A 114592-nucleotide genomic window follows, 5' to 3' on the forward strand; every position below is an offset into this window, starting at 1 on the left:
AAAGCCCCCTGCTTCTGCACAGACCACACCAGGGAGGGTGAATCGAAGGCACAGGGAGCCCTGCTCCCCGCAGCTGGAGGGGTGATCGTCAGGGGCTGCTGGGGAGTTGTGGGAAGGAGTGCAGGGGCCTCCCTCTGGAGCCTGCACCTGCCACCCCGGTCCCACAGGTGGGCTCCCGAGGGCACACTGACTCTTTTCTGGATATTGTGCTGTCTCCTGGCTTTCAGACTGTAAAAAAGTCAGGGGGCAGAGAGACCTCTGAGAATCCTGAGACCCTGCCCTGAGTGACCAGGGACTGTCAGCCTTTGGTGCTCCTGGGGAGTTGGCACTGACTTCCTGAGGGAGACCTGGGTATCAGCAGGCCTTGATTCTCCTGGAGGTTTCGACTCTTTCTGCTGAGCCAAAGTCCTGAGCAGATGCTGTGCCCATGCCTCTGTGTGTGTGTGTGTGTTTGTAAGTAGGAGCGTGTGTGTGTGTGTGTGTGTGTGTGCGCACGTGTATGAGTGAATACGGATGTGTACGTGTGCCCCTCCTTGACCTGCCTCCTCTTCTGGTTCCTGTCCCTTCAAAATTAATTTGGACTAAGCACATCAGGATGGATATGAATGTTTTCACATTCGTGGGGACTTGAAATTGCCCTTTGTTCCTGGGATCCAGAGTGAAAATGGGGAGATTTTAGGGTCAAGGTGAGGTCTCCCAAATGATGATCATGGGGACCCGCAACTTAGGCTCTGGGGGCTCTCATAGGAGGCCACAGTTGTCAGGGATCAGTCTGACAGGCCTGTTCCCTTGCCCCCTCCTACCTCCCTCCCCTCTTCTCTCCTCCTGTCCTTCAGCCTGTCCCAGTTTCCTGGTGTGGTTGCTGTGGTGCTGGGTCTCTTGGGAACTGGGACTTTGAGCATCAAGTGTGCCCAGCTTGGAAATTCCGTAGCAACCATCATGAGGACTGGTTGGGCAGAACCCCTTCCGCCTGCCTCTCAGGTTCCCTGGAGAGAGACCAGGCCCTTTCTTTAATCCAGGGTGAGAGGAGAAGCCTACAGATCCTATAGATTGATTTGTGAAATACAGAGACCTTGATCCCAAACCCCGATAGACCTTTAGCCACTGTGTTGTCTTCCTGCCTTCCCAATCGGATTATAAGCCCCTTGACTCCGGAAAACCAGATGTTCCTGGTATATTTGCTGTTGGTGATGATGCGGGCCTTTCTTGGGGTTCCCATTCTGTTCCCTGGCTTCCTAAATTCCAGCCTGGGCTGCTGTAAGAAATGGCCAACCTCAGTGCTTGGAGGAGTCTGATTTAGATGCTGTTCTGCCTCATGCATCCAGAAGAGGGAGCACCCAAGCTCCTTCTTTTTTAGGGAAGAAAAACTGATACCCCTCATCTTGGGACATTCGGGCTCCTGCGCATAATCAGCTTCCACTATCCTCTTCACACCCTCACCAGCTCTATCTTCCTACAAGAAGGCCCCACTCTGGACTGCTCTTATCCAGAGGGACAGAGATGAGGTGTCCTGACCACTCAGCCAAATTTTCCCTTAACCCCACTTTGTAAAGCTTTCCCTTCCGCTTCTAGCCTTAAAACAATCTCTTCTACTCTGAAGTCAAAGCATTTCTGGTTTGCACCACTTCTTGCCACCTGGGATCTAGGACCATGTGGCATTTCTTGTAATTAGCCCCTGCAACAGATTATCTATTCACATGTGAGCATTTTTTCTTCCCAACTAAGCACAAACTTTTCAAGGTCCAGAGGCTGGATTGTATGCCTTGTATTTCTCCAGGGCTCTCTCACAGCATGGAGCACATAAAGAGTCACAGATAATCATTTGTGTAAACTGGGAAGATGATGAAGTGGAAGACCTCGTTGGACCTGAGTTCTCTTTTCAGGTCCACCCTTCATGCTGGTTGATGATTCATGGGGTGGGACAACTACCTTTCAGGATCTGAAGCTAGTGTGAAATCAGCATCCCCATGCTCATCCTCCTTCCAAAGCTGGGGGAGGCTCTGAATTCTGCCTGATGAGTTTAGTAGAATGAACAGAGAATAGCTCTGGAGAGTTGGCATAGCCACCTCTGTATCTCGGATTCCCGGGGTCTTGTAACTTCTCTTTCTCTCTCTCACACACACCTTGAAATCTGATTTCTTTCTTTTTTTTTTTTTTTAAAGATTTTATTTATTTGAGAGAGAACAAGCATAGGGGAGAGGCAGAGCAAGGGGTGGGGGGAGCAGGCTCTGAGCAGGGAGCCCGAGGTGGGGCTTGATTCAGGACCCTGAGATTGTGACCTGAGCTGAAGGCTGATGCTTAACGCACTGAACCACCCAGGTGCCCCTAATTCCTGATTTCTTTCAGCTCTTATTATATGTGGTATATCAACCCCTGACCTGGCCTGGTATGTGGGGTGGGAAATCACTTAACTAAGAACCAGGAGAGCTGCTGCTTGTGCAGCTCTGTTTCCAACCTCTGGCACAAACTTGAGGAAGGATCTGCACTGCTCCGAATCTGTTTTCTCATCTAAAATATGAAAGTATTCCTTTCTGGCTCTAATATTTCATAAAGCAACACAAACCCCCAAGGAAAAGCCAAGAAATTTCAAATGTGAAGTTCAGGGGAGGATTCATATATTTTCCTTGATGACTCGGGTGGGGGTGAGGGAGGAAAGCACTTTTTGGGCATATGGAAGTGTGACCTGAGGCTTCGTAGCACCAATTGGCAAATCCAGCTTTTCCTTCACTATATGCTGCCTCCTGGAGCTACTGTCCAGTTACAGATGAATTTCATGGTTTGGGGTTGCTGTATAATTCACCGTGTCGGGAGAAGGCCCTCTCTCTTGCTCACCTGAGCTGCCCTCCCTGGTTTCCTGCCGAGCCTGGCATGGAAGGATTTCAGCACCTTGGACAGAGACAGGACTCCCGCCCTGCTGGACCTGAGCAGCCGAGACAGCGTGGGATCTCCTGCCAGGCCAGCTTCCCTGGCAGAGTGGCACCAAAGTGTAATTTGCTCCTTAACATTTTTTAGTTCTTCAGAACGCCCAGAAATCGCTCCCAGTCTGTGTCAAACAGTGCACTGTTGCTGCAAGCTCTGAGGGCCTTAGTTAAAAACAACAACAGCAACAACTAAATCCTAGACAATGTCAGGTTCATAGTAGGTACTTAGTAAATAATTATTTTAAAGGAACACCTGCAAATTCAGCCTCTAGACAAGTGCCCGAGTCCTCCCTTTATAATCAGGTTCTTTCTCCTCATCAATGCTTCGTATATCGTAATTCTGGAACTTCTAATACTCGCTAAGTTCTGGAGCCTCACCCAAGCTCCTGCTTGTGTCTGAGGAGGCTGAGCTGCATCCTTAACTCAGGGACAGATAGATGTTAGGTTCTCAGGCAGAAGAACTTTAAACTGACCTCCCTTCTTTGTTGTTTGGGGGTAAACAGATCGGTGGGAGGACTTTACATCTGACTCCTGTTGGGTTTTTACTTAACGAAAATTCTCACTCCCTTCTTCTGTGTCCAAGAAGACCCTGCCTGTCCAGGAGGATCCAGATTTCCCAGGAAGTCCTCCAGACTGCCCTAATCCACTTAGAACCCTCCCTCCTCTGAACTCCCCTGTACCTATTACCAGCAGCACAGTGTCACACCAGATTGTTTTCATGACATTCATGCTCATTAGTTCTCCCCAGTTAAATGATGGACTCCTTGCAGGTGGAGTCTGTACCGTATGTCTGTCTGTTTTCAGGAGACCCTACGGTGATGAGCACACAGCAGGCTATAGTGGGAGACTGATGGGTCAGAGCGTGTTCTCACCTACCCTTATGGGTCCCCCACTCCACTTATTTTTGATCTGTGATAAACACGCAGGATGGACCAGGGTTCTGTCTGTGAGTAATCCGGGTCACCCAGATCAGACGGCAGAGGCAGGAGTTGGAGATGGAGGTGGAGGATGGGTACTGAGGGGAAATGAGTGGGTGCAGAATGTGGTTGTGTAGAATTAAGGGAATCACTCACTGTTGGGGCTGGAAGGGATCTCAGAGATCAGCTTGTTTGGTCTCCTCATTTTACAGGTAAGGAAAGTGAGATTTAGTGATCCTCCTAAAGTTACACAACAAACAGGCCCCTTTCCATCACCTCTGACCTGGTTCAAGTCTTTTTTTTTTTGACCTGGTTCAAGTCTTTGACATCTCTCTCCAGGACTACTGCATATCTCACTGTAGCAGATTCTAATTTTCCAAGACGGTCATGCCAGGAGATACCGCCAGATTTGTCTTTCTTATGTCATTGAGAAGCGGGGCGGGGGGGGGAGGGGGGTCTTTGTCCCTCTCTTTGCATTCTGATGGGCCATGATTATGGCAGACATTATTTTATGTGACTTTTGAGGCTACATTAGTATAGGTGGTACAGCCGTTGCCTGGACCTCTCTTGGGACACTTGCCCATCAACCCAGCCACCATGCTAGGAGGAAGTGAGGCCAGCCACGAGAAAAGCCTTGTAGGTGTTCTGGCCCCAGTCCTAGGTGACAGTCAGCATCAATCACCAGATGTGACCGAATGAGCTTTTCAGTCCTGATATGCATGGCACAGACACAAATGGTCCTGGCTGAACCTGCCCAAATGACAGGGACTTTGGCAAAATAAATACTGTCATCGATTTAAGTCACTGGAGTTTGGGATGGCTCTTATGCAGCAATAAGTAATTGAAATACTTCATTTTTGCCTCAGTTTCTCCAAACTATTATGCACATTTCATTCATGCAAGAGACCTTTATTAGCTACTGACTCTATGCTAGAATTTGTGCAAAGACAAATATGATTTCTGTGTTCGTGGACAGTTATGTCTGAGCAGCCACCCTGTCCCTGCGCACAGACAATAAAATCCATACCCCTCGGTCCTCTGCTCATGTCACTCTGCCTGTCACTCCAGTGGCGCCACACCAAGCTGTTTGGTCCCCAGACCTGATCTTCATTCTCTGGTCTCGATGCCTTTGCCCATTGTTGTGCCCCTTCCACCTGCCGTGGTTCTGCCCTAATGAAGCACATGCAGTGAAGCCTAATGAAGGCCATCTCGACCTTCAGAGACTGCTGTGACACCTCCCCTTGCGGGCCTTCCCAGCCGAAAGTAAATGACACCTCCTTATACTAACCCCACAGCACTTAAGGCAGACTATACCATTTCTTTCTCAAGCCTGGTTAGACTGGGAATCCCTGGAGGAGGGAGCCTGGCCTATCCCTTCTATCCCCACCCACCGTGGGGTCTGGCGCACAGGGACCGGTGCGCAGGAAGCCTCCGGTAAACATATGTTGATGGGACTAGTAGGAGAACTGGAATTAGAAGTCAGGTCTCCTGAGTCCTAGCGTCCAGTGCCTTACTTGCTGCTTCTGATAGCACCATGGCGGGGAAGAAGTCCCATCAACAGTGGGTAGCAGGTTTGCCAGGAGACCTTGATTATGGGCTGGGGGGTTGACAGGATTGAGGCAGGGGGCCTGCAGATGGCAGTGACTGGAGGGAGCTCTGGCTCCCGGGTAGGGGTCTGAGGTGGGTTGCCCTCCCTCCTCTGTCCCTCCCTTCCCGTCCTTCCTTGCTTTCAGCAAGCTCCTAGTTCCCGCTTCTGGGGGCACAATATGCTGCTACTTTGATCTTGCTTTCCTCCAACCCCAGTTGATATCCGAAGACACCCTTCTTCTCAGGACTCAGTTGCACAGAAAAGCAAGCCCCCCCCACCCCCAGCCTAAGCTTCCCCTTGCATGGTAAAGGACTGCACTCTGTTCTATCTCCCTGGGGGTTCTGAGGAACCATTCCACCGTAAGACGTCTTTCCTGCGCCCATCTGACTGGAACTGTTTCCCAGTCCCTTGTGATTGTCACTTGCTCTCCTGGGCCCTATTTTGGCTGTGTCTTGCCTGACCTATCCCTTGGGGGTCCACCAGGAAGCACAGGCTTCAATTTCTTATTTCCTTTCAGGATGTTCTGGCTTGACTCGCTCACACTGAGCAGGAGCAGAGAGTGGGGTGGGCAGGATGTTTTCCCCGCAGACTTTTCTCCCTAAACTGTCTCTTTCTGGGAGCTGGGAGGAGCCTACTTGTCTTGCTGTCAATACAGCCTCTCCCTTCCCTCAGTCACAGACAGGCTGGGGGGAGGGGAGAGTTCTTGCCTGGAACGTCCTTGCAAATGGCTCTGTGGGCTGGAAGTGGGGTGGGTGGACTCTGGTTGCTTTAGGTTTTAAGGTTAGGCACTTCCCTCTCACTCTTGGATCTGGGGGTAATGGAGGTGGGAAGATGGTGGGGGGGGGTGTGGACGGCTGCTTCCGTCAGCTTCTCTGTTGTCTTTTACCTCTTGGTGCCTGGTACCTGTGGCCCCAAGAAGGATGTCTTCAGAGACACCTCACCCCCATGTCACAGCCTCTCTTGCGCATCCTTATCCTTGGCTGTGGGGCGGCTCAGCGGGACTGCCTTCAGACCCTCTTCTCATCCTCCAGGAAGTCAGAAACTTGCATTCGGCTTGACTTCTGAGTGTGTGTGTGTGTGTGTGTGTGTGTGTGAGAGAGAGAGAGAGAGAGAGAGAGAGAGAGATATTTGCCTCTCCTTAGCCTAATGGAAAAGCCCTCTTCTCACCTGCCTCTACACTCAGGAGGAGGGCTACTCTGTCTGGTCTCTTCTCTTTTGGGGAATCAAGGGTCCCTCTGATTTCTTCCTCCTCCCATGGGATGAGAGCAGAGGCCTGTCCCAGGGACATGGTACCACAGTGTGGGCAGCTGGCCAGGCCAGATGACCAGCTCCCTTCCTTTGGCCTTAGTCTGGAAATAAGGGAATGCTGCAGATGCCCCCCTCCGCCCCACATCCTCTCTCCTGGTGCCTGTCCGCGCTGCAGGCCCTTCCTGCTCTCTCAATTCCCCAGCCTGGAGGGGAAGGCGCCCAACTCAAACCGGAATCAGTCTGGACTTAGGGCAGGCAACCCAACATTCAGGAGTGGTCTTGGGGTGGGGAGGTGCAGGGCAGGACCCAGATGCCCCGTCACAAAGGAAGGGGAGTCATGCTATGGAAGGCCCAGGGCACGCTGGAGTGAGGGAGCTGCTGGAGGGAGGTGGAGAGGGCCGAGGGGATGACTGTACCGGCAAGAGCCTCCGGTCTTTTTTAGCATCAGCGAGTGGAGCCACCTCCTTCTCTCCCACTGGCTGCCTCCCTGAGTCACTGCCCACCCACCAGCAAATAAAAAGGAGGTGTCATCTGCTGGCCAGTGGCCCTGTCTGGCCCCAGTGTATGCATCTTTTTGCTCCTGGGTGGAAGGTGAGAGTCTGGGTAGGGGTGGTCTCACGAACACCTCTTCCTCTGGGCCTTTCTCCTTCCAGACTCTGCTGCTGCTTTGCCCTTTGTTCCTCCCCTCCCCCACACCCCATGATGGTTCTCCCGGGTGACAAGACCCACCCCCTTGCTCCAAGGACAGAGGCAGCTGCAAGCCCTCAGAGGCCCCCACATGGCCCCATCCATCTCGCCGGGTCTCAGATCTGGGCTGCAGGGGAGGGGACCCACGGCCGGGCTGGCCGATCAGCTGCCCAGGCCTCCCCACCCGCCGGCTCAGCTGTCAACACTCTGCCCCCTCTGCCCTGGCCTTCCGCAGGGCCCTGCCTGGCTGCTCAGGCCGCGGACACCGCGCCCCAGAGACCCTCCCTTAGATCCAGGCAGGCGGTGGGCAGGCAGCGGGCAGACACCCTGCCTGCCCTTGAGCATCCTCAGGCCTCGTTGCCTAAATAAGGGAGCTGCAGCTGGAGCGAGCCAGCTGGCCGGGGGGGAGGGGCCTGCGGCTAGGCCAGGGTTCTCCGAGGGGCTGGGCCGCCGCAGCGCCGCAGGGCCCCGAGCCCGCCGCGGATTGGGCCTGCACCGCGAGCCCGCGCTGCAGAGGGAGGGAGCACAAGGGGATCCCCAAGCTGGAACCTCGCGATCAGGGGCCTGTCTTTGATCCCGCAGCTAGGAGGCCGCAACTCGTGTCAGAATGTTACCTCTCTGTGCAGGAGGGCCCCCGAATAACCCCGGGGAGCGCTGTGCGTGCGTGCGTGCGTGCGTGCGTGTGTGTGTGTGTGTGTGTGTGTGTGTTGGGAGGTCGCCCCTGCTCAAGGTGCGTGCCCCTCCGGTCTCACCGTCCTTATTCCAAATCGCGCCCCACCCGGGGCCTAGGGATTATCTTGCCCTTTGCATTTCCTGGGTCTCCCTGACCCTGGGCTTGTCCTCCCAGGGCCCAGGTCTGGCCCGTGTCACCTACATCAGACTTTGATCGCATGTTGTGTGTACCCAGAGGGGCTTGGCGTGGTGGGCGCCCCCGGGCATTAAGGGACCAGCACACTCCAAGTCAGGTTCCTCAGCCCTTCCAGTCGGGGGTGGGGGTGGAACCCCCAGTCCACTCCCTGGCCGTCTCAAGGCCAGTCCTCGCACCTATCCTCACGGTTCCCCTACCTAGGGGCCCCCTTCCCCCTCTGTGGAGCGCGCGAGTCCCGGGGGCTCCCGGGCTGAGCGAGGGGCTGGGGTGGGGGAGCCCTTGGCGCAGCTCAGCCAATGGGAAGGGCGGGAGCGCGGAGTGTTGGGGGGGGAGAGGGCGGTGCTGCGGGCGCGCGGCGGGAGGGAGGGGGCCGGGAGGCGGGGGCCGGAGCCCGAGGGGCGCGCGCCGCGTTAACCCTTCCGCCGCCGGGCCGAGCCGCAGGCGCAGCCGGAGCCTCGGGCGCCGGAGCGGCTGTCGGCGCGGCGGGCGGGACCCGGGAGCCCGGCGCTCGGGCGGGCGGAGCGCAGCGCGGGGACGCGGCGGAGCGGGGCCGGTGGCTCGGCGGGGGCCGGCAGACAGGTGTGCGGGCGGCCGGGCGGCCCGAGCTCAGGCGGCTCCAGGCCCGGCCCGCGGTCAGGAGCCGGGAGCCGAGCGGGGACCCCGCGCCCGCAACCCAGTCCCGGCCCCGCCCGTGCTCTGCTTGGCCGCGGGGTGCGGGGATCACGGCCGGGCCGGGCCACCCGAAGCCTGTGTTGGGCCGGGCCGGGCCGGGGTGGGTGGGGGCCCGCCCGGCCCGCCCATGGGCTCAGGATGCCGGTGCGGAGGGGCCATGTCGCGCCGCAGAACACCTTCCTGGACACCATCATCCGCAAGTTTGAGGGCCAGAGTGAGTGGGGGAGGGGGCCGGCGGGGAGGGGGCGCTGGGGGCGGGCCGAGCTCTCCCGAGTGTGAATGGAGGGGCGTGCCCGAGGCCGTGTGCATCGGGCTAGTGCGAGTCAGTGGGGGCTGTTGGCCTCAAGCCGCGGGCCAGGGGTCGTGAGGGCAAGGCTTGGTGCCGGGGGCCGTGGGTTTGGGGCCAAGGGGACTATTGGGCTGCAGGGCGGGAGGTTCAGCTCAGGCGTTCGGGGTCCGGGAGTATGTGTGACATCTCAAGTGTGCAGGTGTCCCTATAACTCCCAGTGCCTGGCTGTGGATGGGGCTGCGTGGGGGCAGGGACAGGAGAAGGTAGAGGGTCCGAACCGCGAGACACTAAGTACTGTGCCTGAGCCGTCTTGTCTGTGTTTTTGAGAGGCTGAGAGCCAAGAACTTAGAGTGAGCGCCTAACCTCCTCTTGGGATGTGTGTGTGTGTATGTGTGTGTGGGGCCCGTGAGTTCGGTCCTGCATGGGCAGTGGGGAGGAATCTTCGACAGAGCTACAAACTGTGGACTCCCAGGTGAGAGAGTGTCATGGCCCGAAGCGGGGCTTCAAGGATCGAACAAGCCCAAGGCAGTGCCCCCATATTGCTGATTTTCCTGTCCTGAGCCCTTTATGGGGGCCACAGCACCCCTAAGGCTGGCCCAGTAGGGGAGGCTTCCAGAAGTGTCCCAGGCTAGGTGAATGTTCTGGCGTGTGTCTGTCTCCAAGGCTGCATGTGCCGTGGTGGGTGTGACTGCCAAGGGCCCTGGGAGCAGGGAGCAGGTGACATTCCTTGCCCATGACCCTGTGAGCACAGCACAGCGTGTGCTTGTAACTGTGGTGGGGGGAGGGAGGGATCAGTTCGATGGGCAGCATTGTCTGAACCAGAGGAACAAGGTGATCCTGAGGGGGAGGAGGAGACTGACCGTGGTGGAGGGCCACAAGTGGGGTCTTTCCTGCTCACCAGCTCCAGAAGGCCGGGGAGCTAGGTCTAGAAAGAATCTGGGCTAGGATCTGGGGGCTCGGCTTCTGGCCCCACCTCTGCCACTGGCTGCCATGTGACCTTGAGTGACTCTCTTGCTTGTCAGAATCTCAGTTTCCACATCTGGAAAGGAGGGGGTGGCCGAAGGAGCCATTCGGGGCCCTTCTCTAGTGGTATTCCAGGAGCTCCGGGAAGGGGTGGGGGTAGGGCCTGCCTTCGAAGAAACTCGCTCTTCTCTCTCTGGGCCTGGGAGCTGGTTTCTCTTCTCCAAAGCTGATGTGTGTGGCTGGTAGTCTGAACTGCCTTGGGCTCAGGGGGAGTTGGAGGCCAAGTCAGGGGTCTTTCCATGGGACAGGGAACCCTGACTCCTGAGGTCGTTGGCTGCCTGGGAGTTTTGGGGGCCTGGTGAACTGACCTAAAGATGACTCAACTTCAAAAAGTAACTTCCTGGAGCCAGGGTAAGGGAGGGCTTAGGAAAGCAGCCTCCCCGGGTTGATGGGGGGACAAGGGTTGCTGCTGTAGCTGCAACCCTTGCCCATGGGATTGCCCAGGGCTGCAGCGGAGGGCTGTGTCCCCTGGAAGGGGAGAGGGCAGAGTTCCAGCTGCCACCCAAAGCCCCAGCATTAAAGGCCAAAGTGGCCGGAAACTTCTGTGTTTATAAAAAGCTCTTATCCCAGATCATCTTCCCTGGCACCAGCTGGGTCTGCTGCCTGTCTGTGGCTCACCTGCCAGCCTGGGTCTTGGGGCAGGTGTTGGGGGAGCCACGTCTAGCTGAAATGGGTCTATGGGGCACCTCTCCTTGATGGCGCCTCACTTCCTGCCAGGCAGTTCCCTTTCCTGGATCTGTCTTCTTACAAGTGGACCACTGTCTCAGGCCCATCCCTGGTTCCTGTATTTCCAGGGATTGGAGCTGCGGGTCCCCTTCCTTGCTCCCTATGACCTTGGGTTTCTGCCTGTGACACTCAGTGTATTTCTTCTCCTGCCAGACCTAGCTTCAAAAGCTGGCTCCTTTACAAGCTGCAGGATGTGGGCATGGCTCTGAACTTCTTTCGAGCCTCAGTTTCTTCCTATAAGAAACAAAGATAATGATGAGTACCTTACGGGGTCGTCGGAGTATTAAATGAGAAAAAGCATCGCAGGTGCTCACGTGGTACGTCACTCGTCCCCTTTGGAGAGCCCACTCTCCAGCCCCTGACTGCCCTTGGAGGGGCGTGGAAGTCCGGGGAAGTACTGACCTGCCGGGTCCGCAGATATTCGGGGGAGTGATTTCCTAAGGATCCCTCGGGGTAAGGAGTGCTCAGTGAGCCCCCCCCCCCCCCCCCCCCGTGTCGAGAGAGCAGGGGTCAGGAAGAGAAGCCGGAGGACCTGATGCAAAGGGAAGGCTGGCCGCCATCTCTGGCCCCTCTCAGCCTCCCTCTCCAGGCCCAGTGTTTATCCGTCCGCCGCGGCTGCTGACACACGCGTTGCTGACACCCGCCCAGGCTGGCCTCGGCCCGGAGCGCGGAGGGGGCGGGGGGCCGCTGGCAGGCTGCCGGGGGGAAGCCACACAGCCAGCCCGCGGGCCGGGCGGGGGAGGGGGCAAGTCGCCTGGCTGGGTCGGCCGAGGCACCTGTGTCGGGGGCACAGCTGCGTTCGCCCCCTGCTGGGGACCCCCGTCCTCGCTGTGCTCTCTGGGGCGGGGAGTCCCCGGGAGGGTGGCTGTGTGTGACAAGAGAATGCGGGGAAAGGGCTGGGAGCCCCCGAAGCAGGGGTCCCTGCTCACGTGCCTGCTCATCCCCGCCCCCCAGGCCGCAAGTTCATCATCGCCAACGCTCGGGTGGAGAACTGCGCCGTCATCTACTGCAACGACGGCTTCTGCGAGCTGTGCGGCTACTCGCGGGCCGAGGTGATGCAGCGGCCCTGCACCTGCGACTTCCTGCACGGGCCGCGCACGCAGCGCCGCGCGGCCGCGCAGATCGCGCAGGCCCTGCTGGGCGCGGAGGAGCGCAAAGTGGAGATCGCCTTCTACCGGAAGGATGGTAGGCGGGGGCGGGGCCGCGACAAGGGGCGGGGCTGCGAGGGACGGGGGCGGGGCCGCGAGGGACGGGGGCGGGGCTGCGAGGGACGGGGGCGGGGCTGTGGGGGGCGGGGGAGAGGACAGCGGGATTCGGGAGGCTAGAGGGGGAGGCAAGGCGAGTCCCCTGGGGACGTGACCCCATCGGAGGCCACTGCTGTGGGTCAGGTGGCAGGCGCGAGCTGGGCATTGGGGTTGCAGGACGGCGTTGGTCTCCTCCCCTCAAGCACTCTGGCGGGATAATTTTCGGGGTGGCCAGGGGTCTGTTTGGCTGTGGGTCTGGCGCCTTGGGTTTCTCCCTCCCGAGACAAACGTGGGCAGGTTGAGGTAGGTGGGCTGGAGTTTGACGGGGCCGGGATGGCAGGTGTGTGGACGGAGTCAGGCTTAGAAGGTCAGGTTGGCAGCTGGGCGCCCACCTCCGGCTGGCCACAGGCCTCCAGCTACTCTAGGGCAGCTCCTCCCAGGTGATTGGTCTGGGACATGTCACGGAGGGCGAGGCTGGGGGAGGGATTGCAGGACACCTGGCTGGCTCTCGGCTTCCCTTCTCCTGCCCCCCTCTTTGCTTAAACAGCGCCTGGCGAGAGGTGTGTGCCTCTCCCCACAACCTCAGTTCCCTTTGTCTCATCTAATGAGCGCCCACCCACCCCCCCTCCCTGCACCAGGTGTCTCCGCTCAGCCGCCGCCACCCAGCCCAGCTGCTCGGGGCTTCCGGACAGTGGATAAACAGCGTCCCGGGCGGGGCTGCTCCCCGCGCTGTGCCTGCCCTGGGTGGGGTGCGCTCTGCTCGAGGAGGGCAGTGAAAAGGCTTTGGAAGTCTGGCAGGTATCCGAGCGCTGGGGAGGTGGCGCCTGAAGTGCCACTGGACTGGTCCTGGGCACCCAGACTGCTACTCACTGTGTGTAACTGATGAGCACTTACTGAACTCCTGTGAGCCAGGTGCAGCCCCAGGGTCTTTTAGATGGAGCAGTGGACTAGCCAGGTGAGGTTACGGTGGGAAGGGAGCGTACCTGCTGCACACGGCACTCTCTGCCTTGGCGGACAAAACGGCCCTCTCTGCCTTGGCCGACAAAGTGAGCCAGTTGTCCGTGTGCACCTGTCCCGGAAATATGTGCTCAGAGTCGCCTTGCGCTGCCCTGCAAAGGCTTGCCTGCCTCCACGGCCCTGTTCCCGCAGGCCTACGCGGCCTGCGACTTTCCTGGACAGTATCAGAGGAGGCAGTGTCCCTGGGGCCCTGTGAAAGAGAGTTTGCTTATAGAAAAGCGGGGTTCTGGCTGGGAGGCAGAAGCCCGGGAGACTACACGCAAACTCCGAGGGCAAGGCCTTCCGTCTGTGTTTTTTGTTTTGTTTTGTTTTGTTTTGTTTTCACTACAGTCTCCCCAGAACCATTATCAGAGCAGATCTGTTTTTATATCTGCCGGGCCGTGGAGTGCTAGCTAGCAGGGGTGGGCGGCTCCCAGTACTGGATGCCCCGCTAAATGTTTCACTCACATTATCTCGTGGAATCTTCACAACTCTGGGACGTACTATTTTTATCTCCATTTTATGGATGAGGAAACTGAGCTTCGGGGAAATTAAGAAACTTCCCCAAAGTCACACAGCTAGAAAGAAAGTGGAGAGCTATTTCACGTGTGTCCCGAGCCGAGCCCTTCCCGTTTTCACTCTGCTGTCGCCTATGAGAAATGACCCCAAGTAGTTACAGGTAGATTATATACTGTACGTTACTTTATGTACAATTTTATTTTGGAAGTTCACAAACCATCGGTATAATGAAAAGATGCCAAAGTCCGGGGTTCAGGTCTAACACCGGAAAGTGTGTGATATGGGAACTTGGTTACTGCCTTGAGCCTGTTTCTACTTTTAGGATAGTGTGCCTGCCCAGCCCCTTGGCAACAGGGACCTGGGTGCTTCTGTCTTCCCCCGTAGTGTTTGGGGAGCCCTCCTTCTTGCCCCAGGGAGGTGCTTTTGGGCGAGGATACCCATGGGACCCCTTCTGCAGAGATGCTAACATGGGATCTTGGTGACCTCGAGGATCACTTAATCCAGCCCACTTGCGTTACACACGGAGAAGCTGAGAAGCAGAGGTCCAGTTACCAGTTAATCAATGGACAAAGTAGGACTAGAATCCAGGCCCCCGGCCCAAGCTCAGATTGTTTCCCTCTTCCAGTTACTTCTCCAAATGGGGCTGCCACCGAGAAAGTCATCTCTGCCTGCCCTCTTGTCTGCTCTCACCTAGTTTCTCCTGTTGGGCCACAGGCTGGCTTTGACCCCCATTTGTCCTGGTACTTGAGGTCTGGGAGGCAGGCTCCCTCTGCCTCCCGTCCCTCTGCCTCAAAATGCTTAGTCCCTTGGGTGAATCCCTGGCCCCCTCCCCCCGCCTGTGCTATGTTTGCCCGTACGTGGGGGCTCACACCTTTGTGCGTGGGCCGGGTAGGGAGGCAGAGGCCAGGGATGCCCGAGCGGCCCTTGTTTCCATCCAGGCCTTTTTCTGGTCTCTGCCTGGGCCAGCCACAGGAGAGAGGGTTCCTGGGCTTCTGCCCCAGGGAGGTGGGTGGCTGCGAAGGAGGCGAGGCCTCTTGCTGGCAGGCGTCACTGTGGCCAGCTGTGCCGTGTCGGTGCCTCTGGTCTAGCTCTGTGCAGTGTCAGGGCCCGGAGCCAGACAGCCCCATTATTTAGGTGCTGGGACTGCTGGGGGGTGGGGAGGCCGGACTAGGGGTGGAGGGCGGGTGTGAGCCAGAGGGAGAGACTCCCGGACCCTGTGTCTGTGCCCCTTAACGTCAGATCTGGCCCTCAGATCTGGCCCGTGGTAAGGTGGAACTGGGGACAGGGCTGGCAGGCGGTCGTACCCCCATGGGGCCCTGGGGCCGGGTCCTGGCAGCAGGTGCTGCTGCCGCACACCTGTGTCCCTACATGGCCCGAGAGGGGGCAGTGGGTCCCTTGGAGCCCAGCTCCTCTTCCCTTGCTCCCTCATCTGCGGGGCCTCAGGGAAGTGCCCTACTCGGGTCCCTTTTGTTCTCTCGCTGCTCTTTGTTCTCCTCTCCGCCCCGCCTCCCGCAGAGTCCAGCCCCAGAGACCAAGTCCCTTGGCCTCCCCGACTCCTGCCCCCGTGGTCTTTTATCTCCTTCCCCTTGCACCTGTCTCTCTTCCCTCCCTTCGGCACCCCTGAGCCTTCCTTCTTGCCTCTCTTCCTCTGCCCCCCCAGACTGTAACTGGAAATCTCTCTCTCTCATTCTCTCTGCCTGTTCTGGCCTGGTCTCCTTGTCCCCGTGTCCCCAGGAGCCTGTGCGTGGGTGGGGATGGGGGTGTCTCTAGAGAAGAGTCTGTTGCTTCTCCACTCCAGCTGCAGGCCGGTTGCCATGGTAACAGGGTCAGAGGGCCCCCACTGCAACAACTGAGCTGTGGGCTGGGGGAGGGGTGGAGACCAGGGGCCAGCCTACTCTCCGGGGTCCCTGGTGCCCCTAGGGAGCCAGAGCCCCTGCGGTGGCCCCAGACTCACCGGTCTGTGGTCCCCAGACTCAGACCTCAGCTTCCCCGGTGCTTGGGCGGATGCTTCTGGCACCAGCGATCCTCCATATACCCCAGACCATTTCCCCATTTCCTCCCTGTCCCCTGACATCAGACCCTCACTGTGATACTCCCACACTCCACCCTACTCCATGGCAGCCAACCCCTCCCCAAGCTCAGACAGCCCCTCCCACCCCCGGCCCCGCCAGGTCGTGATCCTCAGGCTCCCAGACCCCCGTCACTCTGGTTGCCCGTGAAGGAATTGCATAGATTGGGTACCTAGGCAGATCAGATGGAGGGAGGTCCCTAGGTGTGTCCTGTGTCCCTGCGATGGGGTAGACCAGAGTGATCCCCGGGGTAATGAGGGTAGACATAGGTAGCACCCTTCTGGGGGGGGCGGAGTGGAAGCCTCAGGAGGGCTCCTTTGGGCCTTCCATTCAAGGCCTGAACGGCTTGGATATGGCGCCAGTGAGAGCCCCTGCCCCTCCCCCTGTCCCTGCATGGTCGCTAGGAGCCAGGCACACCTGGCGCAGGGGCCTGAGGGGCCCTGTTGTCCCCAGCCAGCACTTTCTCTCCAAGGGCCCCAGGGAAGTGTCATTCCTGTGCTGGACTAGGGTGCCCTGGCCTGCTTGGGAGCTTCCTGGCCCAGCCCCAGTGCAGGAGTGAGTCGGTCTGCCAGGACTGAGGGTGTCCACCACTTCGAGCCCGCTCTGGGGTCTGGAGAGTGTCGGGAGGGCGGCTCCTCCATGTTGTGTCTGCCGTCGCCCCCGGAGAGGAGCTGTGTAAATATTTGTGCAGAACGTCGTCCTCTGCAGTGAGAGCAAAGTTTGACGGTGGCCTTGGGCTCTGGGGAGGGGGGCTGTGGGCATCGGGAGGGCCAGCATGGGGGCGTGAGATGGGGTGAGACTCAGCCTCTTTGCTGCCCTGAAGTGGCTTCCAGGGTGGTGTGACTTGAGAGGTTCCAAGAAAGCCCTTTACATCTCCTCTGACGCTGCCCCGAATGCCTCCATCAGGGGAACCTTTGGTTTGGGTGGAGAATGAGCCTTGTGGCTTTTTAAAGTATTTTATTTATGTATTTGACAGACGGAGATCACAAGTAGGCAGAGAGGCAGGCAGAGAGAGAGGGGGGGATGCAGGCTCTCCGCTGAGGAGAGAACCCGATGCGGGGCTCGATCCCAGGACCCCGAGACCATAACCTGAGCCGAAAGCAAAGGCTTTAACCCACTGAGCCACCCAGGCGCCCCATGAGCCTTGTTTTTGAAAGACGTGTTCCCTCTCTTCACCCTCCCCTGTATGCAGGGAGGAATGTGGAAATCAGCTCTTTCATGTGAGGGGCTTTAAGAGAAATGTCCCTTCCTGACCTGGGCAGGAGGGCCCGAAGGTGGGACACCTAGGACAGGTGATAAGACTGTTAGAGCCTCTGGATGAGCTGCTGTCCCTCCAGGTCCCCTCCTGTCCTTGGTCTAGGGGCCCATGCAGATCTCCCTGCTGGTGAACTGTGGTTGGCCTCAAATGGGTCCCTTCGCCCTTCAGGTCACGTGCTTGTGGGACTAGAAGTGCCCTGAGGGCCGGGAAGTGTCTTCTTGGCCCTATTCTCCCTCGCTCAAGTTCTGGGTGAGGTGGGCCTGTCTGGCTTCCCTCTGCCAGATTACCAGCTCCTTGAGGACAGAGAGCAGTCCTGTTTTGTTCTCTGTGATATCCCTGTCTCGCGCTCGCCGGAACTCCGTACATACTTGCTGAAGGAAGGAAGGAAGGAACGAATGGAACGGATGCGGTTGACGGTGTGCCACACTGCAGAAGCCCTCTGCGGGGAGTCAGAGTCTTGGAACAGTGCCTGGCTTGCACCTGCTTGGCCCTCCCCGTCCTTCTCCAGGCTTCTGCTGGCCCCGGCTACTGTCTCTCCTGCAAATCACTGAAGCCGCATTTGTGTTCCGTTCCTCTTTCTCTTTCATTTCACTTTTCTTCTTGTCTCACTCACGGGTCCCATTACCCTTCCCTTAGGCAACCATTCACATGTGCTTGCTGGGAATGTGTTGTTTGCACGCATTCTCGGGAAATGTGTATTTTGTCTGGATGCATATAGGTTTAACTTGTGTAAAGGAGACGTGCTGTATTATATTCTGGTGCTCACTTTCCTTCCACGGGGTATGCCTGTAAGTCCATCCAGTTGTTACTCCACATCTAGTCTGTAACTTCATAGTCTTTTTTTTTTCTTTTAAGATTTTATTTATTTGAGGGAGAGCACGAGCTGGGGGAGGGGCGGCGGGAGAGGGAGAAGCAGACTCCCCACTGAGCAGGGAGCCCACACGGGGCTCGATCCCAGGACCCAGCGATCACGACCTGAGCTGAAGTCGCAGGCTCAGGAGACTGAGCCCCCCAGGCGCCCCCACCCCCAGCGTCATACTGATGGCGTGTGCTGACCTCAGTTTACCTGCCTGCTCTCCTGGGCAGCCATCTCCAGATTTCCTCCATAAATAACGTGGCGGTGAACATCCTCAGCCGCAGCTCCTTTTGGACTCCCGGGAGGACGTCACTGGGCCACATCCCCAGGGGTGGAATTGCTGGATGGCGGTGGTATGTGGACACTTAATACAACTAAGCCCCGCCCCGTAGCCCTGCCCCACTCCGCGTTATCCACTTTTCTAATTTTTGCCAATCTAATAGGTGAGAATGATAATTTGCTGCCTTAATTTGCATTTCTTTGATACCGTGTGAGTCCGGCATCTCAGGCTGGCTCGATCGTCTTTCCTGTTGACTTTCCCGAGAGCGGTTCACTTGTGTCCTGGCTCGCTTTTCTAGTGAAGCTGGCGTCCTTTGTTCTCGGCAACTTGCAGGAGTTGCTTCCGTATTCTAGAAATACAAATACTTCTAGTTAAATATTCAGCACGTGGATTCTAGATGGTAATTCCTGTTGACTCGAGATGTTGCAAGTATCTTCTCCCATTCATTCATCTGTTAAACTTACCCAACAGAGACACTTCATAATGATACAGGTTAATATTCTTCAGGTTTGTTTGGGCTTTGGAAGTTTTGTTTAAGACAAACTTCACCATCCTGAGGTTGCAGAGGGGTCCGTTTTCTTCTATTAATTTAATTGTTTTTCCTTTCTCGGTTGGCTTTCGTCCATCCTGAACCTCCCTCTGTGGTGTCCAGTACGGATCAAGTTGTATTTTTTTCCGCATAGTGAGCCAATGTTCCCAACACACCTAGTAAACAGCCTGTGCTTTTCCAGTGGTTCGTGGGGCCACCTTCATCGTAAGCTAATTGCCCATCTAGCCATGGGTCTGTCTTTGAGCTCTCTGTTCCGTTCTAAACATTTATTTGTCTGTTCTTGCACCAAAACCACACTAGGAGAACAACGGTGGCATTTAGTAGTCTTAATCTGAAAGACAAATCTTCCCAAATCTTCCCTTCTTCTTCTTCTTCTTCTTCAATATTGACTTGGGTGTTTACAGACCTCTCTTCTTTCTTATGAGCTTTATAGAAAGTATCTCGAGTTCTGGGAAAGAAAACCCCCACTAGACTCTTGACTGGAATTACATTAGTTTTATAGATTAATTTGGGGAGAACAGACATCGATACGATATTCGTCCCGTCCAAGAGCCTGGACTTTCTCCATTTATCAGATAGTTTCTGTGCCTTTATTAGTTTAAAGTCCGTCCCCCTCCCCCCGGCCCGGCCTGCAGACTTTGTGTTTTCTTCCTCAATTCTAGTTACTTTACGGTTTTTGTTGCTATTATGAGAGACTTTATTGTTGACTACCTGTTCTCATCACTGTGCTGGTGGAAATACTGTTCCTTTGGTGGCTGACCTTCCATCTGGCAGCCTCACTGAGCTCCCTTATTTGTTCTAATTGTTTATCTGTTGATTTTGTTGGTTCTCTGGGGAGATGATCCTATCGTTTGCGGATAATGCCGGTTTTCTCTGTCTATGTTTGGGTCATTGCCACATGTTTTGCTGGTGGAACGTTCCACGTGCTCTTGGAGTTGTTCTTTGGAACGTCCCAGCGTCCTGGGAGCTGGGCGAGTCCTGGAGGGATTACAGCTCTCCCCGTGATTGACCGAGGGACGGATGGGAGAGCCGGAGTTGGGGTGGGTGTGCTCAAGGCATCCCCTGGGTCTCTGGGGTACGCTGAGAGCCAAGGTGGGTGCAGAGTTCTGGAGCCTTGCAGAGCCCTGGAGGTGAGCAGGAACCTCAGGTTGTTTCCTGTTGGACCTCGGCCGTGTGCCCTTGCTGCCCCGTGGCAGGCAGTGTGGGAGTCACAGTGAAGAGTGCCGGGAAGGGTCTGAGGTTCAGAAGCACCATGCATTTGAGGCTCCTGCTTTGGTCCCCTGTCCTGGTTCCTGGACCACCAGCCTTCATGTTCCATTCTTTTTTCTTTTCTTTCTTTCTTTCTTTTTTTTTTTTTAAGATTTTATTTATTTTTTTGAGAGAGAGAACTAGAAGAAAACATGAGCAGGGGAGAGGGACAGAGGGAGAGGGAAAAGCAGACTCCCTGCTGAGCAGGGAGCCCGACATGGGGCTCGATCTCAGGACCCTGAGATCATGACCCAAGCTGAAGGCAGAGACTTAACTGACTGAGCCCCCCCAGGCTCAGATGCAGCCCCTGCATTCTGTTGGTAAGTTTTAATAGCACTTCCACAAAAGACACCTTGATTGTCTTGATTGGTTCCAGCCACTGTCTAGACTCAGGATGGGTTTGAAATGGGTAAATTCCATTGTGAAAGGCCAGTTAGTCTCCCTGGATCAGAAAGGGAGCTTGCAGGGTGGGGAGATCGCCCTGCCCACACCCACCTACGGGCAAGTCACTGCCCTGAGGACCAGTCCTTGCACACCTGCTCACTCCGCACCTCCTGTGAAGCCAGCCCGGCTCTGGCCTCAGGGCTCTGTCTTGGGTGGGGATGCTGGGGAGGAAGAAGGAAGCTCACCCCAGAAGCCAGTATACAATTATCTCCGAAATTAGGGATAAAGTTTTAGAAATTCTCAAAGAGAAACATCACGGGGGCCACATGGAGCAGTCAGTAATGTCTTTGTAGATGGGAGCCCTGTGGGTCCTAGCAGGATGGAGCTGGAGGGAGGAGGGCCCGGGCTCTGGGGAGTGGGAGCGCCGGGTGAAGCTGGGGTGCAGAGTGGGAGCACTGGGTGAAGCTGGGATGCACCGAAGGGGCTCAGGCAGCGCATGGGCCCCAGCAGGGGTGGGAGGGAGGGCGAGCTGAAAGGTCTGAGTTGGCTGGGATCAGGGGGATTTCTGGAGGATTCTGGCGGGGTGGGGGTGGAGGGGCAGACTCCAGGAAGTAGGAGGGGGAAGGTAGGGCTTGAGGAGGAGAAAGAGTGCTGGAGAACGGAGCCGTTGAGCAGCCTTCTGCATGTGAACGTGGCCTAGTTTCACCTTCCCAAGGCCTCAGAGGTCATGGCTCCCAGCTTATAGACCTGTGGCTGTGTCCCAGGAGGTCGATGGGGCTGGGACCTGGAACTTGTCTAGAAAGGACTTTTCTTCTCTCGAGGCGTTGCAGTGTCCCTGGGGAAAGGTGGCACAGGCAGGCCACAGGCTGTGGGTTTGCAGGGGCGGGGGGGTAGCGGTTAGGACCACTGCACAGAGGCCCCTGAGGCCCTCTCTATGACCCTATGAATCCCCCGGGGAAGATGTCAGGCTGTAAGGGCTGGGGGAGGGGAGCTTGTATCGTGGCTCCCCAACCCTTGTCCTGTGGTGGGCATTGTGCTTTGCTCAGCTCCTGGAGTCAGGGGCAGAGGCCTCTCTGTCTCTGTGTCGCACACACACACACACACACACACACACACACACACTGGCTGGCCTCTCAGGCTTCCCTGCTCTGTCCCCCAGGCGTGCAATGTCCCTGGCCTTCCCTAGGCCCCCGGCTGCCCATGAGAGTGGTATTAGCGACACGGTGGCCCCCGGCCAGGAGCAGCTCCTGCTGCATCTTCCTGTCGCCGCCACCAGGCTAAATATAACCTGACACGGCACAGCCCTGGGCCGCCGGAGACAGCCTCTGCCTGGGGGCGGACAGGGAGGACTGGAGCCCCAGCCTCCTGCCCTCAGTGTGACTTTGGGCCCAGCTCCTCCTGCCGCGAGGAGACTGGGGTGAGGAGGGCTGCCTCCCCGAGGTCACCTTCCCTGCAGGATCCCGGCACCCTGCCTCGTTAGAGCTCTGGATGCTTCCACAAGGCCATCTGTCATGTCATCTGGCATCCAGGGCAGGAATCACTTATCCTTGCAGTGCACACGGGGAGACTAGAGCTCAGAGAGGTGGGTGACCTGCCCACCGTCACACAGCGGTTGCCCGGTCCCCGGTTGGGGCCAATCAGCTCAGCTCTGCGTGGGCTCCTCCCTCTGCCCTCTGCCTGTCCTCCCCCATCTCATGCTGCGCTCTGAACTAGGGTCCTTCTGAGTCCTTGACTCTGTGAGGGCAGGTGCTAGGGTTGTTTTGTTCGTGACACCCCAAATGTTCACATGCATGTGCTCAGGGAGAATTTGTTGGGGACAAAAAGCCACCCTCAGAAAAGCAGGGATGACATCTGGTTTACAGATGACCAGCCAGAGCCTCTGACCTGAGCAGTCTGTCCAAGGACACTCAGGGTCACTTGCAGTCCTCCCTTTTTCCCCGTCCCCCTGGTGCCATCCAGGAAGATAAGGCCTGCCCCTGTTGAAGCAGAACCTGGAGCCATGCCAAGGCCAGGGGTGCCCAGAAGTGGGAAATGGGGTTTGGGACTGTGGGTGGGGTCCCAGAGCCTTGGATGGGTTGGGACGCAGGGCAGGGATGTTGCCCCTGGGTGCCCTGCTGGGCGTGCGGTGGCACCAGGGAAAGCCAGCCCGTGTTGTGTTCTGGTGGGTGACAGCAGGGAGTCAGGAGGAACTGTACCTGCCGCACCTGGAATGTGTCCCCTCCCCCGCCCGTCTCTTCTCTCCTACGTGTCTTGCTGGGACCTGCGTAACCTCCACGGGCCATTAGGATCCAAGGCACGGAGGAGCCTGTCAGAGGGTGACTGTCACTCACCAGTGGACTCCCCGGTCCTCGGGTCCATCCCCACAGGGGCCTGGGGCGCCCCGTGCTCCAGGAGGCAGGCGAATGCTGGACACCCAGCCTTCCAGAGTCCACAGCTGGCGCTGGGCTGGGGAGGATGTGAGCGGGCTATTCGGCATCAGCCACGCGAACCGGCTGGCCCAGGGACCTCTCCCTTCCTCCTCCTCCCATTTATCAAGACTTCCCTGGGGCCCGGCTCCTACTTCGCCTGCATCATGCCGTCCATCCCTCAAGCCCCGTGGGTGGCCGTGATCTTCCCGTGGCACCAAGGAGCCCCCGGAGGCTCGTGGAAGGCAGGTGACTGGCCCAAGGTCATTTGGAAGCACTGAACGGCGGCCACCTGACTGCGCAGATGGTGTGGGGTTCCTACTTCTCCCCTCCAGTTTGTCCCTTCCGGGCTGCTCCTGGCGCCGGTGGCCCCGGGAGCGTGGGCCGTGCCTGCCACGGAGTGGCTCTAGGCGGAACTGCAGGCTGGCCCAGCTCTGCGTCCTGTCGGCCTCTGCTCCAGGGGGAGCTGCTGGCCCTGGGGGCCCGCCGAGGTCGGAAGAGGAGGCAAAGCAGAGCGACAGGCAGGGCCTGGGGGTAGGTAGGCACTGGGCTAGGGGAGGGCGAGGTACCGTCCTGTCCTGTGTGCGCAGCGCCAGTCCAGGGGTCCCCAGGAGGCGGCTGAGCCGCCGACTCTGGTCATTTCTTCTCTACTGTGAAGTTGGGTGAAGGTCGGAGCCCCACCATGCACCGGCTGCCGTCTGCTCTGTGCTGATGCCCGCTGTCCTGTCTAACCTGCATCTGCCCTCAGTAACGCCCACCCCCCATCATGCCAGCCAGTGACGGGATGGGGCCGCCGGCAGCTCCTGCTGGGGATGGGTGATGGGACCGTCCGTGGAGGACCCGGCCGAGCTGGCTGGGCGGTGGGAAGCAGAGCCCCAGAGAATCCTGGCTGACTTGGGGCCACCGGCTCTCCTTCTTCCTTCCACGTCCCCCTGAAAATAGCAGCTGGAGCCTACCCCCTCCCACCCCTCACCCCCCATCCCCGCAGCCCTCAGGCAGGACTCCAGTTCACATTTTTGGAATAACCAGGGCTTTGACAGGGTTATTTGAAAGGAAAAATTCCTTGAATGTCGACAAAGGGAGAGGGCCAAGGGGGCCTTGCGTGTGAGTGTGTGTCTGGAGTGGGGAGGCTCGGGGCTGGAGATTCTGCAGCCCTGGCAGGCTGGGGCTGGCAGGTGGGGTGGCAGCTCGGGATGCCAGGGGCCCGGGCTACCTGCAATGCAGAATGCAGAGAGGCCTGAACGGAGTGGGCACGGGCCATTGAGGGCTGGGGTTCAGACTCCTGGGGGCTCTGTGTTGGCGGCAGAATCCCCAGGCCATCCTGAAGGGTTGGGCTCATCTGGGTTCCAGCCTTGTGGACTTTTCTGAGACCAGTTTCCTTGTGAGGAAGGGGAATCAGGGCCTGAATCACTGGGGGTGCCAGGGGTGGGTTTTGGGGGTCTCCAGGGCTCAGGTTTCCTGGTCTCTGGCCTCTCCTTAGTCCTGATGAGGGCTAGTCCCTGTTCAGGCCGCTGCCGGCCATCACCATATTAGGGCATAAACTCTAGGCGGGCTGTATGGGTGCCAAACAGTCTCCAGCTGGGCCCGGCCCCCAGCAGCCCCAGCACCACAGCCTGGCTTCAGCCAGGCCGTGTCAGAGGCCGGAGGTCAGGGGACCGCTGCTGGAGGGAGACCCTGACAAAGCCCCCAGCTCCGGTCTTGCAGACCAAACCAGCGGGAGGGCCAGGATGCGGTGAGTGGAAGGGCTTCGGGGTGGGGCGGAGAATTCCTGGCCAGCCCCTCCTCTGGCCCAGCCCCCCTCACCCCCGTGCTGTCCTGTCCCAGTTGGTTTCAGAGGACCTCCTCCTGCTAGCTCGATCCCACAGCCAGTAAAAGTGCCAACCTGCCTGCCTCTCCCGGCCTCCCCAAGCCAGGGAGCATCTCCCAGGACTCATGCCCTTTGCACCTGGCCTGCTTAGCTGAGGCTCGGTGCCCAGGGCCTTGTTGGCAGGCATCAAGCAGTAGCCCAAGTCCAAGGCTGACAGCCCCAAGTTTGTTGGCCTCAGTTCACCACCCACACTTGTTCTCTGCCCTCCTCCTTGACCCCTTCCGCACTACCCTGTCCCTCACACCCGCTGCCAGGGCCTGCTCCCTGGGGCATGGTTCTAGGTGCTGGGCCCTTCAGAGGGGTGGTCGACACGGGGGAGTTAGGCCCCTACAGTTCAGAGAAGACAGCTGAGCACGGGGGAGCCAGAGCAAGGAAAGAAGTCTCTGCCCTAGAAAGAGAGGGAGATGAGGAACTTGTCTGGTCCCTGTGGGGTCCAGAAAGAAGAAGGAACAGGCTGTTTCATCCAGGAGAGCTTCCTGTAGGTGGGGGTTCTGAACTGGGCCTTAGGCAGAGGCTGAGAAAGTGCCAGAGTCACTTTCAGAAAGCGACAGAGAGAGGGGTGAGGGGACGGTGCTCCGGACAAGGAGCAGAGGTGGACTGGGTGCATTTAGCCTGGGCGACTGACCTCACCTGCAATAGGGGTTCTGGTGACCAGAGACAGAGAGAGAATGGCGGGGGGGGGGGGGCAGTCAGGGAACAAGAGAGAAACGTGAGTAACGGGAAGTTGTAGGAGCAGTGCTTCCCGATTCTTTGTTTAAAGAATCACTTTCTTTATTTCTGTATGTCGCAGACCAAACCTCTTGTGAGACACAAAATCACACGCTTGGCGATTGTGGCAATACCAGATTGTGGTAGCGGTTTCGAGACTTGTCCCCAGCTTCTGCAGCCACCTTGCAGTGGAGTGGCCCGGCCTAACGTGGGGGCGGAAGGACTGCTAACCCCTCTATCCGGTCCCGGCCACACCAGGGCCTTGCCCTCGGCACTTGGGTGTAGCACTTGTTTCCTCTTCACTGCTTGAGAATGAGTGATCCTCTGATCCCATTTCAGAGGGGAGGGAGAGGAGGCACAGGGAGGCTAAATAATTAAGGGAGGGGGAAGAAGAACCGTGAGTGACAAAGCAGAGCAGGAATGGGAGCCCGGAGGTCCTGGGCCTGAAGTCTGCGGGCTTCCCTGTGGCGCTAGACTGCCTGGCACGAGGGACAGCAAGGAAAGATGGAGAGGTGAAGGAGGGCTGAGCAGAGAGGCCCTGACAAGGAGCAGCACACTGGAGTGGACAGATGGAGGGCAGGAGCTCAGAGAGGCAGGCACGTGGCCAAAGGAGGGGTCCGGGCAGGAGGCACCAAGGAGGAGGGGCTAGGAAATGGGGATGGGGGCTGTGGGGCAGGCAGGGGACCTGTTCCTAGTGCCCCAGCGGCCAAGTCCTCTGCCCTGCAGGGAGCTGCTTCCTGTGCCTGGTGGACGTGGTGCCCGTGAAGAATGAAGATGGCGCCGTCATCATGTTCATCCTCAACTTCGAGGTGGTGATGGAGAAGGACATGGTGGGGTCCCCGGCCCATGACACCAATCACCGCGGCCCCCCCAGCAGCTGGTTGGCCCCAGGTGAGTGCGGCCGTGCTCTCAGGTCCCTTCCCCGAGGCCTTGAGGCTCCCCAAGGCCAGTGCTCTGCAGGAAGGGGTGTTGGGAGGTAATCCTTTCAGAGGCTGAGAGAACACCGAGGATATGGCCCAGTCCCGTCTGGCTTGGGATGGACAGATGGGTGGGGTGACGGATTGAGCCTAGAGTCACAGGTCCTTGGGACAGGACTCTACCTGGTTTCCTAGCTGCCCCCCACTCCCCCCCCCCCGGCCCCCGACTTGGGTTCCTGGACTGGTCCTGTGTTGAGCCCCAGGAATGGGGGATTCAGCCTCCCCACATGGCTCTGGCCACCTCCGAGTGGCTCCCCTGCTCAGAACACTCAGTCTCTCTGGGACTCAGCTCCCTCTCCCTGAGTTGCTTCGGGCCCCCAGTCCTTGTTCCTGGACTGGCCTGCTCCCTGCTCTGGCCTTGGCTGATTAGGAAGGGAAGAGGATTTGAAGGGAACACTCACCACGGCTAGAGACATGGAGGCCTTGTCTCATTCTCCTATAACACAAATGCTCCCCCTTCCTCCACGATGTCCTTTTTGGGTTTAATTTTAATTTCCCCTCAGAGTCTTGGCAAAAGATTCCAGCTCTCGGTTTCTCAAGCTCCTACGGAGGCCATGACGTTCCTCCTGCAGCGAATGCAGGCCGTGCCCTCTACCGTGTGCCCCCTAGCACATCTCGAGTCCAGACTGGGGATAAGACCCCCACCGGCACGGTTGTAAGAGCCGAGCATAGTTTATGTTGAGCCCACCATGACCCACGAGGCTCAAGAAATGATAGTTAATTATTGTCAAAGCCTCAGATAAGATTGTATTCTGGAGGTCCTTTGAGACTTGAGTTCTGTGCAACCGGAGTTGGGGTGAAGGGGTGCCGGCTGCCAGGGCTCCCTCCCCAACCCCTCCACCTCCCTCCCGTTGGTCCGTGGCTGGGGCTCCAGCTCCCAGGCTTCCCTGCTCTGGGCTGCTCTCCTGGCGGTGGCCACATGCCTCTCCTCTCTCCGCAGGCCGAGCCAAGACCTTCCGCCTGAAGCTGCCTGCGCTGCTGGCCTTGACCGCTCGGGACTCCTCCGCGCGGCAGGGCGGGGCGGGGAGTACGGGCGCCGCGGGGGCTGTGGTGGTGGATGTGGACTTGACGCCCGCGGCGCCTAGCCGGGAGTCGCTGGCCCTGGACGAGGTGCCGGCCATGGACAACCACGTGGCGGGGCTCGGGCCGGCGGAGGAGCGGCGTGCGCTGGTGGGCTCCGGCTCCCCGCCGGCCAGTGCGCCCGAGCCGCACGCGTCTCCCCGGGCTCACAGCCTCAACCCCGACGGGTCGGGCTCCAGCTGCAGCCTGCCCCGGACGCGCTCCCGGGAGAGCTGCGCCAGCGTGCGCCGCGCCTCGTCCGCCGATGACATCGAAGCCATGCGCGCAGGGCTGCCCCCGCCACCGCGCCACGCCAGCACCGGTGAGGGCCCGGGAGCCCCGAGGGGGAGACTGCCCCCGCTTCCCCACCTGCGGGGCCTGCGGTGTTCGGGCCCCCAGCTTCCCCCTCTCAGCCCGGGCCACAGGCCGGGAGATGGAAATCCCATTAAGCACTTACTTAATCCCATTAAGTGGCCTTTTACTCCGTTAAATGTCCATTCATCCCGTTACATTCTTCCACTCAGAGTCTTTGCTGGCTGGTGCCGCTGGCTTGCCCCGGGTGGCCGGAGGGGGGATGGTGGTGGGGCTTCTGGGTCCTGGTACCACCTGGTCTCTGGTGGCACCCAGTGCTGTGGGTCAGACCCTATGGAGGATCTTCTTCCTCCCTCTCCTTCCGCCTGTCTCCAGAGTTGACCTCATTGACTCATGGCGTCCTGTGGCCCAGTTCATACAGGGCCTGGTCTTCACCTCAGCCTGTTCCCTGGACTTGGCTTTCCCCTCCACCCCCCCGACCCCCTGACCCGACTTTCCCCTCCACTCCAGGGGCCATGCACCCCCTGCGCGGAGGCCTGCTTAACTCCACGTCTGATTCCGACCTCGTGCGCTACCGCACCATTAGCAAGATTCCCCAAATCACCCTCAACTTTGTGGACCTCAAGGGGGACCCTTTCCTGGCTTCGCCCACCAGTGACCGGGAGATCATAGCCCCCAAGATAAAGGAGCGGACCCACAACGTCACTGAGAAGGTCACGCAGGTAGGTACTTGGCTCCCTGGCTTTCCTCTCACCTTGGAGGAGCTTATAGGGGTGGAAGTGGGCTGTGGTCAAAGTGGGGTGATGGGGGGTCCGGTCCGTCCACTCACTAAGGGCCTTTTGAGGGTGGGCAGACCCACTGGCCGGAGGTGGGGAGAGGATTTCAGAGCTGGGTAAGAGAGAACAAGTCCGAAAGGTCTTGAGAAAGGGAGACTACAGGGGAGAAGAGGGGAGGGGAAGAAAAGAGAGGAAGGGAAGGGAACTTGGGACAGGACAGATACAGAGAACAGGTCGATGGGGCACAGGGAGGACAGGGCAGTTGAGGCAGAGTGGGCCAGAGAAGGCAGTCCCGGGGGTGTGATGGGGTCTGCTCACAGGGTGTGCTGAGGAGGTATGGGGCAGGGTAGAGGCAGACCTGTGGGAGATTTCAAATCAGAAGGGGCCATGGAGGTCAAGACTGGGGTCCTTGGTTCTTCTAGGCTGATGTGATAAGCTAGGTGGAGGGTGGGGATCCTGCACTAGGGCCAGAATGGCTGGGAGGTGCCCCTCCCTGTTGCTAAACCATGGGGACATGTCAGGAGGGGAGTGTATGATGGGGGGTGCGCAGATGCAGAGGGACCAGGTCCCTAAGTCCCGGGCCAGAGAGGACTGCCCGCCTTTGGAGGCATTGCCCGGTGCCACCACCAGGCCGGTCTCCTGTCCCCTCCTGGCAGCAGGCTCGCTCGCACCATCCCCACCGCCTGCTCCATTCCAACTCATTCTTGATGTCCTGGCTTTGGGGGTGGGTCAGGAGTGGGCGTCCCTGCAGTGGCGGAGGGGCCCGGGACTGCGGGGGCCGCCATCCCACACCTGCTGAGCCTCAGTCTCTGTGGCTCCCTCCTGCCCCTTGCACGGCCGCTCCCTGAGCCGGCCTGAGTGAGGGAGCTGCCCCCTTTCGCTCACTGTGGTCGCTGCCAGCCTCCTTGGCCCTCCTCCTGGCCCTGCTCCCGCTGCCTCTGGCTCACTGGGCTCCTGCCAGGTCTCCAGCCCCTTGGCCTTGACTCCAGAATGTTCCCCCTCACCCCAGGCCCCCTGTCTGGCTGCCTACCTCACTCCCCCTCCTGCGCTGCCTCTCTTCCCACCTGGCGCCCCGGGTGTGTGCCCCGCACCCCGGCCTGCAGCGTGTGCCTGTCGTGGTGTGGTCTTGGCGTGGTCCTGTGTGGCAGCGCGCGCGTGTGCGTTCCTGGCTTTGCCTGTCACCAGGCGGTCTCTCCATCTCTGGGTGTCTGTCTGACTCTGGCTGGCTGGGCACTGGACCGGCGGGGCGGGGGTGTCGGGGAGACCATTAATCTGTGGTGACAGGCCTGGCTGCCGGGGGAGGGGGAGGGGCACGGGCTGCGGGAGCGGCTGCAGCAGGAGCCCTGATCCGGCTGCTGCGGGGGAGGGGGCCGCTGGCCAGCACGAGGCGGGGCTGGGGAGCCCAGTGTGGCAGGGTGGGGGTGGGGACCTGGGAGGAGGGGCCGGCTGAGGAGCTGAGGTTCCGACCGCGGCGCTGGGCTGGCGGCGGGCAGAGTGCGGCACCCTGGCAGCGGGGCCCCGCACTGGGGGGCCATGGGCAGCCCGAGCCAGGAGGGCTGCTGTCCACACTCACTGCCAGGGTGACCCTGGCCCTGGGGCCCAGCCCCAGCGACCCTGGCTTCATGCCAGAGGCTGTCCTGGAGGCCAGGCCGCCAGCCTCTGGGGCACAGCCTGGGCTGGGACTGCTGCTGGGGTGCAGGTGAGGCGCTGGCCGGGCCCTCGGGCTCCAGGGCAGGCAGGCTGGGGGGAGCCAAGTCCTCCATGGCGGCCCCAGCAGGGAAGGCGAGCAGGACAGGGGCTCTGCAGCCCAGGGCCCAGAAAGGCCGGGTAAGGCGGGCAGTACGCATCTCCAGCCTGGTGGCCCAGGAGGTAGGTGACCCCCCCCACCCCGCCCCCAGCCACCTCCCCCTTCCCTCCCTGGACTGGGGCACCCAGACAGGCACTGGCAAGTTGGGTGCGGCCTGGAGGGCTCTGGCTCCTGGGCCGGGCTGGGAGAGGGCTTCTGAGAAGCAGGACAGTCCGGGGAGTCGTAGGGTCCGCAGCTCTGCTCATCCCATTGCTGGGCTCTGCCCGCTCTCCTGCGGGCCTGCTGGGCCTGGGTGGACAGTGTTTTCCGTGCCAGGGCTTCCCTTCCTCCATGGCTTCTGTGGCCCACAGTCCTGGCTCCAGATACAAAAAGGAGAGGGAGAACAGGAATGAAATGCGTGCCCAGAGTGGGTGACAGAGGGCGAATGGGGAGGAGAGGAGCATGGTGGGATGGCGAGAGGCCTGCCAGAAAAGTTCCAGGTCCCTAGGTGCTGGCATGGACACCGGGCGGCGGGGAGAGAGCCTCGGGCTGGTTCAGGGGTCCGGATTTGGAGGCTGAGGCTGAGGAGTGCGTGGGGTCAGGGGCCACCGGATGGTGGTGAGGGCAGGCTGAGCTCAGCCACCTGAATCACCTCTTCCCAGGGGCCGGTGGCCGTGCTGCCTTCCCCCTGGGCTGATTATTCTGTGGGATGCTCCTGGGAGTCACCTCTCCTCCCCTAGGGAGCGGGGAGCAGGCTCTGGGTTGTTGGATGGAGGTGGTTTAGGAGTGAGTCTGAGAACCCCACTCCTCTCCCACCTGAACTCCCTGCCTTGGTTCTTGCACGCCTCCCAGCCGGGGAACAGGTGTGTTTGGGGGGGTGGTGATGGAGATTCCCGCCCACGGGTGACGACCCAGGATTTGGCTGAAATAAGCTTCAGTGTTCTGTGGGACCAGAAGTCAGGGTGGGGGTTGCAAATCTGGGTCGAGGCCATGCGGTGAGCTGGTGGCTGCCGAGCACGGCCTGGCCCCTGTTGGAGGGGGTCTGGGGGTCCAGGTTTTGAGTCCTGGCCGTGTCCCCCGAGTGTGCATTTGAGCAGGGGCGTTGTGCTGCTCTTGCTGGCGCAGACTCGGGGAGGGGCAGGGTGGTGCCAGGGTCGTGCCAGAGGTGTGGTCCAACACAGTCCCCAGGGGGCTTGGCCTCTCAGGCTTGGGGAGGAGCCCCGTCCAGGGGCAGCTACCTTCTGCCCACCTTGTCTGTGGGGGCCCTGGCTGGTTCTTTTTTTAGTCCTCACTTGACCCCTGAAAAGCCATTGGCTCATGCTCTCTGCCTTAAGGAGCAAGCAGCTTGGGCTGAAGGCAGGGAGAAGTGGGGGCCCGGAAGCCCCCATGCTCCCTCCCCTCCCCCGGCTGCAGCTGCTCCCCCAGCCGTCAGATGTCTCTGGACCTGCCCTGCCTCCCGCAGGGTGGCCAGATCCCCAACCGTGGCCCGTGTTATCTTCCAGTTACTTCTTCTAAGGAGATGCTCTCCAAACAGTCCTCCTGGGGATGGTGGGTTCAGGGGATCCTTGGCTTGAGTGTGAATAGGTGTCTTTGGGGGTTCCACCCACCCTGACTCTCCCGGCTCAGAGGCGCAAGGATGTGGGGCCCGGGCACGCAGTACTTCCTGGAGTGGGGCCAGCAACCTTGGGTCTCAGCAGCGTAGGTGAGGCCTGGGGCTTGGTGTCCTGGGGATGGCAGCCCAGGCCTGGAGGACCTAGGGACGAAGTCTGGGGTTGAGTCAGATGTCCGTGGGGGAGGATTCCGGGGGGCAGGGGGAGGGAGCAGGGGACAGCCAGGCTCCTAGCCTAGTGTGGGAAAGCTGGCCTCGGTTCTTGCTAGTTTTTGCGTGGGAAGAGAAGGGCACGGCTGCTGGCGCGTAGTGGGGATGGCAGGCCCGCCTCCGCCTGACCGTTGAGCCTGTGCAGAGCTGGGTAGGGCACTTGGGAACGTTCGCTGGCTGTGTTCATGTGGGTACGTCTACGGCTGGCTTAGGGCTTCTGTGGGCCTTTGTAGGAGTGTGGGAGGGCAGAGCTTGAGGGTGGCCCTGGGTCTGGGGACAGGGGCTTGGGGGGGGTGGCAGAGGTCTGTGCCTTGGTCTCTCCCCCAGGGAAGCCAAGGGGCCTGAGTCTGGGTGGCTGGTACCCTTGGGCCAGCAGCAAAGGGACCTTTAGGCTCTCAGTCCCTGGGCCCCCGGGAGTGGCAGCGCCCACCGCCGTTTTCTGTGTTGAAGTTATGTCTCCTGGGGTTGTCACCCCCGCTTGGAGTCTTAGCCCTTGGAGCATTTTCTGTACTAGGATCATGGTGCATGTGAGTGGTGTGTGTGTGTGTGTGTGTGTGTGTGTGTGTGTGTGTGTGTGTGGTGTTTGGGGTGGGGGTTGCGCAAGGTCCTCTCGGGGGAGTTACAACCAGGGGGATGGGTGTGTGTCCCTGGGGTGGGGAGAGCCGTACGTCTGGGTATGACTGCCTGGTGTCCTGAGCTCAGGTGGCCAGACAGTAGGCCCGTGGGCTGCGTGGGGGAAGAGTAGCACCCGAGCCCCCGGGCAGGCAAGGGCCACAGCCGCTTGGTTGAGGGACTGGCCTCCTGACCGACGCTTGCTGGTGTCTCCCTTCCTCGGTCTGGAGGAAGTCTCTGGTTGGCCTGGTCTCTTCTCTGGAGGCCCCAGCAGAGGTGACGTCCACTCCCACCCTGGAGATCCCCGGCGCCAGCCTCCAGGGGGACGTCGCTGCGTCACCTCTGCCCTCCCTGCCTGTCCAGGTCCTGTCCCTGGGCGCCGACGTGCTGCCCGAGTACAAGCTGCAGGCGCCGCGGATCCACCGCTGGACCATCCTGCACTACAGCCCCTTCAAGGCCGTGTGGGACTGGCTCATCCTGCTGCTGGTCATCTACACGGCCGTCTTCACACCCTACTCGGCTGCCTTCCTGCTGAAGGAGACGGAGGAGGGCCCCCAGGCCCCCGACTGTGGCTACGCCTGCCAGCCCCTGGCCGTGGTGGACTTCATCGTGGACATCATGTTCATCGTGGACATCCTCATCAACTTCCGCACCACCTACGTCAATGCCAACGAGGAGGTGGTCAGCCACCCCGGCCGTATCGCCGTCCACTACTTCAAGGGCTGGTTCCTCATCGACATGGTGGCCGCCATCCCCTTCGACCTGCTCATCTTTGGCTCCGGCTCTGAGGAGGTCGGTTGGCGGGGAGGCAGAGGCGGGGAGGGCACGTGGAGGGGGAGAGGAGGTGGTGGAGCGCGGGGAGGTAGTGAGAGAAAGGGGGCCACGGTAGGTGCCCCCGCTAAGCCGTGGCCACCTCCCCTTTCCATGGGAGCCACGTGCCAGGAAGAGATCCAGAGGGGCTGCCTTCTTCTGTCTGTCCAGAGCGGTCGCCGTGTTCAAACCCCACAGAAGTGGCCTGGGAACCAGGGGGAATTCTGGCCACGTGCCTCAGGGTGGCTGTGGGACCCTTCAGAGTCCCCTTCCCAGCAGGGGGACCCCATGAGCCGCCTCGTCACAGGGCTAGCGCAAGGATCAATGGGACCCTGTGCCGGGCTTAGGGAATGGGGGGTGTTTCGGTCCTTAGGAGGTTCTGGGAGGAAGTTTTTGGGGATCTCTCTCAGTGACCCCAGGGCTGCAGCGCCCCCCCCCGACTCCTCCTTTGCCCCCACACTGAAGGTCTCCCCCCGCCCCGCCCCCGCCCCCGCAGCTGATCGGGCTGCTGAAGACGGCGCGGCTGCTGCGGCTGGTGCGCGTGGCGCGGAAGCTGGACCGCTACTCGGAGTACGGGGCGGCTGTTCTCTTCCTGCTCATGTGCACCTTCGCGCTCATCGCGCACTGGCTGGCCTGCATCTGGTACGCCATCGGCAACATGGAGCAGCCCCACGTGGACTCCCGCATCGGCTGGCTGCACAACCTGGGGGACCAGATCGGCAAGCCCTACAACAGCAGCGGCCTGGGTGGCCCGTCCATCAAGGACAAGTACGTCACGGCCCTCTACTTCACCTTCAGCAGCCTCACCAGCGTGGGCTTCGGCAACGTCTCCCCCAACACCAACTCCGAGAAGATCTTCTCCATCTGTGTCATGCTCATTGGCTGTGAGTGTGTCCCTGCGGGTGGGCGGCGCGGGGCGGGGGGCGGGGGGGGGCGGCGCTGTGTGGCGCTGAGTCTGGGAGGAGCCTGCGACGGAGGAGAGGGAGATGCCACACGGGCTAGAGGGGGGCCCTGGGACATGGAGGCAGGGGGGACGACCGTCGGGGCAAGTTTGGGGCATGTTTGGGGGCACAAGGCAGAGCCCCAGAGCGCGTGCACCTGGGCTTCTGTGTTTGGGCCGCTCTCGTGTGTGCTCAGGCGGAGAGGTGACTGCGGGTGTCCCTGACCCGGGGCAGGGGCGGGCGGGGTCCCTCGGCGCTGACGCCCGCTCACCCCCGCCCCCAGCCCTCATGTACGCCAGCATCTTCGGCAACGTGTCGGCCATCATCCAGAGGCTGTACTCGGGCACCGCCCGCTACCACACGCAGATGCTGCGCGTGCGGGAGTTCATCCGCTTCCACCAGATCCCCAACCCCCTGCGCCAGCGGCTGGAGGAGTACTTCCAGCACGCCTGGTCCTACACCAACGGCATCGACATGAACGCGGTGAGCCCCGGCCTCGAGCAGGGCTGGAGGTGGCGGGCTGGAGGGAGCAAGGCCGCCGTGGGACTTCTCTCGGGGCCGGGGGCACCCTTGACAGCATCACACTCTGCGCTTCGGGGTCCCAGTGAGCGCTGCGAAGGCCCCAGGAGAGGCGTTCTCCCCCTTCCGAGGATGGAGCTCGTTTGCCAGAGCGCACTCGCGGCGGGGCAGGCCACAGCAGGCCCTTGCACAGAGGCAGGCTTTGAAACCTTCCAACAGCCCCTGGCAGGGATGGGTTTTGACACTTTACCCAAAAAAATGGAGGCTGAGAGCAGCCGGTGTCATCCCCACGGGCGCTTGGCTAGAAGGGGTGGACCCTCTGGTGCTCCTCGCAGGGTCTTGGGCTGGGCGACCGGAGCTAGGGTGCTGAGCCCGCCCCCGCCCCCAGGTGCTGAAAGGCTTCCCTGAGTGCCTGCAGGCGGACATCTGTCTGCACCTGAACCGCTCGCTGCTCCAACACTGCAAACCTTTCCGAGGGGCCACCAAGGGCTGCCTGAGGGCCCTGGCCATGAAGTTCAAGACGACACACGCACCGCCGGGGGACACGCTGGTGCATGCCGGGGACCTGCTCACCGCCCTCTACTTCATCTCCCGGGGCTCCATTGAGATCCTCCGGGGGGACGTCGTCGTGGCCATCCTGGGTACGGGACTGGGTGCTGGCGGGGAGGACCGGGTGCTGGGCGGGAAGGGCCTGCCGAGGCCTGAAGAGGTCTGAACTCCCCGAGGGGACGGTTGTTGGGGCTGTGGACCCAGGCCTGCCTGCAGGGACCTTGAGTTCCTTTAATTTGCCAAAGCCTGGGCCCTCCAAGGGGGGGAGGGGAGAGGAGCCCTGCATGGGGTGAGGCTGCTGAACTCTGGGGTTCTTGGATTCTGTTCCCCCTCAGCACTCTTGCTGCCTTTGAAGGCGGGACCAAACCGGTTACTCCTACATGGGCAGTGGAGGGAGGTTAAGCATCTGATTTTACTAAGGAAATTTACTAAGTTCCCCACAGCCTCATGTGACGCAGCCGAGCCTAGAGCTCGCCATCTCCAAAGCGAAGGGAGTCTTGCCCCTCTTCCCCTCTCTTCCTAACCTTCTGTCCCATCTGTACACAGGGCGGGGGTGCCTGGTGGGGACTTCTGCCCTCTGTCTGTCCTTCCCTGGGCCCTGGACAGCTGCGCCTTAGGGCACAGGCATCACAATGGGCCATACTCGATGTCCGTTTCTCAGTTCAGCACAAACACCTGTACTCACTCCGCAGACATCCCAGACACAACTAAAACCAGTTTCACCGCACGACACGAGATGCCGCTATGCGTGACACGTTCTGGGGTTACCTGCTGTGTGTTGTGGTCAGCTGTGCTGTGCTATAAACAAAATGTTGGTCTTGTTTCCCCACCGTGTTAGGATCTAAGCTTGAAAAACACCGAGGGCACAATGATTGGCCAGGAGAGGGTTTAGGACATGGGGTTTGGAGGGTGGATACAAGATACAGGTGGGCTTAGAACCCAGGGAAGCCAGGACCGTGGGCAGAGTGGGCTTTCCAGGCTGGTCCTGCCGGTGGCTTCCAGTACTGGAAGGCAGGGAGACCCATGCCCTCTCCCCCGTCTCCCCTCATGTCTCACAAGTCCCGCCTTTGGGTGCAGGGGGAGGATGGGGCTGGTGGACGCTTCCCTGGCTTTCGGGGCTGGGGCTGGTGGGTGGCTGCTCAGACTGAGGGAGGCCCCAGCCCCCAGTCTGCGGTAAGAAGGCGGGGAAGACAGGTGCCTTTTGCCCGTGCTGCTGCCCAGGGGCTGAACCCCCACTCTTGGTGGCCTCCAGGGAAGAATGACATCTTCGGAGAGCCTTTAAACCTGTACGCTCGGCCCGGCAAGTCCAATGGCGATGTGCGGGCACTCACCTACTGCGACCTGCACAAGATCCACCGGGATGACCTGCTGGAGGTGCTGGACATGTACCCCGAGTTCTCTGACCACTTCTGGTCCAGCCTGGAGATCACCTTCAACCTGCGGGACGTGAGTGGCCGCCCCCAGCTGCGTGACCTGCCCCGGCCTCTTTCCCCGCCTGTCAGATGGTGTTGGGGGTGGAAGTCCCCGCCTCACTCAGCTTTCCTTCTAGGGCAGCTCCGGGCCCCACTTGCTGTGTTAATGAGGGGGTGTGGGCTGACCCGGGCAAGGCAGGTGGGTGCAGAAGGGCGCTGACACTGCGTTTGGTTCCAGACCAACATGATCCCCGGGTCTCCTGGCAGCGGGGAGCTGGAGGGCGGCTTCAACAGACAGCGCAAGCGCAAGCTGTCCTTCCGCCGGCGCACGGACAAGGGTGAGGCGGGGGCGGGGCGGGGGCGGGGGCGGCGGGCGGGGCCCAGGTGAGGTGGGAGGGGGGCGGAGCATGGGGTCAGCGGGTCTGTGTCAACTGCGCCTGGGCCCTGCTGACTTTTGCGCCCCTGCCTTCAGTGTTCCCACGGCCACCCCAGCTGCCCAAACGCTGTCCGTTCAATAATGTCCGCTTGAACTGGCACCTCCTCCGGGAAGCCCCCTTCACCCTCCTGGGCGGGGGAGTGCTGGCCTCAGCTTCTTTGGGCCTCAGGTGGCTGGCGCTGCCTTGAACTGATGTCGGGCGGAGGAGACAGTGCAGAGGGGGGCGAGGGGCCAGCGACGGGGGGTCTCAGAGAGCCCCGCCCATAAGTGCCACTGCCCGTCCTTGGGCAGTCAGCGGTCGGAGACGACCTGGTCCCGCTGCCGGGAGCTCTCAGTCTGCTTGAGGTGGGGAAAGGGGCAGAAGAAACAGCCAGGGACAAACCAGGGCATCCTCGCACAGCCCTCCCCCAGGCCTGCTCGGTCCCCTCCCCTCCCCTCCCCTTCCATGCCTCCTTCCTTCTTTGAGGCCTGTTCTCTGTTTCCCGCAGACCCGGAACAGCCAGGGGAGGTGTCCGCCTTGGGGCCGGGCCGGGCGGGGGCAGGGCCGAGTAGCCGGGTCCGGCCAGGGGGGCCGTGGGGGGAGAGCCCATCCAGCGGCCCCTCCAGCCCTGAGAGCAGTGAGGATGAGGGCCCAGGCCGCAGCTCCAGCCCCCTCCGCCTGGTGCCCTTCTCCAGCCCCAGGCCCCCCGGAGAGCCGCCGGGTGGGGAGCCCCTAACGGAGGACGGTGAGAAGAGCAGCGACACTTGTAACCCGCTGTCAGGTAGGGTAAGGGCCGTCTCGGGTGGGCGGGGCGTGGCTGCTGACCTGGCTCAACCCAGTTCTCTGGCTTCAGGGGCCTTCTCAGGAGTGTCCAACATCTTCAGCTTCTGGGGGGACAGCCGGGGCCGCCAGTACCAAGAACTGCCTCGCTGCCCTGCCCCGACCCCCAGTCTCCTGAACATCCCCCTCTCCAGCCCCTGCCGGAGGTCCCGGGGTGACGTGGAGAGCAGGCTGGATGCCCTTCAGCGGCAGCTCCACAGGTGAGGCGGGCTCCTGGTGTCGAGGGGTGGGCTTGGTGGGCGTGTGTGATCCGTGGGTTCCCCGCACTGTGACACGGCGAAGGGAGGGTGTGTTCTGTGTGCGCCGCCTTGACCTTCTCCTTCCATCGGGTGCCGAGACCTGGGCTGCACACCTGGAGAGAGGAGGGAGGCTGGGCTGGACCGGCCGGCTGGTCCATAGGGCGGTCCCGAAGTCACAGCTGCTGGGGTCTCCCCACCCCCGAGAGCCAGAGCACCCTCCTCCTTCTTGCTCCAGGCTGGAGACCAGGCTGAGCGCAGACATGGCCACTGTCCTGCAGCTGCTACAGAGACAGATGACTCTGGTCCCACCTGCCTACAGCGCTGTGACTACCCCCGGGCCCGGTCCCACCTCCGCCTCCTCCCTGCTGCCTGTGAGCCCCGTCCCCACCCTCACCCTGGACTCGCTTTCTCAGGTAAGTTCCAAAGCCCTCCCCCTGCCCAGGGCACCCCGGCCTCGCCTTCTCTGCCCCGGTTCCACCCGAAACCTGCTCTGCTGTCCTTTGGCTCGGCACTGGGCCGCAGCTTCCTCCCGCCCCCATTTCTGCCCTCGTTCCCGATGGCGCTCTTGGAGGAAGGCTTCCTCGGGAGCTGTGGGCACAGGGCAAGGCAGGAGAGACCCCCAAGCCAAAGCCCCCCAAAAGCGGGGCAGAGGAAGCCAGCAGGCTGAGAGGTGTCACCTAAATGACCAGATCTACTCAAGGTGTCTGTGCCCTGGCCATGAGGGGTCTCCCGAGGAGGGGGCTGTGTGGGCCAGACGCCCTGTGATGGGGCTGCGCGCCCACAGGGTGCGAGCTCCCTGCCGCGACGGGCGCTGCTCAGTTCTGGCTCTGTGGCCAGCCAGTGGCTGTCGCGCTGGCTGCCTCGCAGGGCTGTCTGGAGGGCTTTGGCTGAGCCCCAGGGTAGCACTTCTGGCCCGCATCTCCCCTCTTCTGCTGGAGTGGGTCTCTGTCGCCCTTTGTCCTCTCCTGAGTGGACATGTGTGTTCCCAGTCTTCTGACGAGACAGCTGTGCCTGGGCCCCAAGAAGGGGGCTCTTCTGGCTCCTAGAGGTCGCCTGGGATCTGCTCCCCCCTTCCTCTGGCATCTGCTCCCCCTCCCATATGCTGCTGCTCCTGTTTGCAGACACCAGGGCCCACGTCAGCAAACGTGCCAGTCTGCCTTCACGGCCTCCCCCGCGGCGATCTCCCAGCTCGCTCGTCAGCAGCCGCAAACCCCTCCCGCCTGCCCTGGCCCTCTCCCTGGCCTTCCGAGGCCTGGCCGCCAGCCTGCCTCTGTTTCTAGGTCCCCGAGTTCTTTCTAGATGGGAGGAAGGAGCCTCATTTCCTTTTGTCCCAACTCCGGGCCCCGTATTCTGGGTTGGGTTTGGATCCATCTGCGGTGTTCCCCGGGGAAGGGAGTGGCTGCAGCCTGGAGCGCCCCCCGGGGTCACGGACGGCTCCCCGGGCTCCCAGCCTCGCAACTGGGCTCTTGCCCAGGGAGAATGCATTTCTCTGCTTGCAGCCTTGGCACCTCCCTCATCCGCCATCTCCCTCCTCTGCTCACGCTGTGTTCTCTGCAGGTTTCCCAGTTCATGGCGTTCGAGGAGCTCCCCCCGGGGGCCCCAGAGCTCCCCCAAGACGGTCCCCCTCGACGCCTCTCCCTGCCGGGCCAGCTGGGGGCCCTCACCTCCCAGCCCCTGCACAGACATGGCTCAGACCCCGGCAGTTAGTGGGGCTGCCCGGTGTGGACACGTGGCTCACCCAGGGTTCAGCGCACTGTCTGGGCCCCTTCCCTCAGAGGCCCTGCCCAGGAGGCCCTGGCCAAGAAAGGGGAGAGGAATGCGAAGGCACAGCCCCTCCCCCAGCCCTCTGGACCATCTCCGCCTGCAGTCCCCTGGGCCCCCACGGAAGGGGCAGGGGACAGGGCCGGGCAGTGGATGGGGGTCTGTGGTCTCCCCACTGCCCTGGGGGCATTAGCTGGTCTAACTGCCCGGAGGCACCCGGCCCTGGGCCTTAGGCACCTCAAGGACTTTTCTGCTATTTACTGCTCTTATTGTTAAGGATAATAATTAAGGATCATATGAATAATTAATGAAGATGCTGATGACCATGAATAATAAATAATTATCCTGAGGAGACTCGTGCAGTGCTGGGAGGGGGGAAGGGGGGCCCTTCGGCACATGCTGTATCCCATGTTCACACTCACACTCGTGTGCGCACGCGCACTGGGGTCTCGGGGGTCTCGGTGCATCCGCGTGCACAGGGCCTGCAAGGGCTGTCTGGCGCGAGCCCAGAGGGTGTCCCCTGGGGCTGATGCGGGTCACCTCCGGGGATCCCTGCATCTGTGGGGCCCTGCTCCTGTGGCCTGGATTCAGGATAGCAAAGAGCCACCTGGATTGTTTTGAATAGAGAGGTCATCCTAGTGGGATGCCAGGCCTGGGTCCAGCCCCTCAGGGTCGTGTTCTGCTGGGTGGCATCCTGGCTCCCAGGGCTGGCCCTGCTGACTGATAACGCGGCCCTACACTGGCCTGTTGCCTTATACACTTCACGGGCCCAGCCCACACTGACCCTGACCCGGTGCTGTATTGGTTCCTTCTGACTCACATCCCCAGCCACCGGACTTAGCCTTATCTTGACCTTAACCCAGACTCACGCGGACCCAGTGTAGTTGGGCCCCCACAGCACCCCAGTTCTGGGCACACTGCTTTTCTAGCCCCGGCCAGAGCTCCCCGGGTTTCTGGCTGCAGATGGGCCGCAACCCTGGTCACGGTAGTCTCCTGAGCACCTGTGATCCTTGGCTACAGACTTGCTGCCTAGAGAGGGTGGAATTTTTTGAGAGGCTCATTGCCATTAGTGGGGGAGCCAGTCATGGTGTACATCCTGGGGCCAGGGAAGGGTTGTGCGCGCGCACGCGCACACGCTCGTGTGCTGCTGGGCTTGTGAGGACACAGCCTCCTGGCGCCGAGGCTGGCCGTGACCATGGCAGGCACCTGCTGGCCGGCAGGAGGAGCCGAGGGGCAGCGGCGGAGGGGCAGCGGCGGGCTCTGTTTATAGGCAACAGTGCTGCGGCAGGCCTCTGGAGCTGCCAGAGCGGTTTCCTACTTAACCCCCGCAACTCCTGACCCTTGGCAGTGGGTTTGTTAATTGGCTTTAAAATCAAATGTGGCTGTTCTCACTGCCCGTGGCTGGGGTGGCGTGGGTGATGGGAGCAGAGACCCCAGTCTCTGAGCAGCCCGGAGGGTTCTTGCTGTGCCCAGAGCAGGGAGAGAGAATCTCTCTTTGCCCAGGTGACTCTGCCCCAGGGCCCTGGCTCCCCTTCTGGGACCTGCCACACATGCTCATCACTTGGGTGGTCACACGCGGGACTTCCTGGTGGGTTGATGTATGCGATGTGGGGGGTGGGGGTGGGGGATGGTGGGGGTGGGGCAGAGACAGACCCAAGCAGAGGTGACCTGAGGCTGCCGCTGAGAAGTGATGTCCAGACAGCTCAGTGCCCCTGGCACACCGGGTCCGTGGGAGCTGGGCCCAGGGCCGGTGCTCGGATGTTGGCTCCATCCTTGTTACCGTCCGCCCTTGGCCTTAACGTATCCTCTTCCGGGAGCTCAGCTACGGTTCACACCACTCTGCCCCGGTGCAGGGGTGGAGGCTGGGGGAGCCTGGGAGAGAGGCTGGGGGCCACCCCAGTGAGTCAGGGCTGGTGCTAGTGGGCGCCGGGTGGGGAGGGAGCACCATGCCAGCCCCTGCAGTCGGCCACCGGCGCTTGTCTGCGATGAAAGCACATGGATGTCCGGGGGGGCCAGTCTGCTCAGTCTGTATGGGGTTGCTGCAAGGGTGGTTCGGATGCCCCGTGCCAGGTCCCCGCCAGCCGCCACCTGCTGAGGCTCGAGGGTGGGTGGAGGACAACACTTACTGGATCATTCTACCAGTCCAGGTGCAGCTGGTGCTCGGTCCGTGTGACATTTAGCCCTCAGGGGTAGGAGTAGGTATTCCAAGTGGGAAGATGAAGGCTCAGCATGGGCAGTGACTGGCGGGTGCTCACACCGCTGATGGGTGACCGCACACCTTCAGACCGCACGGGAGGAGTGACAGTGACCCTCCGGGCAACACACTGGGGCTGGCACTCGCTGGCCGCAGGACGCAGGCTCCAACCTGGGCCGTGTCTGTGACTGGGAGTGCACCACAGTGTGGGAGCCTGGCAGGGAGACACCCCCAACTCCCATTCCTAGCCTGCTCTGCCCCTTCCCGCTCCGGGCTGGGTGACAGCCCCCTCCTCCTGCCAGCCCCGGATCACGGTCCGCCCAACGCACATGAGCAGTGCTATAAACCACAGCGGTACCTGCAGCACCGAAGGTCAAGTTTTTGGGCAGGATCTGCCCAAAGCAGAAGGCGGCCATGACCACCCGTAGTGGGGCCCTGGGTCCAGACCGACTGCACCTTAAGGGGTCCTTGTTGCATCCCTGAGACCGGAGGGTTCTCAGGTGTGTGGGGGAGGGGTGCATGCAGCTCTAGCTCCTGTCCACTAGCTGGGGGTCCGGCCGAGCGGCAGGTTACGGCCCTCCGGGGCCACCCTTGCTCTCTGCATCGCCCACTCTTTTAATGTCCATCTCATCTAATGTGTTATTTTATTTATTTATTTATTTAATTTTGTAGAAACCATCAGTGTATATGCTTTGGAAGGGAGATGAAGGGCCATCAGAAGCCAGTAGCCTGGGGGAGCCTGGTAAAAGGACGCCTTAGGGGAATCATTCCTGGAGCCCAGAAAGGGAGACAAGAAGGAGGCACGGGGACCACTGTGCAGCCCTCTACACACTAGGCTGTTCCTCTCCTGGCCTGAAGCGGTAGATAGGGAGCAGCATGGGCGTGGGGCCTGTTCATTCTGCGGGGCCTAGAACAGTATCTCGCACTGGGATGTGCTGTCTTTACTGAATGGATGGATGGACAGATGGATGGATGGACGGATGGACAGATGGGTGGATGGGCGGACGGACGGATGGATGGACTGACGGATGGATGGGTGGACGGATGGGTGGGCGGACGGACGGATGGATGGACTAACGGATGGATGGACGGATGGACGGATGGATGGATGGACTGACGGATGGATGGATGGATGGGCGGATGGACGGATGGATGGACTGACGGATGGATGGATGGACGGATGGATGGATGGACGGACGGACGGATGGATGAATACCAGCACTGCCCTTCTCCCAGAGACAGAGACCCTTCGACTGGACAGGCAGGGGCTGGGGAAGGCCTCCCACGATTGGCAGAAGCAGAAGGAGGGCATCTTCCCAGGGCGCTCCTCTCACCTCTCACCCTCCCCCATCACCAAGTTCTCCCCCATGCCAATCCTCATGTCTGCTCAGCACACCTCTGTGGCAACTGCACACTGCCCCAGACCCATTCTCTGGTTTCCCCTGTCACCTGGGCTCCCAGAACCACAAGGACTTTGGTGGAGGGAAAGGCAAAGGTGAGGGAAAAGTCACCTCCTCTCCTGCAGAGCCGGGCTCCCAAGTGTTGGGGATTTGTGGTCCTGAGCTGAGGGTTCTTCCAAACCGAGAGGGCCAGAGGGGTGGGGTTGGGGCTGGAAGAGGCTGCGGTGGGCAAGGAAAATGATCTGGGCAGGAAGGCAGCAGCAGGGGCTGGAGCTGGGGTGTGGTCAGGGGTTGGGATAGGACCCAATGACAGCACGGGACCAGGCTGCCTCCCCCCACCTCCACCTCTGCACCTGAAGGCCCAGGAGCTGAGTGGGGCCCTGATGGTGCCCTCGCCTGGGGACGCAGCCACTGCTCAGGGTCCAGGTGCAAGCTTGGCCCTGCACCTGTCCTTACCTGAATTCTCGCCCCCCGCTCAGCCCAGACAGGGGCAGCTCTCACATTTCATGAACACATAAGAGTAACTGATACTCACTGAGCATTCCTTAGTGGTGAGTGTTATTCCCACTGCCTGAAACCAAAGCTCAAGAGGCTGAAGTCACTTGCCAGACACCAGCAGCTTCAGACTGGCGTGGGAGTGTGGACCCACGGGGCCAAGCCTCCACCTGCTGGTTTAACTCTTGGGCACGCTGCTGCCCTTGCTCAAGGGACAGTGACTAGGAGACCTTTGCAGGAGTCTGGGATTTTGAGAACCTTCTCTCTCCTGCAGACTTGTGTAGCTTCTCCTTTGTCTGGAGGGCCCGTCGGTGAATTCCTGCTGGTCCTCAGGTGATTATTGTAAGAAACGCTTGGATCACCCCCTCCCTGGAGCTGGGGGCTCCTCTGTGCCACTCCACATCCTCTGCTCTCCCCATCCTCCCCACCCCTGACCCTGAACTGCCAGATCTGCGGGGCTTATAGCCTCTGCTGCACTGTGTCCCTGTCTGTTTCCCTCCAGCACCAAGCACAGTGGTTCTCTCAGAGCAGGCACTGAGCTATTTCCTAAAGGAACATATCTGGATTTGGGTAGTGATTAGCAGTAAAATCCTTAACATCAAAAGGGTCCGCATGCTAGACTCTAGGGAGTTGTGTCTTCCAGGTTTGAGGCATGAGGGGTGAGCAAGCGGCCCAGGGTTTCTGGCACTCCCTGAATGTCTCCTGCTATGAGCAGATGTGGATCTGGTACCCCGGAGGTGGCCCTAAGGGCCTGCGTTCTTTACGTCTTCCACCTCGTTCTCTTGGCTCAACTCAACACTTGGGGTTGGGGCCCTGCTCTGAGTTACAATTAGAGACCTTGTCTTGTGCCCTCTGGAGCTGGAATCCCTGCTGGTGGGCATCTCTGGACATCCCGGGATGGCCGCTGCTCACCTGGGTTTCGGGAGCCCCTGCTCTGTTTCCCAGCACCGCCCTCTCGGGTGCCATGTCCCCAGCCTGACCAAACCTTCAGAGGCAGCCATATAGCCCGGCTGATTTTTCTAGGGTCTGTTCTCTGCAGGACTGGGGAGAAGGAGGTCAGATGTCAGGCCTTTTCTGCCACTCGATTGCCCATGCTGCATCAGCAGATGGACCAGAGCGGGCCCAGGCCCTAAAGGGAGAGATGGCCTGTTTGCCTGCAGGACACAAGGTCCTTAGTCCTTTCCAGACTCGCCTGCCCTTTTACTTCCCCTGCTCTGTGCCTGACACTCCAGCCACATGAGATCAGGTCCTGCTGACTATGCTCGTGTTCTCCCTGCATTTGCTCCATCCTCCCCTCTTCTTGGAAATCAAACTCCGTTGTTCCTGGTCTGGGGAAATCCATCCATCCTTTAAGTCCTAGCTCAGATGTTGCCTCCTGCCGGGCACGTCTCTGGGCTTCTCTGTGGATCTAAGCTTCTGTGTAGCTCTGGCCTCAGACCTGTGTTAGAGTCCCCACCACACTGCACCTGTTGTTCAGTCTCTTTTTCGAAAGGGGACGGGCTGAGTATTGGTCATCTTTACATCTCCTCCAAGACACTTCCCTCATGGTCCTGGGGAGACTTTGCGGGCACTTTGACAGCATGTTTTGTTCCCAGTGTCCAGTTTCCAACTGGATTCTGTGTATTGGGCTCCCACGAGTGCTCTCTGTGTGCCTGCCCATTAGTCCTCTGATGGTCAAGGCTGAGGGAAGGTCCTCTTAGGGCTTTTCACTTCCAACTTCGGGTCTGTGGGATACATATTTCCCCCAAGTGGTGGACAGTCCCTTGGGAACTGGAAAGTACTCAGCCTGGCTGCTCAGGTGAGACCTTACCTGCTTGTATGGGAAGAGGCGTCTTCGTCAGCATCCTGCTGGTCTCACCACATAGAGACCGTATCATCTAACTCAAGTCCTCAAAAATACTGAAACAAATTCGAAGCGCAGAGACTTCTAAGGTGATTATTTTGAGATACTTTTTATTTTCTTTCGTTTTTTAATAAAGTTAACATATAATGTATTATTTGCCCCAGGGGTACAGGTCTGTGAATCATCAGTCTTACACAATTCACAGCATGCACCATAGCACACACCCTCCCCGATGACCATAACCCAGCCACCCCATCCCTACCCCTGTCACCCCCCAGCAACCCTCAGCTTGTTTCCTGAGATTAAGAGTCTCTTAGGGTTTGTCTCCCTCCCAATCCCATTTTGTTTCATTTTTTTCCCTCCCTACCCCCCATGAACCCCTGCCCTGCCTCTCAGATTCTTCATATCGGAGAGATCATATGATAATTGTCTTTCTCTGATTGACTTACTTCGCTCAGCACAATACCCTCTAGTTCCATCTGTGTCATTGCACATGGCAAGATTTCATTTCTTTTGATGGCTGCATAGTATTCCATTGTGTATATATACCACATCTTCTTCATCCATTCATCTCTTGATGGACATCTAGGTTCTTTCCATAGTTTGGCTATTATGGACATTGCTGCTATAAACATTCCGGTGCACGTGCCCCTTCGGATCACTACATTTGTATCTTTAGGATAAATACTCTGTAGTGTGATTGCTGGGTCATAGGGTAGCTCCATTTTCAACTTTTCGAGGAACCTCCATACTGTTTTCCAGAGTGGCTGCACCAGCTTGCATTTCCATCAACAGCAGAGGAGGGTTCCGTTTTCTCTGCATCCTTGCCAACATCTGTTGTTTCCTGACTTGTTAATTTTAGCCATTCTGACTGGTGTGAGGTGGTATCTCACTGTGGTTTTGATTTGTATTTCCCTGATGCTGAGTGATGTTGAGCACTTTTTCATGAGTCTGTTGGCCATCTGGATTTCTTTGCAAAAATGTCTGTTCATGTCTTCTGCCCATTTCTTGATTGGATTATTTGTTCTTTGGGTGTTGAGTTTGATAAGTTCTTTATAGATTTTGGATACTAGCCCTTTATCTGATATGTCATTTGCGATTATCTTCTCCTATTTGTCAGTTGTCTTTTGGTTTTGTTGACTATTTCCTTTGCTGTGCAAAAGCCTTTGATCTTGATGAAGTCCCAGTAGTTCATTTTTGCCCTTGCTTCCCTTGCCTTTGGTGATGTTTCTAGGAAGAAGTTGCTGCGGCTGAGGTCGAAGAAGTTGCTGCCTGTGTTCTCCTCAAGGATTTTGATGGATTCCTGTCTCACACTGAGGTCTTTCATCCATTTTGAGTCTATTTTTCTGTGTGGTGTAAGGAAATGGTCCAGTTCCATTCTTCTGCATGTGGCTGTCCAATTTTCCCAACACCATTTGCTGAAAAGACTGTCTTTTTTCCATTGGACATTCTTTCCTGGTTTGTCAATGATTAGTTTACCCTAGGATTGAGGATCCATTTCTGGGCTCTCTATTCTGTTTGATTGATCTATGTGTCTGTTTTTGTGCCAGTACCATACTGTCTTGATGATGACAGCTTTGTAATAGAGCTTGAAGTCTGGAATTGTGATACCGCCAACTTTGGTTTTCTTTTTCAACATTCCTCTGGCTATTCGGGGTCTTTCCTGGTTCCATATAAATTTTAGGATTGTTTGTTCCATTTCTTAGAAAAAAATTGATGGTATTTTGATAAGGATTGCATTAAATGTGTAGATTGCTTTAGGTAGCATAGACATTTTCACAATATTTGTTCTTCCAATCCATGATCATGGAACGTTTTTCCATTTCTTTGTGTCTTCCTCAATTTCTTTCATGAGTACTTTATAGCTTTCTGAGCACAGATTCTTTGCCTCTTTGGTTAGGTTTATTCCTAGGTAGCTTATGGTTTTGGGTGAAATTGTAAATGGGACTGACTCCTTAATTTCTCTTTTTTCTGTCTTGCTGTTGGTGTATAGAAATGTAACTGATTTCTGTGCATTGATTTTATATCCTGACACTTTACTGAATTCCTGTATGAGTTCTAGCAGTTTGGGTTTTCCACATAAAGTATCATATAATCTGCAAAGTGTGAGAGTTTGACTTCTTCTTTGCCAATTCAGATGCCCTTTATTTCTTTTTGTTGTCTGATTGCTGAGGCTGACTTTTAGTACTATGTTGAATAGCAGTGGTGATAGTGGTCATCCCTGCCGTGTTCCTGACCTTAGGGGAATAGCTCTCAGTTTTTCCCATTGAAAACCATATTCTCTGTGGTTTTCTCACAGATGGCTTTGATGATATTGAGGTATGTGCCCTCTATTCCTACACTGTGAAGAGTTTTGATCAAGAAAGGATGCTGTACTTTGTCAAATGCCTCTTCCGCATTTATTGAGAGTATCATAGGGTTCTTGTTCTTTCTTTTACTAATGTATTGTATAACATTGATTGATTTGCAGATATTGAACCAAACTTGCATCCTAGGAATAAATCCCATTTGGTCATGGTGAATAACCCTTTTAATGTACTGTTGGATCCTATTGGCTAGTATTTTGGTGAGAATTTTTGTATCTGTGTTCATCAAGGATATTGGTCTGTAATTCTCCTTTTTGATGGGGTCTTTGTCTGGTTTTGGGATCAAGGTAATAATGCTGGTCTCATAAAATGAGTTTGGAAGTTTTCATTCCATTTCTATTTTTTGGAATAGTTTCAGGAGAATAGGTATTAATTCTCCTTTAAATGTTTGGTAGAATTCCCCTGGGAAGCCATCTGGCCCTGGGCTTTTGTTTGTCGGAAAATTTTTGATGACTGCTTCAATCTCCTCACTGGTCATGGGTCTGTTCAGGTTTTCTATTTCTTCTGGTTCAGTTTTGGTAGTTTGTATGTCTCTAGGAATGCATCCATTTCTTCCAGATTGTCAAATTTGCTGGTGTATAGTTGCTCATAATATGTTCTTATAATTGTTTTTATTTCTTGTTGTGATCTCTCCTCTTTCATTCATGAAAGATTTTGATAAGTCTGGCCAGGTGTTTATCAGTCTTATTAATTCCTTCAAAGAACCAGTTCCTAGGTTCGTTGATTTGTTCTACTGTTCTTTTGGTTTCTATTTTATTGATTTTTGCTCTGATTTTTATTATTTCTCTTCTCCTGCTGGGTTTAGGCTTTCTTTGCTGTTCTTTCTCCAGCTCCTTTACCCTTTATAGGGTTAGGTTGTGTACTTGAGAACTTTCTTGTTTCTTTTTTTTTTTTTTTAAAGATTTTATTTAGTTATTAGAGAGAGAGAGAGAGAGTGAGTTAGCATGAGAGGAGATAAGCAGACTCCCTGCCGAGCAGGGAGCCCTATGTGGGACTTGAGCCCTACACTCCAGGATCATGACCTGAGCCAAAGGCAGTTGCCCAACCAACTGAGCCACCCAGGTGCCCCCTTTCTTGTTTCTTGAGAAAGGCTTGTGTTGCTATATACTTTCCTCTCAGGACCACCTTTGCTGTGTCCCAAAGATTTTGAACAGTTGTGTTTTCATTTTCATTTGTTTTCATGAATTTTTAAAAATTTTCTTTAATTTCCTCATTGACCCATTCATTCTTTGTAGGATGTTCTTTAGCCTCCATGTATTTGAATTCTTTACAACTTTTCCTCTTGTGATTGAGTTCTAGTTTCAGAGCATTGTGGTCTGCAAATATGCAGGGAATGATCCAATCTTTTGGTACCAGTTGAGACCTGATTTGTGACCCAGGATGTAATCTATTCTGGAGAATGTTCCATGTGCACTAGAGAAGAATGTGTAGTGATATACTAGAATGGATATATGTATGTAGTTTGTATGTATGTAGTATATAGTAGTATAGAGTAGAATGTGTAGTAGAGTGGTATTCTTTTGTTTTGGGATAGAATATTCTAAATATATCTGTGATGTCCATTTGGTCCAGTGTGTCATTTAAAGCCTTTATTTCCAGATGCTTGGGTGGCTCAGTTGGTTAAGCCACTGCCTTAGACTCAGGTCATGATCCTGGAGTCCTGGGATTAAGTACCATATCAGGCTTCCCCTGCTTTGCAGGGAGCCTGCTTCTTTCTCTTCTTTTGCCTCTCCCCCTGATTGTGCTCTCTCTCTCTCTCTCTGTGTGTGTCAAATAAATAAATAAATAAATAAAATCTTTAAAGCCTTTATTTCCTTGTTGATCCTTTGCTTAGATGATCTGTCCATTTCAGTGAGGGGGGTGTTAAAGTCCCCTACTATTATTGAATTATTGTTGCTGTGTTTCTTTGATTTTGTTATTAATTAGTTTATATAATTGGCTGCTCCCATGTTAGGGGCATAGATATTTAAAACTGTTAGATCTTCTTGTTGGACAGACCCTTTAAGTATGATATAGCGTCCTTCTCCATCTCTTATGGTCTTTGGCTTAAAATCTAATTTTTCTGATATAAGGATTGCCACCTCAGCTTTCTTTTGATGTCTATTAGCATGGTAAATTGTTTTCTACCCCCTCACTTTAAATCTGGAGGTGTCTTTGAGTCTAAAGTGAGTTTCTTTTAGACAGTATATTGATGGGTCTTTTTTTTTTTTTTTTAATCCATTCTGATACCCTATGTCTTTTGATTGGGGCATTTAGCCTATTTACATTCAGGGTAACTATTGTAAGATAGGAATTTAGTGCCATGTATTGCCTATAAGATGACTGTTACTGTATATTGTCTCTGTTCCTTTCTGGTCTGTTACTTTTAGGCTCTCTCTCTGCTTAGAGGACCCCTTTCAATATTTCCTGTAGGGATGGTTTGGTGTTTGCAAATTCTTTTAATTTTTGTTTGTTCTGGAAGCTTTTTATCTCTCCTTCTATTTTCAGTGACAGCCTAGCTGGATACAGTATTCTTGGCTGCATATTTTTCTCGTTTAGTGCTTTGAATATATCATGCCAGTCCTTTCTATCCTGCCAGGTCTCTGTGGATAGGTCTGCTGCCAATCTAATATTTCTACCATTGTGTGATACAGACCTCTTGTCCTGAGCTGCTTTCAGGATTTTCTCTTTGTTACTAAGACGTGTAAGTTTTACTATTAGATGACAGGGTGTGGACCTACTTTTTATCAATTTTTGAGGGGGTTTCTCTGCACCTCCTGGATTTTGATGCTTGTTCCCTTCGTCAGATTTGAGAAATCCTCTACTATAATTTGCTCCAATATACCTTCTGTCCCTCTCTCTCTTTCTTCTTCTTCTGGGATCCTGATAATTCTAATACATTTTTGTCTTATGGTATCACTTATCTCTTGAACTCTCCCCTCATAGTCCAATAGTTGTTTGTCTGTTTTTTGCTCAGCTTCTTTATTCCCCATCATTTGGTTTTCTATATCACTAATTCTCTCTTCTGCTGCATTTATCCTAGCAGTAAGAGCCTCCATTTTTGATTGTACATCCTTAATAGCTTTTTTGATTTCAACTTGGTTATATTTTAGTTCTTTTATTTCTCCAGAAAGGGATTTTATTTCTCTAGAGACGGATTTTCTAATATCTTCCATGCTTTTTCTGAGCCCAGCTAGCATCTTCATAACCATCATTCTGAACTCTAGTTCTGACATATTACTAATATCTGTATTGATTAGGTCCCTAGCTGTTGGTACTGCTTCTTGTTCTTTTTTTTGTGATGAGTTTTTTCACCTTGTCATCTTATCCAGAGAAGAATAGATGAATGAGAGAACAAAATACTAAAAAAGGTAGCAACTACCCCAGAAAAATATACTCTAACCAGATCAGAAGAGACCCCAAACCAGGGGAAAATATAGGGGGGAAATATATATATATATAGCATTTTAGACTGGTGAATAGAACAGAGCCACACACCTGATTTTGGGTGTGTTTTGGTCTGTTAGAAGAAATTACCTCCCAAAATTTTAAAGAAAGAAAAACATATATATACAAAAATAAGGTAAACACTATGAAGAGATGGAATATGACTGTAAAGATGAAAATTTAAAAAGATTCTAAAAAAGAAATTGATAAGATAAGAAGTTGGTTGAAAAAAGAAAAAGAAAAAGAAGAAAGAATGAGATCAGGCTGGAGACTAGAACAAAGCCATGCACTAGATTTAGGGTATATTTTGATCAATTAGAAAAAATTGTACCCCAAAATTTTAAAGAGAAAAAATCTATGTCTACAAAAAATAAGGTTAAATAGAATGAAAGGATAAAATATGACTATGCCAATGTAAATTTAAAAAGATTTTTTAAAAGGGATTGATAAGATAAAATAGCTAAAAAACATTAAAATAGGAAAGAGGAAAATTAAAAAAATAGCATAAGAAAAAAATCAAATTTAAAAAATTTAACTTTGAAAGACTAAAGGATCATGGGGGAAAAAGCCATGAATTCTATATGTTGCTTTCCTCAGCTCTCGAGTTCCGCAATTCTTTTGATTGGTGAACTTGGTCTTGGTTGGATGTTCTTGCTGATCTTCTGCAGGAGGGGCCTGTTGTCATGATTCTCAAATGTCTTTGCCCAGGGAGGAATTGCACTGCCCTTACTGGGGGCCGGGCTAAGTAATCTGCTCGGGTTCGCTCTCGGGAGATTTGTTCCCTGAGCGCTTTCCGTAGAGCTCCGGAGGCCCGGAAGGAAGATGGCGGCCGCCCAGTCCCCGCCTGGAGGAGCTGAAAGCTCGGGGCCCCACTCCTCAGTGCGCCCTCGGAGAAAAGCGCTCAATCCCTCCCGTCTCCCTGGCCTCCAGCCGAGCTCCGAGCTCCCCCAGCCTGTGACCGAGCGTTTCTGTCTCTGGTGCACAGTTGCCCCGTTTGGAGTCTCCAAACCCAGCAGATTCTTTTTTTTTTTTTTTTTTTAATTTTTTTTTTCTTTTTTACAGAGAGAGAGAGAGAGAGATTACAAGTAGGCAGAGCAGCAGCCAGAGAGGGGAGGAAGCAGGCTCCCTGCCAAGCAGAGAGCCCGATACGGGGCTCGATCCCAGGACCCTGAGATCATGACCTGAGCTGAAGGCAGAGGCTTAACCCACTGAGCCACCCAGGCGCCCCAACCCAGCAGATTCTTGCTGCGTGCTCCTGTGCTGCTCCTCCCAGAGCAGGAAGGTGAGTCTCCCCAGATCTGCCGCTTGTGGGGTCCCTGCTCGAAGAGCAGTGGCCCGACTGTGCCTCCAATCATGGTTTAAGGTAAGCCCGATCTGAAAGCTCACTCCTCGCCTCTGTCTCTGCCACTGGTTCCCCACTCCAATTCCCGGCAGCTCTGCCACACTCGGGCACCCCTGGTCTTTCTGTGACCCCGTGGGACCTGAGACCACACTGTCCCCGTGAGGGCTCCACCCCCGCTTAGCCTCTGGAGGGATGTCCCGCCGTGGAGCAGGCTTCTACAACTTCCGATGTGGGGCTCCGCTGCTCCGCCACTTGCTGGGGCCGCCCCTCCCCCCGCGGTCTCTTTCCTGTATGTCGTGTTGGATTCACTTTTCTGCGCGTCCCACCTTCTGGAAAGTGGTCGCTTTTCTGTTCCTAGAGTTGCTGCTCTTCTTCTCTTTGCTCTCCTGTTGAGTTTGTAGGTGTTCGGAATGGTTTGATAACTATCTAGCTGAACTCCTGGGACCTGATGATATTTCAATCTCCTCCTCTGCTGCCATCTTGCTTCCTCCTCCTCTTGAGACACTTAGAGAATTGCATGTCATCAAAGAGTGGCTGGTGTGAAAATTAATGATGATTTAGTAGAAGATTGGCTAGTAACAGTTTTCTTAAAGCTGCACAGGTGCATGACCTTAAACCCTCGAAAGCTCAATTTTTCTTGATTTATCAGTGCAGGAGCATTTTCAATAAAGTGATTCTGGATATCGTATTTTCTTAAAAGTACAAGTACAGTTCAAGTTTTTGTTGTTGTTAACTTTTGTCTTCCAAATTAGAAAAGAATATATTCCAAGACATTTGTTTAATCAGCTTCATTATTTTATAATCACACCTTATAAATGAGTTGGAAATCTATAAAAGCCATTGCTAAGAGACCAGAGCAGAAGAATTTAGCACAACTGTCTTACCATTATTTTAAAATTAGCAATAGCATAAGGTCTGGCTGCAAAAGACTTAGGTGCTAACTGGCAAGAAAATCAGTCATTAGGGAAACAGTCTGGAGAGGGCTTGCACAACAAGCCACCATATGTAATGGCTTTGCTTCCCCTTCCTGCTCCACCGGGAGCTGACAACTGGAGAATCAGAGGGAGCTTGATGATTAGGGACACTAGGAAGGTCAAATGGGGCTGTTCTCACCATCTTAAGCAGCCTAAGTGGAATAAAACTCTTGGCAGATGGGAAAATGACCGCAGAGTGCTTATTTTAATGTCAGACTGCCCTAGGCATCTTGGAATTGTGACCATCCTGCAGAGAAGTTGGTTTTATGTGGGGCACTGAGTGACCATAAAGAAGAGTTATTCTTGGGCATGGTGTGAAGAGTGTGGGGAATGAGGATTGGTTAAGAAGCCATTAGTGACATGACTCAGCTGCCCTCTGTCCGCCAGCCCTCAGGGAGTGCTTCCCTTAGAATGGTAAGAAATGGGTCAGGTCCCATCCCATGGAGAGAAGGGTATGCCCAGTGCCTCCCATGTCTCTGTGAAGGTCCAAGGGGTGAGGCTTCTGCTCTGGGCTAATGCCCCTGCGACTTGCGTCTCTGTGGGCACCTGTCTCATAAGCGTGCTGTAGACCCCAATGTCTCCTGCCACCCTCTTCCAGGCCACCCTGACTCAAGCCAGACACTTCCTCCGACCCACTTCATCGTCCCAAAGCTCCATTCGCTAAAGGCTGTCATGCAAAGTCTTTGATTATTGAAGATGTGGGCATGTTGTGGGTGAAGTTATCTCACTGTGCAGCCCAGAAAACACCCGAAAAGATGATCTCAGACATTCCAGCTCTAAATTCTTGGCTGCCTCCTCCCCAGTGCCTTTCTCGTTGGCTGACCTCCTTCCTCCAAAATCTTCTTCCAAGACCCTCTTGGTTGGTTCCCATCTTTCTGAAGACAATTCTCTGCCTCTTCTTTTTCCTACGTCTCTGGCCTGCTCCCAGGCATTCAGATCTCCCCTCAATGGTTTGGGTGGATACACTCAAGTTTCTCCAGGCTATTCTCAGCAGACATTGCCCAAAGCCCTACCCTTCTTCCAAGAGACCCTTCCAAGCCACTGGGATGTTATCCAGATATATATTGATGGACCCAGAGATGAACTAACCATGGCCCTACAAGGCAGAGGTGGCTGAGGAAAGCCCTTTCCGTCCCTCCTTTCCTCCCTCCCACACTCCTTCTTTCCTTCCTTCCTTCCCTGCCCTCCTTCTTTTCCTCCCTGCCCTCCCTCCTTCCTAATTAGCAAGTCTTTTCCCCACAACAATTAGTGATTCCTAACAAGGCCTCTAGCTCTAGAGGTGGGCACTTAGAGAGGTAGTGAAGAGCAGGCCCACAGACAGAGCCCGGGAGAACAGAGCATGGTCCGGATCTGAGGATGTCTTGGCTCCATTCACACAGGCAGTCCTGGAGGACATGAAGATAGTGTTTAACTTTAGACCAAGCTATTCAGCCCAGGTCTTAGGAAGATTTGTTCATGAGCCATTTAGCTTTCCTCTTGCAGAGGCACAAAGTACAATTCCAGCTGAGGTCACTCTCTTGGGACCTCACGAATTCGGTGAAGGAACTGGGCCTGGGAGGGTCTATAAGTGCCGTTGCTGATTAGAGAACCAAGTCGCCTTAGACCCGGCCCTGAGGTGGGGCTGGGGGCAAAGCCCTGCTTGCAGAGGACGGACTCATGGCTTCCTGCTAGCTTTCTGCCAGCTGACCGGCAAACATCGAATGTTCTGGGTAACTGTCAGATTTGGGGTTTGAAATGAATAAAATGCAGAAAAGCTGCAAGTGACTTTGGTAGAGAGGCAGCTCCTTTGACTAAACACTTGGTATTTTGGAAGCAACTGATCTGATGGGACCAGCACTCCCCTCTCTGCACACTGTCCTCACGGGACAGCATCTCCCCGGCTCCAGACCCTGGTGTAGGCCCAGTCTCTGCGACCAGTGCTACGGGACTTCCTACCCTGCCGCCTCGCTCTGGACTGAGCAGACTGGACTGTCTGCGGGGGTGGTCGCAAGCCCAGGCTCCAGGGTCTTGACTTTACAGCTCAACACAGAGCAGGATCGTTTTCAATTCACATCAGCCAGGAAAGGCCCGCAGAGAACAGAATTTATCCTTCTCAATTTTCAGAATTTATCCTTCTCAATTTTCAGTGGAGAATGGGACCCAAAGTTGCCAAAGGCTGGAAGGCTAAGGGCGAGCCTGCAGCAGGCCAGTAGCTGTGTTCGACTCAAGGATGTTCGCGTGAGACACAGCCAGGTGTTTCAGCGTCTCGCCGTTCAGCTACGAACCCTGCAGGGAAAAGCGAGGGCAAGGCCAAGCCCCCACTGCTGTGAGCGGCCGCAGAGCGTCTTTCATCGAGAGTCGAGTCCTCCTGTCCTTGACCCTCTGTGACATTTCTGCGACATGCCCTGCTCCTCTGTCCTGGGCCAGCTCTTAGTTGTGAGAGCTGTGTTGGCCAAGCAGCGCTGGAATTTAGGGGAGCGGCTCTCTCGTGTGGATGGAGGCGCTCTCCTTGATAACGACATGTCCACTCCATGACTTCTCTGCTGAACACAGGTACATCTTTTCAGCCCTACGGAAAAGAGGGGCTCCCCGTGGGGTTTCCATGGAGGGGGGCGGGGGCAAGCCGTCTAGAATGTGGCAAGAAAGAGCTGGTGCCCTTCCTTCAGCCTATCTGTCATGTGACCTATTCCCAGTTTTCTCAGTTCCAGATTTCTCCCCGGGATGCAAGACATCTCCTGACTCTGAAGGAGGCGTGTCAGTACCTTGCCCCTTGTCCAGCTCAGTATTGGGCAAGTAAAGCTTGTAATTTGAGGGAATGTTCGCTCTCCAGTAGCAGAGGCTTCCTCTGACTGTGATGTGTCTGGTTCCAGTCCTTGTCATCCTTTCTCCCCACAAGAAAGGTGGAAGCTGCCTCATGATGGACCAGGGGTCTGCACAAATTGCACCTTGGGACCCAGGTCAATTAGAGTTAGAAGCCCTCTCTGTGCAGAGCCACCCAAGTGGCCCCTGCTTACCTGAGACCGGATCTCACCCGTGGCCGAGCTCCCACCCCCCCCCCCCCCCGGTGGTGGGCCCCAGATGACTCTTGCAAGGAATGAACTTGCATTTCTGGCTCAGGCTGGCTGGGGCAGGGGTTTTCTGGGCTGACACTCTTTGCTTCGGTAGTTACAGCAATGGCCCATCGTTCTCTGAAATCTTGCCCATGCAGGGGAGGAATCCACAAATTTGGGATCTGAACTTGGCAGGGTCCCATTTGTCCCCCAGCCCCTCAGACAGGGCCGGTCTGATGACAGTGCAAAGTAAGTCACACACTGATGCAGGAGAGCAACCTGCACAGTCGTGGGGGGCCGCTAGGAGCTGTGGCTCGGGGAGGGGGTTTCTCCAAGGGGGGGGCTACCAACAGGAGGTCAGGCTCCAGCCCCCAGAGGAGTATGAGGGGGAGTGTGCGGGGGGAGTCTTAGTCCGAACGGGCTGTTGTACCAAACTCACCACAGATCGGGTGGCTTACGAACAACAGAAATTCATTTCCCGCAGTCCTGGAGACTGACAAGCCCAAGATCAAGGCACAGTGGGTTCCGTGTCTGGTGAGGGCCTGTGTCCTGGTTCACGGATGGCCGTCCCTTCACGCGGAAGGGGCAGCGGGATCTCTTCTATCAGGCATGGGTCCCCTTCCTGGGGACCCCACGCTCAGGTCCTGCTCCCCTCCCAATGGCCCCGTCTCCGAACCCCATCACCTTCAGCACTAAGTTTCAACACAGGAATTTTGGAGGGGACACAAACAGCTCACACAGAATGGACCAGCCGCAGCGGGACACCCTCACGTGGACCAGAGAGCCACGCCCCCTGGCCCAGAGAAGAAAGAGCTACGAATGAACGGTGAGTGTGTCCTTTTCGTAGTTGAGAATAGGATTTAAAAGCCCATGTTAAGGGTTAAAAATTACGAACCGGACCTGATGTAAATGAGGTTATTTTGGGGATACATTTTACTGGTTGCTATTGTGGAGAAGGTGGCATTTTTCACCTTTGGCAAAATGAAATAGAAATCTGTGTTAATCTTGTCTTCCTAACACGACTATAAACTCCTTGAAGAGGGGCTGAGATGGAAGCTGACAGGAAGCGAGGGCAAGTCTCTCACCAGAGAGAAGCCGCGCTTCCTGACTCCTCCTGCGTCCCCTGTCCCCGAGCGCAGGAAATAGAAGCTGAATGTTTTCACGTTGTCCATTTTTGTCCTTGTTACTTGTCATGGACTGGCACAGGGCTGGGTCAGGGCAGGCTGTCTGGCTGATTGAAAATGTCAGGGGATGGGGCACCTGGGTGGCTCAGTGGGTTAAGCCGCTGCCTTCGGCTCAGGTCATGATCTCAGGGTCCTGGGATCGAGTCCCGCATCGGGCTCTCTGCTCAGCGGGGAGCCTGCTTCCTCCTCTCTCTCTGCCTGCCTCTCTGCCTACCTGTGATCTCTGTCTGTCAAATAAATAAATAAAATCTTAAAAATTAAAAAAAAAAGTAAATATCAGGGTTGGAAAAGTGGGCTGTGGGAAAATTCCACAAGTGATGGGGAAGGAGCCGGGAAAGGCTCGTGGGGCCACAAGGTCAGAGCTGGAAGACTTGGAGGAGGACTTGGCTTCACTCTTTCAGAGACTGAGCCACTGAGCCCCAGAGAGAAGGTGGGGCTTGCCTGACGTCCCACAGATGATCAGTGTCAAGGCCAGGGTTAGAACACAGGGCTTCAGGCCTTTCCGTCTTACCTGATGCTCAGCTCATGAGCTTCCTACCTTTAGGGCAAACCCTCATAAAACTCAGGCTGTACTCTGGGCATGAAGGGAACGCACTAGACTCTCGTCGCCTGTGTTGGGAGCCTTTCTCTGGGACTGGGGCAGGTTGTGCTGAGCTCACTCCAGAGGGGCTGTTTGTCTTTGAGGAGATGAAAGGTGGAATCTGTTTCAGTCGCCACCCACTTGGATAATCTGCATCTCTTTGGGCATCTGTCATCTGACTTCAGCAATTATCAGTTCATGTCCAATCTTGTTTCAGCCATACCATTCATTCCCCTGACACTGGATGAATTTGCAAATCTGGGATGCAAATCCCAGAGACCATATAGTTTCATCTGTAAGTATTTCAGTATTTCCAAAAGATGGAGACTCTTTTACAAAAGCCCACAATAGCATAACCACGCCTAAAATATAATAATTCTTCCATATAATCAAATATCCAGTCAGTGATCCAACTAAGCCCCAAATCCAGAAACCAGATAAAGTCCATACCCTGCAACTGGTACTTGGGCTCTTTTTATAAAGACTTACGTATTTTAGAAGGGGAGCCTGAGCAGGAGGGGCAGAGGGAGAGAGAATCCCAAGCAGACCCCGTGCTGAGTGCAGAGCCCTACACGGGTCTTGATCTCACGGCCCTGAGGGCATGACTCTAGCTGAAACCAACAGTCAGTCACTCAACCAACTGCACCACCCAGACGCCCCATGTACGTGGGACTCTTAAATACTTTTAATCTATAGTATCTTTCTCCATATTTTTTTCCTTGCCTTTTTGGGTTTTGATGAAAGGATTTGGGTTGTACTTCTTTTAGCGTTCTACAGCTGGATTTTGATAAATTCATCTGTGTGATGTATCTTAACATTAGGGTAACAGCCAACCCAGTGTGCCCAGTGCCAAAACTGGGGAAATCATGAGCAAACCCCGATGGTCAGTCACCCTACATTTCCGCCCCCCCCGTCACTTATTTAACTGTAAGTTAACTGTGCATACTTCAGTATTTCCAAAGGATGAAGACTCCTTTACAGCTCCTTTATAACTACCAACTCATGGGAGTTAATCTAGAGTCTTTATCAGTTTAGTGTTTTGGCAGGAATATTTCCTGGCTGGTGGTGTGTTAGCCCATCAGGAGGCCCATAAAAAGCTGGTTGCTTCCCTTTTCACGTTATTAGCAGACATGAACCACCATTGCATAAATCCATTCATTCATTAGGGTTGCAAAATGGTGATGTTCTAATTCTGCCTCCCCTTTTCCATTTATTAGCTGAGCTTTTATAACAAGAAACTTAGTCTCCGAGACTCTTTGGTTACCCAGAGCAGCAATTCATGTAATGAAGGCACTGTCAGTGTTTGATTCTTTTCCTTGATTTGTCCATTTTTCAAAATATGTTTCCTTGGCCATGGCTGAAGAGTGAAGACCGAGTTTCCTTTAGTAGCGTTATAAACTCACAGATTGGAAAGAAATGTTCAGTCCTTTGGAGTTACTCTCCTTGTTCATGCTCACATGTCTTCGTCTTTGGCTGGTGGAAACTTACTCAGGTTGGTTCCTGAGTTATTTTGAGGAGCAGCCTCCTTGTTTTATGATTTGACAAGATGTTCTGAAGCAGATGATTTTTGTATGTGCTTGTCCTGGCCTTGGGAATAGCCATTTCTCTGAGGAGTTGTGGCCCTTTCTGTTGGGAAATGTATTCACAGACTGAGATGTTCCTTGCTCCTAGACTGCTCACTGTTTCTAGGTGCTTCCAGACCTAGCTATAGCCAGGAAATATGTGCTGCTTTTAAAAAAAATTATTTTTATTTTTTATTTTATTTATTTATTTGCATGAGAGAGAGAAAGAGAGCGAGAGAGCAAGCAAGCATGAGCGGGGGAAGGGGCAGAGGGAGAGGGAGAAAGAGGCTTATCCACTGAGCAGGGAGCCCGACATGGGACTTAACATGGGGCTTGATCCCAGGACCTTGGGATCGTGACCTGAGCCGAAGGCAGAGGCTTGATTGATTGAGCCACCCAGGTGTCCTATATGTACTGCTTTTAAGGGATAAAATATATAGTGTGTTCATGCTGATATTACTAATTCATGCTCAGAACTACAGAGTTTTGTGGGGAACCTCACCAATCTCATGTCTTAATCTCCTTTCCCCCACACTGAAAATCCTGACTCATTACGGTGCCACCATAATCACTCATCTGCCTTATTCCCAAACAAGCATACACACACACCAGTCTCAGACTAACACCACGAACCGCCACAGCTAGCGACACGATTACAGGAAACAGCCTGTGATATTTTTGAAGTTTTTTTGTCCTTACAGCATATCCTACTAGGGATATATAGTCAAATTACTGTGTTTAAGTCACTGGGAGTAATTCCTTGGTTGGTTATATTACAGACTGCTGGTTACGTTACATAATTATGGTTTATTGGTATAATTTCCCTTTTCATTTTTAGGCTTTGCCTTTTAAGCTTTATTCCAAAGTTCAGCACACCAAACGAGGTATTCAGAGAAGTCTAGCTTCTGTCCCTATCTTCTCTGTTCCATCCTTTTCTCCCTCACTGATAACCATTCAGCTATTTTTGTCCTTCCATTTTTTAAAAACAATCAAATGTATGAATGTATCTAGTCCTCCTGCTTTAAAAATCGTTATTTATTTATTTATTTATTTATCTTAAGGTGGGGAGGGGGAAGAAAAAGGGAGGGGCAGAGGGAGAGGGAGAGAGAGAATCTCAAGCAGACTCACTGCTGAGCACAGAGCCTGAAAAGGGGCTCTATCCCACAACCCTGAAATCATGCCCTGACCCAAAATCAAGAGTTTAACTGAACCCTCCAGGTGCTCCCCTATTTTTTTTTTTAGACGAATAAAAGCATTCCATACACAGTTTTCTATTCCTTGCTTTTCCACTTGCTATCTGTGGAGCACTCCACATTAGTAGAAAGAGATGGTCCTTGTTCCTTTTCATCGCTATATAACACTTCACAGTGTGGCCAGACTTTGTTTACTTAACCAGTCCTTGGTTCATTGTTATTTGTTTCCAGTGTTTTGTTGTTATTATAAAATTGTGCTACAATACATAGCCGCATGCATTAATCTTTTCAAGTATCTGCTAGTTTGTCTATGGGATAGATTCCTAAATTTTCTGGATCAGAGGTTGCTGGTATGTAATCCTGTAAGATGTTACGAGATTTCCCACCAGCAATGTGAGAGTACTTTAATCCCTCACCTTGCTGACAGAGTACATTGCCACACTTTTGGCTTTGTGCCCAATTTCGTAGGTGAGAAATTGTTTCTCAGTGCATTTTAAATTTGTATGTTTCTGTCACAAGTTGAATTCTTGGGGAGCAGTGTCTGAGACAGAGACTAGCATGCAAAGCGTTTATTAAAGAATGATCCTTGGATGAACACCTGTGGAAGAGACAAGAATGAAATAGGATTGGACAGAAGGACAAATTGAACAACTTCAACAGATTCTCCTGCCAAACCCATGGTGAGCTCTGGAGCCAGGATGGGGGGATGGACGGGCCCCTCTTGCCTCACGTTAACCCATCATTGGATGCGGGCTGCTTGGAAAGAGGCGTGACCTTGGATGGGGCAGTGTCTTCCGCTGGGGCAAACCCACATGAGGCCTGATAGCTGAGGGCCATCCTCTGAGGGCACGTGCAGTAGGTGGGGGAGTAAATTTTTCATTTCTGAAGGGAAGCGGGTGGTATGTCCCAGCACCCACCTTTGTCTCCTATCCCTCTGTAAGATCTGCCTTGAGGATTTGGTTTGTTAAGTTTTCTACCTACAACTGCCTATCTATCATCTATGGGCTTTTCGATCTGTATTTGAGATACTAGATATTGTTGGTAATTAAAAATTACGTTTCTGTATATTTCTCCTGTCGTCTCCTACAGTTTCTGCTTTATGAAAGTTGTTGCTAAGTCATTGCATGCAGCAGCAGGATTACTGTTACATCTTCATCAGGAATTGCCAACTTCCGTCTTCAAAGTATATCGTGTCCTACTTTGGCTCACTTAATGCTCTTTGGCCTGAATTCTACCTAACCAGATATCAAGATGGCAACTCATGATTTCTTTTTTATTTGCATTTGCTTGTTCTATCTCTTAAATACTTTTAATTTTTTCTAACCATTTATTTTTAACATTTCTGAATCTCTTTGCATTAGGAGTATCCCCAATACGTGACTTGGTATGAGATTTTGTCATTCAAGCCGATCTGAATATTTTTTTCTTTTAATAGCTGAGTTAAGCCCCATTGTATCTATCGATGCCATTGGTATGCTTGGCTTCTGTCCGGTTACACTGGTTTATTACATACAGGTCTCTATGGGAATCTATTTCATGCGTTCTCTTTTGGTATTTAGGAAGGTTTGAATTATTGTTTTCATGGGTACATTGATTTGGTACTATTACATGATACTGCCAGTGCCCTGGTTTTGCCTTTTTCCTTATGAATTCCCTCCTAGGAGCAGTATTAAAATGAGCTAATAACTTCTTGCTCCACCTTCCTTCACATGGCATGTAACATGAAGTAACACACTTTTCCTTCCTGCTTCTACCTGTGAGGCCATCAGCAAGCCGATACTATTTTGTATGTCCCTTCCTTACCCCCTCCCTCCCCCCATTTCTCATAGTTGTATTACAGCTGCAACATGCAGACCCAGGCATGACCTTCTCTATGGCCTCCCTTACAAGTGTCTCTTACTCTTGACACCCAGCTTGTTGCCCACCCATACAATGCTGTCTTTCCAGTCATTTTGATTTTTGAAACTTGTTCTCTAGCAGACTCTTTAGGAAGGGTTCACGAGAGTGATAGTCTCTGATTTCTTGAGTGTCTATCTATGGTCTTTGTCTTTCAAGGTTGGCTTGCTCACATGTTCTTTCCTTGAGTATCTTAAATATTTCACTCCTCTGTCTTCTGGCATACAGTAAGGCTGTTGAGAATTCTAGAAGCAACCTGATATTCTGTCCTTTCTGAGCACTTTGGTCTCTCTAGCCAATGTACAAAGGTGGGCTTCTTTTTTTTTTATATTTAATTTAATTTATTTGTGTGTGTGTGTTCCAAAATTCATTGTTTATGCACCACACCCAGTGCTCCATGCAATACGTGCCTCCTTAATACCCACCACCAGACTCACCCAACCCTCCAACCTCCTCCCCTCCAAAACCCTCAGTTGGTTTCTCAGAGTCCACAGTCTCTCGTGGTTCTTTCCCAAAGCCCAACAGCTCTATGAGCAGGGTCTCAGCACGCAGGGTACCCATTCAGTGCACTTGTATGTTTAGTTTAGGAAAAGATGGTCCGCACTTTCCCTTGGAGCAGTATTCTGTTCCATAGCTTTAGTTTTCCTCTTGGTAATTCCTGTTTTATAAGTGTTTGATCCTTGCCTGGCTTCTGTTACTTTCTCTGGAATTTTTTCCCATTTCTCATCCATTCCTTTGGAAGGAAACATTTGCCTTTTCCATCTTTTGTTTCACAGGAGCCAGCATCCATCGTGTGTGTTTGCATCTGTGATTCCCCTGGTGTGGTACATTTCTAAGATGGTTTCTATTGGGTCGCGTCCCCTGGTCTTTTCGCGCTGCCCTTCAGTCTGTGTTTCTTTCAGAGCTGCCATCATTTTATTTGTTTCTGCTCATCTTGAAATATTTCATGACTGGTTTTCCTCCCTGTTCTAGCTGTGTCCTCCTGGGGGCCTCCCTGGGCCACCAGGCCCGTTAACAGCGTTCCTCATCTCTTTTCTCTCAGACCAGCTCGGCATGATATCTGAATGAAATTTCTTTTGGCTGCTCATGTTTAAGTAAAATGAATTTTCTGGGTGGGCCAAGATCACTTTTTGGAACGTCACGACTCTAGAGCTCTCATTTCTGTTCTTTTCATAAAGTTTAGAAGACACGTCCTCCCGCTCCCTGACATCTGTCTTCTCTGATGCCCTTGCCACTGTGCAGGGCCTTCTCTTTCCTTGCCCCCCACCGGCTTGAGCCTCTCAAATGCGCTTCTTCTCTGAGCAGCTTCTCCTTGGTGCTGGGTTTGGATCTGAGATTGAGCTCTGCTGTGTTGGTCTGAGAGTCCCCAGGGCTGGGATGCTCAGGCCCAGCTTGACCACGTGGAAGCCCTTGTCCTTGCCCAGGACTTGAGGCCTTCAAGCCTCTCCCCAGTTTGGCTGCCATTTCGTGATTCTCAGGCCCATCAGAGAGAGGACCAGCTGCCTTTCCTTATCTTCGTCCTGAACACTGGCTTCCAGGATGCCGCTTCTGTGTCTGGGACCAGTTTGCTCTTAAACATCTGTGCTTGGGGTCTGGGGGTTCCACTGTCCCAAGTCTGTTGTGGATGTGGTTCATGGGCTTTGCGTTTTGTTTTCTACTTCTGGTCTCTTTTTATGTGGAGATTTGGGGGTGTTGAAAATAACCACCTTACTATTCATTAATTACTCATTAATGCTCATCTACTTTTTATTAATTGAAATTATTAAGAAATTTGAAGTGTAAGTATGTACCTGGTGGGATTAACAAAATGATAATCAATCACTGTGTCCTATGTATTGGAAATGTCCCATTCAGGGCAGCGTGTCCGGGACAGCTACTGAGCAGACGTAGAAAAGACTGATGGTCGTATGACACTTCCTGGGGCTGCTGCAACCAGTACCACAAACTGTGTGGCTTAAAACAGCACAGATTAATTTTTCTCACTGTTCTGGAGGCCAGAAGTCTAAAGGCGTTTGCAGTCCATATTCCCTCCATAGGCTCCAGAGAAGAATGGTTCTTCCTTTCTGGGTTCTGGTGGCTGCTGGCCTTGGACTGGTGGCAGCATTGCTCCAGTCCCTGCCTCTGTGTCCACATGTTGTTCACCCTGTGTGTGTCTCTGTCTTTTCTCTTTTTATGAGGACATCAGTCACAACCGAATCCAATACCACCTTGTCCTAACTCAATGACATCTGCAAAGATCCTCTCCCAAAAAAGGCCATGTTCACAGGTACGGATGGACGTGGATTTGGGGGGACACTATTCAACCCAAGATAAGGGTATTAGGCCAGCTGAATGTATCCTAGGGGGATTTCCTAGATAAAGAGGAACAAAAATGTCTCCAGAAAAGGAGTCAGAAGCATGAAGCCCAGCTCTTCTCATCCCTGGCATCAAGCAGGAGGTATATGGCCAGTTGGTTGGCTCTTGGGCATGGTGACTGGTGGTGAGCACTCTCTAGTCAGCTCCTGGCTCCTCCTGAGGTCTCACTGTGCCCTTGGATGACTCCTCTGGGCAAATCCCCATGTGGACCTAGCCCCAACCTGTGGGCTAGGTTTGTTTCAGAGAGACCCTAAGGCTCTGTCGTCCCTTTAGGAGGTCTGTGAGCCTGAAAAGCCATCAAAGAGAAGCCCTCTATCTCTGGACCCAGTGGTGGGGTGTGGAAAAGAAGGGCAGTGGTCTGCTCCCTATTCTGACCACTGAATGCTTACAAATGAGCTTCTTTTTAAAAGCCTGAAACCCTCACACAGGCGGAGAAGGAAACAAGGAGTCAGAATAGGTGCCTAAAGCTATAAATTTTCTGTGTCTGTCTGTGGCCATTATTCCATTGCCTACAGGCACTCACTTGGCAGCTCAAAGTGAATCAGTCACATTCCCTGGTCCAGGTGGATGCATTGGTTGTTTAATTAATTGGATTTACATAAGTTCAGGGTCCTACTTCTTGCATGGGGCATCTGCCAAATTCTCAGGAGTCTAGAAATATCGCAAGGAACTTTTCTGACTTACAAGGAGAATGGTTGCAGCCATACTCCCCTTGTTCACTCTTGAAGTCCACCCCTCACCAATCTACTACACCAGAGACAGTGACTCCACTCTGTTCTGATGGTGCTTTGTCTGAAAAACATTTGCAGCTGTTTCACAACGAGCATGGGAGAGATTTCTTAGCGAGCTGACATGGTCTTATACCTGATTATTGTTCCCTTTGCCTGTATGTATCATTTTTAAAGGGTTGGAGAATCTTTTCCAGGAATTTTAATTCTGTTGGAAACCATGTGGAAGTTGTAATGTTGGAGACCCGAGATCGCCTGATACGGTAGAGCTAGCTGTTTATTCCCAAATGTCCCAGTTCCCTGGTACACCCCACACCATCCTTCACTGTTCTCAACATCTTCAGTTCATTGTTCACCAGCATCACGCTGACTTCCTGTCAATCTCACAGCAAGTTAAGCTCTCAGGTCCACACCAGCAACTGGCCACCCCCTAACCTCATACTAGTGTCCCCAACAGTACAAGGCCAGGTGAGTTATTGACTTCCTTTTGTTGTTAGATGGAGCATCTTCTTGGGATGTGAATGAAGAGTGCATTTGGACCTTTTGGGCATTTGCATGTGTCATGCATGCGTATTTCCATTTCCATTTCCATTTCTCTGTATCTTCGCCCATCCTTTGCTTTCCTTCTGGGATGTGGTCCTCGCCTCTTTGATTTCTCCTCTTCTTCTGGTAACTACATCTGTCTAGTCTACTTCCTCTCTCTTCCTTTCTCTAGTAGAGGGGTCAGGCAGATGTAAGTTGCAGACAACAGAAACAACTAGCTATTTCACTCAGAAAGGGATTCAAGGCAGAGACGTAGGTGCTTATAAAGTAGCTGCCAAGGTGAAAGATTAGGCTTGAGAATGAGTTTGCAGGCCCAGCTACCAGAGTAAACCTGGTGGAAAAACCCTATAGAGGAGAAACCTGGAAGACACCACCTTCACTAAATGTTCAAAGTTAAGATTGCAGTGATAAGTCATGGTGAGCTCATGTGTCTCCAGCTATGAGAAGGGCACTTTATCTCTGTGGTATTCTTCCCCAAAATGCAGGTCCACTGTCTAATGATTAGATGACATTAGACAAACCCAAATTGAGGGACATTCTACAAAATATTCAGTCTTCCAAAGTGTCAAGATCATGAAAAAGAAGGAAAGTGAGAAACTCTCACAACCTGGAAGAGAGTAAGGAAGTATGAGGATTAAGTGAAACGTGGTGTCCTTGATGGGATTCTGGAACTGAAAAAGGGCATAAATGGAAAAACTGGTGAAATCTGCATACAGACTAAAGTTTAATTCATGGTATTGTAACTACTGATTTTGTAATTTTGACAAAGTGCCATGGCAATTTAAGATGTTAAGATTGGGGAAAGCTGGCTAAAGAGTATTTGGCACTCTCTGAATGATCTTTGCAACTTTTCTGTCCATCTAAAAGTACTCCAAAATAAAAAAGTTTACTAAAAAGTCTATCTTTAAGAGAGTAAAAAGCCACGCCCCAGAGTGGAGGAAGATATTTGCAACATGTATAAACTGCAAAAGCCTCACATTTGGAGTATACAAAGAATCCTTACAAATCAGGGGGAAAAACCAAACAAACCAATAAAAAAAATGGCTGAAAGAATAAGCAGGCACATTATAAAGGAGGAAAGCCAAATGGCCAAAGAACATAGGAAAAAGTGCTTTATCTCATTAGGGAAATGCAAGCGAATTATGTCTTCAAATATTTGTGTTTTGTTACTTTTTCTTCCCGGGACACTCCAATTATGTGTAGGTTGGAGCTCTTTTACCTTCTTTCAGATCTGCCATGTTCTCTCCTTCCTTGCTGTTCATTTTGCTTGCCTTTCTAATGCATGTCCTTGGTCCCTATCTGTATTCATGGATGTCTATTCTCTCGTGTGCTGCTTCTGGTTTTCTCTTCATTTCTGTGATGATTTTATTTCTGATTCTACTCCTTCCTGAATTTTGCCAGCTCACTTTTCATATCCTTCTGTTCTCTCACATCTTTCTTGAGTTGTTGCTTCATTGAGTTTAAAAAATTCATGGCAAAATATTTAGATATGATTTTCATCTGTTCATTACAACACAAATTTTGGTAAGTGTGTCTTCGTCTGCCATTCCTTCTTTATTTTTATGCTATGGAGTTTTTGTGTAAATTTCAGATCTAAATATTATCCCTTCTTTGAAGCAAGTAAGGTTTCCTGGAACAGATATTTTCAATAGGTTCATGAGGGTTAGGGTCCTGGACCATTTCAGGCTAGCAAAAATTAACCTCTCAAACTTAAAAAAAATTAATTTATGGGGCACCTGGCTGACTTGGTTGGAGAAGCATGCAACTCTTAATCTTGGCGTTGTGAGTTCAAGCCCCGAGTTTGGTGTAGAGATTACTTAAGTAAATAAAACTTAAAAAAATGATTTTGTTTCACTTTCTTTTTCCCACTCAATAGAAATAGGAAGTTGTGGAGGTGGGTTTAAGACAGGAGAAAGAATTCCCAGCAAACAAAATCATTTCAGGACTGTACTCTTCCAAGAAATGGAGTGATGGAAACATTTGCTCTAGAGGCAGACAGATTTGGGTTCAAATATGAGCTCCAACGTGTGCTGATTGTGTGATCCCGGAGATGTTGCTTAAAGTCTCAGAATCTCAGTAACTGTATCTATATTTTGGTAGTAATATTACCTCCCTATGTGTGGTTATAAGAATGCAAAGGATATATGCAAAGCTTTGGCAAAGCATTAGTTAGGTTAAGCAATACTAGCTGTCTGAGCAGGCAAACTTGAAACTCTTGCAGGCAAAAACAGGCGGTGGTTGATTTCTTGTTGGTTCGAAGTCCAGGCAGCTCTGCCCTTTACAGTGACAGGGTCTGGGTTGCTTCCATCTTGTGGCTCCATCCTCTACCATATGGTCTCTACAGGTGCTGCCAAGCAGAGCTGGGAGAGGCATATCAGCTCTTCGTGCCTTGGTTGGAGCTAGCCATATGGCCTCACCTAAACCCAGGAGGCTGGGCAAGGAAGGGGGCATGAGCACTGAGATGTATATACACATCTCAGTTCTTCACTCTGTCAACAAAATCATCTTGGCCTCTGCATTTTCCTTTGAATTATTATCTCATAACGATCGCTTTCTCATGCCCCAATGTTGCGTCAGCTGTCATATCAGGGAAGGAGGCTTTCACACCTTCACACTCAGGCCAGGATTGGGGGGAAGATCAGACGTCCCCCAGAGGATGTGGCAGGGAAGCTGGCAGCAGGAGAGACATTTCTAAATTTTATAGAAAAACAAAGGAAATAGAAAGAGGTTAGAGAAACTAAACTGTTTTTAAGATAGTGGAAAAGATCTGGGTTCTAGTGTAAATATAAATTCCTCACTCTTGGAATATTCTATTGAATCCATACAAAACAAAAATCCCTTCTACCGCATCCCAGCTCGGGCAGACCTCTGACCAGGAATGGGGCACGTTCTCCTTCATTGGACAATATCTATTATTAGTCTAAGTCTGTCTTCTGGCAAGCTCCATCCATTGGTCCTGTCTCTTCTGTTGGCCACCACATACATCCAACCCTCTGACAAGGACTCAGTGTGCTAGGCAGATGCTCGGTCTCCTCAACTTTTTCTTCTCCAGGCAAAAAACCCTTAATACTTCAACCATTCCTCGTAGGACATGATTTTAAGACATTGAAAACAAACGGCACTGCGGCCCTCACCGGTGGCCCGAGGTCACTGGTTTTATTAGACTGCAAAGCTCCAACCTTTGGTCACCCCTGTAGGGAGGAAATAGGGGCCCCTCAAGATTTTGAAAGCTTGACCAATAAAATCAACACAAATGGTAAGAGACAGAGCACCTCTGGGCCAAATGCAAGCCGAAGAGATGTCATTAACAGAGCTAAAGAAAGCATGTGATGAACAAAAAAGAGGAGTCGGGCATAGACACACCACAAAATGGGGAGTCAGAGAGACGGAAGTTGACAGGGTCTGTCCGGTACAATTGGGGGACTGGGACTTTGAGTCTGAGTGACATGAGCAATCAGGTCACAGAGAGCTGGTCTGCTTGGGCAGGGATGACCGTCGGTTTGCACAACAAAACTATCCTCCACTAATACCTGCCTGTCTTGGATCTGATTCCAGGTTCATCATGTTTAGATGAATAACTCTGCTTTCTGCTTCCCTAATGTTCTGGTGGGAAACGTTAGAATTTTGGTTGCTGAAATGGGATCTCCTGCACTGGGAATGAATACTTTGGTGTCTGGATAATGTAAGTTGGAGAGTATCAGCTGCTTCCTGCTAGAATGATTGCCCATGGGTACTGTGCATCACTGACAGTTGTCATCCCTATTTTCCATTATTCCTTATTAATTGCATCCCATGTGCACAGCTAAAAATACTCACTGCTCCAGAGTCCCTAGCTGCTAAAGGTAGATGCTGCCACAGTTCTGACCAACGCAATGTAGATGGAAGTCCTTGGGGGGGTGGGGGCGGCGGGAGGTTGTTCCTTTTCTGGATAGTGAAAGGAAAGTCTTACTAGGAGAAAGTGTTTTTACCCTTCCTTCCCTTCCCTTTCTACTTAGGACATGGGGGTGAGGCCTGGAAGTGCAGCAGCCATTTTGTGACAATGAGGATAAAAGTCATTCCTAAGGATGTCAGACAAGAAGCTAAAGAGGGGTCTGGCTTCTTGATGCCATCCACGAACTGGCGCACCAGCCCTGAACTGCTTTCCCTGGGTCATTATGAGAAGAACAGGTCCCTATCTGTGTAAGCCAAGGTCGGCAGGACTTTCTACAGTTTACAGCAGAAGAGTACTACAGTTCCTGATTCCGTTTCTAAGTGGAGCTTCTGAGCTAGCAAGGCTGAGAGTAAGACTCTAGAACGTGGTTAATTCACAAGGTGATGCAGTTACGATACTTTTTGGTGTCCGGGTACTTTGCTTTCAGCCTGTACCTGTACCTCTCAGTGATCCCTTCTCTTTAGCTTATCTCTTAACTCCAAGCCCGGCAGGCAAAACATCCTGTGATGGGAACCGAAACTACCACTTCAAATGGTAACGGCTGCCCTGACGCCAGCAAGACCCAGAGTGACTGACCCCAAGACAATGATCCACCTGACCTTTCCTGCAAAGCCCCACACACCCACTGACCTTTGCTTTGCATTTCCCCTTTATAAACTCGGAATCATTCCTAGCACTTTGGAGACAATTCTTGGGACATTAGTCCACTGTCTTCCTGGTGCTGGTCTCACTGAAATAAATTCCTTTCTTGTTTCGCCACTGCTTGGCCCTCTGCCTTTGGATTTTGTTGGTGGCCAGTGGCTAAACCTGGTCTGCTGGGAGTGCAGAGCCCTGTACCTTGGGCCCTGGGAACTATCCCCCGAGGATACCTCTCATTTTTTTCTTCCCATCCTGAATATAACTCATTCGTTCTATGAAAATTCAGTTGAAATAGTAAATCATGAAGAATAAAGAATAAAGAAAAAAAAATTATTCTCAAGTCTGCCTCCCAGAGATAACGGTAGTGACGTCTTCCCAAATACCCATGGTTCTCTCTCTATCATATGTTCTTTACATAAATGGGGTTGCATTTTGTAACTTGTCATGCATTCCATAGTTGTGGATATCTTTCCAGCAATTTTGCTAAGAAAACCCATTCTTACTCCTGTCTGACTATATACAGACCTGCATTATTAATTATAGCTATTTTGATATTTAAATATTATTATTTAATTAGTTGTACTATAATTTAGTTAACCAATCCTCATTGGTATTTATTATTATTATTATTTAGAGAGTGTGACTGGGGGAGGGAGGGGCAGAGGGTGAGGGAAAGAGAAATGTAAGCAGGCTCCAAGCCCAGCACACCAGCACACACCCTGATTCCGGGCTCGATCTCATGACTCTGAGATCATGACCTGAGCTGAAATCAAGAGTTGGATACTTCTTGAGTAAACATCTTTGAGGGCTTTTCCAGTTATTTCTGAAGGAGAAATCCCTAGGAGGGGGTGTGCTCACTCTGAGAGTCATGCAAAGTGAGTGAGCCTCACCTGGGCTCTCCAGACACACCGTTTCCCACTGTGTGGTCCTTGCAACCCAAGGTCATTTGGACAAGGTCATGGCTCTCTTTACAGGTCTAAGCTCTCTCATTTGAAATGGACGCTGACACAGCTCTGGGGTGCTCTCGACACTGCCTTTTCTCCAAGACGTGCCCTAACAATTGTTCTAGTTTCCACCACGTTTCTTAAGCTCCTACTGTGGGCTGCACTTGTCCGTCCTCCCCCAGATTAATAGGTTGAAATCCTCATTTCAACTGTGGGGATGTGGATGTGACTGTATTAGGATACAGAGCCTCTGATGAGGTAATTGAGACAAAACGAGGTCATATGTGTGGGCCCTTGTAAGAAGAGGAGGTTAGGACAGAGACACAGGCTGACTCAAGACCACGGGAGGGGAAGTGGGCCATCTACGGCGCAAGTAGAGAAGCTTCAGAAGAAATGCACCTGCTGACCCCTTGATCTCGGGCTTCTAGTAACTTCCGTGTATAAAGCACTCTGTCTGGGGAACTTTGTTATGGTGGCTGCTGGAAGCTAATAGGACCCCTGTTCCCCCTTTTTTGGGGACCAATTCTCAGCAGAGGTCTCCTTCAACAGACCCAAATTCAGTTCAGTTTGGGCTCTGTTTATAAGACCGTCTGTAAAAGGCTCAGCTTTTGGCGGGAGACAATAGTCAGAATGGATTTTCTCAAGAAAACCCCGTTATTTTCCAATTAGGAGCATAGTAAGTGACAGTGGGATGTGGCCGTCAGAGCTCAGCCCCTCTGTTGAGGAGGACTCTGCCAGCCCAGGACTCCAGCAAACCCGATCCGGAGAGGCAGACAGAAAGAGGTTAGTCTTAGGACCCTCTGTGGCTTTAACCACCGCTTCCCGCCAGCTTGGCTAGCTGCCTACTTTCTTTCTGCCCAAGGTGACAGACAGTGACGACAGTAGATTTCAATGTCCCTGTCCTCATTAGGGAAACGGAGAAGCAGCCTTCCTCTCTCCTCCCAGAGTTGTAGAGCAGCCAGCGTGCAAATTTTCCCAATGACACAACGTAAAACATAAAGACGAAGAGCACCCCGTAGCCCCGGTATTCGCTTGTTCTAATCTGCCTTAAGTGTCTTGTGGAACATCCTAGGCGTGGAGGGTACCAGCCTCCCTCAGTGATGGTTTGCAAAATCCATGCATTCGCGGGGGAAGGAAACGTCACTGGCACACAGCCAACGGCCATCCCCCAACCCGCCCCTTTGGCAGGATCCCCTGACCTTGGCACCTCAGCTCCCTTCGTTTCTTCCTGGATACGAGGAAAGGGAGATTTTCTTCTCTTGTACCTTTTTCTCTTTTTAAAAATTGTGATAAGTTACACATAACATAAAATTTACCCTCTTGAGTGTATTTACTGCTCAGCGACATGAACGTGTTCATAATGTGCAGTCGTCCCCACTCTCCATCCCCAGGACACCTTCACCTTGTAAAACCGAACCTCTGTCTCCGTTAAACTCTCACTCCCCATATTTCCTCCCCCGGCCCCCTGGCGGCCATCATTCTATTTTCTGTGTTTGTGATTTTGACGACTTTAAGTGCCTCATGTAAGCAGGATCACACCGTATTTGCCTTTTGGGGACCGGCTGATTTCACTCAGCCGAACGGCCCCCAGCCTCATCCCTGCTGCGGCAGAAGTCAACACATCTTTCTTTCCTAAGGCAGAATAACAGTTCTCCCTATGTGTACGCCGTGTTTTGCGTATCCGTTCCTTGGTTGACAGTCGTTTTGCTGTTGCGCACATCTCGCTGTTGTGAGTAACGCTTCTGTGAATGTGGATGCCCACCTTTCTCTTCCAGACTCTGATTTCGATTCTTTTGGGTAGGCACCCAGAAGCAGAATTGCTAGATCATATAGTAACTCTATTTTTAAGTTTTGAGGAAACACGATGCTGTTTTCCATGGCGGCTGCACCATTTTATGTTCTCACCGAGAGTGCATGGATGGACTCCTGTTCCTCCACACCCTCGACACCATGGGCTGCTTCCTGTCTTCTCCTAACAGGTGTGAGGGGCTTCCTCACGGGAGTTTTGATTTACGCTTCCCTAACGCTTGGCGACGTAGAGCATCTCTTCTTGTGCTTATCGGCCAGGTGTGTGTCTTTGGAGAAACATCTAGACGAGTCCTTAATCCAAGTTGTTTGTTTTTTTGGTAAGACTCTTAGTTTTGGGAGCTCTCTGCGTATTCTGGATATTAACACCTCATCAGATATATGATCTGTAAATATTTTCTCCCATTCTCTGGAGAATCTTTTTACTCTGTGGATAGCGTGTTTGGGTGCACGAAATTAAAAATTTTTCATGAAGCCCAATTTGTTTGTTTTCTCTTGTGAACCTGTGACTTTGGTGTCTTGTCCAAGCGATCAGTGCCAAAGTCAGTGCCTTGAGGCTTTTCTGTTTTGCCTGCACATTGGTTTACGCCGTTCCCCAAGCCTTCTCTTAATCCTTCAGCATCTCCAAGGCAGTGGTTTTAAGGTCTTTGTCTCGTGTGTCTGCCTTTCGGTCTGTTTCAGGGACAGATTCTGTTGGGCTCCTCCTTTCCTTTGAATGGACTATACTTTCCTATTTCTTTGCACGCCTCCTGATTCCGTTCTTTTTTCCCCCTGAACACTGGACGTCTAAGCTGATAATGTGATAGCTCTGGAAATCTCCCCCTCACCAGGGTTTGGTGGATTTTGTTAGTGTTCTTTTGTTTTTTATTGTTGTAGGCTGTCTCTGTGCCAAGATCAGCCTGAGGTGTGGACCTCAAGTCTTCCCAGGTCTTTTCTGGGCCTTTCCCTGGACACGCACCATCACTTTCTAATTTCCCTGTATAAGCAGTTGCTTCTGAACGTCCTCGTCTTTAATGCCTGGCTCCTGAAAGGGGAAGAAGTGAAAAATCAAGGGTGGGGGTAAGGGAGGGGGAGGGGAACCTACCATTTAAATCTCCCAAAGTCACTTCAGCCAGAGGGGGGCTGGGCTGGAAACAACGGGGCGGGGGAGGGGGGGAGGTTGCAAGCAGTGCGGCAGTCAGAGATCAGAGCACGGAGCCCCCGTGTTTGGAAGACAGGGTCCTCTACGGCCCACCCTGACTTCACAAGGCTGTAGGCAGCCGCTCCAGCCCACGCGCATGGGCACTTGAGCCACTGGCCCCACGCGACTACTTCACCACGTACAGGCTTTATTTATTTTTATTTTTTAAAAATATTTTATTTATTTTTTGACAGACAGAGATCACAAGTAGGCAGAGAGGCAGGCAGAGAGAGAGGAGGAAGCAGGCTCCCTGCAGAGCAGAGAGCCCGATGCGGGGCTCGATCCCAGGACCCTGGGATCATGACCTGAGCCGAAGGCAGAGGCTTTAACCCACTGAGCCACCCAGGCGCCCCTCACGTACAGGTTTTAAAAACTCATATGGGGTTTTACACATAGGATGTCCCTACTCGTGGGAAGCATCCTCCATCCCTGTCCTGGAGGGACCCAGTTTAGCCCAGACGGAGAGAAGTGACGCCTGCCTGCTGCACCTAGACCTCGTGGGCGCACCTGTGGGGTCCGGTGTGCAGACCGGAGGGCGGCCGTGAGAGGACACGGCTGTGCATCGGGCTCTCTTGAGTTTGATACGGGGACTGCCACTTACTAGCTGTGCGACTGTGGCGCATCATGTAAGCCCTCCCAGCCTCGTCCCCTCGTTTGTAAAATGGGGGAAAGTACCAGCACCTGCTTCCTGGGCAAGCCCAGGGCAAGCTGTGAAATCCCCAAGAGCAGCGCGTGGGGACCTGGAGCTGCCAGCTATCGTCTTAGAACCCCGAGAAGGACTCGCATTTGCGCACTGAGGTCGCAGTTCTACAGAACGGTTAATGATATGCAAAGCGTTGTCGGTAGAAGATTCGCCGACGATGTCAGCGTTTGTTTAAAAATGTTCAGAAACTTGCGTAAGTGAAGACTGAGGGGAAGTCTATCGACGTGAGGGATTATAGGTGATTCTGAACCATCTGCTTTGTATGTTTCTTTGTATGTTTGCGTGTTTTCAAATATTCCCCCAGGGAGGCCATGATTACTTTTATAATCTTTGAAACAGGTTTTATGGAAACAAAGAATTCCGTGTGACTCAGCCGCCAAGGCTGCCAAGAAGGTTTATGCGTTCTTTGGCCGCGTTAGTGGGAATTGGGTGTCCAGAGTCGGAGGGACGCCCGCAGGATTTGACACCGGCCAGACCCTGTCGAGATCAGCGTTCTGTTTCGCCCTGGGCAGAGGTAACCATGGGGACCTTAAATGTCATGGCTCAACAAAAATGTGCCAAGTGTACGAAGGCCTTTAAATCTAGAGGAAAGCAGGGCCAAGCAGGGACAGTGGCCTGGGAGCCACTGGGGAGCCCCAGCCTGGTGGGAGGCCTGAAAGGGGAGAGAAGAGAGGGACACAGAGATGGGGAGGGAGACAGAGAGACAGACAGAGGGAGGAGAGGAATATCAGCTTGGGGAGGGGGCTTCTGTTGAAGTCCACCTGACTCTGGGACTCCTTCATTGTTTTTCTCATGCCTGCTGCCTGACACGTACTTCCAGATGTGGTCCTTCCCCACCCAACCTGGAGGGTGAGTCTGAGCCACTGAATTCTTATAGACCCTGCCCACTGCCCCGTGGTCCTTGGATCTGACCAATGGGTGTCCTGCCAGGGAGTTGGCAGACCAGCACGAGGGGCAGAATCACCCCCTCCGCACACTTGGGGGGCCTCGAACCCTGCAGCTGGACTGCTCCCTCCAGATGAGGATGAACTTCACCCCCAAGGGCTCAGGCACAAGGCCTGGGCCTCCACCACTGGCTGCGCCCCCGACCTGAGTCCAGAGGATCTGTAAGTCAGAGCACATCTGTCCTTCTGCCCTGGCTGGTCCCATAACCTGCCTTCCCTGGGAGCGATGCCCAAATAGGTTTTCAAAGCAGTCTCTGCTTCTCAGCCTTTTCAAGCTGTTTCATCACTTGCAGCCAGAGAGGTCCTGGGTAATGCAAAATGACAGACGGCAGAGGCGGACACAGGAGCTACAGTGAGAGGCCCTGGGGAGAAGGTGGCCTGTGAAGGACCTTGTGAAAGATGTGTGCCCTAGAGGCCCAGCGCCTTGGCCAAAGTCTGCTGTCCCTGCTGGCTCTCTCTGTCTCTCTGTCCCTGTCTCTGCCGCTGGCTCTCTCTTGTCTCTCTGTCACTGTCCCTGCTGGCTCTTTCTCTGCCTCTCTGTCACTGTCTCTGCAACTGGCTCTCTCTGTCCCTCTGTCACTGTCTCTGTGGCTCTCTCCCATTTTCTCAGCCCCAGTGTCTGACTTTGGCCCCTCCTTTCAAGGTCCCTTCTCCGCACCTCTTCCTCGTCCCAAGCCTCCAGAGAGACGTCCCCTCGGTCCGCCCACCCTCGGTTCACCTGCCCCAGCCTACCTGCCACCCTCCCATCCCGAGCTGCCCTTTCTCCCATCCGGGGGTCAAGGCCCCCCCCCCCCCAGTATTCAACGACAGAACCCCCCCCCCCCAGGGTGCTGGCCTCACCTTCAAACCCAGGCTGAAGTCCCACCCGCTTCTCCCCCTTCTCCCTTCTCTACATCACCTCAACACGCCCAGTACCTTACCTCCTGGATTGTTCTGGAATTTGCCTCCCAGCCTGGCTCTGATTTAGTCTCGTACCATCTCTTGCTTGACCGTTTTCGGAACTAAATGACCTCTCAGCCTCCACTCTTACTCCTCCCCAGCCCGCCCTCCTGGGTGAGATTGCACAATCCCGTTGTACCTCTGCCCCCCGGGGAGGGGGGGGTCCTGCCAAGCGCCCCAGCAGCCGCGAGTAAATCCCGAGACTGAGGCCGGGGGCCTCCGAGTCTTCATAGTCACACTGGTTCTTGCAGGTCCCTGCTCCGAGTGTGACATCTCTGTCCTCGGGGTCTCTGCTCGGGCTGTCACCGTCTGAGTCCTTCCCTGCCTGCCTGGTCCATGCTGCCTCGTCAGTGAGACAGACTCTTTTCCAGACCCTCCTCTCGGCCGTCTGCGCCCCTGCACCTCCAAGCACTTGCGGAGGAAGGGTCTCTGGTTTCCACAGGATTCCGGTGATCTCCTCCGACATCCGGGCTTCCACAGGATTCCGGTGATCTCCTCCGAAATCCGGGCTTCCCCTAAGCCACAGGTGCATCAAGGGCCGGGGACTCTGTACTGTGGTCTAGAGCCAACCGCCCCTGTTCTCTGCAAATACCAAAGGAAGCTGCGGGGTTCAGGAAGGAAGGAAAGGCCACCGAGCCCTGTGTGGCCGGGCGGGCTGTGAGTGCCAGGACCAGGATGAACGCCTGCGGGAGTCCTGCTGTCACACACCTGTCCTGGCTGCAAGGCTCTTCCTCCTTCCCCTGGACCTGGGGGCCGGGAATTGTCCTTCGGGGTAAAAGCTGCCTGGTCTTTGGAGAGGTCACCAAACCTGGGACTCCGCTGTCCAGCCTGAGGGTCAGGAGCAGGTTGGGCGGCTCCCTCCAGCACAGAAAGGAGCTATCTTTCCCAGCCCGGAGTGGAGACGCATCATCCATTAAGTGCTTGCTCTGTTCCAGCCCTGGGAGGGGTCCCCCCAGGGTGGCAGAACGAGCCCTGGGCTTCAGCCTAGCAAGGCAGTCAGGTGAGCAGGCCAGGAAACGGGTGCCGAGTGGCGAGAGCAGCCAGGCAAACCCAGCTGGCCCGGGAGCACGGAAGACGGCTGGGTGTTCTCCAGGCCCCGTTCTCACACGGCTTCTCTCTTGGGGGCGGGAAGTCCATGCAGACTGAGGAGACTGCTGGAGGCTAAGTACTTTCCGGTGCTGAGGCTGAGGGAAGCAAACTGCTGTCACAGTGTGCCGTGGTGTGGCTTCCAGAGAAAGGGCTGGGACGGGATCAGCTACACAAAAGGCCACGAGAGGCAGACTCAGGGAGAGGCAACGGGAGGTACAAAGGGCCTGAGGTTCTGGTCCTGGGGGAAATGCGGATGCTGACACCCACCTGCGCTAGTCAGCTATTACCATAATGATGCCGCGTAACAAGCAGTCCTCGGACTGAGCGACTGAGCCCAGAACCAGTCTTTCTCCTCAAACTCAAGGGTCTCAGATGGCTGTTGTCCGGCTGACCCAGGGTGGACATGGTGGACCGCTAAGCTCTGGGCTGTGGGAGCCCGAGTTTGGACCGAGTTCAGGTGTGCTGTGCCTCTCTGTTCTGGGACACAGGCTGAAGACGTTCTGGGGGAAGCTCTTCTTACCTCAGCAGGCAAGGAGCCAAACCACACCGGCACGTTTAATGGTTCTGTTTGTGTTCTGTCCACTAACATTCCATTGGCCAACGCACGTCACATGGTCTAGCTCAGCTTCAGTGGAGGAGGTGCATCCTGGAGAAACGTGAATTTTTGCTACATCATGTGAAAGATTGTCATGTTTCATGTTTGGATTTTCCCCGAGGACAGTGGGGAGCTACTGAGGCTTTGATCAGAAGGGGTGATGCTGTTTGATGGATTTTAGAGCAATCCTTCTGGAAGCACAGTTGAGGATGGGCTGGAGGGGGAGAGACAGGGGCATACCTCGGGCTGGGATGATGAGCAGGAAGTCACCGTGGGAAAGTCAAGGTGGCGTGAATTCAAGAAACTTTAAAAAAGTGGTCTATAGGATAACGAGATGGAGTGCGGAGGGGAGGGAAGTGCTCAGGACGGCTTCCTGGTTCTTGGCTTGGGTGACAGGGACGAGATGATGAGAGCCTCCCGCTGGGGAGCACAGAAGGAGCAGGTGGCTGGGGAGAGGGGCAGGGAGGGGGGAGCAGGCTTGGGCATGTCGGAGGTGACGTTCTTATAGGACATGCAGGTGGATGGGCAGATCTTGGAGTTTGGGAGGAGAATCTGGACATGGGACATGCATTTGGGAGTTATGTCAACAAAATTAGCCAGTGAGGGAGTCCTCAGTCGTCCCAGTTCCCAGATATGCTTTGCTGGTCTAAGGGAATTTTCAGTGGCGTACGGTAATATGCGGCTGATATCGCTAGTTCCTTTCAGCAATCCGCTCCCGCATTCTTCTTCTAAACTGAACCCAGATATTATGTGGGGCTAGCAATACTCAGGTGAAATACTCCAGGCTCCAGCCAGTGAGTTGTCAGTGGAAGTATTGATTCTGAATTCTGGCTCAGTTCCTTAGAGCATAAGGCCATGCCTTTCTCTATCCCACAGCCTGGTCGTTAGATTGGATGGCTGGAGCACTAGCAGCCACTTTGGACTAGGAAGCTGGGAGCCATATCTTAGGTGGCGGCGATGAAAAGAAAGGCTGCATCTGGGACACCTTCATGGAGCTCCTATGCCAGCGCTGAGCTGCTTTTTACATAGAAACGAATAAAACCTCTCTTGTCCAGCCGCTGTTATGTTTTTTTCTGTTAGATTCAGCTGAACTTGGTCCTAATGAAAATATTACGATTCTGCGGTATTCGGTGAAGCTATAGCTTGCACCTGGGGGCATTTCCAGTTCGCCTCGTTCGACGTTCACCTCTGCAGGGCCTGCCGGAGCCGCCGGCGAAGGTGTGCTGCGCCACCTGGTGGACACACGGCACACAGCATCCTTTTCGTTGAAGGCACAACGCAGAGTTAGGAACCGCTGTCTGCCTTTCACCAGCAGCGAGCTGCCTCCGCTCGCTAATTTGATCTCAGCCTTGAGGCATCTTTTAGCCGGCGACAAAGTGCGTGTTCCAGAGTCCTGAATGTCCGTGGACCTCCGAGAAGTCCAGGAATTCCTGAGTGTCCTGAGTCAGTCAGGTCAGGTGTGCTCTGAGAAGCCCCTGGGGGCTGATTCTATTTGCCCAGGCTGGCGGGGCTCCCCCCGCCCCCCGCCCCCGACCCTCCCCGGGTTGAGGGCTTCTGTACTAAATAAAGGGTTCCATGTGACCTCTCATTCTGCCGCCTCTGGTCTCAGAACAACAGTTAAAGCAGGAGAGGAGGGAGGGTGATGACTCACGGCCTCGCTGAGCAGGAAATGAACACCGAGGGAGCCTAACCTGGGAGCCGGCTGCAACAAATGGGTTTGCGGTCATTTGAGCTGTTGGCAAAGTGGGCTCCTGTGGGCGAGCTTATTAATGCTTCCTTCTGCTGACCGCTGGTACGGACCCGAAATGGCAGCACTGAGTTCAAACTGCAGAAATGAGTCTTAGAGTTTCAGAAATTCCAGAGATTTGGTGGCAAGACCCGTGGCACCTGGGCGCACAGGTTTACTCCCAGCGGGGTGTGTGACCAGTGCCCCTTCCTTTCTCTGGGCTCCCCTGGGTGCATAGGGTGGCCTTCAGTCCTAACCGTGAGCTGCCGCTGGGGCCTTTGTAATGAGCGTGACCCTAAGTCACGAAGGGAGGCAGCAGAGGCTTTTGGGAGGAGCACAAGGAAGGTCAGGAAGATGGTTTCTCCGGCTTTTAGCCCAGAGCCCAGGGGGAGCTCCTGCCCTTTTAGCGGTGGGTGGTGGGCTGGGGAGGCGGGTGCTGTGTGGGCCGTGGTGGAAGGTAGCAGACAGATGAGCAGCCTTGGTTTCCCCAGGTGGGGCCCGTAAGGCCAGAGTCAGGTGGGCTGGAGAGGAGAGGATCGGGGAGACCAAGCGGCCCAGGGTCACAGGGAGTGGGGCAGTAGCTGCTGAGAAGACTGAGTTGCAGGAGGAGATGAGATCGGGCTGGGGGCATGAGAAGCATCCCCAGTCCAGAAGCTTCGCGTCCAGGACTGGAAGGAAGGAGCTCAGAGCCAGCCTGGCATCTGATGGCTGAAGCACTGGGTCTCCCATCTGCATCTCCCAGATGCGCAGGTGTGTTGCAGGGCTGGGACCAGGCCTGGCCCTGACCTGCCCTGGGCTGCTGGGGTTAGAGTCCTACTTCCCGGAATCAGGACCCAGACCACCAGGAAGCCCCTGCTGCCTACCTCTTTTTCCTTTTTATTCTTAAAATGACAACGATGAGAAAATGCTTAGAGGAAACTTAGTATCTATTGGCTCTGAGACAAAGGTTTCTATGTGCCCTCGTTCCCATGTCTCCCCAAAGCTCTCCTTGTACAGCTGAGGCTTGCTTTCCCTGAAAAGCCTCTAAAAGCAACAGGTTCTCCTTTCCCTGAATTTTCTAGCTTCCTCTGTGTTATATAAAGCAACTTAGTTCACTCAAGGCTTTCTCTATTTGCATCTCCACCTGCGGCAGAGCAGCCACAAACAAAACCACATTCTGTTTTACTTGGGGAGGAAATGTGCTTGGGCTGGAGCAGGGGGGAGGAGAGAGGGGGTGGAAATCCTGGTTTTCGCTCTTCTTTTCTCTTGGTGGGATCTCTGTAGTCTTTTGCAAAGCAGGTTGGGGGCGGGGCGGGGGTGTCTCTTCCCACTCAGAACCCAGCCCTGTGCCTCTCCTTCTGTCAGAGCTCTCCTGAATTGACAGCTTTGCCAAGCCTGGCATGGGGGCGCCCGCCAGCGTGTCTTCCCAGGAAGAGCTGTGACTTTGGTCCTGTCTTGGGGGAAGATGCCCAGGACCAGCCCCCTTTTCCTAGGGTCCGAGCCTCTGTCAGGTGCAGGTGGATGGACGTGTGTATAACAAGGATCTGTCTGCTGGGGACATCTGCCTCTCTCCCCATCCTCGAGAGAACACACACAGAGATGTCTGGGCAGCTCTGAGAGCTTCCCTGTTGCTGACCCTATATGCTGGGATCTGTGAACTGTCAGAGGACCTTGGGTCAGCTTGACCATGTGGGAGGCAAATTACAAGACATGTCCATGATCTGGGTGGAAAGACCTGCTCACCCCAATGGGTGCGGTCTGGGCTCCTCCTCCAGGAGATTAGCCCCAAGGACCACTGACTGGACGTGACTTTGGGTCCAGATCACCCTGGCATTGTGTGAGCATCACTGGTCCTGTTTCCCGGGGGGCCAACAAGGCCAAGAGCCAGTTTACTGAACAATTGGAGCTCAGTGGGGTGCAGAGGGGAAATGGAGTGTCCCCTCTCCATCTGCTGCCTTTTGACTTGTTCCACTGGTCCAGAGACCCTCCCCTGGCCCCTCTCCTCTGTTCTGTCACTCTGGGGACAGGCCCCGTAGCTGGGGTTCTGCCAGTGGGAAGCCCTGGTGGTAGACTGGGTGGGGAGGGAGAAGGTGGGTCTTTGTTCTCCTCTCTCTCCAGTTTGGGTCCCGCGGTCTGCAGGGGTCCGACTTCCACCACTGAGCCTGGCTGTTGGGTCTTTTCCTCCCACTGTCCCAGCTCCTGGGCTGGAAGATTTTCCCTGTTATGGACGGCTGGTTCTTTCATCCTGGCCTTAATCACCATGGGGGCACATTCTACCATCACCGTTTGATTATGTGATTACGTTCAGGTATTAAACAGCCTCATCAAGTTAATTTAAAATTTCTGCTGGACATCCAGTTCTAAGTTTTCCCCTCCTTCCAGTTCAGCCTGACCCCAGGTCCAAGGGTCCTGGCCTGGGGATGAGTCAGGTTGGGTTCCCCTCCCTGCCTGCTCTTCTGCTCAGGCTCCAGGGGGCCAGGCCAAGGTGGGATGGGGGTGGAGAGAAAATTGCCCTACTGTGGTGGCCTGTTCTGTCTGTCCTTGGGCTCTAGATGGCAGGTGGCCATGGCAATGTGAAACCCATTGGTTGAGAAACAGGTAGAGAGCAGTGAGCTGTATGGGGACCCTCTCCTCCTGGGTGAGGGGCTTATCTGCAGGGAGCAGGAAACTCGTGGTTGGAGCTCTGGGGTCATGTGATGCTCAAAGATGTCAGAACAGTACATGAAACTCTAGGTCTTAAAATACACGGGGTCTTACGTGCCCCATGTTGTCAAAAGGCCCATTCTTTTGGGACTTTTCTGGTCCTTGTTCTCATCCTTCTTGGCTCAGTGGTTTGGGCCACTGCCTTCGGCTCGGGTCGTGGTCTCAGGGTCCTGGGATCGAGTCCCGCGTCGGGCTCTCTGCTCGGCGGGGAGCCTGCTTCCCTCTCACTCTCTCTGCTTGCCTCTCTGCCTACTTGTGATCTCTCTCTGTCAAATGAATAAATAAAATCTTTAAAAAAAAAAAAAAGAATTAACTACTCCTGCGGCAAGGGCCCGGGCATCTGCTCAGGCCCATGGTCAAGGGTAAATCTGCTCGGTTATGTCTTGGCCACACATGCTTCGGGCAATGACCTGCCTTGTCAGCCCAGAGTCTCCTGCCGGGTCACCGACACGGAGCTGCGTCACTGTCCTGCTGACACTCCTTGCCTCTAGGACGTGGATGGCTTCCCGACCACGCCTGGGAGTTCCAGGGTCGAAGCAAAGCAAATCCCCTGTCCGGCTCCGGCTTATCCGGGGAATTTTCCACGTCAGGCGTTGTACTTCTTGACTCCAGATTTTCCACTTGGTTCTTTTAGTGATGAATTTTAATATATTTTATTTATTTATCTGAGGCGGGGAGGGGCAGAGGGACAGAGAGAGACTCTCAAGCAGATTCCGAGCCCAGTGTAGAGTCTGATGTGGGGCTCAGTCCCGTGACCTGAGATCATGACCTGAGCCGCCACCAAGAGTTGGACGCCCAGCCAACTGCACCACCCAGGCGCCCCTCCAGTTTTTTGTTTAAATAGTTTCTATCTCTATAGTGATAGTCTCTGTTTGCTGGGACCTTGTTACAGCCTCATTTACTTTTTCAAGCATGTTTCCTTCTGCTCTTTGGATGCACTTCTAATGGCTGCTTTGATAGTTTTGCTAAGTTCTCCATCTGGGTCCCCTCATGGATAATTTGTTTTCTGCCTCCCCCTTGTGTACGGGGGTCACTCTTTCCTGTTTCATTGCGTGTCTCATAATTTTTTGTTGTTGTTGAAAACTGATCCTTTTAGATGATATTCTTTTTGTTGTTGTTAACCTGTGGGTTAATAATGGAATTTGCCAGATGTTAGAATGATGTTAGGGTATAGGATACTCATGATAGGCATAACTCAAGGAAAGTAGGATGAGGGGGAAAAAAGAGAATTTTTAAAGCATAGTGAACAGCTTCTCCAGGAAGGCTGAAGGTTAATTAAAATTAAAAAGTTTCCAAGCAAATGCGTTTCCTGGCTCCCCTTCAGAAGGAGTTATTGTCTACTGAACTACTAACCCTTCTTACAAAGATTAGATGTTTGTCCCCCTAGTGCTAAAAAATTTGCTCTCTTCCTTTTTCTGTTGTGGACGTTCATAATCTTTTGTGTTTTGGTAGTTCCAGAGTTTGAAACAATGCTCAGATAATTTCAAAAATTTAAGAAAATGGCTAAGATAAAAACTGTTGCTATTTTAAATATCGCATCCGTTGTTACAAAATGCTGCGTCCAATTCCTATGTTTGTCCTAACAGTGTTCAGATGAAAAGCTTAAGATTCACCTTCTCACTGCCGTACAAATAAAAGTTATTTCAGTGGGTTCCTGGAAGATTAAGGCCAGTGCGGGTTTTGGTTGCTTGGCTAACATCCCTTGGGCACCAGGGAGCCCCCGCCACAGCCACGCCTTCGTACCAGATTCCAGGGTAGGAACAGGCAGTCCGAACAATGGCGGAGGAAAGCAAGGTCACAGTGAAGGTTAGCTAGGGGTGGGTCCCCGAGCCTAGTGGGCGAGCCCATCTAGACTACAGTAGATAAAGGAGGTGGGGGGCTGTGCTGTGAGCCCCTCTCAAGTCCAAACTCAAGTCTCAGATAGTTCCACCAGTGGGGTGCATGGTGTGGAGATGGGGGAGTGATGGCCACCCCTCCCCCCCATTTGGGTGGATGATGAAGAAGAACAGGAAGGAGAGGGATAGGCCAACTCCCCCAGGTGGGAATGGCACCAAGTCTTCGTTCAGAAGTGTGATGCAAAGGGGAGAGAAAACCAGCCACATCTGTGGGCCGATTATTTTCCCCATGGCTTCTCTTGGGGATCAGAGGAGAAAGTCTGGGGAGCGGTAGGAACCCAGGAGGAAGCAGCCTGCCTTATCAGTTCCAGCCGGGAACAACAAGGATCCCTCCCTTCCTCCCTCCCTTTCTCTTCTAACATTTAGATTTACATGTTTTCGAATGGGTAATACATTCTCATGATTAGGAAATGAAAACAATTCAGCAAAGGAGAGGAGAAGGCGGGGAGTCGGTGCACTCCCCGGGGCTTGCTTTACACTAAGGACTCCTGCTTCCTCCCCTGGGTGGTCCACCTCCCCCATGATCTTGAGGCGCTGCTGTTGGAATGTGTGTGTCATCCCCTCCCCCACCAAACTCCTATTACAATCCCAACACTCGTCATTGTATTAGGACTTGGGGCCTTTGGCAGGAGCTTAGGTCAGGAGGACAGTCTCCCTCTCCGGGGTGCCTACCTCCGCAAGCTCTTTGCCTACGGGTGCAGAGATGTCCCGGGCTGTAGGATCACCGGGATGGCATTGTGTGGCTGTGCGTTGTTTATTCAGACCCGAGGGTCTCTCTTGTAGACGGACGTCTGGGTCGCCTCCAGACTCCGCTATTACAAACGGCACCGCAGTCCCTCACTGCTTGCTCACGTCTTTCCTCTGTTTGTAGGGAGAGCGCTGGGACAGAGTCCCGGGAGCGGGTCAGTGTGTCGCAGGGTAGAAGTGTGGGTGGTTTGGCCCGTTTTCTGCAGCGTCCCCCTCAGTGACATCCCAGAGTCCCTGTAGACCCCGGAGAGGGAGCTGCTCGTCTGTTTTTTACAAAAAAAAACAGGGAAGGACGCTTGCCTTGGTGATAGAAGTCTTTTCTGGGGTGGAGTAGACGCCAAGGGAGGCCAGGGCTACCTGCTTTCTCAGCTGGGTGTGTTCTCCCCCCAAGAAGCAGCACACGGAGCTGAGCCCTGAGGGCTTTATTGTCTGTCCCTGGGGGGGGCACCTGGGCTTCTAGGTGGGTTACTTGGGGGCAGAGGGTCCTTCATACAGGCCCATAGGTTCCATTGTAGCTAAAAGGGTCAGGCGTCAAGCAGTCCATCTCCTCCTCCTTCCAGCGCTGGATGTAGTTGGGGCCGCTGTCCCGGGGCCACACGATCACGGGGTCTCTGGACGCCAGGGATGGGTCCTCAGGGAAGAAGTTGAAAGGCCGGAGCAGGAAGCCCACGGAGTTTCCGGGTGTGGCGGTGTTAGGGATGTCCTCGGAGTGGGGGATGTGCAGGAAGCCCACGGTGACCCAGGCCACCAAGTCCTGTGGGAGACGGGGACGGGCAGGCGCTAAGGAGGCTCAGAGGGGGAGGGGCGGGCAACCTCCCCCCGAGCCCCGTGTTTAAGGGGTGGAGAGACCTCTGAGCTCCCCCTCCACCCGGGACCCAGCACAGATCTGAATCGGGCTCCGGCTGGAGCAAGGCAGGGCCAGTACCTTTTCCCTCTCATTCTCTCTCTCTTTTTTCCTCTTTTTTACTTATTTGAGAGAGAGAGAACGTGCACACATGTGCGAGCTGGAGGGAGGGGCAGAGGGAGAGGGAGAATTCAAGCGGACTCCCCATGGAGCACGGGACCTGACGCGGGGCTCCATCCCATGACCCTGAGATCACGACCTGAGCATAAATTAAGAACCAGACACTTAACCAAACTGCGTACCCAGGTGCCCCCCAGTACCTCGTCTTCGATGTTCTCATTGTTTCGAAGAAACTCCTCGAAGACCACCGGCGGGTCCCAGGGGTCGTTCTGGTTGTAGATGCTGCTGCTGCATAGCTCGGACTCCCGGTACTTGGTCACGGCGAGGGGGTACCTGCCCAGAAGGGGAGCCTGGTGGCTCTGGGTGCCAGGGGGCCTCTCAGCCCTCCCAGAGACACCCTCAGGGTAAACGATGGGGGAAAGATACTGTCTTCCCCCTGTGGTGCGATCATCTCCGGGGGGTCAGCCAGACTCACCAAATGCCAGCCGAGGCTCAGGTGCTCGGTAGCGCGCTCCGCTCCCCTCCCCCAACACAGAGCCAGAGAACACACACGTACCCGTGTTGCCGGGCCCAGATACACCACCACGTAGACCCAGATCTCATAGACAGACACACGGACACACGGAAACCCACGAATACTCGCCCTCCCCCGCCTCCCAGGCCTCCCTTACCTGGCCCAGGTGACAGCCCGCTCCTTCTGCCAGCCCACGGGCAGCACCTGGTCGGCCATGGAGTGGATCTGCAGCCGGTAACTGCGCCGATGGCCCCAGCGGTTCTCCTCGGGACTCGCGAAGAGCAGGTGCCTGGGCAGAGGCCGTCCGAAGCGGAAGGCCGCCTGGCGCTCCCGGCGGTAACTTGTCTGCTTCAGGGTTGGCTGGACCAGGTGGTGTCCGGGGCTCCAGGGGTTGGTGATGTTTTCTAGTTTCATCTGCAGGGTCTGGAAGCTGTTCTTGGTGCCTTCAGGGGTCCAGGAAGGAGGACAATGAGAAGGAAGCCCCCTGAGCTGAAATACCCTCGTTTCTGGGCTGGGATCTCCATCCCAGAGCTCATCCGAGAGCAGACCATCGGGAGCGGAGCGAAGATGATGTTGGGGCTGCGCACTGAGTAGAGGGAAGGAGTGAAAGCCAAAAAAACAACAGAGGAACTAGAGGACAAGTCAGAGTCAGGCCTGTTCGGACAGCTAAAGCCTGTCATGATGTCCCTGCCGTTTCACGGTGACATCATTAATCCGGGACACGATGAGTGTTGCCTTAGGCAGCGACATTTCTTACACTCCTAGGCATTGTTCCCCAACCCCACCTGTGCACCTGCCCCATCCACCCCTGCAGGGGTCAGGGAGCCCCAGGGCCAGACCAGAGCCCACTGGCTGCACCCAGGGCCAAGGACATGCTTGTCACACTTCCACCGTTCCTCAGGGGCGCGCGGGTGTCTGCAGGGTGGTTTGCAGAGAAGCAGGCTAGGCTCCCGATTCTATGCCTCCGGGGAAGTTTCAGCACCACCTCCTGCCGGAAGGCAGATGTTTGGCTGGGAGGGCGCTTCCCACCCCGGGTCCTACCTGCCACGTCCAGGTCGACGCGGTAGTGCACCAAGTGGGTGTGCATGTTGCCCAGCAGGTGTGTGCGCAGGCGGGTGCCGTAGCGCAGCCCCTCCGGGGTGTAGAAGGTGGCGTGCACGTAGCCGGTGGCGTGCATCTTGGCCTCCATCACCCCGTTGGGGTAGAAGATGAAGTCCCAGATGTAGTCATAGTTGTAGACGGTGGACGTGGTCCGCAGCACCAGCACCTGGCCTTTCAGTCCCGCGTAGAAGTTGAAACCGCCACTGAAGTTGGAATTAAAGTGTCGCCGAAGCGGCACTCCCGTGGGCATCTCAAAGATGCAGAGGGCGCGGGGGTAGCGCACGGGGTCATCGGCGTCGTAGTGGTGGAGGGCGTCCAGGAAGGTGGCCGTGTCCGGGCAGTCGATGCCGGGCGCCAGCTCGTGCGTAACGCTGCCCAGCCCCCAGCCCACGTCGATGTAGCTGGTCTGCATGCCCGCGGGCGTGTGCCCCCCGTACAGCGCCACGGCCTCCTGCACGCTCACTTCGTAGGCCACGCGCTCGCCGCCGAAGAGCACATTGAGGACCTGCAGCCCCGAGGATGAGCGCAGCCGGAAGGACACGCTCCAGCCGCCGTAGAGCACCGTGCTGCCCTCCAGCCTGTAGCGGCGACCTTGGGGCTGGACCACGCGGGGGCCATTCAAGGGGCTGGGGGTGGGGAAGTGCCCACGTGGCTTGTAGGAGGAGAAGAGGGGTGTCTCCTCGGTGCCCTCGGGGGGCAGGTCCTCCAGAACCACCGCGTCCACCTGCCCCTCCTCGTACTGCCGAGCCAGCTCCTCCGGGCTCGGGTAGAACTTGCCGTTGTACCAGACCAGCTCCACCGTCCAGTCCTGCGGGTTGGTGCTGCCGTGGTCCAGCAGGAGCTCCAGCCCCGTGGGGTGCAGGAAGTAGCCCTCCACGAGGCGCTGCAGGATAAACCACGAGCGGCGCTGGCCAGAGCCCACGCCCCGGGGCGCCACGTCTGTGAAGGTCAGGCAGCGTGAGTGACAGTCTTGGAAGGAGAAGCCTGTGGTATCAAGAAAAAACTGGTGCAGGGGCTTGGTGGTCTTCTGCAGGGCCTGGGCCAGGAGGGCGTACTCGGCCCCGGTGATGGGCCTGGAGGCCCAGGTGGTGCGGTGCCCCGGCCTCGGGGGCAGCTCTCGCATGTAGTAGGGCCGCGGCAGGGGCCCCACGGCGAACTCGGTGACGTTGGGGTGCTCCTGGGCTCCGAAGAAGATGACCGCTCTAGCCTCGCGGGCGGGAGGCTTCCCGCCTTTGTCCAGAAATTTCAGTACCTGTTGCTTCTTGGGCAGCAGCATCTCAATGAGGAACACGGAGTTCTTGGCCATGGTGGGCGCTCGGGAGGGCTCCAGCCTCAGCTCCTCCCGCGACCGGAGGAAGCTGCGCACGGCCTTCAGCTCTTGGGCGCTCAGGTCCTCGAACACCCCCGCCTTGCTGTGCAGGGCCCGCGAGGGGCGCTTGGCCGTGGCCGTCGCCTGCAGCACCAAGATGGTGGCCACGGCCCAACGGAGGGCCAGGGCGGCTGGCCACATGGCTCTGGAACGCAGTAGCTGAACTTAGTTGGTTTGCGGGAGGAATTGGGTTTCCACTAGCGGGGAGCCTTGGACAGCGAAGCCCCGCCCCCCGGCATGGTGGTTTTCCTACAGACTCGGCCCTCGGCCCCCTCCCTTGGCTGTCCCAGCTGGAGCCCTAATAGTGTTCAGATCTGTGCTTCCCGTGGATGTTTTAAAAAGGATTTTATTTATTCATGTGACAGAGAGAGAGAGAGAGCTCGAGCAGGGGGAGCAGCAGGCAGAGGGAGAAGCAGAGAGACTGATGTGGGGCTCGATCCCAGGTCTCTGGGGTCATGACCTGAGCCGAAGCAGCGGCTGAGCCAGCCGAGCCCCCTCCCCACTGACTTTAATTCTGCTCTCTCCTTACTTGTCTGCCCTCTTCCAATACTCCTGTGGATTTTCTTGGCTACATAAACTCATTTTGCCTTTCTCTATGTATTTTCTCAGCCCAATTAATGAGACGATCAGGATAACACGTTTAGAGCACTGTCCGCCTTCTACGAAGCACTCAGGAAACGCTAGCTGCTCTCTTTTGAAAGTCAGCTATGAAGCTATGGTCTGTGATGACAACACGTCGAAAAATGCAAGCGATGTGAAGTAATTGGTCTGTGACTAGTCTGTAGTCCTGTGGCTTTGAGGACAAGGACGGGGTGGCCAGAGGGTTTGGGGGCCTCTCTGGTGGGGCCCTCCAGGTGTGGCTACTTGGCTATTCAAACGGGGGGAGCCATCCCAGGTGGAGGGGCGATGCCCTTTCCCTTGCATTTTGGGGGGCTGTGGACAGGGTCTTTCCCTCATTTTCCCACCCCCAGGGCTGCCAACACGATCCCCTCTGGCTGAACTGTCTCCTCTGCTGGCCCTGGTGGGACGTCCCAGGACTCATATGACCTTGTGTTCTCCAGCCCGAAGGGCATGGGGGACACTTAGGGGCTGCTGGGGTGAATCCAGAGCCAGTAAAGGGATATGGGGTGAGTGCGTGTTCTGCTATTAAATTTTGCCAAGCCTCCTTAAAAAACACACACACAAAGAGCCTGCTTTTTAGAGCACTTCTGGGATCACGGCAAAACTGAGAAGATGCAGACGTTTCCCAAGAACCTCCCACCCCCACTCACACACCACTCCCCAGTAAACAAATCCTTCTCCAAAGGGGGACTTTTGTTACTATCTATGAATCCAGGCTGACACGTCCTGTCACCCAAAGTCCGAAGGTGCCATTAGGCGTCAGTCTTGGTGGTGTACGTTCTGTGGGGTTTGACAAACGGACCGTGACATGCGTCCATGATGATATATTTATATTTATATTTTTTATACCTATACTTATTGTAGGATCATACAGAGCAGTTTTTCTGCCCTATAAACCCTCTGGGCTCCTCCTGTCCACCTGTTCACCCCTCCCTTCCCTCTAACCCCTGACAGCTGCGACTCTTCTTACTGTCTGCGTAGTTTTGCCTTTTCCGGCATGTCCTACAGTTGGAATTGCACAGTATTCAGCTTTTCCAGATTGCTTCTCTCACTTAGCCATATGCATTTAAGTTCCTCCATGTCTTTTCACGGCCAGGATCCCTGTTTTACAGTCTTGAAATTCCAAATTTCGTTCTGCTTTGCTAAGGAGGGAGGCGTGCAGGAGGAGGTTTGTGATTCAACTAACCTGAACTTGGCTCTTCCTTTCACGTTTACCTCTCCTAGTACAACCTTTACTCCAAAGTCCAAGCGGGCAGCCGGTGAGGTGGACGATGTTGATGAAGCCACACGAGGAGAGAGAACTCGGCGGCTAGCGGGACCCCACATGAAACGTGCCCTTCCTCCCCACATCTCATCCTCAGCACCCCAAGAATGGCATCCAGGCCCTGGCGGTGCCTTTCCTGTCTCCCGCCTGGGTAGTTTAGACTTGCAACCCAGCCCTGGGGTTCTTCCCTCTGGGTTCCCACCCCTTGCGTTCTGGCTCTCCCCCACTCCGTGTCTGTGTTTCTCCTTTCCCTCTCTCCACGCCCTTCTTCCCTCCCTCCGGTCCCCCGTCCACCGCCCCCAGCACCCCCTATCAGAACTCACCTGTGTGTTCTGCTCTGGGCTCACCTCTGCGGCCAGCCTTTGTCTCTGACCCCTGGAGCTTTATGGCTCTACTGACCCCGCCCTGGAGGGAGGGACAGGGTGAGGCATGGGCTGACCAAGGAGGGGGACCTACAGCTCAGGGGTTCCCCAGTGGGCAGGGGCATGATGGAGTACATGGGGACTCTGGCTGCTGCGGTCTGGGGGGCTCCTGTTACCCCTTTGAGGAACTTACATCTGGAAACTGCCCAGTCCTTCTCTGCTTTAGTGACCCGGGTCCACTTCTGTTTTCCCTCTGATTCCCTCTCCTCCCGCCGCAGGGGCATCTTTCGCAAGAATTGCGTGTGGTCCTTCCTGCTTCAAGCTGCACTGTGCCGTGATCTGTTACAGCGGGTGGCGGGTTGCAGAGGCCAGAGATACACATGACGACACTTTACCAGCAAGTAGCTTCCCCTGGAATAGATCGCAGGGCAGAAGCAGGGGCTGGTCCAGATAAACAGCAGCAACACCCACAACAGAGGATCTGACCCACATGTAGAAGAGGGAACCAGAGACAGAATGGCTGGGGAGAGGAAAGCCACGATGTAGACAGAAGGTCTTCTTAGCCATCTCTGTGGGGAAAGGAGGGAGGAACCGGCTGGGGACAAAATCAGCCTAGATGGCTGGGGCTTTGGGTCAGAGACGGGGGTGGGGGGGTTGGGGGGGGAGAGAAGAAGGGAAACCGGGAGGCGGGGGTGGGGGCGGTGCAGCGCTGCAAGTCGTTTTTGTATTTAGTGGCTGCTAGATGAAGGAAGGGGAAAATATTAGTTAATCCATTACCCATTTGCAATTCCAGAAGGCCTTTGACGTCTTCAAGGAAGGGGATTAGCTTTAAATGCTAAGATGATGACTTATATAATGACTTTGCTTACATCCTTCCTCCTTCACTGGTCTGAAGAGTTGAGACTTGGTTAGTCTCCCTTAGGGCTCACCAGCTCTGGAGGATGAGACTTGAGGATGCTGGATCCAGAAAGAGTTATAGGAACAACTTGACCTTGAGAAGCGCAGCCTGTTTCTGTTCCACAAAAGACATCATATCCAAGATAATGGGATGAGGACAGATCAGGGGAAGATACCTGTGATGATTAGAAGAGAAAGGGATCACACATAAAGGAATGAAGCCTGACCCTTAGCTCGCACGAGACACAAAAATTAATTCAAAATGGATGGAAGACCTCAATGTAAAAGGCCAAACCATAAAACTCTTAGAAGAAAACGTTGGAATAAATCTTTTCGACCTTGGGTTTAGAAGGGATTCTTAGCCAGGACTCAAAAGTGCAAACAACTGAAGGAAAAAACACAAATTGGACCTCCCCCAAATTATAAACTTCTCTATTTCAACGGACACCATCAAGAAAGTGGAGACACCCCATACAATATGAGAAACTCTTTGCAAATCATGTATCTGATAAAGGACTTGAATATATAAAGAACTCTCACAACTCAATAAGACAAAGAGAACACAATGAAAATATAGGCCAAGGATCTGAATATGTATTTTTGCAAAGAAGAGGCACAAGTGACCAAAAAGCCCTTGAAAAGATTGCTCACCCTTTTCAAGTGAGTCATCACGGAAATGATCAAATTCACAGTGAGCTGTGACGTCACATCCGCCCGCGCGGCTAACGTCAACGAGTCAGACAGCGACGGTCGGTGGGGATGGGGAGAAATCCGAAAGCTCGCAGGCTGCTGGTGGGAATGGAAGTGAGGCACCCGCTGTGGAGAACAGTCTGGTACGTCCTCCAGCAGTTCCACACAGAGCTGCCGTCTGATCCAGCCACTCCGCCGCTAGGCAAAGACCCAAGAGACACGGAAACAGGCCTCCACACAGAAACTTGTAACAGAGGCTCAGCACAAAGGTGGAAATGACCCAGAGGTCCTTCACCTGAGGGGCGGATAAACGGTGGAATGTTATCTGGCATTGAAACAGAGTTAAGTACTGACTCACGCTATAGCGTGAATGAACCTTAAAACCATTCTCCAGGGGCCACCTGGGTGGCTCAGTGGGTTAAGCCTCTGCCTTTGGCTCAGGTCATGATCTCAGGGTCCTGGGATTGAGCCCCACATGGGGCTCTCTGCTCAGCGGGGAGCCTGCTTCCCCCTTTCTCTGCCTGCCTCTCTGCCTACTTGTGATCTCTCTCAAATAAATAAATAAAATCTGATCTCTGTCAAATAAATAAATAAAATCTTAAAAAAAAAAAAGGAAAAAAGACTCACTCTTAAAAACAAAATAAAACCCATTCTCCAGGGGCATCTGGCTAGCTCAGTCTGTTAAGCATCTGCCTTTGGCTCAGGTCAATTTCTCGGAGTCCTGGAATCGAGTCCCGCGTTGGGCTCCCTGCTCTGCGGGGAGTCTGTTTCCCCCTCTCGCTCTGCCCCTCTCCCTGCTCATGTGCTCCCTTTCTCTCTCTCCCTCTCTGTCAAGTAAATAAATAAGATCTTGAAAAAAAAGACATTCTGCTCAATGAAAGAAGCCAGTTAGGAAAGACTGTGTATTACACGATTCCACTTAAATGAAGTGTGCAGAGCAGGCTAATCTACAGAGACAGAAAGCAGGTTAGTGGTCGCTGAGGGCTGGAGATCTGGGTGGGAGTGACAGCTAAAGGACGTGGAGTTTCTTTTTGAGGGGCTGACCGTGTCCTAAAATGGACGGTGGTGAGGGTTGCTCATTTCTGTGACACAGGACAGTCCGTCGATTACTCGCTTTCTCAGTGGATTGTATGATCTGTGAGTAACTACACAGGACAGTCCGTCGATTACTCGCTTTCTCAGTGGATTGTATGATCTGTGAGTAACTACACAGGACAGTCCGTCGATTACTCGCTTTCTCAGTGGATTGTATGATCTGTGAGTAACTACACAGGACAGTCCGTCGATTACTCGCTTTCTCAGTGGATTGTATGATCTGTGAGTTAACTCCAGAAAGCTGGGTTGTTTTGTTTTGTTTTTTAAAGTGAGAGGGTCTCTATCTAGAACACACAAGGAAAGCCTACAAAACAGTCAAAAAGAGGAAGCAATCCCACTGGAAACATGAGCAGAGAATTTCAAGGCCACTTATGCAAGAGGAAACCACAAGGGCCAAGGGCACAGGAGAAGATTCTCCCGTGTGGTGACTCTTAGAACAATGCCATTGTTCGACGAGATCTCATCTTACACCCACCGCTGGCAGAAACGAGAAAGCTGGATGATACCCAGCGCGGGCAGCGATGCGGTGAGATGGGAGGTTCAAGCTGGGCTCGCGGGGAGGCAGGCCGAGGGTCTGGCTTTCTGGAGGGCCGGCCCAGCATGTGGGCCCTGAGCCGGCCAGACGCCCCACAGGACTGAGTCATGCTGCTTCGGACGTGTATGGAAGAAGAGTCTCACGCAGCAGCACCAGGCGGGACGCAGACAGCCACCGCGGTGGAGTTGGGGAGCCGGAGCCCGTCCGGGGGCCCATCGCCGGGCCAGGGAGCCAGTGCGGCGGGCGGTGCACACCACAGATACAGAAAAATAACGGATGTGCACTAATACGTGAGAATTGCTGCTGGGGAAGGGTGGGAACACACACACACATGCACGCGTATGCATACAGACATGTGCACACACGTGCGTACCGACACCTTCCTGCCTCCATGCATAGATACATGCGTAAGAGGACAGGGAGGCCTGGTGTGGCCGGTGATGCTTAGGTCCATGCTCTGAGGTCCACGCTGAATTCTGCAGTGGATATCTAGAAATCCATAGCTGGAGGGGCCGAGAGGAAAGGTGAGAGAGGCTGCGGGTTTTCACCCCAGGGTGGAGATGGCTCGGGAGCAGGCCCCACAGCAGGTGCCCCACCGAGGGGAGTGGGGAGGAAGGGTAATTTTGCATGCAGGCAGGGAGGTGGGACACCCAAGCTTGGATCTCACTTTTTTTTTTTTTTAAGATTTTATTTATTTATTTGACAGACAGAGATCACACGTAGGCAGAGAGGCAAGCAGAGAGAGCGGGGGAAGCAGGCTTCCTGCCAAGCAAAGAGCCCGACGCGGGGCCCGATCCTAGGACCCTGAGATCATGACCCGAGCCGAAGGCAGAGGCTTAACCCACTGAGCCACTCAGGCGCCCCGGATCTCACTTTTTATTTAAAGGAGCACCAAACAAGTGCTCCGAAAGAGCAACGAGATTCAAGGTAACCCAGAGTAAGTGAGACACGAGCCGTGCCCAAAGGAGAGTCCTGCCCGACGTTGGCAAGAGATGCCCCTCAGGACCGAAAGCCTGTCCAGGCCTGGGATTCTGTCTCCTCTGCGCCATGTTTCCAGGCTGCCGTATCCAAGCACCATAACCTGGGGGCTGAGAACAACAGGATACTTTTTTCTTACAGTAGTGAAGGCTGGAAATCTGACATCAAGGTGTTGGCGGGGCAGGGCTCCCTCTGAAGGCCCTGGGGGGGGGGGGGCGGGATGTGTGTCCTTGCTGGCCTCTTCCAGCTTCTCCTGTTGCTGTCAATCCTTGGCATCCCTTGGTTCCTTGCCTGGTGGCCCCATCACCCTGCCTCTGCCCCCTTCGGTCCCACGATGTTCTCCGTGTGTCTGTGTCTCTGTGTGTCCCTCCTCTTCCAAAGAGAGACACCAGTGACTGAATTCAGGACCTGCCCTACTTCCTCTTAGCTAATTACAGCTACAGTGACCCTATTTCCAAAGAAGGGCACCGCCTGCAGTTCCGGGAAGGATATGGGATTTGGGGGACACGATTCAGCCCTGCACAGCCTCTTGACATGTCCCACCTTGCGCGTGGGAGTCCACAGCAGGTGAGTGAATTCTGAGCCCGGAGCTCTGAGCTGGGACCTGTAGGTTCCCAGAGAAGAAGCTGCGTGGAGGAGGAGGGGGCCCCACGCAGGGGCGGGTGGGAACAGTCACAGGACTGAGACGGGCCGTGTGTCCCCGCGACCCTGAGCAGGGCGGGTTCTAGGTGGAATCGGGCACTGCGCCTGGAAGGCGGAGGGGGAGACGCCCTGGAGGGCAGGGACGGGGTGAGGGCCGCGCTGGGCGCTCCTGTAGAAATGCGGGGATGGGGCGGAGGCTGATGGGGTGCCCCACGGGGGGTGGAGAAGACGGGCCTTTAAGAAGGACCCCAAGGAAACAGAGACAAAGGGAACTTTGGGGGGCAGAGGTTTTGACTCAGGTCTGGGAATGGAGGTGTGAACTTCTGGAATTCAGTCTTGTTGCTTTGCTACGAGCTCTTCTTCTAAGCTCCCCATGCTTGGTCTGTCGGCCGGTCCCTCCCTGCCGTGGGGTGACCTTGATGACTGAAGTCTCTCTATTCTTGGGGTTAATGATTGGTAACAGTTCCAGATAACACTTGGGCAAAGACTGTCCCTTAAGTTCTGGGCCACGTGCCTCTCTTAAAGGGGCAGGGCTTGGGGGATGATGTTGTAGGGAACGGGGTGTCCAGTCTGGTGGGGGGTGCAGAGTGATATGGGAAACTGGATCCAGGGCCGGGGTTGGTAGGCCAGAGATCACAGCTCGCAGTTTTCCCATCGCTAAATCTTGATATTTTGTTTCAGAGAGCCACAGCACGCCAGAGACCACTGGAGACCATCTAGAGAGGGGGATTGTTTCCACAGCAAAGCCAGAACTCCACGCGGGCCTGCATCCCCGGCAGGACCCCTGGCCACCCAGCTGTGACAACCCAAAATGCCGTCAGACATGGACAAGCACAGGCCTGTTTGCTCTACTGTGCTCCGCTGGGTTGCCCTTCCCAGACCGCCCGTGTTTCACACTCTGAAGGCTTGCCTCCGGCCAGTCTGTCGACGTCATTTTTTCTAAAAGGCATTTGCTCACTTTGTGTTTCTGCGTGAGACTTTGGTAATTCTCACAGTATTTCCAATGTTTTCATTATAGTCATATGTGCTACGGTGATCGGTGGTCTTGGCTGTTACTCCTGGAATCGTTCTGGGGGTGTTGCGAACTGCACCCACACGAGATGACACGGATGTGGTGGAGAGAGTTCGTGTGCATTCTGACGGCTCCACCGAACGGCCCTTCCCGCCTCTCTTTCCCTCTCCTCCAGCCTCCCTAGTCCCTGGGACACAACACTACTGAAATCAGGCCAGTTTCTAACTCTGCAATGGCCTCTAAGGGTTCAAGTGAAAGGAAAATTCGCAGGTCTCTACATTTATTTATTTTTTTAAAAAGATTTTATTTATTTATCTATTTGTTTGAGAGAGAGAGAGACTGAGAGCACGGATGAGAGGGGCAGCGGAGAAGGAGAGAAGGAATCTCAGGCAGTCTACCCACTGGGCACAGGACCTGACGCAGGGCGAGATGGTGATGTGAGCCAAATCCGGAATTGGGCACTTAACCAACTGAGCCACCCAGGCACCCCATATCTCTCCCTTTAAATAAAAAACTAGAAATGAGTAAGCTCAGTACCTTGCTGTTGGCCTGGAGACGGCGGCCGTGGTCTGCACAGGAGACCACACCAGCCACCCATCCCCTTAAGCCAAAGCCTGATCCAGAGCAGGGCCCGGACTCTCTTCCGTGCTGGGACGCGGAGCGGTGAGGACCTGCGGAAGGAAGGTCTGCAGCTGGCCGGCCGGTTCGGGAGGCTCCAGGACGAAGCCATCTCCGCAACACCCAAGTGCAAGGTGACGCGGCCGGGTCTCCGGACCATCTAGCCGCGATCACCGATGAGGGGGCCGCCCGAAACAACAGGCTTTCAGCGCAGACCCAACAGCCTTCTCTGGAGGAAGATGCCGGCTGGGACTCGCACAGCCCAGAGGAGAAGGCAGCGCCCGGCTGCAGAGCTCCAGCAGGCGACCCTGTCGCGAGGGGCCAAGGCGGCCGGTGACCCGGAGCTGAAGCCGGTGCTCCGTGGCCGCTCGGAGGCCCCGCGGCGCGTGAGAACCAGGCCAGTCCGCTCCGCCTGGCTCCGGGCCGGGAACCACAAGGAAGCCGCAAGAGACCAGGAGCAGCCGCGGAGCCCGAGGAGGGGACGCAGCTGCCACGGGCTCAGGGTCAGACGGGACCGGACGGCACGTGGAGGCGCTTCCTCGGGAGGAGCAGAGCGAGGGGCTTCCTGAGCCGACGACGGAGGGATCAGAACACGACGAGCTGCGGAGGAAGCAGCGGCAGGGCTCGAGGGGTCGGACTCCAGTTCTGAAGGCAGTTCCGTGGGTTAAACGCCATCGGGCGGCACTGCCCGCCGCCGAGCCACCGTTCGGGACAGAAGAGCCATCGGCGCGACAAACCGCAGGGCCGCGCGGGCCCCCAGCACCCAGCACGCCGACGGGTCAGCAGCGGCAGCATCGCGGAGACCCTCCACCCGCAGAAAGTCCCACCTGCTGAGAGCTCAGACGGCGGGCCGCACGTTTTAGCAATAAAGTCTTTTTCAGTGAAGGCATGCACGTTGTTGTTTTGGACACAGCGCCGTTGCACAGGTCACAGACTGCAGCAGGGCGTGCACGGAACATTTGTGCCCTGGGAAACCAAGCGTTCCTTGGACCCAATATCAGCGTTACTGCAGTGGTCTGGAGCCCAGCCTGCAGTATCTCCCAGGCGCGCCTGTATCTTCTGGGGGGCAAATAACCCCTCTTGCAGAGAACGACTGGCCTGTGTTAAACACTCCTGAATTGTACCTGGAAGTGGGGACAGCCTCCCTCCCCTCCTCACCTGGATCTCCCACTCTGTCTTCCACCTTTTGTGAGAACATCTTCTCGTTGGTGGTATACCCCCATCTCCCAGGCCTCTCCAGGCCCCGCTCTGCAGTGCAGCCATGGAACCATGCCAGGCTAAGGGGGCGGTTGGGGAGCGCTCCTAGCCTCTGCCCCTGTGTTCCCTCGCCTGCAAATCTCTCTCTCTTCCTTCACTTACCCACTTGCTGCAGCCCAGTCTCAGCACCACGGCCCCTCCCCCACCTTGCCTCACACTCTCCAGGCAGCTGTGATTTCCCAATTTCCCGCATCCAGGGCCTGGGTCCGGCTCCCGCACTGCCTTCTGCTGCCACTTTGCCACTGTATGGCCCCAGGCTTGCCTTCTCTACCAGGTCCTGGAGGTCAGGGACTCAAGCAGGCATCCTCGTTTCTTCAAATATACAGAAACCAGTCCAGTGCCCGGCACACCATGGGGATTCCTGTTTTGTCTTCAGATCCTGTGCATCAGGGGGATGGAAGAGATGTTAGAAACCCAGACGTCAGAAGAGTTTTGATGAATTGCTGTTGGCAGTCGAAGAAAAAAACATGCTACATGGTGAGGTTTCAACCAGGTTACCATTTTCCCCAACTTTATTGAGATATAATTAACATACAACACATCGTTATCTACAATCACAGGATCCCCCGAGAACTTATTCATCTTTTAAAGATTTTATTTTATTTATTTGACAGAGAGAGAGATTACAAGTAGGCAGAGAGGCAGGCAGAGAGAGAGGAGGAAGCAGGCTCCCTGCGGAGCAGAGAGCCGGACGCGGGGCTCGATCCCAGGACCCTGAGGTCATGACCTGAACTGAAGGCAGCGGCTTAATCCACTGAGCCACCCAGGCGCCCCCTTATTCATCTTTTAACTGGAGGTTTTTACCCACAACCAATATCTCCCCATTCTCCCTGCCTCTGACAAACCCCATTCTACTGTTTCTATGAGTTCAGATTTTTTAGATTCCACGAATAAGTAAGATCATACAGTTTTGGTCCTTCTTTGATTTATTTCAGTGAGAATAACGGCCTCAAGGTCCGTCCATGTTGTTACGAACGACAGGATTTCCTTCTTTCTTGTGGTGGAAAAATATTCCATTGTGTATACACACACACACACAGGAATATTAAAATATTCATGCACACACATACCACATCTTTATCTAGTCATCTGGGGATGGATATGTGGGTTGTGTCCACAGCTTGGCTATTGTGAATAATGGTGAAAAAAAATGAGGATGCAAACATGCCTTCCAGATTCTGGTTTCATTTCCTTTGGATTGATACCCAGAAGTGGGATTGCTGGATCATAAGGTAGTTGTATTTTTTATTTTTTTGAGGAAACTCCATGTTTTTTTTCCAAGGCTGCACCAACTTACATCCCCGCCAACAGTGCACAAGGGGTCCTTCCCAACACCTCTCTCTTGTCTCCTTAATGACAGCCATTCTGACAGATGTAAGGTGTCTCAATGTGTATCTCACGGTGGTTTTGATTTGCCTTTCCCTGATGTTGCGCACTTGTTTAGGAAAATTTCCATTCAGGTCCTCTGCTCGTTAAAAAAAAAAAGATATATACATATATGTTTGACAGAAAGAGAGAGAGAGGAACTGGAGTGGCAGGCAAAGGGAGAGGTAGAAGCAGGCGCCCCACAGGAGGGGGAGCCTGATATGGGGCTCGATCCCAGGACCCCAGGATCATGACCCAAGCCAAAGGCAGTTGCTTAACCAACTGGGCCACCTAGGAGCCCCTCTGCTCATTTTTTTAAAAAGATTTTTTTGTATTTATTTGACAGACAGAGATCACAAGTAGGCGGAGAGACAGGCAGAGAGAGGAAGGGAAGCAGGTTCCCTGCTGAGCAGAGACCCTGATGCGGGGCTCGATCCCAGGACCCTGAGATCATGACCTGAGCCGAAGGCAGGGACTTTAACCCAGTGAGCCACCCAGGTGCCCCTTCTGCTCATTTTTTATATGAGATTTGTGGTTATTGTTGTTACTGAGTTGCGTGAGTTCTCTGTATATTTGGGATATTAACCCCTTATTAGATATATGATTTGCAAATAATTTCTCTTCTTCCTTAAGTTGGCTTTTCATTTTGTGGTTGGTTTGCAAATGCTTTTTAGTTTGATGCAGTCCCTCAACCAGGTTACTATTAAGATGATCCCATGGATGGAGAATGGGGTGATCAACTGGGGGAGGAGACTTTCTGCGATGTCACGGGCCCCTGATGGCGAGGACAGCTGAGAGTGGTGCACGTCAGCTTTGGCTTCAAGGACATATGACCCGTGTGGTTCTCCAGGGTCCTACCCTCAGAAGGACTCTGCACTTAACCTAGGCTCTACCAGCGTGGTCTTGAAATTCTTAACTTTTGAACACAGGCCCCGCATTTTCACTTGATGCTGGGCTCTGCAATGTATGTAACTGTTCCCCGGCTCTAGAAGGTCAAGGTTTAAACCTGGATTCAGGCCAAAGAGGGATAGGGCAGGGAGACGGGTGGAGGGCAGCCAGGCGAGCAGAGGGCAGGAATGAAGGTGGATGATTGGGGTTGATAAGAATAAGGGGTGAGGCTGAATTGCAGAGGGACCCAGGTCAGGGGTGAGGAAGAGAGGATCAGGGCAGGCGGGTGGCAAACACAGAACATCTAATGAGGCCAAAGTCTCAGACACCGGCGTCTGATCTGGCCCTTGCTGGCTCTAATTCATTACCTTGGCTGCTTTGCTCTTTTTGCCCCATTCCCCCTACACAACTCCCAATTTGCCAAAGCAAGGGATGCCAGGCTAGCAAGCACCCACTTGCAAAATTACGGCACGTGAGTCTGGAGGGGGCCGGGGGGGCTGAAGGAATGGGGGTGAAGATGCTGAGCCCATCCCACGGCAGAAGGCAGTGGCCAGGCAGGAAGCCCCGGGGTGACCGGAGACCGCACACTCCAGCCTGCGATCAGCACCATACAAGGCAGGAGTGCTTGTCAGGCTCCTCGGCCACCGAACTTGTGCCCTAGGTGCTCCTCTCCAGCTCGGAGACTTCTTCTTTAATTATCATGGCCACTGCCCCGTTCTTACTGGCTTTTTGCTAAAGGCGAAAAGATGATAAATTATCATACATTTCCACATCACTGCGGGGCTGCAGGAAGCCCAGGCAAGCAGCTCAGACTGACAGCCAGACCACGAGGCAAGCCCTGGGGAGGGGGCTGGTGGTGGGGCTGGGCTCAGAGAGAGCAGAATGAGAGGGGGCGCTCCACGGGCTCTCCTTCTGCAGGACCAGCACCCACGCTCCGCATGCCAGGCTCTGTCCCTGTCCTCTCTTTGGTTTGTTTCGCACTAGGATCTGCCACAGTCTTGTTTTACGAAGTTCCTTGAGTGAGTCGTGCAAAGGGGAAGGAAATAAGTATTCTCGCGCTCTCGGTGAAGGGAGGTGGGCTTTGCAGGTGGGGAACCCAAAGGAGGGGACCCTTAGGGGATTAGCAGAGGCCACAGGTCAGCTCTTCTCCACAGTTAAGAGGGTCCCTTTCATGTAGTGTGGAAAGCTCTGTGTCTTACTAAGGAGGGAGGACCCGCCAGCATGCCCACCACTCTCGGATGCCTAGGCACCCCCGTGGCCGGGACCCTAATGTACACTGGCCTTACTTCACCCTAGACGTGAGCCTGCCAATAGGCAACATCCCAAGACACAGCTAGATTGTCACCTAGGTCCGTCTCTGAGACCTTCAGTCATCCCTGAAAGACATTACTACTTCTTCTCCTCCTTCTCCTCTCCCTCCTTCTCCTCTCCCTCCTTCTCCTCCTTCTTCTCTTAAAGATTTTATTTATTTACTTGAGGGAGAGCAAGAGTGAGAGCACACAAGCAGGGGCAGAGGCTGAGGCAGAGAGAGAAGCAGGGAGCCTGCTTCCTCCTGAGCAGGGAGCCCGACGCGGGACTCGATTCCAGGACCCTGGGGTCATGACCTGAGCCAAAGGCAGACGCTCAACCAACTGAGCCATCCGGGCGCCCCAGGACATTTCTTTCTTTTGACAAAGTGGTGTCAAGCCCTGTAAGGGGCAATGGGGCACCGTCCTGTACCAGAGTCCTATCTTGAGCCTTCTTCAACAGCATGAGTATCCCTTCCAAGTCTGTTTCTGGAAAGAAGCTTTTGTGTCTATGTTAGGGTGAGCCTGAGCAAGCCCCCTGAGCTAGGAAGCAGGCTCCTGCCTTTGCTTGTACATAGTTAAAAAATTCTTCAGATATTTGAGTATTTCATTTATTCAAGTATATCTCTTACTATCTCAACATTATAATTTCTCCTGGAAGGCAGGTCCCAATTCTGAAAAATTAGCTCTTTTGGGTAAAGATTAGACACTGTCTCGCACGTCAACGGGTGCTTCATCTCTGACTCTTAAGCCATCGGAGTCTGTCCCAGTTACATCCAGATTCCACCCATGGGAGGTCTCCTTTTCAAGCTTCCGGTTTCCATTCTGGACCAGCTGGAGCAGGCAGCTGAAGGCTCTCCCCACAGGAGGGGTCGAACAGTGCACCAGCAGGAACTCCAGGAGGCCTGCCTGGGAGAAGTGTCCTCACTCACATCAGTTGGCTGGACCTCCATCCTGTTGCCCTGAGGGACGGTGCTGACTTCCCAGTGCAGGAGCAGAAGGGTCCGCCCAGGGTGGGTGTTCAGGTCTGTTACCAGTCTGCCTTTGCTCTGGACACAATTCAAGACGTTTCCAGCATCGTAGGGGCTGAGAGCCAGTGTTTTCCGTAGGCCTCTGTGGCTTTGGAGATTTGCAAGCCTTCAGGGTAGAAAAGGCTTCTCTGTCATGGGGTTCCTTGGTGGGTTCCCACTCCAATAATATCTCCCAGAGTTCCTCTAATCACTGGGTTTTTCTGTTGCTCAAGAAAATGCGCCACAATTTTGCTTTTTCCTGGGTTTGCCCTCAGGTTGTCACCGACAAGGGCCCAGGATGCTGAGAGGGTGTCCCTGTTCCAGGGGCCTGAGCTCCACGGTGCCCCCCAGTCTCATGAGAGATTGTCCAACCTGCTTTGTCCTTGGGAATCCCTCCCTGTGTCCATGTTCTTCAGGGTTTTGGTTTCCAAACAAGGCAGTCACAGCCTGGAACTCCCCTTGGGATAGTCACTGACCGGGAAAACGGTGACCGAAGGCCATCATGCAGACCTAAGGCATCGTTCCACGTGCAGATACGAACGCCCTAGCCTCAGCTCTTGGGGATGTGGTCCTGAGTGAAGACGGAGGGACCTAGAGACAAATAAGGGTCACACGTGGTCAGATGCAGAGACCGAAGTGTGCCCAGGGTACAGAGGAGGGATCTCCATCCCCTGGTCTGGGGTTGTGGCAGGGCTTTATCAAAGGCTCCCTAAGGGGGTAGACTATTGTGCTGGACCTTGAAAGAGGACAGTCCTTGCGAAGCCAAGGAATGTGGGGCTGATTGCTTGTGAAAGGAGCTGATGGGGGGGCGCAGCTGCTAGACTGAAGGGTCACGGTCAGCAGCTGGTCCCAAAGTACAGGCAGACAAAAAAAAGTGGAAACAGCTTGAAGTCCATCAATAGGTGAATGGATAAACCAATGGTGGATGATTCCTCTGATAGATGATTGCGCAGTAATGAAAAGGAACAGACTGGTACTGACCCCTCCACACGGGTGAGCCTCAGTGGCGTTGCTCGTGTGAAAGAAGCCAGATACAAAAGGACAAAATACCTTACAATTCCATCCATAGGAGGTTCTAAAAGGGGCCAAACATCTGAACAGTGGTTGCCTCTGGGCAGTGGCAGCGGGAGAGGGCACTGGCCAGGAGGGGGTTGACAGAACTTTCTGGGGCTGGTGGGAATGTTCCATGTCCCAACGGGGGCAGGGGGTCGGCTTACATGTGTGTATACATGTGTAAGGTGTATGCATTTGGAAGAACTCAGGAAAGGGTATATGGGCTGAAAAATGGCCCTCCAGGAGGACCACACCCTAATCCTCAGAACCTGTGAATGAATAACTTTATGGAGCAAAAGGAACAGCACAGCTGTGATGAAGTTAAGGGCACCCAGATGGGGGCATTTTCCAGGTGTAACCACGGAGTCCTCAGAAGAGGGAGGCAGGAGGCCAGAGGAGGCAGGGCTCTGAGAGCAAGAGGTTGGAGCTCTGGGAGCAAGGGGGTCATGAGCCAAGGAATGTTCTAGAAGATGAAGAAGGCAAGGAAGTAGACTGTCCACTCACAGCCTACAGAAGGAACGAACCACTCACACCTCGACTTTGGTCCAGTTTGATTTTGGACTTCTAACCCCCAGAATTCTCTATAGGAGGATACCTTTGTTTTAAGACACTAAGTGTGTGAGCATTTGTTCCAGCAGCAAGAAAACCAATACACACGGCTCTGGTCTGTACATTTCCTTGCATGTTAATTTCATCCAAAGGGGAAAAAGGAAGAACCAAAAACCGATATGGGACTCTACTAAGTGAGATGTGTGCTAAAGTGTATACTTGTATACAGCTTGCCTTGGAATGCATTAAAAAAGAAAACGAAATGGAAAAAGGGATGGATAGGTATGCGTGATGAGGCAGATCTTGTAAAATGTTCATAGTAGAGTCTAAGTGACTGATCTATGAGTTTGCACTGTAAATTCCCCTCCAACTTTCCGTATGTTTGACAGTTTTCACAGTAAAAGACTGGGGGAAAAGGTGGAAACTTGACCCTTGTTGGAAAGTTCCGGAATGGCGAGCCGTTCTGCACGGCAAGGTTGTCTGCTTTGTGGAGGGAGTGGTGGGCACAGCTGAAGAGACAGATGGGGGCCAGATGTAGAGGGGATGGGGACTTCTTCCTGGAGGCACTGAGGAGCCAAGGTAGTGTTGTTTTTTTTGTTTTGTTTTGTTAAAGATTTTTATTTATTTGACAGAAATCACAAATAGACAGGAGGCAGGCAGAGAGAGAGGAGGAAGCAGGCTCCCTACTGAGCAGAGAGCCCGATGCAGGGCTCGATCCCAGGACCCCGGGACCATGACCCGAGCGGAAGGCAGAGGCTTAACCCACTGAGCCACCCAGGTGCCCCGGGAGTGTTGTAAACAGAGGGTAGCAGACGTGGGTTTGCCTCTTTACCTCTCATGGCACAAGTCACACCCCAGCTGGATTTTCTGCACAGCCGTTTACCTGACCGGAAATGCCAGTCATCTGGAGTGGAGTGGGGAGAGAACTTGGCAACTAGCCAAAGGGCTCCGTCCCCCTGTGTTTGCATCAGCATTAGTGGGGGTGGCAAAGCTAGGACAGATCCAGTCTGAGAGCGCACAGTCTGTAGGAAGAGGGTAGTTAATTCTAGCCTTATCTTTATGGCCTGCCTGTTCCTGGAGGGAAGAAACATGAAGAAATAAAAAGAAAATCATGGTACAGACTGAGTCATGGAGGTGTTAATTGAGTAAAATGATGAAGAAAAAGCCCAGGGTCAGGAGTTAGGCTCTCTCGATTCAACAACTAGTTACGACGTTTTCCTAGCTGTGTGACCTCGGGCCGGTCACTTAACCTCTCTGAGGTTCGTTTCCCATTTGTAAAATGGGAATCACACTAGTCAGAGCCTTCTAGGGTTGCTGGAAGGACTACCACAAGTGAGGGAAAGGGACTCACCATGAAGTACTTGGTATAATGCCTGGCATGTAGCCCGTGCAGGAGAAACATTCGGTGTTGTAGCACTGTTCACTGATTACTTCTCAATAAACATAGCGGAAGCAAGAAGCTTGTCAGGACTTCTGGCCTGTGACATTTCTCCAATGTCTCTCTCTCTCTCTCTTTTTAAGTAGGCTCCACGCCCAGAGTGGAGCCCAGTGTGGGGCTTGAGCTCACGACCCTGAGGTCAAGACCTGCGCCGAAATCAGGAGTCAGCTGTTTAACGGACTGAATCACCCAGGTGGCCCTCTCCAATGTCTTTCAAAATGATTAAGTGCCTAACTGTGGTCTACACTATTTGGAGCTTCAGATCTATACTGCATTTCCTCACGGGCATTTTCATTTCCTTATCCCATCGGAACCTCCAGCTCAACAAACTCCAAGCAGAACACAGGGTCCATCCAGGTTTCTTGCCTCCTTGGTCACGGGGATGCCAGCTCCGTCCGCCTACCTCGTGCGGCCCGGTGTCTGACAGTCCTGGTAGACCGGGACTTCCTTCTCTGGCTGTGGCCGTCCCCAGCCCAGCCCACACCAGTGCGTCCCCTCCCAGAACAGCTGCTTCATCTCTCACCAGTGCTCCCCTCCCCCTGCTGTGGTCATTACGGTTCCCCCACTTCCTGCAGGAGACTCTTCTCGGCCTCCCTGCTCCCAAACTTGCTTCCTCCAGTCTGCTGGTCTCTGCCAGAATGACCTTTCCCACCACGGAGATCTGACCGCTCCTTGTCGTGCCCAAGTCTGCCACAAGGGTCCCCACAGGTTGGCTCCTGTTACGGTGGCTGCTGTGGTCGCTGGGACTCCCCTTGCTCCTTGGGATGTGGCTCCCTCCCACGTCTCTGCAGGCTGCCTCTGCTCGGGACTGGTCTCCCCATCCCCCATCTTTGCCTCATTGCCTCTGACTCTGTGGTTTCCCCCTTGACCATCTCCCTCCCAGGCTATGCCCCTACCCATACCAACCTCCCATGCAGCGTCATCATCCCTGATTTGATTCACTGTAACCTCTGTCTTTCGTCCCTGCCTCCCTGGTGCGTAGCTCAGATCTGGCATGTTGGAGATAGTCTATTTGTATAGTGAGTGAGGTTAATTCCAGGCTAAAGTTGAAGTAAAAGAAAACTCAGCATGCCACCTAGGGTCCTGTTAGGAAACAGCTGGCATTCTCACAGGGGGAATGAAGAGGGCTTAAGGAAGGGACTGTTTTCCAAGGCGATCTCATGTATTTATCAGGGCCACCAAGGGGCAGAACCCATGGCATGAGGGAGCCTGTGAATGCAGCCCATAAAGGCCAGCCTGCCAGGGCACGGGGCAAGGTGGAAAGGTTGAGAAATACGTCTGGAGAAGCAAGAACAATGAGCACATTCAGGAATCCTGGTCTCCTTCCATAGACTGGGTCTGGGTCCCTGGGTCCGAGAACAGTGGAAGGGAAGTGCTCACTTCCATAAGAACGTGGCACTTCCTTTCTTCTTCCCGTTTCCTGTGTCAACCAGAAAAGCCACAGTGGCAAGTAAGGAAGTCTGGAGCCATTCCTGGTTCCTGGCAGGGCGGTCACCGGAGCCCTGCAAGACGGACACCCGGTATCCAGCGTATTCGTTGGCGGCCTTAATATGGCGAGCCGCGTTTCTCTTCTGAAACCATATGAAACCTCGGGCTCGTTTCTGTTGCTCATGGCCATCACGAGTGGGCCCATCTTCTTCTGCAAACTCAGCACAGAAGTACCTCGCTTTTATTTCTGTCTTCAGGTCTGGCCACGGGCTCTGTTAGGAAGAATGCTCCCAGACCAAGTCTCTAGGGCAGAACCTACTTGGCTTCCACATCTTCTATTCCGAGCACCCAAATTCAACCGATGTGCCTCCGGCGGAATCAATCCATGCGCCCTCAGGCAGAGAACATGGTGCTTGGGATCATGGACAAGACTAATCTGCAGCATTCCGGATCCCAAAGTAATTCTGTACCACCTGCCATCCTGTTTCCTTTCCCAGGTACGGGAGTGACAGGAAAGCCTCATTCTTTTCGGATCAGGCAAAGGAACCAGCATCGTCTTAGGAGTTAGGCTGAGCTGGGCAATGTTTAAGGAAGCCCTAAAGATGTCCCTGGGACATCCTCTGGTAAGGACTGTGGGGAGATGCAAACACGCCTGAGCCAGCCCTGACTGCAAGGCTGACGTTCTAGTTGGGAAGGTCAGGCCGCTGCAAAAAACACGCAGGGCAGAGTGTCCGATGGGGCTTTTGAGCGAGGGTAGGTCGCCTATTTGAGAAAGGGTTGCAGACGCGGCTGCGGCAAGTCGGTCGAGGTGGGGGTCAGCGTGATCGCATCAGCCAGGGCTGTCCCTTCTCCCGCGCGACCCAGGACGGGTGGGTGCTCCCGGGGCAGCCATTGGAGGTTCCGTCCAGCAGGGCGCCGGCGGTGGCGGTCAGGCCAGGCGGCGGGGGACGGGGCTCGGGAGGGGATACTCCCTGCAAGGCCACATCCCTGCGCGCCGGCCTCCGCTAGGGTAGAGAGGGTCCCCGGCCCGCCCCGCCCCGCCGGAGCAAAAGCCCACGGTGCGTCAGGGCGTGTCCTCTCCGTCCGCGAGACCACCGCTCCCTGCTCATTGGCTGTTAGAGAGTGAGCAGCAGGCAGGTTGCCCATTGGTTACGAGGATGTGGCCGCAGCGGCGCTCTTAGCCCCGCCTTCCCACCCCGCTGTGATTGCGAACAGCGCCACCTCGTGTCGGGGTAGCGCGGCTCGCGGAGTCTGGGAACCCCTGTGTGCTGGTTGGAGGCGCTCAGCAGATGCTGCGCGTGTGCCCACGGTGGGCAGGCTCTATGCCCCGGGCTGATTTCCCCTCCATGGCAGGGACAGGCTTGTATGCCCCGGGGGGATAGCACCGCCTGTTATGTGGCTTGTCTTTTTGTGTTCTTCATTTTTTGGAGGGCCAGAAATTTCTAATTTTAGTGTCTTTGGACTATCAGTCTTTTCCTTTATGGCAGATGCTTTTTGTGTCCTGTTCAAGAAATCCTTCTTGTCTTTTGAGCCGATGGTGCCCAGACTGTGGGGGCTTGGAGCGATGTTCTCATCAACCTGGGTTGCCCTGCTTCCACAGCAGGGTGGGCAGATTCTTTTGCGGCTGAAGACGGGGCTGGGCGGGGGAGGGAGAGGCCACTCCTGGGGTCCTTCTACTGTGGCTCCCGATTTTCCAAGAAGAGCTTTCCTGAAGATTGCTTCCTGACCTTTCTTGTGCGTGTGGAAGGTCTTTCAGTGAGTCAGCAGGAGTGTGCGTCGCGGGGCCAGGATGGGGCAGGATTCAGCTAACATCTCTGTGGATGCTCAGGCAGGGTGGGCTGGGAATGGGTGAGTCCAGCTCAGAACTGGGATATCTGGTTCCTGAACTGTGTCCCTGGAGCAGATGAGCTGGGGCAGGGAGAAAACTTACTGGAGACAGTGGAGCTGTAGGAAGCATCCCACCTGCCCTCTACTTTTGGAGTTTTGGGGGTATAATGACATGATTGTGACCAATTGCGTCAGGGCATTCCTGATGGAGCGGGGGAAACGGCATGATTTACTGGCTGTTCCTCTTCGGTGGCACCTGGGTTAGGCAAAGCAACCTGTTCATGGTTTCATTTCCAGCACCCACAGTGCCTATTAGTAGATATTTGTTTTAAAAAAATGCGTTGATCGTCTTCAAAGAATTGTTACGAAAAAGTTATTATTTTTTTCTTTTCTCGTTTCTCCTGAAGAAAACTTTTAGTAGCCACTAGGTGGCGAGGTTAATCGCATCTATGTGGCTTATAAGGGAGAATTCAGTTAGGGAACTGGAGATTTGAATTTAAGTGGAATCTTGCTATGATTTTGTTTTTGAACTCAATCATTAAGTTTAGAAAACATACTGTCCTAAGAAATGTTTGCAAAGTTAAAATAAAGACCCTGGTGGGTTACTTCCTCAAGCTAAAGATAGTATGGGTTTCTCTTCCATCTTGTTTCTAAATCAGTCCTTTTATGGCTCGACTGGTTATGAATTCTTTCCATTCTTCATTCAGATAAACGAACGCCAATTCAGTTTACCCTTCTGCTCAGAAGTGGTGTTTTACTGTCAGAATCTGGCAACCTCCTTTGTTTATTGCATCTGGCGGATCTGAGCCTTGGAGAAAACCTGGCCCCTTCACAAGCCCCGCCCACAGCTCCCCCTCCCCCTCCCTACCGCCCCCTCCTCCTTCCCAGAATCCTCAGAGTCCCTGGTCTACGGTTTTCTCTTCTGCAGGAAATTAGATGTCATGCCATCCCTGTTTTTTCTTTAAAAACAAACAACCTCCCCCTCCCCCAATAAAACCTCAAAAACAATTTATTTGAAAATACAGCTAAGATCACAATCTTGAGGTATCTGTTTTGATGGGGAAAATGAAGATATATATAGATCTGGATATGGATATATAGAAAGGACTCTAAGATTTGGAGATAGAGATGGGCAAGTAATCCCCATTTATCTGTTTATCATTATAGTAAAACTGATCTTCTTATTTGTTCCATGAACAGTTCTGTGAATTTTAATACGTGCACAGATTCACATAACCAACACCGTGATCAAGGAACAGTATCATCGACCCCAAACTCCTCCTACTACACCTTGTTCTGTCACACCAAGATGTTTCTGTACCACATTGTGCCTGTACTTAACAATTACAAAAAATATTGTGCCACTTCCTCTGGCGATCACGGCTTCTGATGAGAAACCACAGAAATTTGGATCATTCTTCTCTATAGGTAACGGGTCATTTTTGTTTGGTTGTTTTCAAGATTTTTTTTCTTTGTCTTTAGTTTTTAGCAGTTTAGAAGTCTATGCTTGTACTTCTTTGAGTTCATTCTGTGTAGGGTTTCTTGTGCTTCCTGAATCTTGATGTTTATGTCTTTCAACAAATCTGGGATTTTTCAACCATATTTCTTCACATGAACAAAAGTCATTCTTCTGGATACCTTTCATTTGTCTCTCCAGTCTTTCTACCTTTCTGTAGCCTACTCTGTCCCCCCAAAAGAGTCTTGTTTTGATTACATCAGTAAGCTCTCATGTTCTATGATGTGGGGTTTGGTCAGTAGGAACACTAGCAAGAGATAAGAGTGGGGTAGCTTGGGTATTCACTCCCTAAGATCCCTCCCTGAAAGGTCATCTCAGACTGGCTGTGTTTCTCTTTGAAGGAGACAGCTCAAATCAAGCACCATCTCCATCAGCTTTCTCCGTCTCTGACTGAAACACAGTGGTCTCTTTCCTCCCATTGTCTTTGCCTGCTTTTGATCCTTTTGATCCTTTTCCAAATTTAGACATCCTGAAGGAAAAAAAGGTTTACTTGATTATCACTGATAGGTTTTATAGCAATTGATATAATTAATGACTTTTGCACTAGTCATTGTTTTATATTGTTTTGAAATTAACCCAAGCAAAGGAAGTCCTGATGTGTGTTTTTTATTGTGATTATCTCATTCATATAGAAGAGGGTAGAAAATGGGTATGTGCAGTTTTCATCATCAGAATCATAGTGTGTCCACCATCTAGGTTAAGAAGAAACTCTGACCACTACTGTAGACCTCTATGCAGTTCTCTGTAGACACACCTTCCTCCTCCCCATTCACCCCTGCTGGGAGGAAACTGCTATGCCGATTTTCCTGTTATCCAACTCCCTGCTTTTCATTGTAGTTTTGAGATATGTAGGTATAAATCACACATTCTTCAATTTTGAAGAACCCAGGAGCAAGCACAAAGCTAGGTGTGTCAGGAATGGTCAAGATGGATGATCTTCTGGATGAAGATCAAGACTGGGTTGCCCTCCTGCAAGCTGTGGGAACCTTTGCTGGTGGAAGTCCGGCCAGAGCTAGGAGCACATCTAGGGAAATTCAGAACTCACCAGATTTGAGGCAATGGCAAGGCTATATTGTGGGCCAGAAGGAATATGGTCAGTGGGTTGACCCACAATGGGTTGAGTGAGGTCAGTGGCTGACCTCCTACTTACTGGACTCAAACAGAGCAAAGCAGACCCCTTCTGTGGGATCTGTCTATCAATCTATCTACCTATGACCATCCTCGGCATAGCC

General features: G+C 54.1%; 2 protein-coding genes and 2 long non-coding RNA genes across 8 annotated transcripts; 3 read left to right on the forward strand and 1 right to left on the reverse strand.

Moving 5' to 3' along the window:
• The first annotated feature begins 8690 nt into the window (after positions 1-8690).
• On the forward strand, positions 8691-40244 carry KCNH2 (potassium voltage-gated channel subfamily H member 2). Of its 4 annotated transcripts, none has more exons than XR_006820560.1 (15): positions 8691-9115; positions 11894-12124; positions 26050-26214; positions 27241-27681; positions 28182-28393; positions 33028-33456; positions 33971-34358; positions 34699-34898; positions 35323-35575; positions 36736-36929; positions 37134-37233; positions 37820-38092; positions 38165-38351; positions 38669-38803; positions 39948-40079. XR_006820560.1 is itself a non-coding variant. In XM_046021287.1 (15 exons), the coding sequence occupies exons 1-15, from the start codon at positions 9040-9042 to the stop codon at positions 40095-40097; spliced, it is 3477 nt and encodes a 1158-aa protein (XP_045877243.1). In that variant the 5' UTR covers positions 8696-9039; the 3' UTR covers positions 40098-40244. The 4 variants fall into 4 exon arrangements, 3 of the variants coding, with proteins under 3 accessions (XP_045877243.1, XP_045877244.1, XP_045877245.1); XM_046021287.1 differs by having other exon boundaries at positions 8696-9115; positions 38626-38803; positions 39948-40244; XM_046021288.1 differs by having other exon boundaries at positions 8790-8808; positions 38626-38803; positions 39948-40244.
• A 22036-nt stretch (positions 40245-62280) lies between these two features.
• Positions 62281-71912, forward strand: LOC123952026. The gene is made up of 3 exons (XR_006820555.1): positions 62281-62419; positions 70817-70943; positions 71257-71912. It is a non-coding gene; the product is annotated as an uncharacterized LOC123952026 (long non-coding RNA).
• Positions 71913-87488: 15576 nt separating this feature from the next.
• On the reverse strand, positions 87489-93298 carry AOC1 (amine oxidase copper containing 1). 2 transcript variants are annotated; one of them, XM_046021201.1, is made up of 5 exons: positions 93238-93298; positions 89601-91174; positions 88717-89002; positions 88246-88378; positions 87489-87835 (listed from the first exon to the last, which is right to left on the reverse strand). In XM_046021201.1, exons 2-5 carry the CDS (start codon positions 91168-91170, stop codon positions 87569-87571), a joined length of 2256 nt encoding a protein of 751 aa, XP_045877157.1. In that variant the 5' UTR covers positions 91171-91174; positions 93238-93298; the 3' UTR covers positions 87489-87568. The 2 variants fall into 2 exon arrangements, with proteins under 2 accessions (XP_045877157.1, XP_045877156.1); XM_046021200.1 differs by lacking the exon at positions 93238-93298 and adding an exon at positions 92837-92991.
• A 3955-nt stretch (positions 93299-97253) lies between these two features.
• Positions 97254-102155, forward strand: LOC123952002. The gene is made up of 3 exons (XR_006820552.1): positions 97254-98038; positions 98795-99227; positions 99482-102155. It is a non-coding gene; the product is annotated as an uncharacterized LOC123952002 (long non-coding RNA).
• The last annotated feature ends 12437 nt before the right edge of the window (positions 102156-114592 follow it).

Source organism: Meles meles, chromosome 10 (assembly GCF_922984935.1).
Source record: "Meles meles chromosome 10, mMelMel3.1 paternal haplotype, whole genome shotgun sequence".
Taxonomy (NCBI): domain Eukaryota; kingdom Metazoa; phylum Chordata; class Mammalia; order Carnivora; family Mustelidae; genus Meles; species Meles meles.

Coding starts and splice junctions, on each gene's coding strand:
- KCNH2 (XM_046021287.1), top strand. CDS start 9,040: ATGCCGGTGCGGAGGGGCCATGTCGCGCCGCAGAACACCTTCCTGGAC. Junction 34,359..34,698: donor CTGTGTCATGCTCATTGGCT/GTGAGTGTGTCC, acceptor CCCCGCCCCCAG/CCCTCATGTACGCCAGCATC. Junction 38,352..38,625: donor CTTCAGCGGCAGCTCCACAG/GTGAGGCGGGCT, acceptor TTCTTGCTCCAG/GCTGGAGACCAGGCTGAGCG.
- AOC1 (XM_046021200.1), bottom strand. CDS start 92,976: ATGTGGGGTCCCGCTAGCCGCCGAGTTCTCTCTCCTCGTGTGGCTTCA. Junction 91,175..92,836: donor AAAGGAAGAGCCAAGTTCAG/GTTAGTTGAATC, acceptor ACTGCGTTCCAG/AGCCATGTGGCCAGCCGCCC. Junction 88,379..88,716: donor CGGGCTGTCACCTGGGCCAG/GTAAGGGAGGCC, acceptor CCTTCTGGGCAG/GTACCCCCTCGCCGTGACCA.